General features: G+C 37.4%; 1 protein-coding gene and 1 long non-coding RNA gene across 2 annotated transcripts; one reads left to right on the top strand and one right to left on the bottom strand.

Annotated features, from left to right (window-relative positions):
• Positions 1–26,635: 26,635 nt before the first annotated feature.
• On the bottom strand, positions 26,636–37,743 carry LOC144218416 (uncharacterized). Its single transcript, XR_013331158.1, has 2 exons — positions 37,525–37,743; positions 26,636–27,007 (listed from the first exon to the last, which is right to left on the bottom strand). It is a non-coding gene; the product is annotated as an uncharacterized LOC144218416 (long non-coding RNA).
• A 1,596-nt stretch (positions 37,744–39,339) lies between these two features.
• Positions 39,340–90,480, top strand: LURAP1L (leucine rich adaptor protein 1 like). Its single transcript, XM_077748277.1, has 2 exons — positions 39,340–40,334; positions 89,734–90,480. The coding sequence occupies exons 1-2, from the start codon at positions 40,038–40,040 to the stop codon at positions 90,106–90,108; spliced, it is 672 nt and encodes a 223-aa protein (XP_077604403.1). The 5' UTR covers positions 39,340–40,037; the 3' UTR covers positions 90,109–90,480.
• Positions 90,481–144,179: the final 53,699 nt, after the last annotated feature.

A 144,179-nucleotide genomic window follows, 5' to 3' on the forward strand; every position in this document is an offset into this window, starting at 1 on the left:
ACCAAGCATTGCAACTCACTCTTTTGGGTCTGATATCCCTGTTCATGGGCATAGCCAAGGTGGGTCATCCTCTATGTCCCAATCCATGCCTCATTTCCAGATCTTAGTCTGCGCACCCCATTGATAGGGCACGAAACAAACCCTCAGGCCTAGTCCCTCTGAACAGTTTCAAGCCTGTCTCCACCACACTGGGGATCCAGCAGAGCTAGAAGAGGGGCGTAGCCACTTCAGGAGCACCACTTCCTCTCCAGGTGGAGCTGGTGAGCAGAGGAGCCGTTTTTTCCTGGCATCACCTGGGACTCAGGGAGAGCAGGTGCTTCCAGCTCAAGGTCAGCTGCACAGCTGGAAACTGGATCACTCCGTGTCCTGAGCAGAGGTTTTTCTCTTCTCCAGGGACAGGGACTGTTCCTTGAGCAGTTTCAGCCCCTTTTTGTTTTCCCCTCAACTCACCGCAGCTCCCGCAAAGGGGGCTCCCTCCCTCCGTGTCTCCGGGTCCAGGCCCGTTTTTATCTTTCCCAGTTCGCACTCATGCTAGAAGGTTGTTTTCTCAGCGGACTCTGTCTCCTTTCCCACCTAAATTCCTGGATTCTGTAAGGGTTCCTATGGCTTCAGGACTTCTTCGTTTAAGAGATGTTGGCGAGTGAAATGTAGAGAGTTCCCTACTTCTCCACCATCTTGCCTCAACATGTCAACTAACAAGGTTTATCAGAATATTTTATATGTTCACAGTGATCTATTGATTATTTTAAAAGTAGATGATGATGATGATGATGATATAGTAGCATCTAAGATCTAACCCATTTTGAAAGAAGTGTTTTTTTCTTATTGTACAAAATGAAAAATGTTGAATTTAGAAAATACAGGTAAAAAAAGACAGGAAAATGGTGTCTTCCACATTCCATCACCTAAATATAATGACTATCAACATATTGTTAAATAAAAATAACAATAGTTAACATTTTCTTAATATTTATTGTACTCTAAGCACTGAATGCTCTTTAGGTCATCACTAATTTTTTTATGAAATTATAGATTTTAAGCCAATACTGATCATCTGTATACTGTTTTATAAGTTATTTATGCATAAAAACATTGTTAATATTGTTTTATCATCTTCTACAGTGTCATCTTTAATTCCTGCTTGCTATTGTATCATATAAATAAATAAATCTGTGATTATTTACTTGATCAGTTCTCAGCTGATGGGTATTTAAGAATTGGTAGTTTTTCCCTCCATCAGGTATGGGTTTGATGTATTCAATCAAAAGAGGGCATTCTATTTAAATAGCTTAAACAACATTAGGTGGGTTATTTAAGCTTACATAATTGATTAAAATCTAGAGATAGGAAACCATTCAGCTGTAGTTCAATCAGAGTTAAGGACCCATTTCTCTGAGACTCCTTTGGCTCTGCTTTTCTTAAAGGGCCTACTTAGTCCTTTAGCTGGCAGAGAAATGAGAGCAGCAGTTTTGGGTCTCAATCAAAACACAGCAACAACCAGAACATAAGCCACTTCTTCTAGCCACCCAGCAAATGCCCTATTATGCCTCATATATCCACTTATGAACCATTTGCTGTGGTGGGTGGAAAGTCATCAATAGTTTAGTATAGACCAGTGTTTCTGAATTAACGACTGGAAATAAAAAGTGGATGTATCATACAACCAACAAAGCCCAACTTCAGGACTAAAATAGGAAAATATTAGCCCTGAAGCAATAGGGCTAAGGTAGATGATGGAATGCAAATAAAAAATTGTTGAGAAGTAGAACAGAAATTAGATAAGCAATTAATGGTGTGCACTACAATAAATAACATAACAAACACTTTTAAGAAAAGTAAAGGTAGAGAGGTGGAAAGGTGGTTGGATATAAAAATCATGTCCTTCTTTGAATTAATTCCAAGAAGAGGAATTGCTAGAGCAAAGGAGATATTTCTGAATGTGGGTTTTATTTGGTTTTGTTTTTTATGTAATGCCAACTGGCTAATGAGAATTGCAAAACCAATTTATAGTCCTTCCAGGAGTGTCTGAGTTCCAGAAAGATCTATTTGGCTGGTACAAAAGTGGCTGACACTTGGGTAGATACTTAGACTGGACTGAACTATGGACATCCTTAAATGCAAGAATGAGGAATTTGGGCTTTTTTTTTTTTTGCATGCTACTTTTTCTTAAAAGAGTTTTCAAAGGGCTTAGAGTAAAGGGTAAATGCATAATAATTTTAATTAATTAATGTACCAGAATGAGAAGACAAGCCACAAACTGGGAGAAAATATTTGCAAAAGACACATCTGATAAAGCACTGTTTTCCAAAGTATACCAAAGGGCTCTTAAAACTATAATAATAAGCCAGAAACCTGATTGGAAAATAAGCAAAAGACCTTAACAGACCCTCACCAAGAATATTAAAGATGGTAAGTACATACGTGTAAAGGTATTCACCACCATGTCATTAGGGAACTGAAAATTAAAACAAGATACTACCACATACCTATTAGAACGGCCAGATCCAAACCTCTGATGACATCAAATGCTAAGAAGGATATGGAGTAACAGGAACTCACCTTTATTGCTCATAGGAATACAAAATAGTACAGCAAATTTGGAAGACAATCTGGAAGTTTCTTACAAGACTAAATATACTCTTACCGTACAGTCCAGCAATCATGCTCCTTGGCTTTTACACAAATGAATATGTGCACAGATGTTTATATCAGCTTTATTTACAAATGCCAAAATTTAGATGCAATCAAGATATCTTTCAGTAAGTGAATGGATTATTAAATACTATGTATGATGGTACAATGGTGGATACAGGACATTATATGTTTGCCAAAACCCAAAGACAGTGAGGACAACACCAAGAATGAACCCTAACCTAAACTATGGACTCTGGATGATAATGACATGTCAAGGTAGATTCAGTTGTAACAAATGTACCAGTGGTTTGACAAGGGAGGAAGTTACAGATGGTGGTGACAAAGGGTATATGGGAACCCTCTCCACTTTCTGCTCAACTTTGCTATGAATTTAAAACTGCTCTACAAACTAAAATATTATAGACACACATACACACATGACAGGGAATGGCACATGCTTTTGAAGATTAAACCTGACATACTGCTGAGGAAGAACTGAAAAGTAAATAAAGCTGGTGGAGAGAGACAGATAGAAAGCTATTGTAATTGTCTGGACAAGAAGTCATAAAATTCTGAAGTAGAATGGTAAACAATGAGATCTGCTACCTGATTGCATGCTAACCTGTTTGGGGCAAATTCCTACTAAATGTTCACAGGGTTTGAGGAAAGCTGGATCTAATTCTATAATTTAGCTGTTGAAAAGTCACTTGGAGCTAACCTTTGTCTACCTTTTCTTCCTCATATCCTGTAATTTCTCATATTTTCACTCCAGCACACTGAATTATCCATCATTCTCAAACAATACAATATTATTTCATGCCTCTGTATCTTGCACAATTTACTTCCTAAGAATGAAATAGCCTGCTCTTCCAGATTGTGGTTAAGATATTTGTCATTTATTGGCTGTGTGGCCTTGGGCAAGTTCCTTTTTTTGAGTCTCACTTTCCTTATCCATGAAATTGAGATAAGAAAATAAAAAAAATATATATGTACCTCACAGGATTATCAAGATAATTTATTAATATAACACAATATGCCAAGCAGAGTGCCAGGAACATACTCAATGTAAAATACTTTTTTCTTCTCCCTTTGAAGTAACCCCTCAATATGTGTGTGTCTGTGTGTGTGCGCACGCATGTGCTGACTCCAACAATCTCATTTACTCTCCATCCAGCTTTTTTTTTAAAAAAAAAAAAACTTCTTTCATGTAAAGACCTGATAAATTGATTTACCAGGTTACATAAGACTTAAGCCAAAAAAAAAAAAAACCTATAACGGTGAAATTTAAGAATCAGGTGATGACTGCAAAAGATATTCTCTTAGGGGATCTTTTCGAATGTTCCCTAAATGCTCTCTGCTCCCCTCTGTTCACCTCCACCCAAAGTCACTCCAGCAGCAAATTCTTCCTTAATACCATCCAGCTTTCAAGCTCTCCTCTCTCACTGCTTTGTGCTCTCACTGCCTGTTACGTGTGGCAGAAATCAAATTGCATTGCTATTGTTTGCATGTATTTCTTTCCTACCAGCCCACAAACTGCTTGAAGGAAAGGTTTTGGTTTTCTAAATTTGTAACCTGGGGCCTTGTGGGGAAAGTAGAAAGCCATAGGATCAACATTTATTGGATAATGATAAAAAATATATATATTGAGAGCAAAGCAGTGGTCATTTTATTAATTTAGTGCAAGAGATTTCTGACCCTTTCTTTTCTGGAGGCCCTAACTGTGAACATAAACATTCAGGGACTATCTTGGAATTGTCTTGGATACTTTCTGAAACTTTTCCTGGCATCTTTCTCAAGATAAGACATGATCCTCTTTCTTTCCTCATCCATATTAACCCCAGCTTTGATCTTCAAATTTGAGAGTGAGAAGGGTGTGCTGCTTGTGAAGTACTGGGTGAAACCTAAGTTTCTTCATTTTAGATATTTCATTTCATCTTTTTACTTTACATAGATTTTTCTTTTACATATTTATTTTCTTTTATATTTTTATTGTATTTCTGTACATTTAATTTTATTATTTCTGAAGACCTACTCTGTCAGAGTCAGGTCTCTCTCAGAGATTACAACTTTGTTGTTAAGTGTAAAATGGATAATATAGTGAGCTCAGAATGGCTTCCAACAATGTGTCTGTATACTTATCCCAAGAATATGTGAATGCTGACTTACTTGGAAAAAAAAAAAAAGGTTTTTACATGGGGTCCCTGAGTGACTCAGTCCATTAAGTGTTCAACTCTTGATTTCGACTCAGGTCATGATCTCATATTTTATGGGGTTGAGCCCAGCATTGGGCTCTGACAGTGTGGAGCCTGCTTGGGATTCTCTCTCTCCTTCTCTCTCTGCCCCTCTCCCACTTGCTGTCTCTCTCTCTCTCTCTTTCTCAAAATAAATATATAAAATAAAAAAGATAAGTGGCAGAAGAGATTGGACATACAGAGAAGAGAAGACGAACTGAAGATGGAGGTAGAAAACGAAGTGAGGTGAGATGTCTACAGCCACCAGAAGATGAAAGAGGCATGGAATGGATTCTTCCTTAGAGGGAACATGGCCCTGCTGACACCTTGATTTCTGACTTCTGGTCTTCTTAAGTGTGAGAAAATAAGCTTCTTTTGTTTTGAGCCACCAAGTTTGTGGTAATTTCTTCAGCAGCTACAGAAAACTAACATAAATAGGAATGCAACTGAAGCAGCCACACCATCTGTGATCTGGCAGCTTCAGAAATTGTTCTTTTCCCTTTATTTCTGTTAGCCAAATGCCCTGCTTTCTCTATGTCCTGATCTCCTCTTTTCCTCAATGGAGTTTTTCTCCTCTGTCTCAGTTTCCCCTTCCTCTGGGCTTGTGTCACCTCATGATTTTTGTTTCCCATTATTTCTCACATAATTGATTCCACATCATGGAATCACTCTTTTTATCCTTTCTGTGTTAATGCCGTCCCCAGAAGCCAAATAATTTCCTTCTTTTCCAGTTTAAATCCTAAAAGGGTGATAGTTGGCCCAGCATAGCATAGGTTACTTTGGATTTGTTTCTCTTGGGTCAGATCTCAGCTGTAGCGTGGGTCACATGGTACCAATATGGCTGCCTATGGCTGGTCTTTCAGTAAGGATCCCATGAATATACAATTACCCTTAAATATCGCTGTGGACGTGACCCTCTGGAACAGAAAAACAACCATATATCTGATGCTCAGAAAGTTACAAGCACGCTGAAGGAAGTATAATCCAGCCACCATCCCGAGCACCCTAATGACCCTTCCCTCACTATTGGGAAAGCCAAATAGAAATTTTGTAGCCTCTTGATATCATAATGAAGTCCGTTTTCCTAGACCTTTGCACAAGAATTTTGCATGTGCTTCACTGCAGTAGTTTTAACAATAAAATAACATTGCTTTGGCAAATCTGTCCTGAGTACCTCTGAACATCCTTAAAAAGTAAACGGGCATATCTGGTCAGTTTATAACAGACTCAAGTGTGATACCCGAAAGTCTCCTAGTTACTGTGAAAACAGAATGGCTAAATACCTATTATTAGCTGCATCTTTGAACACAGCTTTACATCATTATGCTTTCATGAGGTCATTTTATTAGACCGAACAAGCAGCAAAACTATCTGGGTCGGGACAGGATAAGAGGTCCTAAGGATTCTTCTTTTCTCAAGATATCTTAAGTAAAATTGCACTCAGGATGCAGGAAGTCACAAAAATACTTTTGGGGGATTTCCTGAAGGCGGTTATTGAGAGCCAATTTTAATTTAAAAAGCAGAGCCTTTGGCAAGGACAGGAGCAACAGGATACGTGCTATACACAAAGGCTCCTGCACACTCAATAGCACTAAAAATGGGCAGTGGGACAAAGATCATTGTTCTTCCTTTCCAGTTCCATCTGTTTACACTCAGAAGGCAATTTGAAATGCTTCACATATGATACCTGTAGGCATCAGAGACAATGAAACAAGGATGGAAAATTTAAGATGATTTAAAATTTAAGATGATTTAAAATTTAATTGCCCCAATATTTTGGTCATAGTTCCAAACTTGCACATTTTTTAATCACCATTTTTAAAATATTTAAACACATCTTTCCACATGCCATTTCATTTATTGCTATTTAACCTTTCTTATTAAAAGAGAGCGCCAGCAAGGGAGAAGTGAGGAGAGAGAGAGAGAGATTGAGAATCTTAAGCAGGCTCCACACTCAACATGGAGGCCCACATGGGGCTCGATCCCACACCCCTGGGATCATGACTTGAGCCAGCATCAAGCATCAGACATTCAACCAACTAAGTCACCCAGGTGTGCCTCTATTTAACTTTTTAAAAAATCATGCATCAACAAAAACAAAAACAAAAATCAAGCACCATGGTGAATTATTTTTAATCTATAAATTTAAGAATAAATAATCAGTGGTACCTGGGTGGCTCAGCCAATAAAGCAGCTGAGTCTTGATTTTGGTTCAGGTTATGATCTCACGGTTTCATGAGTTCGAGTCCCACAATCAGGTCCCACATCACCACTCTGTGCTGACAGGTATGGAGTCTGATTGGGATTCCCTCTCTCCTCTCACTCTCTGCCCCTACCCCACTTGCACTCTCTCTCTAAATAAATAAATAATGAACATTTAAAAATGAATAATCAACAATTACATGCAAGAAATCATAATTTTTATGAAATATTAATGGTTTCTTTAAAAAATATTAGCTTTTCCCTTTAGTATTTATTCTGCTAAACTAAGTTTATTCAATTGCCTTTTTTGTATGTGCATGTGGGTGTGAGGCTACTCTGGATGTGCATTAACCTTTATGTTGGTGGTCTCGTTATGAGGTTGAACTTTGACTTGATGTAAGCACATCTGTGGCACCATGTGTAGAGACGAGCTCTGCACAGCCCTGGAACTCTGGACTCAGAGCAGCTGATCTGATCTGGCATTCCTGTATTCTGATCAGGGGAATGAAATTAGCCACTCACACCCCAAGAAGCTTTCTTGTGGACATCTTGGCACTTCCAACGTTAAGACTAAGAATTAAAGATCCTCTTGAAGTCCCATTAGAGCTTCCCATCTCACTTTGTTTTTCCATCTGAATAAAGGATTCTTACCAGGTGATTGTCCCAGCAAGGACCTCATTTTGAAGGTGAGCCCCCATTGCTTTCATCTACAGACATCAATTATGACTCAGGCACAGTCTTATATTTGCAGCCTAACTCAGCACACCTGTGGTTTCACTCCTTTAGGTGCCAGAGCCCCTGGAAGTGATGGATATTTGAGCAACACTCCACAGAGCATTTGGTTAAAATAAGAAATACATTGTTTTCCTCTAAATTACTTGCAACCTCACAATAGATGTGTGGTAGCAGACATTAAAGGTTTGAAAACCTTATAGGGAGAAAAATTTAAAGTTTAGAAAAATCTATACATGAATAGACTATATTGGTTCCATGAGTATAAGATTCCTGCTGCAGAATTTTATTTCATCATGGAACACAAGTACTAAATCTGGACACATTTGGCGTATGATTACAACCCAATAAACACAGTGAATTACATGCAGGAACATGGGTTGAAAGTGAGAGTAACTGAGAAATTACAGAAGGGAGAGTTGCCCTTTGTCCATAAGGACACTGAATATGGATCGATAGGTCCATTACAAACCGATTACAAAATGTTTTTTTCTCGGCCTGAAGGTTGGGCCCCAAATCCACTACCCAATGAAGTCTAGTCCATCTGCTTAGCTTTAGTAAAATGACACCTTATCACGCTATTTAGAGCCATTACATAATGTCAATGCAGAAAATGTATGGTAATTTAGGATGATAGGAACTTTTGAGTCTAAAGATACAAAGCCTATTCAGTTGAGTTCATTTTAAACCACAGAGTTTGGCTGCATTTTGAAGGGAAGATGTGGCCAGGCTAAATTAACTTGACAACTCTGATAACGTAAATATTAGAACTGGTTTTATATTATTATTATTATTATTATTAGGATTATTAACCTCCATTAATGAGGTCATTTTTTTAATGTTTATTTTATTTTTGAGAGAGAGAGCACAGGTGATGGAGGAGCAGAGAGAGAGGGAAACACAGAATCCGAAGCAAGATCCAGGCTCTGAGCTATCAGCACAGAACCATGTGCAGGGCTCAAACCCACAAACCGCAAGACCATAACCTGAGACAAGTCAAACACTTAATGACTGAGCCATCCAGGCACCCTAATGAGTTCATTTTTAAGTGAATTTATCCTCTCTTCCCCTTAGAGATTCTTTAAGAATCTTAACCATGTGGTTACACATGGGTAAGTGGCACCTGCTGCTCATTTTTACATCTTTTTTTTAAAGTTTATTTATTTATTTTGAAAGAGAAAGAGAGCATGAGCAGGGGAGGAGAAGAGAGAGAAGGAGGGAGAGAATCCCAAGCAGGCTCTGTGCTGTCTGCACAGAGCCCAATGCAGAGCTTGAACTCACATATCATTTTTACATCTTAATGGGACTTTTCCAGCTCTTAACAATAGAATAATATTATCTTATATGTAGCTTCGGTCTTCCATAAGACTCTCTAACAAAAAGTTTAAAAGCACTCTTAAAATATTTGTTTCATTTAAAAGACCGTAGCTTTGGGGCGCCTACTGACTTCAGCTCGGATCATGATCTCATGTTCTGTGCCCCATGTCAGGCTCTGTGCTGACAGCTCAGAGCCTGGAACCTGTCTCAGATTCTCTCTCTCTCTCTCTCTGCCCCTCTTTCATGGTCTGTCTCTGTCTCTCTCTCTCTGTCTCTCAAAAATGAATAAATCATAGGAAGAATGTTCCTACTTGCTGGAAAGCTGTGCCCCGCAACCCCTCCCCCCAACCACTGACCTCTCTGGCCACCTTGGCCTCACACAGGCCGGGATGAGGAAAGATTGTGGGCCACATGATCATTGTTGCTGGGATTGCAATGTTTCCTCCAAGTATGGTCCATAGAAACCTGCATCTGAATCATTTGGGGGACGCTTGCTAAAAATATAAAGTACTGGCTCTCAACCCAGTTCTACTGAATCAGACTGAGTCAGTCTTTGAGAGTGCTTCCAGGAATCTGCTTTTTGCAAGGCTCCTGAGTGAATCTTACAAGCATTCATTCGAGAACTAGTAGAGAAAAAGCAGAATGATAATATTGCAGCCCAGAGATACACTCATTATCTGAACGTGGTGTCTAGTGGTCCTTAGGAGACAAACTTGGTTTGAAAATAAGTTTAAATGGAGAGGGTTTTATTTTTCTGTCTGTGGGTTTAGAAACTCTACTTCAATGAAACCTACCTCTTCATAGTAGATTTAAATCTAGCAGACTGAATACTGGCCCATCTGAGCTTTAGGATTTCAATGCTCCTATTTAAAATTGATGTCAACTTGATTGCAGCACAAATCTATGTCCAACTATGATATTAAATCTGTTGTGTAACAGTATGGCCAATAGGAACATCTGGGAACCAAACTTTATTACAAGTCAAGTTTTAAGTTTGTTCCCTTTGGCATCCAGGAACTAGTTTTATGCTAGTCTAGGAGTCTATGAGAAAAATGAGTAGAAAGGATGCTTTAGTGGTGATACATGATTATGTGCATGTTTTATAGCTCTCAGTACAATGACTTGATTATTTGTGGGGAGTTATACTACCTTCTCTTAGCAACCATTTTTCTTATGTGGTCATTTTCATGTTAACATGCAGCTGGTTAAATATTTCTTTAACCACCAGTAAAAAATAAACACTTGGTACAGTGAGATTACAGACTGGATAAATTAAAGAGAGAGCAGGAAGGAATGAGAAAGAAAATGAATTGACTAGACCTCTCATTTGACACTTGGCTGAGGATTCTGTTTCCCACCATTTGCTAATGTAGCTGAGGGAGATGAAAAGAGCCCTGGACTGCAGGACAAAACAGCAGTCTGTTAATTCTACTCTGTTACTATTTGTGTGATTAAATATTTTAAATTTCTCACTTACCATTTCCTTTTCTATAACATAAAGGGATTAAACTGAAGTACCCCCCCAAAACTTTCTTTAATTTCTAACATTCTAATCCTAAATTTAGAAAATGTTATCCTACTTATTAGATAAGTAAAATATATCATAAGAATTAATTAATTTAATTCTAATTTATTTGCAACCATATGGAAGAGTGGTTTAAAACTTTTAAAGGATGGGCATCACTTTGGTTAAAGACAATTTGGTCAAAGATACTATGAATCTCATTTGATAGTATTTTTATTTTGGTTACACACTGACTAAAAAGAATATCAAGGGGCGCCTGGTGGCTCAGTTGGTTAAGCGTCAGACTTCGGCTCAGGTCAGATCTCATGGTTCATGGGTTCGAGCCCCGCATCAGGCTCTGTGCTGACAGCTCAGAGCCTGGAGCCTGTTTCGGATTCTGTGTCTTCCTCTCTCTCTACGCCTCCCCCGCTCATGCTCTGTCTCTCTCTGTCTCAAAAATAAATAAACTATTAAAAAAAAAGAATATCAAATTCAACTAGAAATCCAGGAATATGCTTTTTGTTTTACTGATTAATTTTCATCTTAGTAATCATAACAACATCTACATACTCAAAAAAATCGCATCTGTGGACACTAAATAGAACTTATTGAATTTAAAGCAATTCTTAATTTATATAAAGATTTCTTGGATCCTTTACAATAACCCCAAAAAGAACTTCAAAAATATTTGGGAAACTACTGAAATAGAGTATGAAGTGATAAACCTGAGCCTCCCTAAATAGAAGCTAGATCTTATTCACCTAAAGGAGATAACAAAAAGTGTTAGGACAGAAAAACTAGGCACACAGAGCATGATAAAGAGCATTCCAAAGAGTACAAAAGGTAGAGCATGCTGTACTTGGCAATGGGTATAGTGGGTAGCAGGGCTTCAGAGAGGTTATATGTGTGCCAGAGGTTCTTCCTACTTATAAAGAGTGTGGATTGAGGCTAAGCACAAGGAGAGAGCAATGAAAGATTTTAAGCAAGGGAGGGACATAATGCAGCCACATTTTGAGAAAAATCCCCTCTGCTGTTACATAGGCAATGGATTGGAATGTGGAGAGAAAAAACAAAAGACAAGTAAAGAGACTTGTGTGGTGGTCTAAGTACAAGATGGTGATGGCTTGGAATAAAGGCAAAGACTGTAGGTAGAAAGAAATGGAAGAAATGGAAGAAGGTGAGAACATTTAGAATTACCAAGACAATGATGGATTGAATCCTTGGGGCAAGGGAAATTGGGCAACTGGAAATTACTCCTAGTTTTCTGGGTTGTGTAACTGTGTAGCTGATCATTCTTCTGAGATATAGGAGATGGCGAATGAGGAAATAAGTGGGATGGGGCAAAATACATAAATTACACTGATGGTTTACTAAGATATTATTTATGCAATTTATTACTTGGGAAATAAGAGAATAAGTAGGGAATACTAGATGCTAAAGGATAATTGAACTGACTGCTATATCTTTTTTTTTTTTCAGGTTTAAGCATTCAAATAGATTTGTTCACGTTTCTACCAACTTGGACATATGAGTCTTTTAGTGAAAACCCTCTTCCCATGATTTGTTAGCAGAACCTTCACCAATCGCTGTTCATACTGGCCTGATTCTTGTCCTTCCACTTGAAGTCTGTGCTCCCAGTGGAAACTTGTGTTTTGCTTAGCTATCAGCCCTAGCCCCTGAGGCAGCATGCTGGAATGTGGAGTGACAAGAGGCTGCTTATTAACTAGTCATGACAATATCCACCCACTCTGTGACTTCATTTCTGCTTTGATGGAAGGAAGGGTAAGTGGGTGGATATGGCTCTAGGGCTGTCTGCCTAAGAATTGTGAAAGTGAATTATTATTTTCAACCTACCATATTCTGGAAAAATGTTAAAAGTAATATCTATATTTTTATTATGAAAAATTTCAACATACAGCAAGATTTTAAAAATTTTACAGTGAACACCTATATATCCATCACCTGGATTCCATCAGTAATATTTTAGCAGAGGTGTTTGTAATATATCTAATTATCCATCTCTTTATCCATTCATTAATTCACCTTAATTTTGGATGCAACTCAAAGTAAAATGTCAATAGTACAGTTCCCATGATGTATATACTTCATCATGCATATCATTAAATAGGATTAATATGTGTATTTTTTCATTTGTGAAAAATAACTTTATATGTTATGTGCAATTCTTAAGTGTACATTCACTGGCTTTTGACAAACGTATACATCTATGTAACCCAGAACCTGTTAAAATAGATAATATTATTGTCATCCTGGAAATATTTCTCATGTAATCTACTCCCACTTACCCAGAGTCGAACAATGCTCTGATTTCATCCATTCTAAAACATAATATAAATAAATTTATACAATACATACTCTTCTGTGTTTTTCTTTAACTCAGCTAAGTGTTTTTGAAATTTATCCTTTTTTTGTATATATCAATATTTTGTGTATGTCATTTTTATTGGTGAGTAGTATTCCACTGTATGGGTATACCATAATTTGTTTACTCATTCTTGTAACAATGGATACCTGAGCTGTTCCAGTTTTTGCTATTATGAATAAGTTGTTATGAATATTATTTTTAACATATTTATTTTGGGGAGAGTGCAAGTGGGGAAACGGCAGAGAGAGGGGAACAAAGGATCTGAAATGAGCTCCATGCTGACAGGCTGACAGAGGTAAGCTGAATGTGAGGATCAAACTCACAAACCAAGAGATGATCATCTGGGCTGAAGTCCAACACTCAACCAACAGAGAGCCACCCAGGTGGCCCACTATGAACATTCTTGAGCAAGTCTTTTGGGGATATAGATTTTTATTCTCTTGTGGACATACCTAAGATTAGAATTATAGAGTGATAATGTAGGTGCATGTTTAGATTTATTAGTAACTTCCAGAAATTTTCCAAATTGTTTAATTTTATATTTCAACCAATAAGAGTTTCAGATGTTCCACACTCTTACCAATATTTGGTTTATCTGATTAAAAAATTCTAGGGGCACCTAGGTGGCTTAGTCTGTTAAGTGTCAACTCTTGATTTCAGATCGGGTCATGATCTCATGATTGATAAGTTTCGGCCCTGCATTCGGCTCTGCACTGACACTGTGGAGCCTGCTTGGGATTCTCTCTCCTTCTCTCTCTGCCCCTCCCTTGCTCGCACTCTCAGTGTCAAAATAAATAAGTAAACTTTAAAAATAGCTTTAAAAAAATCTAGACTTATAAAAAATCACTTACACTGAGTGTATAATGTATTTCATTGTAGTTTAAGTTTGAATTTCCCTGATGACTAATGATGTTGATTATTTTTTCCTGTGTTTATTATCATTCCTGTAACTCCTTTTTATAAAGTATCTGTTCAAATATTTTGTCTGTTTTTAAATTGAGTTGCTTGTGTTTTTATTATTGAGTTGTAAGAGTTCTTTATACAATTTTAATATCATTCCTTTGTCAGATGAGGTTATCAAACTGGTGACAATTTTTTCTAATGAGGTTTGCTAATAACCAGAAGTTTTGAATTTCAATGAAGTCTACTTTATCTTCTTTTTTTTTTCTCTAGTTCTTGTTTTCTGTGGTACAAATAACCTTTGTTTACCACTGAATCAAAAATATTCCTCCATGTTTTCCTTCAAAAGCTCTATAGTTTTAGCTATAAGATCATAGTTCTATGATCCATTGTGAATTTATTTGGGGGCATGGAGCAAGGCAAAGATCAAGGTTCTTTTTTTTTTTTTTTACTATGGATATACAGTTATTTGTTACCATTTACTGAAAAGATATTCTTTCCCAAACAAGCAATTACCTTCCCACTATACATTGCTTACTTAGAATTCTACTTTTTGGGGCACCTGGGTGGCTCAGTTGGGTGAGCACCCCAATTTGGCTGGGTTCATGATCTCATGGTTCATGAGTTCAAACCCCACATTGTATTCACTGCTGTAAGCACAGAGCTCACTTCAGATCATCTGTCCCCCTCTCTCTCGGCCCCTCTCCTGCTCACACTCTCTCTGTCTCTTAAAAATAAACATAAAAAAAAAAGAACTACACTTCTTTTAAATGTCTTTTTTTTGGCAAGTATTATGTGCTTATTTATTTTTAAGAGAAATGTAAGACAAGCAGTTTTTACTTTGTATTGATACGATAAAACCTACTCATCCTCCCCAGCAAAAGCCAGTCATAATAGACCAGGTGAATCTGGCTCACGTTGTCATTTTCCTCTCATAGACAAAGGTTGTTTATTACACAGAAGAAGAAAACTCTGTAACATACTGATGATTCAGAGATCCAGGAAAATGATGAGTTAGCTTTGATTCATATGGCAATTCCTTTAGTGCTGTTTACCAGCTGTGGTTTGTGGCTTATTTCCTACCATTCCCTAAAAGACACTCTGTCCTCAATTCTTTACATACTGTTTCCCAGAAAAGCCCTGGTATTTCTCATGCCCAGAGATCTGCATATGCTGTGATCCTAGCCCAGAATTTCCTTCTCCTGATGTCTGAGAAAGTCTATTCACATCAGGAGAAACTCTTCTCAATCTCCTCATCAATGTTTAATACCCCCTCCTAAATGTTCCTATGGCACATTGGTTATAAATGTATTATATCACTTACCCTTATCCTCTAATTATTCATCCTATATTTCTGTCTCCTCCCTGAAAATAGCCTCCTTAACATGAGCCTCTGGAAAGCACAAATATACTTTCTTTGCACCACAGTGAGTTAAAACAAGAAACACAACTATAGATTTTTTGAATGAAAGAATTTGAATTTTATGACATAGTTTAAAATTCAAATCTCTTCCACTTTACCCAGAAGTATATTTATATTTTATTATTTTATATTTAATCTTGTTTTATATTGCATATAAGATTTCACATCTAATCATCTGGCTTGGAAGCTTTAGCGATCTTCCTATATCATATAATGGAGGAAAACAACTCCCTCAAAAGAATAACAAACAACATGTGTAATTTCACTTAGTGTATATTCTGAAGTTTCCTCATATATGGAAATTGAAATACTGATTGTACTAGGTCATTTGAGGTATATTTTCTCAAAGCAGTTTTTTATGTGTAGTCTACTGTCTTCTAAATTAAATTTCTTCTATCCCGGTATTTGGGATTCTAAAAAGAAAGTATAGTAATGGGTAAGTAGAGTCCCAATTTTGCTAATTAGTGGTTGTGTGCAAGTACCAGTGAGGATAAGCTGGGTTAATAGTGATCTTGAAAATCACAGTGATCTCCCTCACCCTACAAGACTTATCCTGGATCAGCCACAGTCCTCTTTGATGTTGTCATCACTCTGAGAATCAGGTTAGTAAAGCAGCCTGTATTTGGAATGTTGCCAATCAATGAGACAAAGGGAAAAGAGGCGTGTCAAACTATAACCTGACTCTTGAAGCTTCTTCCTCTGAATGTCACCCATGTGACTAATGACCATTTATTTGGAATAGAGTATTTGGTAAAAGTCATTCAACTTACAGAATGAGTGGTAATCTTGAGGAAACATAAGTTTTATCTGTATCTCAGTTTCTCCATCTATATAATGATAATGCAGTGTTAATAGTAATTACTATGTAAGGGTACATGGATTAATGGAAATAATGATACAAAACACTTACCAAAGTACTTGGCATATGATTATTACTCAGTAAATGTTTATAAAATTGAAAAGAAAGAACCTCAGTTTCTCTGTCAAATAAGTAATAGACTAATAGAATTGCATATATCTGGACTTTTTCCTTGGTGATTTCAACAGCTAGAGATGACTGGGATGGCTCACTGTGGGACATACACCCAGAGTCCTTGTCCTTTCCCTTATAAAGTCTTTTGGACTAAAATATACAAGATGAGTCTTTCACTCACATGTCCAATGCCTACACTAAGACAGCTGTGACTTCTGAAGGCTGATCAATATAACTCTCTAGTCATGCATGGTGAACTCAATCAAGGTAGGCTTAACAACCTAGATGGCGACTGGCTTCTCCCCAAGCAAAAATTTCCAAGGGGTAAATTTTAGATTCAGTTTATCTAAATATGCAAAAAACTCATGTTCATATTTTCATTTGTATTTCATTAAAACAATAAATCAGTCTGGGAAGAATTACTATCTTAACTATGTTGACTATTCTAATCCACAAGCTCTATACATCTCTCCATTTATTTAGGTGGTTTTCTTCTTTGCTTTTAAAATCAGTATTTTGTAGCTTTTGGCATACAGATTCTGCACTTTGTTAGGTTTATATTTAAGTATTTTTCTATCTAGAGCTACCACAAAAGGTATTTTTTATTGCAATTGTCTATTATTCATTGATAGTATAAAGAAATATTATTGATTTTTTTATGCTGACACTGTATAACAAGAACTTATTAAATTCACTTATTAGTTCCAGAAGTTTTATTGTGGATTCTTTGCTTGAGGTTTTTTTTTGTAGAATCATGTCATCTGAAAATAGGGACTACTTTAATTTTCCCTTTCCATTTCTTTCCTTTCTTCTTTCCTTCCTTCTTTCCTTCCTTCCTTCCTTCCCTCTTTCCTTCCTTCCTTCCATCTTTCTTTCCATCTTTCTTTCCATCTTTCTTTCTTTCTTTCTTTCTTTCTTTCTTTCTTTCTTTCTTTCTTTCTTTCTTTCTTTCCCTTTTTTCTTTCCACTTCCTCCCTCCCTTCCTTCCTTCTTTCCTTCCTTCCTTCCTTCCTTCCTTCCTTCCTTCCTTCCTTCCTTCCTTCCTTTTCTTGCCCTAATGCCCTGGCTGAGACTTCTGGCACGATGCTTCTGGCATGGAAAAAGTATACACCCTGTTATATTAAAAATCTTATGGATAAGCAATTTGGCCTTTCATCACGAAAGTATGATGTTAACTAAATATTTCTTTGTAGATGCCCTTTATCAGCTTAAAGAGTTTCCTTTTTTCCCTAATTTCCTCAGTTTTTATCATGAATACATGTTAAATTTGTCAAATGCTGTTTGTGCATGATAAATAGTTATAAATATGTGGTTTACCTTTTTAATCTATTAATATGATTAATTACATAAAATGCTATTTAAGTTTTGAGTTGGTCTTACATCACAGGATAAATCACACTTGATTGTTATATACTATTCTTTTTATATCTGAATTTGAATTGCTAATATTGTGTGGAGGAATTTTGTGGCTATGTTCATGAGGGAAATTGGTCTCTAATTTTATTTTCTTGTACCATCTTTTGGCATCAGGGTAATTCTGCTCTCAGAAAATAAGTTTGGAAGTATTTTCTCCCTTAGTTTCCTGGAAAATATTGTTGTAGAATTGGTGTTATTCTTTCTTCAAAAGTTTGGTAGAATTCACCATTGAAAACATCTGGAACTGAAGATTTCCTTTTTGGAAAATTATATACTATGAATTTTATTTCTCTAATAGACATAGGTTTGTTCATGTTATCTACCTCTTTGGCGAGTTTTAGTATTTTCTGACTTTCAAGGAATTGATCCACTTCATCTACACTGTTGAATGAATGTTCTTGGTTTTTAATTATTACCATTTTAATGTCTGTAATAACATATCCTCTTTTGTTGGTGATAGTAATAATTGTGTCTCTTTTCTTGCTTCTTGGGTCATTTTAGATAGAAATTTAACAACTTTATTAATCATTTCTAAGAAACAGCTTTTAATTTCATTGGCTTTTTCTTTAAAAAAATTTTTTAAATGTTTATTTATTTTTGAGAGAGAGAGAGAAAGAGAGAGAGACAGAGTGTGGGTGAGGGGCAGAGAGAGAGACAGCAAATCTGAAGCAGCCTCCAGGCTCTGAACTATCAGCACACAGCCCGACACAGGGCTTGAACCCAGTAGTGGTGAGATCATGACCTGAGCCAAAGTCGGACATTCAACCGACTGAGCCACCCAGGCGCTTCTTCATTGGCTTTTTCTTTATGTTGTTTCATATTCTACTTATTTCTGATCTTACCTTTATTATTTATTTTTTATGAGCTTTTTGGTTTAATACTGCTATTCACTTTCTAGTTTTTTAAGGTGAAAATTTAAATTGTTTAGTACAGACATTTCTTCATTTCTAATGTAAGCATTTAGTGCTATAAATTTCCTTCAGAGCCTAGATATAGCTTCATTCCATACATTTTCACCTACTGCATTTTAGTGCAGTTCAAAACATTTTATAATTTCCCTTAAGTCTTCATCTTTGATCTCATGAATTATTTATACGAATGTTTTTATTTGGAGACTTTTCAGAATTCTGTTATTGATTTTTGGTTTAATCTTACTATTGTCAGAGAATATACTTTGTATGAATTCAATTCTTTTACATTTACTAAGATTTGTTTTATGAGATGGACTTTGGTGTATCTTTTTTAATTATTTAATATTTATTCATTTAAAACAGTTTTTTTCTAATGTTTTTTATTTATTTCTGAGAGAGAGAAAGAGAGTGTGATAGGGGAGGGACAGAGAGAGGGGGAGACTGAGAATCTGAAGCAGGCTTCAGGCTCTGAGCTAGCTGTCAGCACAGAGCCTGATGCGGGGCTCAAACCCATGAACAGTGAGGTCATGACCTGAGCCGAAGTCGGAGCCTAACCAACTGAGCCACTCAGGCACCCCTAATATTTAGGCATTTTTGAGAAACAGAGAGAGAACACAAGTAGGGGAGGGACAGAGAGAGAAGGAGAGACACAAAATCGGAAGCAGGCTCTCAGCACAGAACCCAATGTGGGGCTCAAACTAACAGACTGCGAGATCATGACCGAGCTGAAGTCAGAAGTTCAACTGGTTGAGCCACCCAGGTGCCCCTACTTTGGTCTGTCTTGATGAATGTTTCCTGGACATTCAAAAAAGAATGTATATTCTATTGTTGGGTAGAAGGTCCTATGAATATTGAGTAGATCCAACTGGATGATTGCATTGTTCAGTTCTTTATATATGTTGATTTACTGTTAACTTGTCTCATCAAACACTGAGAACAGTATTGAAACCTTCACAGCCATAATTATAGATTTGTCTATTTCTTGTTTTAGTTCTATCAGTTTTTGCTTCATGTATTTATAAGTTTTATTAAGACCACACACATTTAGAATTGTTACATCTTCTTGGTGAACTGACCCTTTTATCATTACATTAACACTTCTTTATTCCTGGCAGCTTTCCTTACTCTGAAGCCTATTTTGTCTGAAATAAATATACCTCCTCCAGCTTTTTTTCCATTGATGTTTGAAATGCATTTCTCTCTCCATTTACCTTTAACCTATGTTATCTGCTTAAATCCAATGGTTGGAACTACAGTTCCAGCATTAGTTCACTATCCAAAGCCTTTATCATGCCATTTACCCCTTTGTTGTGTCACTGTCATCTAGTGGCCAGTCTGGGACCTGGGCTGTAGTATACCTTATAAATTCAGTTCTGTGTATAACAGCACATCTACCCCTGGTTTAGGAATGAGCCCAAGAGTTCATATGCATTTTATGGGATTGTTTTCTCAGGCTGTCTCCTCCATTCAGTCTCTCTGCCACTCTCCAGCATTCAGAGGCCCTCCTTTCTGGCTTTCTACCTAGAGAGTCAATGCTTGAGTTTCCCCACTTTACTGCACACTTCCCATGAATGAGTGAGCTGTCAGGACTTGGTTCTTGGAAAGATAAAAAGAGTCACTGGTAAGCTTCAGAGCCTATGAATCTGATGAAATTTTAGGATTTTTTTGTGAGTGTAAATGTTTACAAATATATTTTTTCTTTTCCTTCTTTCCTTCCTTCCTTTCCTTCCTTCTTTCATACCTTTAGATGAGTGCTTATATAGAATCCTCAACTTTGCATCCCCAGGGATCCGAAGAGTATTAAGCATCTTCTATTAGAGACAACATAGAATGGAGGCAGGACCACAAAGAGACTTTTTTTCTTGACTCCAACTGCCCATGTAGTTTTTGACAATTTACTTTTCTAGGTTTTCATTGTCTCTTCTGAAAGACCTGAAAATCTCTGATTCTGTAGTTTGGGAACTTTACCTATTTTCAGTCTTCTCTTGCAAACTAGAACCTATAGCAGGTACTTTTGACAATATTCTCAACTTCTTTACTTATTTTTAAAATGTAATCCTGCCAGCCCAACAAAACATCAAACTAAGCATACTTGTGCTTCATTCAGCTTTAGCTCTGCTGAGGCTATTAGAAAAGGTCACCCAAAGTCCTATATCCACTCAGTTCTACCCTCTCTGCCTCTTAGGGATTTATTCAATGTTTCCCTTTTAATTTTCTCAGTGTAGAAATATCTAAACCAGGGGATCTCTGGTGGCTCAGTTGGTTAAGCATCTGACTTTAGTTCAGGTCACAGTCTCACAGTTGGTGACTTTGAGCCCCATGCTGAGCTCTGTGCTGGTGGTGTGGAGACTGTTTGGGATTCTCTCTCTCTCTCTCTCTCTCTCCCTATCTGCCCCTTCGCCACTTGCTCTCTCTTCTTTCAAAATAAATAAATGCACTTTAAAATGACTAAAAAAAAAAAAAGAAATATCCAAGCCAGACCAGACATTTCTCTCCTGGCCTAGTGGTGATTCTTTATCTATTACCTATCTGTCTCATCTGTCTCCTGGCAATAGTGACTATTGTCTGTCTATGCTTTAATCTTTTTTAAATTTTTTAACATTTATTTATTTTTGAGAGACAGAGCGCAAGCAGAGGAGGGGCAGAGAAAGAGGGAGACACAGAATCAGAAGCAGGCTCCAGGCTCCGAGCTGTCAGCACAGAACCCGACACAGGGCTTAAACCCATAAACTGTGAGATCACGATCTGAGCTGAAATTGGATGCTTAACCAACTGAGCCACCCAAGTGCCCCTAATCTTGCTTTCTAAAATCGAGTTCTCAGAGGAAAATGATGTCAGCATCAAAATGAATAGCCTTTCCCCTTTTCAAAGGAGTGAGCTATGTTATTCTTCATGCACGCTATAAACGAAGAATCCACCCTCTGAACACTAGAAATGGACTGGTCCTAAATCAGTGTTTGAGTAGAAGATGTGACTTCGGTAGCCTGCCACTCGTCTGCCTCTGCTTTCAGTTCTTCTTTCTGTCTTCTCAACACTTGGTTAAAGCTATTTAACTGAGCAGAATTCTCAGGCTTGGCTGGCTCTCTTGCATAAGGGGGTGGGGGAGGGATTATTAGGATAAATGAAATCATATTTAACTCCTAAAGTCATGCTCCTTCAGGGAGCATTTGCATTTAAATAAGCTTGTCAAAACAGGTTACTCCTTTATCTTAATTCTAGATTTTCTAGCATGCTCACACTTGAAAAAAGGAACTAGTATGAAGCAGAGACACCCCTAAAAAATCCCTTCTGCTAATATAAAGAATTGAAAGTGAGATAGTATTTTGTCTTGTTTAATTGAGGAGGGGCTCTGTATGAGTATGTGACAAGTCATCATTTGTACATTTTGTTGTCCATGTATTCTAAGCTTCCAGATGCTTATAAAATCACAGAGAGAAATGAGTGACAAAAGATTTATTACGTTTCCTTAAACTGCATCTCTGATGGAACTAGTCAAACTGAATGCACAGAAGCTCTTCACAAGCTGTGTATAATGATCATGTAATAATGATCTGCAGTGATTTGTAAAACATTTCCTATTCTTCAGCCATATTAAGTCTTAAAAATACATAGAAAAGATCCATTTCACCCACATGTAGCCATTATAACTGACTACATATGAGTTTTATATATTTTTACTTAAACTGTAGAAAAGAATATCACAAAGTGTTTTATGGAGAACAATAGTCTTATGAAGGTTTCTAAGAAAAAAAGGAACCCATGGCTATGTAAGTGTAGGGAGCATTATAAACTATATTCTCTTGGAAATTTAAAATGTATTTAACCATATAAAATGCTCTGAGTGGCTCTACAGTAAAGAAATCTAACTATTTTTGGCAAAAAAATTCCAAATTGATTAGACTACTCAACTCTTCTTTTCACTTAACACCCATTAACAACGTAAGCCAGCACTCTGCATAGCATATTTGGGGAAACATTTTAGTAGACTCTTGTCAGTTAGGAAGGATATATTTTGCAGATTTTACAAATTCGCAAATTCATAAATGCCATTACATCATATAATTTCTATCATAAAATGTACAAATGTCGATCCTTATTGAAAAATGCACTGAAAGAGATTGTTTTTCCTGTTCCTGTGAGGGGTGCATGGTAAATTCACTTAGTCATAAATCCCAACTTCCTCCCCCAGAATCAGGCTTTATACTCCATTTACCTTGAACTTCTTTGTTTGAAAAAAACACTTTTTATTTATTTATTTATTTTTTTAAGTTTATTTCCTTTGAGAGAAAGAGTACACACACGAGCAGGGGAGGAACAGTGAGGCAGGCAGAGAGAGAATCCCAAGCAGGCCCCACACTGTCAGTGCACACAGCCCAACCTGAGGCTCAATCCCATGAACCAAACCATGAGCTCATGACCTGAGCCGAGATCAAGAGTCAGACATTTAACTAATTGAGCCTCCCAGATACCCCAAAACACCACTTTTTAAAATTTCTTTGTTTCCTTCATTTCTATCACAAGAATTATCAGAGGATAATTTTGGGAACAACTTCTGTTTCCACCTCTCTATCTCCCTCCTCCATTCGCACACACATTCATACACACACAATTTTCATGTTTTTGTTTTGTTTTGTATTCTATAGTAATAAAGAGTGGAATAAACTGTGCCCCAGACACGACATGTACATAAACAGGAGAAATATGTAAGCAAATATACATAATCAGTCTTACCCTTTAAGCCATATGATCTACCCATGAAACAGGAATTTGGGGGAACTGCTGGTTTCTAATTTGAGATGGTTTTGGATTCAAATAGAACTCGGTAGATTCTAGGTGACCTTGTGCAAGTTACTTTATCTCTCTGGGATGTGCTGTTTTCATTTGTTAAATTGAATTATAATAGCTATTTGAAGAACAATTGAGATAAGGTATGTAAATGCCTGGCACATAGTGAGTTATCAAAATTACTATACATGTATACAGTAATCATGTAAGGAAGAGCCTCATGGCAGAAATGTCATTAAAACCTAAGTTTTTAAAAATTACTCATGTGCCCATGTGTATAGGAATCGTGTTTGATTTTATCTTTACCTTTTTCAAGCTAGTTCCAATTTATGCCACATTAAGATTCAAGAAGCATCTACTGGGACACTCTTTTCCATCCCTAAATAGAGAGGATGACATTCTTTGACCCAAATTCTGGAAGCAAATAACCTCGTGTACCGATCTTTTCTGAGTAGCTGCAAATTGGACACAAATTTTACGTACATCTCTGTATCTTGTATTTCTTCAGCGATTAAGGATATTTTTCTTTGCAAAGGTATTTGGATGCCAACTTTTCTACCTATTCATCTTTAAGTCAACACTTAGTATTTTTTTAGTAAAGAAATGAATAATAGATGAAATGACTAACCATGTACAGAACAAGAATGAGTGATTAAGAAAGAAGACAAAATCATACCCATATGCCCATTTCACTTTTTCTTTTCATATCCTCTATTTGACCTCTCAAACACTCTCTATGTGATCTGAAACACAACCAGGTATGCATTAAAGCATAAGAGTAAAAAGCCTTCCCTTTGTTCAGCTTCCCGATCTTGTGGCAGTGAAATGGGACAGGGTCTCTCTGATGCCATGTCATGAATGGCAGAAATACAGTGCCTAATGCACTATCATTTCTCTGTCTTACACGCACAGATGTACACATGCATGCATACACCCACATGCACATGGAAGCTCATAGCATAGTAGATGGTGCTTTGTATGACTGAAATCAAACAAAACACAGTGGCTGGATTACTATATATATATATATATATAGTGACTGCTTTTGAAAACTGATGTATTTAAAAAGCAAATAATAATCTTCTTTCACAGATATCTATAAATAATCGTAATGGAAAATGGGAAGATGTGAGTGTTCTGATTCTAGGTCACCCTGAAGATTCTTCTAACATGACTTAGAGATACTTGATGAGATTATTTAATTCATTTACTTACTGGGTTTCCTGACTATTAGGAAATTAACTTGAAATTGTACAACTTGCGTGAGTTGTAGAAAGAGTAACTCGAAGGTGATAAATTTAACTTCACAGTATTATCGCCTGCACAGTTTAATGCTTATACACAATCTACTGTCATCTTTTATTGCCCAGGTCAGTTCTGTATGTCCCACAAGATAGACACAAACACATGATACACATACCATCCTGGAGCAGCCTATCAGGAACTCAGTGAGACAGAATCCACAGACTTAAAGGAATTAGAATTCACTAGAAGGCAATGTAGAATCAAAAGATATGAAACTTCTTGCTCCCATCTAGCCACTATTGTTAGTCACATCCCCCGCCGCTCCAAAAACCAGCTGAAGCCCCCTTGATTTTGTGAAGCTTTTCCTGAATTTTCTAGTTCATAGTTTCCTCCCTTGTTCACTTTTTGAGTCATTTTATCAACTATCATATATATGTTTGCATTTCAAAATGTATTAATATATTACCTGCTTTCGCAGCTAAATCATACATCTCTTGCTCAGGAACCATATGATTCTTTCTTAGATATTCAAAGCCAGACACATTGTTTCGCACAATGGATATACTGCTGACTTGTTTTTCTGATGATCATTAAAGTGATGACAATTCTCTGATGCTTCATAGAATGGAGCAACCACAAGCAACATTTGTATGACGTTATGTTGCAGGAACTCTTGATACACTTGACTATGAGTTCCTTAAGCACAAAGAATTATGACTTTTTCACATGCATCCTGTGTTTCTGTCCTAGCAGGATATGTAACACAGAAACAGCAATGTTTGAAGGAAAGTAGAAAGGGAAGGTGAATTGAAAGGAGGAAGAGATGGCTGTGGGTATTGACAAATGGACTCAAATATAAGAAAAAGTGAGGAATTCTAGACAAGAAGGACAATATCAACAAAGGCAGAGTGGCTGAAATTGGCAGCATGTGAGTATGTAGATGTGTGTGAAACTATGTGGAAGCTATTCTAACTGGAACAAAACGTTTGCCTTATGATGGTGCAGGACATTATGCTGAACAGGAAAGGTACTTTTTCATGCGGTGGAGGTCAGAGTGTGAAAGTTAGAATGAATAATTTAGAATTGGGACTGGAGGCAATGGGGCCAGTATAGGTTCTTAAGATGATGAAAAGCATTTTGAGGAACGTGACTTAGAAATAGCATCATTCCAAGGAGGAAGAGAAAGGAAACATTAAAGAAGGAAAATCAGTTTAGATACAATTGTGATAATGTAATCATGGAATGATGGGCTGGAACTATGTAGCAGTGTCACCAAAGTGGATTTAAAAAAAAAAATCAGTGGGTTTTGGTGATTAACTGAAATTAAGGCTAAAACAGAAAGAGAGAGAGATGGTAAATATTCTCAAACTTCTAACTAGCAAGAGAGGTTGACCTCACATATTGCAGTGCCATAAATGAAAATAAGTAGTTGGAGGAAAATGACAAGTTTCATTTTGGATATGATGATTTTATGTAGCACAAGGGCATAAAAAGAACCATATAATAGAGATAAGACGTGCAAACCTCTAGTTCTGTGCAGAGCATGGAGAAGGTACTTAAGATGTTGAATTATTTTTTTCATTAAGTAACTTAACATCTTTAGGTAATTATGTTTCCTAAAATACTAAAAGGCACATAAACTCCTGCTCCCATTACCACACTGTGAGAATACAATAAGATGGTGGTTGTTATAACTTGTGGTTATTGTCAAATATTAGATTAAGTTATAAATTAGAGATCAGAGCAGAGGTATACATTTTTGCCTGATCCCCATAGAGGTGTTTATCTGCTCTTTGTAGGATCCTACAGGACAGAGGAAGATCTCCCATATACATGTTGAAATGGATGGAAGATAACAAAACTTTAGAGAACACAGAATTTATGTTTCTGAAAAACAAATCCTAGGGTTGGTTGAGCTTTCTTCTGTCAACCAAGAACCTTTGTTTTCCTAACTAGAAAATAAGAACATGACATCCTTTACTCAATTAACTAATTTATTCTACAAGCTTCAGCAAACACAAGAACAGGACTCTGAATAAGTAGAAGCAGGAGAAAGTAATGCTGAATGGCAAGGATGTATGGCTCTCTGAATTACAACAGATCTGCGAAGAGCTGGAATCATGTAGAAGGAAAATACCTCAGCACAGGGGACTTTAATCAAAGGGGAGAAACATTCAGGGGCTGATGGGTGGCTCAGTCGGTTGAGCGGCTGACTTCAGCTCAGGTCATGATCTCGTGGTTCCTGAGTTTGAGCCCCACACCGGGCTTGCTCCTGTGATCCCGTCAGCGCAGAGCCCACTGAGGATCCTCAGTCACACTCTCTCTGTCTTCCCCACCTTGTGCTCTCCCTAAAATAAATAAATATTTTAAAAAATATATAAAGGGGAGAAAACATTTGATAATGAGTAGGCACATGGAATCTGGATTCAGACAGAAGTGTGTTCATCTTGAGATAAAACACAACTCCTAGCTGTGTGGCCATAAGTCAGCTAAGCCGTGACTTGTAATACGAGCATAGTAAGAGGACCCACCTCCTAGACTGTGAAGATATGATGACATGCTGAGGAAGTACCCAGTTAGCACTAGGTAACATGAAAAGGAAACAGCATTAAATCTACTTTAGTCAGCACAAGGACACCACTCATTTCTAAAACAGAGAGAAAGGAGACTGCAGCAAAGATAGGTAAAGAAAGAAAAATGACACAAAAATGAGGGAGAATGAGGGAGAAAAGTGACAGGAAAACAGTCAAGGAGCAATGGTAAAAGGGAACAAGGAAATGATTCTTAAAATTAATACTTATAGTCTGAAATTTCCATATATTGTTCCCTTGTCATTGAAACAGAAGCAGAACAAAATAAAATAGAATTCTAAATGAAACTGGAAACAAATGTTACTTGGAAGCTCATTGGAAAGCTAGGTTGCTGAGCAGTCGGGTAAGGGAGGACAGTGCCTCGTGTTGGATATATGGGAATGGAATAAAAGAGAAAATATAACTTTATCTAATCTTTATCTGTATCTTCTTCTTCTTATTTCTATAGCCATATAAAAATGCTTGTTTAAATCATGCACAGCGTAAGTCTTCTTAGTCAAATATGGTTTGGCCTTTATCTCCTGTTTTAAACAAAGTACACTTACATAATTAGGTATGGAGCTATAATACAAAGCAAAGATATTACATTACACCAGGAAACTGAAGTCCTGTAAAACAGAGGCTGCATTCCAGCAAACTAGCAATCTTTTTTTTTTATAATCCCTATTCATACACAGTTCAGAATGATGTAATGCCAGGTTATATATCAACTAAACCATTCTTTCACTGAATCTCTCACCCAAATGCCTAAATATTCTGTCTGGAGTTGATGGCATGTTGAAGAAATGAATTAACTCTGTAGTCTATCTGTTATATATTACTACAGTTCTTACATGAGGACCAAAAATAACTCAATTTAAGATGCTCATATTATGCCTAGGAATGAATATTAACAAGGGATGCAAGTTCACTGAGTTAAGACTTATTGCAATTTTCTTGTGAGTTAGGAAATTCTTGGGGCATCTGGGTGGCTCAGTCAGTTAAGTGATTGACCCTTAATTTTGACTCAACTCATGCTCTTGCAGTTGGTGAGATGGAGCCCTATGTGCTATCAGCACAGAACCTACTTGGGGTTCTCTCTCTCTCTCTCTCTCTTGACCTTACCTCAATTGTGTTCTCTCCCTCTCTCCCTCAAAACAAATAAAATAAACTTTAGGGAAGAAAAGGAAATATAGACTGGGATTTCATACAGACTGGGATTTAAAGATTTAGGTACCAAGAGATCGTTTCAAACTTTGAATGTGTAAGACATGTACATTGAGGGATGGTCAAAGGGAATATTATGTAGTCTCTGCAGTTATATTTAATGAACCATCACCTTTTCACTTCTCTCCCTTCATTACATCCAGATACACTTACCCAGAGACTCATCTGTCTCTTCCTCCACAGGACTTCCAACTGAGTCCCTACACTCTAGCTTTAGCTTTGACCCCTTCCCATAATATTATCTTTTATCTCAATACCCCCTACTCAGTTATTTGCTACTCAATATGGCACAACACAAATCAGGCAATGTGTTCCTGAACATTCATGTATTGGATTCCTTTCTAGTTAACATATTTGAAATTTAAAAGTAAAGTTGTTGTTTTTTAAGTTCAGTGTAGTATTGTGGAGAAGATAGTTTTGTTAGATCATTTATGAAAAATATAGAGAACTCATTTCATAAAAGCCTTGTGTAGTTTGCTTTATTTTATTCCATGTTGCATCAGGCAATAATTCTGCCCAGTTTCGAGAGTTATTCTTTGCTCTGCATTTAAAAGAGTTATTCCAGGGGCGCCTGGGTGGCTCTGTCAGTTAAGCATATGACTTCAGCTCAGGTCATGATCTCACGGTTTGTGGGTTTAAGCCCTGCATCGGGCTCTGTGCTGACAGCTAGCTCAGAGCCTGGAGCCTGTTTCAGATTCTGTATCTCCCTCTCTCTGACCCTCCCCTGCTCACGCTGTTTCTTTCTCTCTCTCAGACATAAATAAAACATTAAAAATTTTTTTAAAAGGGGGCACCTGGGTGGCTCAGTCGGTTGAGCGGCCGACTTCGGCTCAGGTCATGATCTCACAGTTTGTGAGTTCGAGCCCCAAATCAGGCTCTGTGCTGATAGCCTGGAGCCTGCTTCTGATTCTGTGTCTCCCTCTCTCTCTGCTCCACCTCTGCTTGTACTCTGTCTCTCAAAAATGAATAAACATTAAAAAATTTTTTTTTAATTTTTTAAAGAGTTATTCCAAATCATATGCTGTGCCACATATTCATTATGGGAGAGGTAGACTCAAATCTGCCATGAGGTAGCCACAGAATGATAATAATTTTGGCCTTGTATAGTTAGGGTTTTAATATTTAGTACTGACAAAGGACTTAGAAAATCCCCTATAATTGAGATATAGAGATATTCAGTAAGTGACATTTTTTACTTCTTTTTTTTTAATTTTTTTTTTTATTTATTCCTAGGAGAGAGAGAGAGAGAGAGAGACAGCGTGAGCAGGGGAGGGTCAGAGAGAAAGGGAGTCACAGACTCTGAAACAGGCTCCAGGCTCTGAGCTGGCAGTCAGCACAGAGCCCGACGCGGGGCCTGAACCCACGAACCGCGAGATCATGACCTAAGCGAAAGTCGGACGCTTAACCGACTAAGCCACCCACGCGCCCCGTGACATTTTTACTTCTTAAATCACCCAGATTCCCCTTCAAAAATATTCCCCTTCAAAAATATTCTGCTTCATTTCTTTCCTCAGAGTTAAAAAAAAGACCTTACTTGTTATAAAAGGTTTGCATAAACATTTAAAAATAAAATGGAAAGCAAAAAAAAGTAATATTCTGAGTTCTTTTTGTAATTAATTAATGTTAAATAGAAAAGCACAGACATTAAATCAAAAACTCTCATAAAATCTCACCTCACAGTATAGCTTAATTATTTGATACATATATGTATATATTTTATAACTGATATATATGTCTATGTATATATATATGTGTGTGTGTGTGTGTGTACATGGATATACATATGTGTACATATACAAACATATAGGCTGCCAAGCCTGCATTTTTTAGCTTATTTTCTTTTTCGGTTAACAATACATTGGCAATAGTAACCTCTCCGTTAAGTGTTCTTCTGCACTTGCCTTTTATTGGGTGCAGTGCTGTCCAAGCTATGGCTACATGTAATTTATTTAACTAATTCCTTATTGAAGCATCTTTTGCTTGCCTGGTTGTTTTCTCTTTGGATTTTGTATTGAACATAATTATAAATAAATCTTCCCACATATTGCAGATTATCTTTTTAGAGGTAAATTCCTAGAAAATGAATTGCTGAGTCAAATGGCTATGCCTAATTTTAAAACTTGATCACTGGTCTTCTAAAATGTTAACAATTCTGGGGCACCTTGGTGGCTCAGTTGGTGATTGTCAGAGTCTTGATACCAGCTCAGGTCATGGTCTCACATTTGTGACATTGAGCCCTGCATCGGGTTCTGTGCTGAGTGTGGAGCCTGCTCGGGATCTCTTTCAGTCTTCCTCTCTGTCTCTCACTCTCTGACTCTGACCCTCACCCCCACTTGTGTTCTCTCTCTCTCAAAATAAATAAACATTTTTTCAAAAAAATGTTACCAATTCACAGGTATACCAACAATATATTGAACCCACCCCATATATAATCACATCAGGTGTTTTGTATTGTTATTAAGTGTTTTGAAATTTGAGGTAAGTCAGTAAACAAACCAACACTTGGCTCTCTTGTTTTTCTTGCAAAGGAGTTGTAACAACCTGCATACAAATCATCAAAGTTCATTCTTTCAGGACCCTGCTATTCCACCAAGTCATCTCTCACACAAAACCAAAACAGACTGAGATACTGACAATGAGAATAAGAGGTGTTTCTGCTCCAAATTTCTACACAGCTGTCAAACGAAGTTGGTTGCTGTTGGTAGGGACCAACCCTACCTTTGTGTATGTGATAGCGCCTCAGATATTTATGATCACGTCTTTGCAACTGACCTCCTATGAATAAGCATGGATTCAAAAACGCAAAACAAATATGAAGTGCTTCTGATAGAACATAATGAATTTTAAATAGAATTAGTAATGTTCTTAAATGCCACTTGGAAGTGTTTGGACTACCACAACCAAAGGTTATTATGGAACTGTGGGTCAAATCCCACAAAATCAGCTCTCATGCCTGGTTGGATACAGGAAAATCACAAAAAGAGAGAAGTGGTTGAGCAATTTCCCTTTTGGCTGCCTTTTATCTTTTGTAATGGCAGGGTGCATTGGGCTTTATTTTTCCCCTGTGAATTTATCATGCCCTTGGCATTTGCTTCATCAGGCTGGCAAGGAGCAGTCTCACTGGCGGGAAGGTCATAAACCTTTCTGCCCAGCCCAAATCATTGCACAAACTTTCATGCAGCACCCTTGCATGATTGCTTTGCTCCCCCATTTCCACTATGTAATTTAGGACCATCACCTTGTGAACCAAAGAATTAATTTCTACTTCTTTTCAGATCCAGGCTCCCACCAAGTGCCAATTTCAATCTCAAATACTGGCTTCTTTCTGGACAGGAGTGATAATTCATACGAAACCAAGGGCAGAGAATGGGAACAGCCTTCTATAACATTCTAATGCCCCTTAATGATTTATTGTAAATGAATTGTCCATGAATGCATTTATCTCCTTTTTTGTGACTATGTTTTATTTTTTTATCACTACCTCACTTGAAATTGAATTTACCAAAAACATAAGAAGCAGCAACTCAGTGTTGGCCTTATCAAAAATATATGTTCAACAGTGAAAACCCTAAACAGCCCATCTGTAGGTATGGAAACAACAAGGCTTTGGGGGTAAAATATAACTTGGGGCAAACCCCAGCTTCCCTTCTTGAGGCCAGCTGAACATCAGGCAAGAGACTTCACCCCTTGGAGCTTCAAATTAATATTATGAGAGCAGGATTGGTAACATTTGTTTCTCTGGGCTGTTATGAGGATTTGACGATATAAAACATGTCAAGAGTACATCATAAAATAATGTTTAACCCAAGACTGCTCCCCTGGTAGCCAATGCTTTTTCAGAGTTTCCCCTAATTTATTTTATCACTGTGATTTGTGCTGCTCTGATTTAAAAGTGCTTTCTATTTCAAAAGGGTTCTTGCTGATTCATCAAATGGATATAATAACCAGTAACCATCTCCCTTAATATTTGGAGGACATCATTATAGTATTTATCTTTTATATAAGGTGCACATACTCAATATGTCTCATTATGGTCACAAAATTATTCTCATTGAATCATACCTACTTCTGATGGAAAACCACATTCTCAGTCTCTCTCTCTCATTCTCTCTCCAATGCAGCATTGCTAGTTAATAGCTCAAGAAGGCTAACTTTCAACTGTACAGTAATGCTCTTAAGTCATAAGACTAAGATCTGCAATTCTAATATGGGGAGTTCTTGAGTTTTAACACCCAAATAATGCTAACTGATTCATGTGTGTCTTTACACAGAATCTTGGCAATCTTTTTAAAATTAAAAAATACGTAAAAACTTATATTCCTCATTGTCTTCCTCCCAAGACTACTGAAAGGCAGTTCTACCTTTCCATCTATACTTGTAACAGCAAGACTAAGGAGAAGCTAGACACCTACATATGGACAGGGAATGAGATATTTAGAGACATTACCAGAAATGGTCATTGATCATGAGGTCAGGACATTCAGGTGGGCATTTTACAGCATGTGCCACATCTGCAGGTTAAAACCCTTGTGGAAACTCAAAGCTCTCTCTACACGTCTGAGATGCTGTCTTCTCTGTGAGTGTTCAACATTGCTTTACACTGGGCTTCTAGTTCAATGTGCTTGGCTTCCATGCTGTATAAAAACCAATATTTCAAATAATACCTGTGAAGTTGTTTGCAAAGCAAATTAATAAGGTTATCTCTAAACTAAGACCTAGAAATAGCATTTTTTTGGCTTTTCATGTTTGTCTTAAATTTATACTATCAATTGGTAGAGCCCACCTCAAATTTGATTTTAGAAATCATCAAGATATTTGGTGAAAAATATCAAAGATTGATTATTATGAATTATGCCCAGGATTATGCACTGGATTGCAGGATAAGGGTGTTTCTGAGCAAAGTTTTCTAGCCTATAAAAGCATATTTTAAAAAATCTAACAGCTATTATTATCTAACTTACAGGTGATTATTAATAAAGGGGTAAACTAGACTATCATTTTTAAAGAATGTTTATTTATTTATTTTTGAGAGAGAGCCAAAGCAGGATCAAAGAGAGAGACAGAGACAGAGATAGAATCTGAAGCAGGCTTCAGGCTCCGAGCTGTCAGTCCAGAGCCCAATTCAGGGCTTGAACCCACAAACCATAGGATCATAGCTGAGCTGAAGTTGGATGCTTAACTGACTGAACTACCCAGGTGTTCCTAGCCTGTCATTGTTAATCCTTGTTGCCTGATGGAGGCAAATTCTGTTATCTGCTTCTTCCCTATGGCTTTCCCTGTGGATTCCAGTTCTCTCCTATGATTCATGGTCTCATGTCTGAGGTGAACCCCCAAGACCAAACACCTGTCTACAGTGTTATGGGTTGAAATATGTCCCCCTGCAAAAAGATATGTTGAAATCTAACTCAATACTACCTCAGAATGTGACTTTATTTGGAAATAAGGTTCTTGTAGCTTTATTTCTATTTATTTATTTATTTATTTATTTATTTATGTGTTTGTTTATTTGTTTATTTATTATTTTAGAAAGAGAGAGGACACAAGTGAGGCAGAGCAGCAGAGGAAGAGAGAGAGAGAATCCTAAACAGGCTCCATGCTCAGCATGGAGTCTAATGTGGGACTTGGTCCCATGACCCTGAGATCATGACCTGACTGAAATCAAGAGCCAGACACTCAACAAACTGAGCCACCCAGACTCCCTGAGGTTCTTGCAGTTTTAATTTGCTAAGTTAAGATATCTGGGAGTAGAGTGGGCCCTTAACCCGATATGATTAGTGTCCCTAGAAGAAGAGAAAAATGTGGACTCAGACACAGACAGAAGACAGCCATGTGAGGATGGAGGCAGAGTCTAGAACTATGTTGCCACACACCAATACTTGGTCAACAAAATCTGGAAGTGGTGAGGCAGGACCCTTCCCTAAGGCTTTAGAGAGAGCATGGCCCTGTCAACATCTTGATTTTGGACTTCTCATCTCTAGAACTATAAAACAATACATTTCTCTTGTGTTAAGCCTCTCACTTTGTGGTATTTGGTTACGGCAGCCCCCCAGGAGATGACCATAAACAGTTTTATGAGTTCCCGGATCTTCCTGCTTCTGGCTTTGGTACACAATTTCCCCAATTATCACTTTGCCCAACCTTTAGACTGTAAACTGCACTGCATTTTCTGACTTTGAATTTCTATTTCTTTCTTAACTGTAATTAATGATCATCCTTCAGTATTTTACGAACAAGAGGTATACTGGGAGCAGCCCATACCACTTTTCAGGAGCAGATTGTTACATTTTGGGTAATTTTTTAGGTTGATTGCTCAAAAATTACACTGTGTTAAGCTTTAAGTTAGGTAACTTTTGCTAAAACGAAGGGGAAAATAATAAAAAATGCGTCTCTTCCTAATTCTTTGATTGCATTTTACTACAATCAATGATCTTGGGGCTATTTATGTCTAACACATCTGTATAGTAGAAATACTATTATAATGCTGTGCTGGGGCCCATCTTTCCTCAACTCACACTGGAAGCTTGAAATCAGCCATGGTGGGAATACTTATACCATGAGAACTATCAAAAGCTATACAAATCAGTTATTTTTATATTTTCATAGAGGTAGCTGTAAACATTTACCAGCACACTATTGAAATAACCCATAAATCCACTTTATAAGCCAAACTGGAGTGGCTACAGAGGAAGTGACCAACGCTAGCTTTACAAAGACATTGCTCTTCTGGGCCTTGCTTTGCACCTTTCAGTGGGAATTCAGGAAAGCATGGAAAACAAGTATAAACAAATAGAGGACTCCATTACAGATAATGAAGGCAGAGAGATTTGACAGGGATTGTGAAGAGGGGATAAGGCAGACTTAGATTCTGGTGACCTACTTTTAGTATTGTCTTCTAAATCTCCTAGGGAAGTGTTTAGCTGTGATTATAAATATTAATTAGATTCCAATCAGAGTACTATTTAAAGGATCTGTGCTCCTTAGGGAGAAACATTTTAGATAGGCAGATAGATAGAGAGATAGGGCAATATCCATGGTATAATATGTGTAAGTTGCTCAGGTTGGTAATAAAATGATTCTACTTAGTAAAACAGACCCAACCCAGCTACAAAATCATAGGTGAATTAAATGTCCATAAGCAGGCAGGGTAAAGTCTTCATAGCTTTAACACATATATATAATTCCACTGTGTGTGGATAGGCTCAACATTCTCTAGTTTTGCTATGACATGTTCCTTGTTAAGCAGTTCATCAGCCGAACAAAAACATTTATAGGAACAGCAGCTCTCCACATTTAAAACAGAAATTCAAAGAATCTGATACCCATGAAATAGTTACTTCCTAAAATTCTTAGGGGTAATTTGAGGCTGTTAGCTGCTAGCTATTATCCTGCACTGTGGGAAGTGGAGTCTCAGGTTAGAGACTGTGCCCTAGTGCTTGAACTCTCTGCCAGCAAGAGTTGGGAAAACTGCAAACCTTCAATCGGTGCCAGAGAGAAGGTGAGAGGCCTTTTTTTTTTCTTTTTTCTTTTAACCACAATGCCAGCAGCAGATTAAGGAGTGGCATTACTCACACCACGCAAAGTCTTGCTGAGTCTACTTGGGCTGAAAGTAGCGTGCCCCTGACCAGGAAGCCGTCTAAGTGTGCATCACATCACTCTGCTTCTGTGACTGAGGCATTCTTTTAAAACCTGTCATCTGAGTCCAACAACGTTCTTATTTAATTAGCCACTAAGTTTCTTTTTGTTTTGTTTGGCTTTGTTTTGTTTTGTTTGCAATGACAAACAAGAGGCTCCCTTTCCTTTTCAATTAACATGATCCAACTAGGAAGGCAAGTCTCCTCTCCTCCATAGTTTAATATTGATTCTTAGATTTCCTAGGCATTCTAAATAGAAAAGAAAAAAAAAAAAAAGCCCAATACAGGTCACCCTTAAGGCAGTCAGAAAAAGAAGCATACAATCAAGCAGTTTGGATCTAAAAAGTTATATCACAAATAGTATGAGAACTATTTTTATAATTTTACTTGTCAGTAGAGCAAGCTCAGGGAAACAGGAGCTGTTTGGAGATGGACAGGAAGGGTAGGAGCAGGGAGGGCGTGCTGTTATGAGTAAGAGCTGGGGAAATGGGAAAAGGTCATCCAGAGAGTTTTTCCCTCTGTCTCTTTGTTCTTCCTCTTTCTTATTTGTGATGACCTCACTCCCACCCCAGACTCCCATCTTAGACCCACTGCTGCCAGTTCTCAACAGCCGATTCCCCAAATCAAATGTGTAATGAACCTACAGGGCTAACATAGAAGGAGAGCAAGTGGTTCGACCTCTCACCATTTTTTTTATTATAGGAGAATCTTGCAAACAAAAAAATCCTCAAGACCCGAAGTTTTTTTTTCTTTCTTTTTTCTTTTAAGACCCTTATTTTTGAACACATTAAATAAGGAATGTTCTCATACCAGACCACATAAGGCAGTAATGACAAAGTGAACACAACCTATAAGAAGCCTAATAACAGTTCTGGGATTCTAATATGTTTTGAAAATTAGCATTTTGGCATTCAGAATGTCTCTATTTTAGGTTTTTACCTTTCAAAACACTTATTTATTTTTGAGAGAGAGTACACACACTCCCATGGGGGATAGGGGAGGGGCAGAGATAGAGGAAGACGGGGAATCCCAAGCAGGCTCCACACTGTCAGTGCGGAGCCGGGGGACACAGGTCTCAAACTCACAAACGGTGACTTCATGACCTCAGTGGAAATTAAGAGTCTGAAGCTTAACAGACTCAGCCACCCAGGCGCCCCCAAAATGTCTCTATTTTCAATTAAAATGTTATGAACCATTAAACTGAGAAATTTGGAAGGGCTCAGCATAACTAAGCTTTTCTTAAAATTTGTACCTTTGTTGTATATTGCACTAGCACAAAGTATTACTTTACATACTTTTTGGCCTTTATCTTAATGAGGTCAGGTTTATTTTGTAAACAAGAACCGAAAAGGGGGGTAACTATAGACAGATATTTCATGTTTCATAAACTATAGGAAACATGCATGTTTCATAAATTACAAGGAAAGTATAGCATACCTTTGTGAGTTATCTGACTCTGGTCCTTCTTTGTCTTGGAGGTTTGTCATCTATCTGTAAACTGGATCAGCTGTCTTTCATATTTTGCCAGACCTTACCAAACTTTCAATTCTAGTTTCCTCAAATATCTGGCAATAACTCTCCAAATTAATGTTTTCATTTCTTTTCCCACCCTCCGGTGGTACAGCTACTGAAAACAAAAACTCCCTACCCAGATCCTTAAAGGCATGCTAGGTTATCTTGTATCTAAAGAAGTCGAGCAAGTTGAAGCTGGACACGTCAGGCCTTATTTTTATTTTCAGAGAAGTTTTCTCTGCAGACATTCAAAATGCAAACATAAACAAATAAATAGAAGTTTTCTATTTCTGAGTTCTCAATTTCAGTATTAAATACTAATTTTACTGTCTGTGACTCATAGCAAAGGCGGTGTTCCTTTTTTGTACAGTTGCACTGATAATTTGACAATACTTTTTTTTTTTTATTGACCAACTACAAGCTAACTATTGTGTTTGTAAAGCTACTCCACTCAGCCAGCCCTATGCTGGACTTTGTGAGGGTTTGAAAACAACAACAACACACAAACTGCTCTTGACTAAAGTGCAAGCCTTCCTGGATTATATGTCACAGTGCAGTTCTTATCCAGTGAGTTTGTGATTTCCCAAATTCAGGGCAAACCTTGTTGCTTTATCAGTGAGTTGAGATTTAGCATTGTTCTCCTTTGATTCCATGAATGGCTGTTCAAACATTAAAATTTACAACTAAATTTACAACTGTTTTCTTCATTCATTTTTAAGAGTAAGAATTAACACACCAATTTCTGGCATGGTGATAAGAGAACTTTAGCAATTTTCTCCCTGACTTGAAATATTTTATTCTGAAGGCCTATGTTGACTATCCTTATAACTCTTAGATGAGGTTCTACTAAGAACAAACTCTGAGATGGAGTCTGCCTATGTGCTAAGTATAAAACCCAGGTGATGTTTGGGAATGGAGCCCATGAAGGACCAAGAACACAAATATTTATTTTTCCTCCAAATAGAGGAGTCTATATTTTCAAATGTTCCACAGGAACCCCCAAATTAGCTTACTGAATTGGAAAGAATATCTTCCACTTGAAGATTATTCACACAAATTCAATATTGTGTCAAACCTATAATCCATGTAGCTCATAGTAATTTACTTGGTAGTATCTTGAAAATAGATTATATGCTTTGGGTATCTTCTAAGTAGTTGAAAAATATAGCAAAATTATCAAAGACAACTTTTCACTAGCTCTGTGCAGCACTTTTTTTCTCCATGATTAAAAGTATCTCAGCAACTTCAGCCTTTTAAAATCCACCCCTACCTCAGTAGTCATATAAAATGTTCTGGTTACCTAATTCTTCACTTCTGGCAGTGACATACTGTAACATTTGATAAGGTAATTCATTTGGGATGTACATTCTTATTGAACAACTTTTGGTGAAACAGTTTCACTTTTTACTAGTGTAAAATTAGGAAAGGCTTCTTTCTAAAGCTAGACTTTTGCTGTATAGGAAGATAGGGGGTGGGAAATGACACCACATTTCAATCATTCTTCTTCCTCCAACTTTTGTTAACTGTTTTAAAGTTTGTGGTTGCCAGACAGTTTCACTGGAAAAACTGAAAATCGAACACCCCTATTCGGTACTTCCACCTAAAGCAGTTCGCTTAAACTCCTACTAACAGCCAGGCTGGGAACATTTCATTGCTCTTCTTGCCTGTGAAATACGGTACAAGGGTTGGCCCTGGTTTGGTCCACCTGCCAGCGGAGTTTAAAGTTTCCAAGGCTCGGAAGAACACAATGACGGGGATCAAACTGCCTAAATGAGAAGAAGGGCATTTCTGCTGCAAGGAGCCGAGAAAGCCGTTAAACTCCCGCTAAGCTAACCATCTCTTTTATGCGTCCATGCACACGACCGACCTCCTCTCTCACTGACCAGGGATTATTTCTGCCAATCCAGGATATTCCGAAAGCTTGGAGACATATGGCTGGAAAATGAAACGACCCTGGAGTGTGGCCACATCTTACTTTGTGTCGCGTAGTACCAGATGGGCAATCAGTGAATGATGCAGAGATGTGAACGGACAGTTTTATAATGTGAATTTTCCCCCCACAACGCCAAGAACACTTTCCCTCTCATTTCTTTGGGGTTTACAGTACGTGGATTTTCTCCTCTCTGCAATATCAATTGACTCAACTTTGTAGTGGGGTGGCAAAAAAGGAAGAGGAGGAAGCGATTCCTAAAATCTTAGTAAGTGTCGGCAGAGCCACAGCACCCAGGAAACTGCGGCCGCCACCCGCCTCGTCCTGTGCGGATTTCGGGGTTCATAACAGCGCAAGCGGTTATGGAGCGGACGGTGCACTCCGTCCGCCGCCGAGGATAGAGACCCGGGCGCCGGGAGGGGTCTGTGCATTTCGCCGCAGCCTTGGAGGCCGCTGCTGCCTCTCCTCCACTGCGTTTTATTACCATTATCCTCGGTCTGGAAAAGTCATGGAAGAAGGCCCGCTGCCAGACCTCAGAGACATCGAGCTGAAGCTGGGGCGCAAAGTCCCCGAGAGCCTAGTGCGCTCGCTCCGTGGGGAGGAGCCGGTTCCCCTGGAAAGGGACGGGGACCCCTGCGGGGGGAGCGGCGGCGGCTGCAGCAGCAGCAGCAGCAGCAGCTGCAGCTTCCCCCCCTCCCTGTCGTCTTCCTCCGCGTCCTCTCCAGCCTCCGGGTCCCCACGTCGTAGCCACTGCAGCGCCCTGGAGAGGCTGGAAACCAAGCTGCACTTCCTCAGGCAAGAGATGGTGAGTGCGGCGCGCCAGCTGCGGGAATCAGGGCCCGGCCGAAAGGTGGGGCGATCGGAGAGGGGCCGCAGCGAGAGGGCAGCTGAGGCTGCGGAGCTGCGTGCAGGGCGCGTGGGAAATGCGGGGCGGAGGAGAGCGCAGGCGGGTCGGGGGTGCGTCTGGAGGCTTGTTTACCCCGGACTTTGCTCGGCCAGGGTTTGCTAAGACGGCAGAGGCTGCTTGGCCCTGTGTACTTTGTGATAGCGCCGACTCTGTGCTTCAGACCCTGACCATTTAGCTGCCAGTCCGCGGCCTCCCGGGCACCCTGCCCGCCGAGGGTTTGCAGTTACTAAGCCCGTCTGGGGCCTGCAGTGTGCCATTGAGACTGTCAGTTCAGAAGGTGGCTCCATCCTTTGCACTCCATAGCAAAAAAATACTTCCTGGTTTGCCTAGAGGTAGCGAGGCACGACCTTCCTAGCTCAGTCTTCCACCCCCTACCGCCCCTGCCCCTTGGAGCCGCAGCCACAGCTGTTTCAAGGCCACTGCTCAGCTGACTCTCCACAGCTGGTTCTGAAAACAATGGCCCACTCGTCCTTGATGTCCTTAGGAATAGCTTGTTTCACTGTTTTGATCCTAGGGAGCAGGTGATCCCAGGGCCCAGGGATTTGCTAATGACCACTGCCTACCCTACCCTCTACCCTCCCCCCAGTCCTCAATCTGCAATTGTTTTTCTGTGAAACTGGCAAACGTTACCTTAAGAGTAGGACAGCGAGACTAGTACAGGGTCTGAGAATACTTGTCATTCTGGATGTTCTTAAGCAGAAAAACTTTAGTGGCTCTGAGCTCTGGGGCCAGTCACTTGGCCTCTGTAAACCTCCGTTTATTTGTCCACTGATCTGGTTGGAGGAAATAATTCCTTCCTAAGTCCTTTGAAGAAAATGCCCACAAAACAACAGCATTTTCTACCAGCTTGGAGAGGAGAGAAGTTGCCTCAGTGGTCGCAGTCAACCAGAAGAATGGCGAGGATTTTCCACATAAACGATCCTGTCTCCTAGGGCTTTGCATTAAGAAAAAGTAACCAGAGGTGTTTTCCCTAGTTCCCCTCTTTCTGCATTTGGAACACTCAGGAGGTAATAAATTCCACAGCATAAAGTAATCTTGGCAAATATATAAGTGTAAAAAGCCAGTCTTCAGAGATCATGTCCTGTGTTCAGAATTTTTACCATGTTCTCTACCTAAAAGTCCTAGGATCTATACTCTAAAAATGTATCTTAAGATCTTTAACGTTGATTTACCTAAGGACTCTAGTTATATATTTCAAGTATCTATCTTCTTCCTATTTGGAGTGTTCAGATGTTGAAAGCAAATTACACACACACACAGCTATACATGTATAGGCATATATATTCATACATCATGTATAATGCAAATTACTTTATTATTTTGTTCATGTTTCACCATCTAAATACACACAGATTATATACCTTAGTTATTCAAAAAGTACTTACTAAGCATTTACTGGGGTAGATGGGTGCTGAAAATACAAATTGAAAAAGTCAAAGAGCTTGTCTACCTCTCAAATCTCTTGCACTCCTTTGCCATTTATTATTTGGAGTAAATCAAGCCAAGTGTGTTGAAGAACTCCAGGGAGTGGAGCAGAATCTGGTTATTTTCAGCTAAGGACACTTTCTAGACTTATCTATTGTTCTTAATGAAAATATCATCAATGCAACAAAACTGTGTTTCCCCAAACCAGATCTTGCTGTGTATGATTAGGGTGTATTAATAAACATGTTTTTAAAAAGCAAACAGAAACCACAACAATAGCAGTAGCAGATTGCTAAATTTACTATTTGTTATATTTTCTATGTGAAACAGCAGGATCCACAGAATTTATGCCAGACAGATGTTTTGTGATCAACTTTGTACTCCACGAAGTGTCTCCACGAAGAAAATAAGAATATTAGCCTTGGGAGTTTAGAGAAAAGATTGGGACAGGTATATTTCACTGATGGTGAGACCCTTTCCCCCATTTTACATAACCCTTTTGGGTGGTAAAAACCCCAGCTTCAGCATAACTGGGGAGCAACAGAGTTTGGGGAGTAGACTTGGCACGTTTGTCATAAACACCCAGCAGGTGTTCCGCTGCTCCACCTGTCTCCTCCCCACATCCCCGTGTGAAGAAGTTAGAGACAGAGTGGAATATGACCTCTTAATTGTGATTTTTACATTCTTTCCTGCCCTCTACTATGTGCACTGAGTTAACCTTCTTGGTATTAAACATGACTCCACATTTCATGTTTATTACTTTTAGTTCATGAATCATTCTTCTTGACTGTCTGGAATTACCAGGCTTTGGGCCTGCCCTAGGAACTCTTTCCTAAGAAACACCTGAGCCATGCACAAACCTTTGTAGAGACTTCCAGGAGTTAAGCCTCCCTTCTTTTCCTATTAGAATGGATGTGTATACACAATATAGTATAGACTTGAAAGGAGGTCGTCTGAACACAAGGTTCTTTACATACTCATGATTTTATCCTGGCTTCTCTCATCTCCTTTTATGCTTTCATGGATAATTTCCTTCACTCTTATTTGTAATGCTACAGTCAATGCTCTTAGAGGCCTGAGAGATGCAGTTATAAAAAAGGCACTTGAAAGAGATTGAAGAAAGGGGGAGAAACTGTTTCTGTGTCCAAAATTCTTAATGGTGAAACCTTTATTAATCCTTATTAACATAATAATTGGCACCCTACATAATAAAGCTTGTGGGAGGGGACACATTAGAAAAGAAAATTTGCATGCATGTAGTGGTACAGTAGGCCAGTTTAGGTAATGATGAGGATGTTTTGAGGAGGAGAAAGATTTTCCCAGTATGTGAAATATTTTTATTTTGAATTGAGAGATAAGGAAATTTGACAATACAATAAAGGAACACAGAGATATACATAGGACATTTATCATGAGATTGGAAACAAATGTCAGGCTTTTTGTACAAAGTCTGCCCAGAATGTGTTCACTACTTTTCTGTTCAGAGTGTTTTATTATCCTTTTTACTGTTTATTTGTTTTGAGAGAGAGAAAATGTTTTTCTAATATATGTAAATAATCTCTGTCAAAACTTATGTTTTACCATTTAGTGATAAATTTTACCTGTACTTTTCTTTTACAAGATGTGCAAAGAGTTTTACTCTTCTATCAGTATGTCTATATCATACTTCTAGTTTGACACTGAAAATTATTTTCATTCATTTTTCTCTGGAAGGATTTTCAGATTTGCCCAAGATAAAGGCAATCACTAAGGATTCGAAATCTGGCATTGGAAGAGGTCTAATGCACATTCCATATTTTGCCTTCCTAGATAATTACTGTTCAGAGAATCAAAAAGGAGTTTGGAATGAAGAATATACTACCTGTTGATGCCACTTTCTGGTTCCAGTAAATTCTGTATTATGTCGAGATGATTACTAATCTTTACATAATACAACGCCATCATGAAAACTACTTTCCATATTTTTGGCAGTTGTTTGCATAACAGCTGTGTAATATAGTGAATAGAATAAATAATCTCAAGCTAGTTAGTTACCCTTTCTTACTATTAAAGCCTTCAAGTACCCCACCCAGTTCCTCAAATCTTGCTCTAACAAAGTTTCTAGGCAATATCTAGAACTAGACACAAACACACATGTACTCAGACAAATGCATATATGATATTAGCAGAACATAAATCAAAATGTCAAAAGTTTTTAGAGTGGTAGACTTATACTTGGTTTTTGATACTTTCTGTCATTGATCTTTTCTACATTTTGTCCCATGTTAAATGGCTTGCTGACTTTGTAATAAAAAGTTATTTTTTATTACCTCAAAAAATAATTTCACTAAATTAACTTCACAGTTGCTTTGGATATGCTTCAGAGTAGGCTAGGAGATTTCTATCACTTGTTCTATAATTTAGTCATCTTTCAAAACATAGTAGTTTCAATATTTTTACTATTTTGTCATTTAGCTATTTTTTAAGTTAGACAAAAATTTAAGGAAAACCCTTATGGATATATTGAGAATCTATAAAGTGGAAGGTTCCATCCTGGATGAAGTCACAAGTTAGTGGCAAAGATAAAATGGGAGTATCATTTGGCTAGAGAGAGACTGCAAACTAACAGTCAGCAGGTGCCCGATGCCATAGCAGAGATCAGGCTATCAGGTAAAGCTGAAATTTCTGACAGCGCCCTGGATAAGGGATTAAAAATACTGATAAAGATACAAAGTAAGGGCTTAATATTAGGGACAGAGACATCAAGGAGATGAGGAAATCTCATTTCTAACTGTGGTTTCTTCTGTTATTAAGCACAGGGGGTGTTATTATAGTTACCTAAATCTGACAAACAAATCTTGTTGAAACATGTTTCCTTACACAGTGGCTCAAAAATTGACAGCACTGCACAAAAGGATAGTAATGTCATATTGCTAGAAACACACAGACACAATTTAGAGAATTTATATCTACCTTGAAACAGTGACATTTCCAAAACCTGATGGAGCTCCACCCTATACCTAGGAAAGTATGTTGAATTACTGGTATATACTTGAAGAACACTTTCTGACCAAAGAGAATTCCTTTCCATTCCATTCAAGTTGCACAACCATATTGCCCTGATATTGTGAGAAACCACAAATATTTTGAGATGTTTTTTTAGACTGATTATGTTCATTTCCATGATGTCACCCAAACCATATATTTAACCTTCCATTTTGTAGTTAACAAGTCACAATGAAAATAATTTGTCACGTTGTTTTAATGTTTAATTATTTTTGAGAGACAGAGTGTGAGTGGGGGAGGGGCAGAGAGAGAGGGAGACAGAATCTGAAGCAGGCTCCAGGCTCTGAGCTCTCAGCACAGAACCAGATGTGGGGCTTGAACTTACAAAACATGAGATCATGACCTGAGCCAAAGTCAGACGCTTAACGAACTGAGCCACCCAGGTACTCTAGTTTCTGGGTTTGTTTTTTTTTTAACACTACTTCTGAAACAGATTTATGGCTGGAATCTCTCAAATCCCTGAGTACTTGTTACATTTTTGTGGTTGTTTTTTCTTTGAAGGATGCTCCTTTTGTTTTCCTTTAAAGGTTATTCTTCACTACTCAAGTGGTGGGCTTCTGGTTGGGTGGAATCTTCATGGGTTTGGACCTAGACAAACCAGGATTCTGGCCAAGTCTAGGATAAGTCAAGATACAAACCACAGAGCCCAGCAGGTTGCCAAGGCCCTGCACTCTCTCCCTCTGGAGGTTCTTACCCCATCTTCCCAGACAGGAGGCCTGTCTAACTCTCAGTGGCCCTCTTTCTAGTTTCGGCTTTGTGTGTGGCATTGAGCAAGTTATATAACCACTCTAGGATTCAGCTTTCTTGTTAACATAGGGAAAAGAAGCATCTCTATTTAGGCATTGTAAGAATTCAATGAAATAATACAAAAAAAATAAACAATTACATAGACATTCAAAAAGAGTAAGTATGATGGCAGTAAGAGGTAGTATATCAATGACATAGCTGTTCTGTTGATCTTATACGAGTAGCCACAAATGGGCAGTGTGGTTTTGGGACTGATTAAAGTTTAAGGGTCTCCTCTACCTGAGTATCATAGCACCTCCCATGGCATTACGCATTCAATGGAGAGACTATGTTTCTCTACAAAAGTGAAAAAGAAATATGTGTGACCTTTCCCTAGCTTTAATCCAACTGAAATCTCAATTTTGATTTCAGACTCTGCATTTATGAAACACTTACTATGAGCTAAGCACTCTGCAGAGTATAGTAGCTTAGTTTAAAGAGCTATAAGAACCTAATTTTTGGGTTAGCCTAGGAAGTCTGAGAACGGAGGCTAGTATTTGGTTTCTTAACAATGAAAGCTTTCTAATGGGCAAAGCACCACGTTAGCTAAACATTTTATATGTATTATCCCACTGAAACCTTATAATAATATTAACTAAATATAATTTTCATAGCTACTTTATAGATAAAGCATTGCAGATAATTGTTAATGCTCAAGACCACCTACACAGTAAAAAGATGAGCTAGGTCAAGGTCAGAATCTGAGCTTTAAACCATGATAGTACTGTTACTTCTCATACTTCAGAATATCTTGATGCACATGTTGACATATATATATATACACATATATTTGCTCTTCTAGATTTTCAAAACTTTAAAACATGAAACTATAAAAACTATATGTTTATTTACTGTAGGCTCCCTATTAGGAGCAAAATCTATAGACCATCTTTGTGTCAGGAACACTCAAGATGTGGATGAACATATCCAAAAGTCACCCAGTTCCCAGAAATTGTACCCTTCCTGTCATCAATATCTTCATAAATACTTCCTCCCACTCTACAAAAGCTGCTAGGGAAGGATTCTCTGGACCAGTTCAAGATCAGAGCTCAGGAGCGGAGCTCAACAGTTTCATGACCTAGAGTTTTAAAAACTTACAACTGGTCACATTTTAATTCTCTGAGAGATTCTGTTCAGGATAAGCTTGGATCGTAGATAACCCACTAGAAAGAACCAGAAAACCAAGAATCATGACCATCTTGTGTCCATTTGAACAGCACCTTCAAATTGCTGTTCTTCTAACAGGAGCTCTGTGAGCCTATGTTTCTGGAGTGATACCAGTTGCACAGCACAGCTGTGACTTCCCACATTGTGTGGTTGAAACACACGGATCCAGATTGAGCCCAGTGTAAATTGTATTGATAGAATTCACAAGAAAAAAAAGGTATGTTTTCAAACATACATTTTAAACATCTCAGTCTAAGACTTAAAAATAAAACCTGAATAGTTCATTTTTTAAAGGGGATAAACATTGAGCTAGATTTTCATACATAGCTATTCTTATGCTCACTTTACAGATAAGAACACTATGGTTTTGGAGAGGGGGCAGGTTAAATAATTTCACTAAGTCACTGTAAGTGGCTTCCCAGCCTTTCATTCAAACAAGAACCTCTGTGAGCATGGCTATAGGCTGGATCCTATTCATTACCGACTGTACCATATCTGTGAACCGTGGAGTGTGTCCATTTATTACAAATGAACACTTTTACATAAATTTCATCATACCCACCAATGGATCTTTTGGTATTCCTTTAAAAATGTTATTGCTTTATTTTTAGAAGTTAAAAATATGCTTTCTCATTATAATACTTCCAGAAATATAGACATATTATAAAAAGAAAAAAAAGTGCCCTTTTACTACCCCTGACACCACACCTCCTCCTTATTACTCCACACCCCAAGGGAATCAATCATCTGCTGACAGTTTGGTGTGAATCGTCTCAGGTCTTTTTCTGTACCTTTGGCAGCATATAAATGGCACATATACACTTACATAAATTTGATGTGTTTGGATTTTGTTTTCCTTATTTTACATAATAATATTTTATTATATTACCTGGCATTTATTGGATGGTTACAGTATGCCAGTTAGCATTCTAAACAGTTTTGATGTATTATGTTCTTTCTTTCTCACTCCTCACCCATTTATGAGGTAGATACTATGGAATGTTAGGTAATATAAACAGATTCATGATATATCTTAAGGAATTTTTCCTTAGGAGACACCTGGATGACTTAGTAGTTTAAGTGCCTCAGTTTTGATTTTGGCTTAGGTCATGACCTAACAATTGGTTATGACATAGAGCCCCATGTTGGGCTCCGTTCTGACAGAGTGGAGCCTTCTGGGGATTCCGTCCATCTCTCACTGCCTCTCCCCCTGCACTTGGTCTCTCTCTGTCTGTCTCTTGAAATAAAGAAATAAAATATATAAAAAAAGAAAATTTTACCTTGTCAATCTTTATCTTATTCTGTCACTTCTATATGCAACCTAATTAATTACTAATCAAAAGAAAAGTAATTACTTCACTTTTCATAATAAATGGTTATCCAACTTTTAACAGTCCTTTTACAAAGTAAATTCTGGTCCTAGAAATCAGACTTAGACTATTCTTCAATTCAAGAAATAATGAAGTCTTCCAATTGGAACGTAGTCATCCTCAATCACATACTACTTTTTAAAAAATGTATATTTATTTTGAGAGAGAGAAAGAAAATCTCAAGCAGGCCCCACACTATCAGCATAGAGCCTGACTTGAAGCTCGATCTCACAAACCATGAAATCGTGACCTGAGCTGAAATCAAGAGTCAGATGCTTAACCAAATGAGCCACCCAGGTACCCCTCACATACCACGTTAACATAATCTTATTGAGTTTTTTCCTGGGAATAATAATAGAAATAAAAACTCTAAAATTTGGACCTAAAGGCTAACAGGCATAAGGTGATCCTTGCCATATGGAGAAGGCAGAATGGCAATCCACGGGTTTCGTGTGCCTTTAGTCTTCATGGTTCAAAAACATCTTCAGTTTTTTTTTTTTTTTTAACTTTGGAATGCTCATGATAACAAAACAGACTCTGTTCCTAGAGATTAGACATCATCAGAATATTTGAGTTTTCAATTAAAGAAATAGTATCTTTCACATTGACATTTACAAGAAAGTGATGTTTAAAACTAGAACTATAATCTATCACTGACCAACAAGCCCTCTCTCTGCAGGCGCGTGCAGTGGAAAGCTAGAAGATTGGGGAGGCAAAGAATCAGAGAATGAGAGAAATAGGAATTTGATTGTGTCCTGGCACTGCTGGACCCGGTGCTTCATTTGGCAATTTCAGGACGGACCCTCTTTGATTGGGTCTGCCAGCATGGCTATTACAGCTCAGCCTATATTCTGATAAATGTTATTATTCACAGTGTTAATCCTGTCAATCTGGAGATAGCCATATTGGACTGTGTTTAGGGGTGAGTTCTAAACCTGACCTCTGATGTCTTACGATTGATTTCAGATTTTCAGAGGATAATCACTTCCCTTCTATCACATTCACATACATGTCCCCAGCCCTCTACTATCAGCATAGCATTGCTTTCATAGAATAATTTTTAATTTAGAAAATTTGCTAGATAATACGTGTGAGCTACAAAATTATTAGCATTATATATTTTTAATTAAAATTATGGAATGTTCTTTTTTCCTCTGGATTTTAGTTTAGGGTACCTGAAGTGAACTAGAATTAAGTCTTTGACTTTCCATATATTTGATGGACAAAATAAAATTGTTTCTGTGCTCATACCCACCATGAGTAAATTCACAAAAATGTAACACCAGCATCCCAAACAGTGAGCTATGTATGTTACAACTCTGACTGCTGGCATAGGCTATTATTCTAATAGCCTCCCTGATTTTTTTCTTCTGCAAAAGTTGTCTACATCATTGTTGTTTTCTTGTTAACCAAATAAAGCATGAGATCAAAGTTGAGAAGGAAATGTCTCTCCTCATGGTGATGAAGTCCAATTTTCAAGGCTGCTAAATTCAGAGATTTTATCTTTGCTGAGATTTTAATCATAAATAGCTACTACTGGCTTTTTATTGGTATGAAATTAACTCTGTTTTCAGGTTTTCTCTAAATTTCATAAAATTTAAAATGTATCATTAAAATGATACTAAACATGCCAACAGTATAAAAGGATCTTCATTCCTGTTCCCAGTCTTCATTCTCTAGAGGTAACTACTATGAATAATATTCTATGTATCTTGAAATTTTTCTGAACATATGCAAGCATACCTATAGATTTTTTTACCTTTAGCTATAATTATAGGTAGATACTTGGAAAGATATATGTGTGTATAGCTTTAAAATTGAGACCCTTAGGAGCTCATGTTGCAGCAAGTTTCTAAATACAGCAAATACTTTGGTCTATATCATATATGACATATATATGATGTGTGTATATATAACATATGATGTGCATGTGTTTATATACACACACTTTACTTCAAAGCACAATTTACAGTGTTGCCACTTTGGATAAATTACTGTCAAGGACAGAAGTTGGAAAGAGTCGCTGTGTTTGTATAAAATGATTGCAGTTGATGAGGTAAAGAAACACAGTCAAAAGGGGCGCCTGGGTGGCTTAGTCGGTTAAGCATCCAACTTTCGCTTAGGTCATGATCTCGCGGTTCGGGGGTTCGAGCCCCGCATCGGGCTGTGTGCTGACTGCCAGCTCAGAGCCTGGAGCCTGTTTCAGTCTGTGACTCCCTCTTTCTCTGACCCTCCCCTGCTCACGCTGTCTCTCTCTCTCTCTCTCTCTCCTAGAAATAAATAAAATTAAAAATTAAAAAAATTTAAAAAAATAAAGAAACAAAGTCAAAAATCTCTAGAAATAGAAAAGAGCATCATAAAATCCTAGGGTGGGAATAAACTTCCGAGCTTATCTAGATCATGCATCTTTTGCTTGAACGTCCTCAGGGCTGAGGACTTCATGGGCTCTCAAGGCCAACCATTCCATTTTCAGACACTTCTGTTCATTTATATTTGTTAATTTTTGCTCATCAAAAGCCCACTCTATGATCACTCACCATGGGGAGGGAGGCTCCAGAGTGTGAACCTCCAGATGTGGGTTTATAATTTAGTATGAAAGCTCTTTCAGGTGTGAAGTGCAACAAAAGGTTAGTGAGTTGCTCATAGGTTTGTGTGTATGTGGCTAAAATAAAAGGTGTTCTTGCCTTTCTTGCAAAATGAGAAAAGAATGGCAGTGCAGTGCATTGCTGAGGACAGAAAGAAATAGGTGCTGTCCTGTACAACTGCTGGAAGTGTGCACTGAAGAAACCTTTAGAGGTAAACGTGATGCTATACTCAAAGAAGAAGAAGAAAAAAGATTCTCCTTGACACAGCAGTACTGATGCCAGTAATACTTGGGGATAAATATAGACATTTACTCCCTGGAAACAATAATGAATTTGTTCAAAAATATATTTTAAACTTCTATATCTGGTATTCTGTATGACTAAAAAACTGGAGTAATCATGACAAATCACAGTAGGTTGTTTATGTGCATATGATAGAGCTTTATGTAGCTATTAAAACTGTTGCAAAATTATTTATGGGAGAGATAAAATTGTTATATTCCTGTATAGAATAAAAGACTGAAATAAAATACCCAACAGTATTAACAGTGGTATCATAAAGTTGTGGGCTTATGGGTGTTTGTTTTCATTTCTCTATTGAGTTCATTTTATCCAATTTCTCTGCACTAAGTATATATTATATTTTGTTAAGAAAAAAATTATAGGTGGATAGAATTTTTTAAAAAAATAAAGTATGGGCTTGAGAATAAGGTAGAGCTAAATTCAAGGAATCACAGCTCTTCCTTTAACCAGTGCTGTGACTTTAAGCACATAATAAGTTTAATATATGTAAAGTAACTGGGATTCTGCCTGCCAACATTGATATTTTTTTGCCTTCCACTTGATTGACTTAATTCTTTTGACAGCTATAGGAAAAGATGAGACTAGAATTTTTCCTGCTATTCATCTTTCTCATTCTTTCTTTTATTAAATTTCATAGAAGGGACACAGCAATATGTAAAATAACTGCTTGTCTTGCATATACTACATCTGAGTTGCTAAATTTGGCATTAAGTGTCCCTGCACAGAAATAATACCTGAAATGATTAGTGCCCAAGGAAGAACTGGCCACTCCAAACTCTGGAACATCTGGTCTGTAGAGCAAGGTAAATTAATAACCAACTGACTCCTCAGGATTTTAGTCATAGTGGCTGATTCTAATCATGGACGAGTCCACATTAAGAGGTAATGGAATTGATAGCTACTCTCAGAAATACATGCAAAGCATTCCATGGTCTCTCCATATGAGCTTATAGGAACTTTATACATCTTGCCAGAAATAGGTGGGTAGAATATATTAACACCCAGATAGATGAGAAAATTAGTCTTTGCCCAGAATGCAGAAAAGAATTAGAAATAATTGATTATAGACTGAGATCTTTTTAGGACTTCACAGGAACCACAGGCAAGAATTCGAAACCATACTCTAGGTTTCTACCGTTTTAAAATCTGATGATAAAGTTGTCAGGAAATAATACACAAGCAGCCACCAAGTAGAATTTAATTTAATCACTTAGATCAGTGACTTTGGTCACACTATAAAACTTAATGATTTAATGGTAGACTAAATATTGTGCACAGATAAAAATCTTTCTGTACTGAAAGCACATTATTAATTACAATAAGTTTATAAAAATAAAGTATTTATAAGTCACTGGGGATATAGATTTCCACAGAGTGAAAATTCTGTATACATGACCTCATTTGTCACTTTCCTAAAATTTAAGCTGTATATTCCAATTTGCTTAATAATATTTCTCAATGTATTTTTCCCTCCTCACTATAATCATGTGACCAGAGGCTATTACTAATTAATCCCTTTATTCCCTGATGGCTAGCCAAATATTTAGGGACCCCCATTTGTTAAGTGTGTGAATTAAAGTACACTTTAGACCTGCTTCTAATTTTTGTGTTTGGAACGCATTAACAACATTTCCTTTTTGGATAGAATAGAACCTCAGTCCATCCTCTGCATCCCACCAGCCAAACCCAGTCACATGGAATGTAGGTCCTTGGTTAAAAAAAGAATAAAATACTTTTCTCCAATCTGTTATTGTGACACTTGACTGAAAGAAAGAAAGAAAGAAGAAAGAAAGAAAAGAAAGAAAGAAAGAAAGAAAGAAAGAAAGAAAGAAAGAAAGAAAGAAAAGGAAGGAAAGAAAGAAAAGAAGGAAGGAAGGAAGGAAAGAAAGAAAGAAAGAAAGAAAGAAAGAAAGAAAGAAAGAAAGAAAGAAGAGGGAAGAGAGGGAGAGAGAGGGGGGAAAGAAGGAAAAGAAGGGAAAGAGAAAAAGAATGCTGATTTTTAAAAATTTTTAACATTTACTTATTTTTTAGACAGAGCACAAGTGGGGGAGAAGCAGAGAGAGAAGGTGAAACAGAACCCAAAGCAGGTTCCAGGCTCTGAACTGTCAGCATAGAGCCTAATGAGGGGCTTGAACCCATGAATCATGAGGTCATAACCTGAGCCAAAGTCAGACCCTTAACCTACTGAGCCACCCAGGCTTCCCAAAAAAAGAACATTTCTGCCTCCTTAGAGGTGGTACAGCAAAATTCTTCTTTGTTGCAGGATCTGCTCTATCCTTACGTACTGTCAGTCTCAGGAAACATTGTTCCCAGGAGTACTGGCAGAACCTAAAAATGAAAGGAGTTGTTTTTCTTCTCTGATAAGTAAACAAAGAATGTACACATGTTAGATTTTGTCATCCTCTTTTCCTGCTTAGAGTGAGCTTTTGAAGTTTCAGAGTGAAAAGAAAGAACTTTAAAGTAAAAGAAAACATTATAGTAACATTATAGTGTAGTATTATATACATAGTATATTGACCTATGGTATGGTCTCTGTGGTGTTGGTTGAAAATAATGATCATTTAATTTGGCAGCCTAAATTAGTACCTGGGTACCATTAATCACTAGGGCATGAAGTCTCTATGCTTGACATAGCCTTTGGTATAGACTTGAAAACCAGTGAATACAATGTGACTTGTATCTAAGGTAAGTTTGTGGTACTTGTCTAGATGGGTAGAGCCCAGGTTGGTAAGCTGCCTGGACAGGATGAAGAAGACTAGGCTTCTTGAGTGCTTTTCTAAGATTCTAGAATTTAAAGGAATTTTAAGGCATCAACCCATTTTTCTGTTTTTAATTTGGAACTAGAATCAAAAAATTTAAAAAAATGGCTACCAAATATTCCTGTACTGCCTCTAAAACAGCAATTGGATGTGTTTCCTTCTGTTTTTTTTTTGGTTTTGTTTTGTTTTGTTTTGGTCCCTATGTGAACTTTTAACATCCTCTCTCTAAAAATTATTAGTTTTATTCCTTCCAAGAAGCTATACTCATGGACTTTTCCTGCTTTTAATCCTGGTCTTATTTATGTCACCCACAGGAGGAATTTCAAATATGTGGCATGCATTTATTTTTGAACTTTGTATTTTATTTATTTATTTTTAAATGTTTATTTTTGAGAGAGTGAGCACAAGTGGGGGAGGGGCAGAGAGAGTAGGAGACACAGAATCCAAAACAGACTATGGGCTCTAAGCTATTATCACAGAGCTGGATATGGAGCTCAAACCCACGAACCTTGAGATCATGACCTGAGCCGAAGTTGGACACTTAACTGACTGAGACACCCAGGCACCCCCATTAATTTATAATTTAAAATAATTGTAGGCTTTGCATAAAAGCTCCAAAAATCGCTATGTATCCCTCACCAGATTTCCACATATCTTAATCTTTTGTAAGATGGTGATGCGAGGTATCAATGTCTTCTAATTTACTCTCTAACTTCCCTTTCCTACTTCTCTTCCCCTTCCTCCTCTCTCTCTCCACACACATATTCTTCAACACCTTTCACTTGAAAGTTGCAGACATATTACTTTACTTCTAAATACTTCAGTGACCATTTCTCAAAATCAAGATCAGTTATCAAGCCTTAAGTGGTATCCTTCCTCCCCCCTGGGGATGTTGTCGGCATAATTAATGACTTAAATTATTGCTGAGTTCAGACATGTCCTAAGAATATTTTTCAACAGAGCACTGTAAGTGGCCACTCAGCATCAGTCAGAAACCTACCTGAGGCTAGCATTCAGTTAAATAATAGAATTGAGTCCACCTGAAGGGTAGTAAGGGCAATTAGGAGAGCATGCCCTCAATTTCTCACTTTATTATTGACTTACTGCTAGAAATTCTCTCCTCCCAAAATCATCTTTCAGCCAGAGCTCCTGATCCAGATGAAGATATGAAATAATAAGTGGAAACTTTTTGGCTTATGTGGTATTCAGTAAATATATTTTAAATATTGAATACAGTAACAACAGTATTATCTTCTACTACTTAAACTGTATAGAAGTAAGGATTTGAGAGTCAGTTTTTTCTTTTTCCCATAAGGAAAAAGAGGGTAACAGACACCCGAAAAGGAAGTAATATTTGGACATTTTTGTCTAATAAAATATTTCTTCTGTGAATCATTACCTTGCACTGTATACCATTGTTTACAAAGTGTTTGCTATACTCTCCTCAGTCTTGGGGCTATGAGGTTACAATAATAACACAATGAATATAGCATTTGCTATATATGTTTCGATACAGTATTTATAGTAATATTTGCTAGAATATAGTATTTACCCAATACATGTGACTGTTAATACTAACCTCCTGCCTCATAGCCTCCTGCCTCATATTCTAGTTACTAGGCCAAAGAAGTAATGAATCAAACTATACTATTACCATGACCTGTATTAAATTTAGTTTTAAAAACTCAGACCAACTCCTTTTGGGATTATATTTAACAGTAAAATTCATATGTTGAGTTAACTCTTAAAAAATATCCACTTGTTTTCCTTTAATCTGGCTATGTTCGGGGTTTGCCAGGAACTATGGCCCAGACAACCCAGTGAAATGAAATAGAATTTTAACTTTAGTATTCTGCCTCTTAACTTGGAGTCTATTACTTCATTTTTAAAATTTATTTTTGTGTTTTCTTTGTAATGTAATACTTGTTCCAATTATTCCTTACTCGGAAGTTTAAAAAATTAGTCTGAAATGCCAGAATAAATATGTGAGAAGAAAGTCAGGGTAACTAAGAGATTTATGGTCTTCTCTATATGTGTGTTTTTGTCAGAGTGGGGAAAACTAACCAGTATGTAACAGGTTTATTTTGGTAGACATTGGACTCATGATGATCAATCCAGATTACATGTCGTTTTAATAGGGAACAAGGGTAAAGACTTATAAATGGATCTTGAATTTTCCCCCTCTGTCTGGTTCCCCTCCCTCCAATCACCACCCATTAGTAGCTTAGGGAAATATGTAAATTACCACTGTGTCTACCAGTGTGCCTCCTGCTAGAAGGTTAATCTAGTACCATGGGGAAATAAAATCTAGATTCTGCACACAGTATGCTCAATACAAAAATGAAACTGTTTCCTTATATGTTGGTTTTGGTATGATTTCTTTGGGTTGTCAGTTAATCAAGATGATTTTTATCAGCATACGTATTTGCTGTCCATGACCTTAATCTGTACTTTGGAGGAAACTTAGACTGATGAACATCCTGTATGTCCTGCTAAGCAGTTTTTGGACTTGTTTGGTTACTCAATGACCGTAGTTTTTAATTGCCCTCCTCCAACCATGTTATAATTAACATTTATAAGTGGGATTTAAAGAGATTAATTTCACGGAAGATGAGAAACTTAGTGAGAGGCAACTCACTACTTCTACTCTGTTGAGTTTGAAATCTTACATGATTCATATATGATAAGATCGGAAATTTTGAGAAGATCTAAAATGATTGTCATGTAGTCTACTGATCCATACTATAACTTTAAAGAGCAGCTTAAAAGACACAGTGAAAAAGCTTCCAACAGTGTTCCTTCCAGTCATGATACAAAGCAATTTCTTTAGTGAACCATATCTTTACTTGGCACCAAACATGGATAACGAACATGCTCTGAAGGGCAGTGCCAGCACAAAATGGAGCTGCCCAAACATTTTGACTTAATTAATAAATAAGCTCAGAACATGGTTATTAACAATCAGTAAATAAATAATAAGGCTGAACACATAAATGGATACTGTTTTCTATGTTGGAGGCTTTTAAATAATCATAGCAAAACCATCTTACCTTATTGGCATTCATAAGCAAGTGGGTTGAAACAATTATCATTAGAGTCTGTATACTGTTTTATTCAAAACCTTAACCATTAATTAGGTTTCCTAGGAGCACTATCAAATGCTCACATTGCTGAGTTGGAAGTGTAGATACAGAGACCGAGTGATTCATAGTAGATAAAGACAAGGCCAGATTTCCCACTTTCCAAACTGGTTGTCCAGGCCACCATGGAGTGGCCACTATAAATAGAGGAGATGCATTTTCAGTTAAACTTTAATTCCAAAAGTCCAGACATCATTACTGTGAATGTTCAGTAATTTCATAACATTAAGTGTTAGGTGATTTTTGTTTGTTTTCAGTCTTAAGATTCTATTTGGATTTCACCCAACATTCTTTAAGGAGAAAAACAGTTTTACCTTTTTTTAAAACATCGAGTTGATTTTATGCAGTAGAATTAAATAACGTGAAAAACTTATCCTCTATGTGAAAATAACCCAGTACCTTTTTGTAAGCAGAATTTGGTGCTTCTCAAGTGTTCTAAGTCTTTTGAGAACAAATAAAATAAGTTTAAACTAAGAATGTCACACTGATTCACACACCTGAAAATGAATATAACAAGACTCTATTTGCTGTCTCTTGACCATACGCGTGAAATTAATTTTGCCCCAGTCAAAAATCTTTGTTGCTTGAATTAAACAATGATGATGAATAAATACAAGTATTTCCATATCCTCATTCCTTGTTGGGCCATGGAGACAGATGGAAACTCTCAGCTACACATCATTTGACTGTGTAACTATCCACCCTGGACATGTTATCCATCTCTCCTTCTAGAAATATTTCTTTCATTGGAATCAAGTAAAAACAACACATAATTTTAAGAATCATCTATATCCTATTCCTGTGTAAGCTCCAGAAGAAATGCAAATGAAGTCGAAGACATGGATTTCAGGTTATTGACAAATCAATTAGGTAAATGAAGCATGGGGTTACTACTAAAACAACAACAATATTTAGCCTTTATGGTATTGAAAGTTCTGCTTTAATCCCAAAGATCCATAACCTTAATAAAATGTAATTTTTATAAGAAACAAATTATATTATAACCATTTAATACTGTGCCTAAGAATATTTACATTCGGATGTACAAACCCAGCACCATCTCAGTTCCACAGATGTGCCTTGTATCTAATATTGACTCTTGACAGACGGCGCCATTCTTTTTGCCTATATCTTTCTTCCTCTCCCACGCCTATGCCTTACAGCATCTCCATTTAGCTCTAACTTGATACCTTTCAAGTCATATCGCTGATAACATAGTATTTTGTTTTCATTTTATATTTTTTTACTTTTTATATCCCTTACTAGACTGTATGTTCTTTCAGAGGTAGAATCATGTCCAAATATTTCCTCTCTAGAATTTAGCAGAGTGTAAGAGTTCAGTATTGGAAGAATAAATTAATAAAGTGACCTAGGAAGTGACCTTCAAAGGCATGATTAGAGAGGGGGTTAACAATAGGTAAAGGAAATAGCTTGAGGAAATTTGGGGCCACTGTAATGAAAATTAAGGAATACTGTGGATGATAACTCTAACAAAGTTAATGAAAAGAAGATAGAAAGGTAAAATAATCCCTTAAAATCCCATAATAATGAGAATACTAGGCTGAGAAATTTGAATATGGCTTGATAGGGAATAGGACCAATTATAATTATTTTAGGAAAGTCATGTAATGAAAGCTGCTATATTTTTGTATACTTACCATAGTTTAGTTTAGTTTTGTTTTGTTTTTAACAATCCTCTTCATGAGAACTAAATAGTCTCCATGTGTTTTATATTATGGGATCCTTAAAGTATGTTGTACTTTTCAAATACTTATAAACAAGAAAGCTTACTGAAAGTTTACTGATTGCCAAGGAATGAAAGTCTGCAATAAAATAAAACTGATAAAAATATTTTTGGAACAAATAAAGAGAGATTATACTTGCACAGGATATAAATTTTTCAGTGATGTTTGTTTTCTTCCTATCACAAAGTTCCATATTTACACAGATTTTATTGATTACAAAATATGCCTTCAATAAATTTAAATAGGCTTTATTAGTATGGTGACATTTTCTAAATAAAATAATTAAATGTTTTAATCATATAAATGACATTTATTCATAATTAGCTATTTATACAATTCTGTTTATAACTGATTTATTTTGTAATTAAGGGTTTTTCTGATTAAAATGCAATGTATACTCTCGAATGATATTTTACAAAGTACATAAAATATACCAAAGGGGGGACAAAAAAACATGATTACATTACTCTGAGGCTGTTATTATAACACTTTTGTCTTATTTTATTGAAGTATTTTTCTTCTGTAATTTGTCCTTTGCGTTGTTGAAGCTATAATATATACCTCATATCTTACTTTTTGTAGTATTTTTTGCTTGACATTGTATCATAAATCTTTTTCTATATGATTTTCCTAAACCTAATTTGCATTGCATGAGAAATAGTCCCTTTTATGTACATCTCCTAGTATTGATAGCTTGTTTCTTATATTTTTGTTGTGATGCTATAATATTTCAGGTTATTTCCTTAATAATTTTTAGGTTGGAGCAAACATGTCTTTCCTTTTACAATATGGTTTTCCAACTCTTGATTTCTTTTTCCTTAGTCAGACTGAACATTTGGGTAGTTTTCTTTATTAATTTTTTTAAACATTCATTTATTTTGTGTGTGAGAGAGAGGGAGAGAGCAAGAGAGAGCAAGTCAGGGAAAGGCAGAGCGACGGAGAGAGAAATTGCAAGCAGGCCCCATGCTTTTAGCGTCAAGCTCCATGTGGGGCTCAAACCCACAGATTATGAGATCATAACCTGAGCCAAACCTAAGAGTCAACACTTAACTGACAGAGCTACCCAGGTGCCCCTAGTTTCTTTTATTTTAAAAGGCGCATGGCTGCTGTGTTTTTGAGTTCTTGCATAGGGGAAAAGAAGCAGGGCCAGAGAGATCCAAGTCTGAATCCTGGCTCTATCATTTCCTAATCATGTAACATTGGCAAGTTACAGATGCTCTCTGGGTTGCAAGTTGAAGATAATAGTATTTACTATTTAGAACTTTTATGAAGATTAGGTGCAAAATGTACATATAGAGTACTTCTCATGGTATCTGAAACTAGTGCTTTATTAAAGGTTAGCTATTGACATTTATGCTATTTTTGGTATTCTTTACTGTCACTGTGGATGTTAACAAGTCAATGGGTTTAAATTTCTATGTGGGATTACAAAAATTGTAAGATAAAAAGCTAAACAGCATATCCATGGTCAACTACAAAAACCCATACTACCTTAAAACAACATTGCTACCAGGGCTCTGCCTATTTCTACTTTCAACTAGAGGCTTTACTTATGGGTACAGTGCTTATTTTCCAGAATTCCATATACCACCTCCACCTGCTCTTTGCCCTACCTCCTGAGCAGTGAATTCTGATCATTGCAAAACCAGCCTAAAAAGTTGCTATTGCAACTACTGAAGAGTGGCAATAGGAATCTCACCTTGATTAATTTATAAAAGCAGCCCATACAGAGTGTTATGAGGGATCCATGCCAAGTTTCAGCTGATTGCAAAAATTACGTTTCTCAATGAGGAGATAGACAGTGGGGGAAGGAAAACAGGCTTTTTCCTCCACTACTTTTAGAGGAGCCTACATATAACATAGATTGCATTCTTAAACTGCATCCACCAGGATTTTACTTTAGAAAATAATCTCAAATTCTAATGATAGTGTAAGTGAAAGTTTAAGCTTTTATTGGGTGACCTTGTCTTTTTTTTTTTTTTTTCTGTATTACAATTTAGGATACTGTTTTGAGTTTTATATTAATCTCTGAAAACTCTTTAGGGATTTTATTTGAGTAAGAACTGTATATTTTCTTTAACAGATGTCAAATCAATCCAAACACAGTCTTATTTAGAAAACTCACACTCAAAAGAAAATATGACTTGGCATCATCTTTCTTATTTATGTGGAAAACAACTATATCCACTAAAATCCTTCTATTTAGTATAACCTGCATGAATATACTTTTTTCGTCTTTTTGATCAGAGTTCATGAATTCGTGCATTGTATTTATGAAACCAACTCCAAATGGATAAAATAATATCAAAGTTTTATCATATCATTTATCATATCATTATTACTATTTCTAATATACAATGAAAAGCATGCATACTTGGAAAATTTATAAATGATTCGCAGATGACATCTTTAGTGTAATGTTAGGATAAGGTGTCATGTGAGCAAAAATAGGAGAAGAAAACCTGGTATGATTATGAATCTCGGTGTCGGGACATATCCTGATGAATTCATCATGTACCATCTGCTCCAATAATTCTTGCTACAAGCAGCCATATTTTGCCAATGGGTATTGTAGGTTCCTACTGTATTTGCTTGACTCTTTCTATTATGGAATTTTCTACATGGTTATTATAGACAGTATAGGACCTGAAACTTACTAGCGAATTGCAAGTCCTGTAATTTAATAGGCACTTAAAAACTATCAGAAAATTAGGACCTAATTAAGTATATTGTTTTGACTGTTTCTTTCTCCAACCTTTTTACCTTATGTGATAAGAATTGAGAAAAGTGAACCATCCTATTCCCAGTAGCTCCTTTTAAGTGTTGTGACCCATCTGTTGCCATATGCCAGGCATCTGCTTTTATCACCCTCATTTGTGGTCCTTAAATGCTGGAAGTGATGAATTAACTTTGAATTTATGCTAATTTTTATTACAAGAAAACAGCTTATTTGCAAACCATTTAATCCGGCAGCACTGATTTTCAGATGTAAGCACACACAAGAAGATAAAAATAAAAATCAGCAATGTATACTTATTTCCAGCTACCTTTTTTGAATATAAGTGTATGACATTTAGGTAACTGGAATACCTCTAGAGCTCTATTTCTTTAACAGGAAAATGTGAGGAGTCATCCTTGATTATAAAATATGTATTGAATTTACATCAAAGTAAATGTGACATCAAATATAATAGGTTAGAATTGTTCAGGGAAGGGGCACCTGGGTGGTTCAGGCAGTTAAGCGTCCGACTTCCGCTCAGGTCATGATCTCATGGTTTGTGGGTTCCAGCCCCACATCAGGCTCTGTGCTGACAGGTAGCTCAGAGCCTGGAGTCTGTTTCAGATTCTGTATCTCCCTTTCTCTTTGACCCTCCCCTGCTCATGCTCTCTCTCTCTCCCTCTCTCTTTCAGAAATAAATAAAACATTAAAAAAATAAAAAAAAAAGAAGTGTTCATGGAAGTTTATTGCTTATTCAGGTCAGTGCCTATTTAATCCAAGTTACAGAATTTTTTTTTTTTAAGATTCATTTTTATCCAGAGCTCAACTATCATCAGAGGGTGGTACTGTAATATTAAAGGCTAATACACACTGATCAGATCTTAATGTAATATTCTCAGTTCTTTAGTATTGTGGAAATATCAGTGAATTGAAATCAGATAATCAAGTTGTCAGTCCTGTGTCTTGCACTAAGTAGTGATAAATTTGGGGCAAGTCATCAATCCTGAGTCTGCATATCTGATAGAATGGTCACTTGACTTGATTATTAACTAGTATCTTGTAGCACTAACGATCTGAGATGCTTATGCCTGTCTTTAGGGCATATATTTTTTGATTGCATGGAATTAATCATATATGAATTCATCAATCTAGTTTTTCATATATATATTTAATTCTGAATGCAGTACATATTAAATATTTAGATTAAAATAACATTGTAATTAAAAGATGAAAATAAAAATGACTTAATGTGTATTGTGTAGGTTTTATAAGCAAGAGTCCAACATATAATCTTTTTGAACAAGGGAACAACCAGATTTATTAGAAACCAATTTATTCAGTTTCATTGACCTGCTTAAGTACATTGAATTTCAGAATCGTTGGATGTGGCAGGAATTTTTTTTAAATGTAGATTATTTATTTATTTGTTTGTTTTTACTTTGTATTTTTGTTGTTGAAAATAATTGACATACATGACTGTATAAGTTTAAGGTGCATAGTATGATGGTTTGATTCACATATATTGCAGAATGATTACTACAATAGGTTCACCTCGTATCCATCTTCTCATAGAGGTATAATAAAAAGAAAAGGAGGCAAGAAAAAAGGATAAACACTTTCTTCTTGACAACTTCCTATATATTATACACCAGTGTTCACTATGGCCATCAGCTTTTAAGTTATACTCTAGTATGTATTTCTTATGATTGGAAATTTGTACCATCTTTTGACCACCTTCCTCTGGTTCCCCCTCTCACCACCACCCAACACTGGTAACCATGACTCTGATCCCTTCTTCTGTGAGTTTGGGAGTTTTGTTTGTTTGTTTGTTTAAGACTCCACAGCAAAGGAAGATAACACAGTATTCATCTTTCTCTGATTTATTTCAGTTAGCATAATGCCTTCAAGGTCCATCCATGTTGCAAATGGCAGGATTTCCTTTTTTTTTTTTATGGTTGAATAATGTTCTATTTATATGCACATACCACAACTTCTTAATCCATTCATCTACCAGTGGACACTTAGGTTGTTTCCAAGTGTTGGCTATTACAAATAATGCTGCCATGAACATAGGGGTCGGGTATCTTTGAGTTAGTGTATTCATTATTTTTGGATGTGTTTATAAAATTGGAGTTGCTGGATCATATGGTAGTTCTATTTTTAATTTTTCAAGGACCCTTCATGCTGTTCTCCATAATGGTGGTACTAATTTGCATTCCCACCAATAATGCACAAGGGTTCCCTTTTTTCACATCCAGGCCAGCATTTGTTACATCTTGTCTTTTTGATAATGGCCATTCTAACAGGTGTGAAGTGATATATCATTGTGGATTTAATTTGCCTTTCTGTAATGACTAGTGATGTTTAGCATCTTTTCATGTACCTATTGCACTTTCATATGCCATTTTTGGAGAAATGCCTACTCAGATCCTTTGTCCATTTTTAATTGGTTCATTAACATTAAATAGAACTACATTAATATTGGATATTAACACCCTATCAGATATATGGTTTGCAAATATCTTTTCTCATTCCGTAGAGTGACTTTTCACTCTGTCAATAGCTTCTTTTGCTGTGCAGAAGCTTTTTAGTTTCATGGAGTTCCACTTTCTGTTTTTTATTTTGTTGCCTGCGCTTTAGGTGTCATTGCCAAGAAATCATAACCAAGACCCATGTCAAGGAGCTTTGTTCCTTTGTTGTTGTTGTTGTTTTTCTAGGAGTTTCATGGTTTCAGGTCTTACATTTAAGTTTTTAATCCATTTCAAGTGAATTTCCATGAGTGGTGTAAGATATGGGTCCAGTTTCATTCTTTTACATGTGAATATCCAGTTTTCCCAAAACCATTTGTTGAAGAGGCTGTCTTTTCTCCATGAGTATTCGTAGCTCCCTTGTCAGATATCAGGTGACTCTATATGCTTGGGTTTATTTCTGGGCCCTCAGTTCAGTTCCATTGATCTATTTGTCTATTTTTATGCCAGTCCTATACTATTTGATTACTGCAGCTTTATAATATAATTTGAAATCAAGAAATGTGATACCTCCTGCTTTATTCTGCTTTCTCAGGATTTCTTTGACACTTCAGGGTCTTTTATGGCTCCATATAAATTTTGGTAGTATGTTTTCTATTTCTATGAAAAATGCCTTTGGAATCTTGATAGGGATTGCACTGAATCTATAGATGGCTTTGGGAATATTGATATTTTAACAATATTAATTCATTTGTTCATAAACACGGGATATCTTTCCATTTAGATGTGTCTTCTCTGATCTCTTTTGCCAGTGTCTTGTAGTTTTTAGTGTAGTGACTTTTCACTTCCTTTATTAAATATATTCTTAAGTAGTTTCTATTTTTTCAGAAAATCTGTTGTTAGTGTATTGAAACGCTACTGACTTTTATGTTAATTTTGTATCCTACAACTTTCTGAATTCATTGATTAGATCTAATAGCTTTTTAGTAGAGTCTTTAGTATTTTCTATATATAAAATTATGGGTATTTTAACACAAGTAAGGCTTGCAATCCATAAACACAGAATACCTTTCCACGTATTTGTTGCTTCTTCAATTTCTTTCAACATTTTGTAGTTTTCAGCGTACAAGTCTTTTAGCTCCTTGGTTAAGTGTATTCCTAAGTGTTTTATTCTTTTTGATACTATTATAAATGAAGTTGTTTTCTTAATTTCCTTTCAGAATGTTCATTGCTTCTGTATAAAAATGCAACTGACTTTTTCATGTTGATTTTATATCCTTCAACTTTGCTGAATTTATTTATTTGTTCAAACAAGGTTTTATTTTTGTGGAATTTTTAGGGGTTTCTACTTGTAAGATTGTATCATCTGTGACCAGAAATACTTTACTTCCTCCTTTCTAATTTGGAGGCCTTTTATTTCTTTTTAATTGCTTGGGCTAGGACTTTCAGTACCCTGCTGAATAGAAATGCTGATACAGAAATCATCTTCACCTTTCCTTAATCTGAATGGGAAAGTTTTCAGCTTTTCACTGCTGAGTACGAGGTTAGCTGTAGGTTTTTCATTTCTAGATTTTATTACATTGAAGTAATTTTCTTCTATTCCTAGTTTGTTGATTGTTTTTACCATTAAAGGGTGTTGAATTTAGTCAAATGCCTTTTCTGCATCAATTGAGATGATACTGTGGTTTTTGACCTTCAGTCTGTTAACATGTATTTGATTAGTTTTCCTATGTCGAAACATCCTTAAATTCTGGAAATAATTTCTACCTGACCATGTGTATAATCCCTTTAAATGTTTTTCTTTAATTATAGCTGATAGTATTTAGTTGAGGATTTTTATATCAATAATCAGAGTTATTGGTTTATAGTTTTATTTTCCTGTAGTATCTGATTTTGGTATCAGGGTAATGCTGCCTTATAAAATGAGTTTGAAAGTGTTCCCTCCTCTTCAGTTTTTGGAAGAGTTTAATAAAGATTAGTGTTAATTCTTTTTAAAGATATTTGTATAATTCTTCAGTGAAGCCATTTAATCCTGGACTATTTTGTTTGAGGGAGGTTTTTGGTTGCTGATTCAATTTTCCTGCTAGTTATATGGAAAGAAAAAGTTTTCCTAACCCTCATCGGATCTCCAGCTATGTCTGTAAAATACACTGATAAAAGCATATTGACAGAAGTAAAGCATACAAATTTATTTAATCTGAGCTTTGTATGCATGACATGGGAACCTACATAAACAAATGGGAAAAGCTGAAGAAATGGCTAACCCTGAGTATTTTTATGTTAGGTTTGATGAAGAGTGGACAGTCGTGGAGAAATCAGACAGTTCAAGGAGTATGCCTAACTGTACTACTGGGGAAACTTACAAGGTCTGTCCAGATTCTTCTGTGTCCACTTCTCTTCGGAGAAAAGAATCTTTTCCTCTGGGGAGAGGGAGAGCACCTCTCACATGAAACTTCTTTGATCTGTTTCAAGAGAAGAATGAAAGAAAATGATCAGAGTGACCTTCCTGATTTCTGCTGTTTTCTCAAAGTCTTTCAGTTTAAAAAAATCAATACACCAGGATGCCTGGGTGGCTCAGTAAGTTAAGCTTCTGACTTTTGATTTTTGGCTCAGGTCATGAACTCATGGTTCATGAGTTTGACCCCTGCATTAGGCTCTGTGCTAACATCACAGATTCTGCTTAGCATTCTCTCTCTCCCTCTCTATCTGCTCCTCTCCCACCCATTCTCTATATCTCTGTCTCAAAATAAATAAACATTAAAAAAATCCAATACACCAAGTACTATTTTGGGGGGCAGTCCTTCCTAAATGCCATCATAGGTCTGTTCACAGTTTTTATTTCTTTATGATCCAGTCTTGGTAGGCTTTGTGTTTCTAGAAATATACCCATTTCATCTAGGTTATCCAATTTTTTGGCATATAATTATTCACAGTATTCTCATAATCCTTTTCATTTTTGTGGAATCAGTTATAATGTCTCCTCTTTAATTTCTGATTTTTGTTATTTCAGTTTTCTCTTTTTTCTTAGTCTAGCTAAGGGTTTGTCAATTTTTTAAATCTTATCAAAGAAACCAACTGCTAGCCTCATTGATTTTATTTTCTATGCTCTATTTATTTCTATTGTAATCTCTTTTTTCAGATCTCCCCTCTCTGCTACGTTTTGATTTGTTTTTCTGTTTCTAGTTCCTTGATGTGTAGAGTTAGGTTTATTTGAAATCTTTTTTTTTCCTGTTTGGATGTACGTGTTTTACTACTGTAAACTTCAGGGGTAAACTGAATTTTATTGAGCACCATTGGGCCATGATTTATGCCACAGCTATACTTTATCTGATATAGTTCTTCCAACCATATTAACCTACTAATCGAGTAGAAAATAAACACTATTTTATGGATTAGAATATTGGCATAGAGAAAATATTAAGTTACATGTCTAATTGATCAAAATACAGGGCTAGTTAGGGGAAGAATTACATTTTATCCCTTGTCTTTCAAGATTAAAATGGCTGATTCATTGTAGTTTTTACAATGGAAAAGGAATAGTGTCTTCATAGTGTCACTCTTGACAAGCTAAAACAGAAACTGGTACCTCTTATTTTAATTTAGACTAGGCATAAAATTAATTGTGAGACTTAAGGTGTAAAAGCAACTGAAAATACTTACAGCTTTTACATAATGATAAGAACAAAACTCTTATTCTTGATACAAAAATATTTTCCCAACAAGTTACATAAGATGAGATGTGATGTCCTAATTATAATAATCACATTGTAGTTCTACATAGCATCTTTCCTTAAGAATATCTTTCATTCATGAACATCTAATCATTCTGCAGGCTATAACTAGTTGAGTCAAGGTACATCTCCCTGAACATCAGGATATTATTTTAAAGGTGGTTAAGTACATTAATGATGGCTAAAGCTGTTAAAAAAAAAAAAAAACTTAGTTCTAGTGAATTACTGGAATTATTTCTCAGAAATCTGTATCCTTGTTCTTTTGAATGGAGCTCCAGGCTATTTTTTCCTAAAAGGAAACATGAGATTCTCAAATCATCCATCATTTTAAGAAACTTTTACTACATTATTTTCATTAAACAGCTTTAAGGATATAATTTAAAAAGGAAATCCTGATTTAAGAACATTTTTAAATGAACTCATTTAAAACTAAATGGATTCAGTAATTAAGTTAGAAACAATTAATGTTATTGCATTGAGAAGGCATGTAACAAATTTCCTTTGTGCCTAATTTTAAAAAAAGGAGAATAAACACAGACTTTAGAAAAACTTAAGTATGACCCCAGATAGGGTGAACAAATCAAAACTCAAGAGGAAAAGCATATTTGTCATGAGGATTTTAAGAACAATAAGATTGGGTTTATGGATGGAAATGAGAGATCAGAATAAGAATTTGGAGTCAAGACCTCTGGGCCTTTCTATGTCATATACTTGAAAAGCACATACTTGAAGCACTTCACTCCCATCTTTGCTTCTGGTTGAAAAAAAATGCAAAGCAGCCTTCCTTCACATATACAAATGAACTCTTTTTTGAATTCTCAGCCTTATTCCCCCTAAAACTGAATCTATCACTTTGTATTCAAGAGAATGAAGAACTTATTTACCGTTTAGCCATATCAATCCATTCCAGAAAGAGCTGTACATAAAGGTGGCTGGTGTCAATAAGCTCTAGTCCTTATCTAACATCACTACACAGCCAGGTTATATATTCTTTAATATCCATTTATGTTGCAATTAGTCATATTTTGCCCACACTGAAGAATGGGCCTAAGGTGCTAATGAAACCCCATTAAGCTCTCTGGAAGGCAACTCAAAGTCAGCAATCCACAGCACAGTAGTGAGGGAAGAGGCTCATCAAGAGCTTCTGTTTAAGACAATCCGGTGAGCTTTTCTATGGCAGGGACTGTCACAGCGTTTCTCAGACTTATCCTTGTTCAACATTCCAGGGATGATGCCCTCCAAATTACGTCTCCATATTCACTTCCTCCCACACTCGAGATTCTCAGCCCTTCTGGTTGGCTTGCTACATCCTGAGCATGCAATGAACTTTTACACTTCTAGATCTTTCTTTCGTTACCCCCATTGCAGGCTCAAATGATAATGTCCTTCTTGGCATAGCCCACCCATACTCCTCTATATCCAAACCATCTTACTTTTTTTGTTATTCAACTGACATGTCTTCTCCAAAGCACATTAATGCATACTTAGTCTCTGCTTCATTATCACACACATACTTTGCTATTTTTCCATCTCTCATAAATGCCCTCATTCAACACGTTTATTGATTTGCTATGTACTGATAAGCAGTTAGAAATTAGGATGAACAGACAGGAAAGACCCACTGCACTGGAGGAGTTCATGCTCACCACTTCTTTGTTATTTATCGTTGTATTCTGTTGCCATGGATGTGTTTGTTTCTCCCATATCTTGAAAAATCTCTCTCTTGAAAAATCTGCTTGTTGATGTGGAAACTTCTTGTATCAATGCAATATCTCCCAGACTCAAATTCTGAGATCATTCCAACAGTATACTATTGGGCATGTGGAGGAAACTTCTCCTTTCCTTGCAAACTGACACTCATCAGACATACACTGTTAATGTGCTATTTTGGAGAATGAGGAGATTTAGGGCTAGGAGTGATTTTAAAGATAGCCTCCACTATTCTCATCCAACATGATAATGGAGACATGGGAAGCTTAGGTGATTTGTTACAAGTCACAGGTTAAGTTATTAACAGAATCAAGCCAACAGTATCCTTGCCATTCTCACTAACCCTACACCATCAATGGATAGTTGGGTCAGAGGGCATCATAGATGTAAATAAATAGTAAACCAGCCATCACCTCTGTTTTAATTTTTTGTATATTAATTTTGATGGAAACAGATCAATGTAGGCATAAACATGACAATTTACATCACATTCAAAGGAGAACAAACTCTCACATATCCAGGTGAAATCATCTACATTAATTAGAGTAAAATTCTAGGAGAAAACTATATGGGAAAAATGAATATGGTATTTCAGGCAACATTTCAATAACTGTAACTAATTTCATTTAAAATAAATGAAACAATTATTCAGAATGATATCCTGCAAAGGGACAATTTACATCCTCTAATTTCTAAAAGACTAAAGTTAGAAGCACATACATTGAGTTACTAGTAATCCGCTATGCCAGAGATACTGTTAAACTAATTGTGGGGAATGAAATGTAAATGGCTCTGTAAGATCATGAGCACTGAATCATCACAATACTTGGTATATGCTGAATCAAAGAGAATCAGAGAGATAAATTCATTGGAAATAAAGAGCAAATCCATTCCTTCCTCATGGAGTTCACCTTGGTTCACACTGAAAAGACAAAGGTTGTTTACTGTAATTTGAAGTATTAAATCCAGAATATGAGTGTTCTCTCATGCAATAAGGGTAACTTTCCCCCTAATAAATGGGAGATAAGAAGTGATCAAGTAAAAATAAAAAGGAGTTGAAAACCTAGGGAAGGATGTTTAACAGAAACTTTTGTCACAGGAAAGTCACATTTTTAAGTCCCTTTGCATTATCTGCATTATCTATACTGTTCCAGGCCTGTCTGCATTTATTCCGGTTCTAACAAGATTTCTCTCTGTGGCTCTGTTATTTGGTTCCTTCCAAGTACATTTTTCAGGAAAAAAAGTAAAAAACATGACTCATATAAATATAAAACAAGCATATGGCAAAGGTTTCTTTAACTCTTTAATGAGGAGAACCATCAAGATGGAAACAGTAGATAAAGGAAGAAACAGAGGAACAGCAGTCAAAGAGTCCATTAGGAAGGATATGCTGAGTTACATTCACCAGGAAGTGTCTTTTTTATTTTAATACCTGTAAGACTGGGATGCCAACAATCCACTGCCTGAGTCCAGCTTGCCGGTTTTTGTAAAACTTTTATTGGAACATAGGCATGCCCGCTCACTTACTGTGGCTTCTGTCCAGCAACCTTGATGTAAGGCAGTTGCCCAAGGGCCCCTGTAGACATTCCCAGGAATAGCTTTGATATAAAAGACGTCCTAATTTTATTTTTGCTTGAATTTAGGTTCTTATTTTAAGAAGGCAAAATTAAAAAGGGTTTAAGTTTTATGAGAATAGATTAAGTTGTTTCATTAAAACAATATCATATATGCCTAGAAAAAAATACATGGTTATAGTTTGGAAAAAGAATAAAACACAATTTTGATAAGTAAATCCCCCACACACACTTTTTTTTTTTATCAAGAACATGCCAAAACCATGACAAAGCACAGAAATTTTTTCAGGTTAGATATGGAATCTCTACTTATCTGGACAGATTACACAGAAAAATAGCCTTATAATATTTCTTGGTAAGAGCAAACTAAATGCTCCCATACTAATTTTTCATTCCAACAGAAGAAAAAACAAAACTAGTTCTAGCTTTGAATTAATATATTTAGCAGTAATTTATTCACAAGCTCTTTTAAAAATGTATCTCTTAATAAATCCATTCAAAACTGAGCAAAGTTTCTCAACTTTTTTAATATATTTTATTGCTTTTCAGAATCATTCTTTGTGAATGATAAAATTCAAAGAAAATAAAGGGGGTATTTTTTGTTCATTTATATCAGTTTTCTATTTTGAAGTAAGTTCTTTTTTTCAATTTTTAAAAATTTAATGTTTATTTATTTTTGAGAGAGAGAGAAAGAGAGAGCATAAGCATGGGAGAGACAGAGAGAGAGGGAGACACAGAATCTGAAACAGACTCCAGGCTCTGAGCTGTCAGCATAGAGCCTGGTGCTGGGCTCAAACCCATGAGCTGTGAGATCAGGATCTGAGCCGAAATCAGAGGCTTAACTGACTGAGCCACACAGGAACCCCTATACTGAGAAAAATTCTGTCCTTCACTATCTTCTTTCACATTCTGGAACAAACGATTCTGACAAGAAAAATATTCCCCTCTTTGATAAACATAACCACATCTTAGATATAGTTCTTTGTTATGATTATTCCCTACTGTAGTCTCGGCCATACTTATGGGCCAAAATTTTTAATCAAAGTTACTAGTCTTTCAGAGGAAAACTGGAGAGTGATCACTACCTGTTATATATAAGCATGCTGCCAGACCAGCAAAGCTTACACAACTACATTATAAATCCCTGCAGCAAAAAACATACATTTCACACCTTCGTAGATGACAAAATCCATGCTCATTAAAATGACCCAAAAATATAGCCACTTTATTACTGTTAAAATAAGAAGCAAAAATATCCATGATAACTGGCAAACAATGTTTCACTATTCTGTCTTCCTTAGAAATTATACAGATCTCAAGATTTTTATTAATTTGATTTCATATTAGTCTAAGTTCTAAAATTAATAAATATCTTGCAAATTATGTTCAAGCTGACACAGAAGGATCAAAATGACATTTGGATTAAAAACATTAAGAATTTTAATTCAATGTAGAAAGTATTATATTTTTTCTTAATCTTAAACAATATATCAAAGAAACATAAGCTTTTCTTATCAAAAAACAAATACAACAGATTTAAGATATTAATATTAACCTATTATCTCTCATTAGAAAATAATTGAAATCTTAAAAAAATAAAATTAGGGGCACCTGGGTGGCTCAGTCAGTTCAGCGACCTACGTCTGCTCAGGTCATGATCTCGTAGTTGATGGGTTTGAGCCCCGCATCAGGCTCTGAGCCTAGAGCCTGCTTCAGATTCTGTGTTTCCCTCTCTCACTGCCTCTTCCCTATTCAGGCTCCATCTCTCTCAAAAAGTAAAATAAACATTTAAAAAATTAAATTAAATTAAATTGCAGTTGACCTTGAAAAACACAGGTTTGAACTGCAGAAGTCCACTTAATATGCAGATTTTTGGGGCACCTGGGTAGCTCAGTCAGTTAAACCTCTGACTTCAGCTCAGGTCACAATCTCACCGTTTGTGGGGTTGAGCCCCGCAAGGGCTATCTTCTGTCAGTGCAGGGCCCACTTCAGATCCTCTATCTGCTCCCCCCCCTCCACACACACACCAGCCCCTCTCCTGCTCATGCTCTCTCTGAAAATAAACATTATTTTAAACATGCGAATTTTTACAGTGCTGCACCATAAATATATTTTGTCTTATAATTTTTTTATTTTTTAAAATTTTTTGTTTGTGTGAGAGAGAGAGAGAGAGAGAGGGGGAGAGGGAGAGCAGGGGAGGGTCAGAGAGAGAGGGAGATACAGAATCTGAAGCAGGCTCCAGGCTCTGAGCTAGCTGTCAGCGCAGAGCCTGACGCGGGGCTCGAACCCAGGAACCGTGAGATCATGATCTGAGCCGAATTCGGAGGCTTAACCAAATGGGACACCCAGGCGCCCTCCCCCCCCCTTATGAACTTCTTAATAACATTTTCTTTTCTCTAGCTGATTTTATTGTAAGGTTACAGTATATGATAATATACAAAATATGTGTTGATTATTTATGTTATCAATAAGGCTTCTGCTTGATAGGAAGCTATGAGTAGTTAGGTTTTGGGAGAGTTAAAATTTACACATGAATTTTCATCTGCTCAGAAGTCAAGACCTCAAACTCCAACACTGTTCAGGGGTCAAATATATATGTTTTTTCTCAATACTGACAAAAGCAAGGAAAATATATTTAGTTATTTATAACCTAAAATTACCAAACCAGTGGATGGCTAAAGATTCACTTGGATTCTGCCATAAACACACTTCTGAGTTAGCATTATACATGAGGAATTTTTTTATTCATTCATTTATTTTTCTCTCCCTTAAAAAGTTCAGTACATTCAGTGTATTAGAGTTCAGTTTCTTCATTTCCCTGAAATTCTGGGAATATTAAATTTTTCCAAATATTAGCCTCTATATTTAGAAAAGTCTCTTTTTTCTTATGGGGCTTAATCACTTATCAATAGACTCTAGAAATAGGAAAATATTTCATTTTCTTATCAATGAGCAGTAAAAAGTTTTTCTCAGTTAAACGTACAGACTAACAGGGCATGAAATTTGAACTCTACCATCTCAGGTACAGGGCACCTTTTAGAGAACACAGAACACACATTCTCAAAAAGTTACCTTTCTGTTCACTGGAAATGCAATATCTTCTACATGGATTTGAGCACACTAGTAGATGAATAATAGAGACCAACTAACCATATTCTATGTTGTCTTTCACCCTCATCAAACAGAGAATAGATTCCCATCTTCCTAATAGAGATCATTTAGTGATCCGATAATGAAACGAGATTGCCAATTATTGTCACCCCAAATGGGGAATAGTTAATAGACTATATGACCTTGACTAACCTAGTGGTTTGATACCAATGGGCCTCTGGAATTAACTGTTTGCACATGTTTTATAGATGAGGATTCAGTATCCAATTGTGGAAATGGACATGACTTAAATGATGAGTTAAACAAAACTTGTAACTATTGGCCGAGAATCAGAAACAGCAACAACAAAGAAAAAACAAACAAACAGAACAAAAAGTACCAAATCAGGAGAATAAAACAGAGTCAGCAAAGATAAAGTTCTATTGGTCTTTGTGACTAACTCCAGAGGCCACTTCCTGGACAACTTTGTTTACCTAGTTATAGCAAGTGAGCCACTGGGCATCTCAAGGGCAACCTCCAAATCCATCAAAGTGTAATTTTTATGAAATGTTAAATGTTACTGTCATATAAACATGGAGTACATGTTGAAGATTTATTTAGTCAATTTAATGAAATGAAATAAACCCATTTAATGAGAGAATGAGCAAGATGGTATCAACTGGTTCAAAAGAATTATAAAAATGGTTTATCTATTTTCTCAGAAAAGATATGAAATAATTTTCTTAATTTAGAGACAAAATTGTTTAATGTCCAGTAGGACAATAAAACCATAATCTTTTAATATTTTTTCAACTGGAGAGAATTTATTTTCAGGTCCTCCAGACACAAATCTACAAATCAGCTAGTAACTTTATAACTCTTAGCCAAAGTATACTAAATAGCAGGTCATATTAAGATATATTAAGACGGTTAAATAATGATTTGGCCAGGAGTTAACATATCTTTGAAGAGACATTCAAATTGTTTATGTATCTTCAAGCTTACTGATTCTTTCCTTGGCTGGGTCCCATCTACTGATAAATTCATCAGTCATTATTTACTTATATTAGAGTGTTGTTGATTTATACAAGTTTCCTTTGTTTCTTTCTTCAAATTTTCATCTCTATGCTTACATCACCCACCTGTTCTTGCATATTGTCCACTTTTTTCAGTAGATCCCTTAGCATATTAATCATAGTTCTTTTAAATTTCCAGTGTAGTAATCACAAAATCTGTATCATATCTGAGTTCTTGTCCTAATACTTTCTATGTCTCTTCAGACTTTGGTTTTGCTTTTTAGCATGCCTTGTAATTCTTTGTTGAAAGTTGGATATGATGTAAAGGAAGTGGAATAGGTAGACTTTCAGTTTGAGGCTTTGTATTTGTCTGAATAGGAGTTAGACAGTTTATTGTTTGCTGTAGCAGTAGTGTCAGAGGTTAAAATTTCCTCTAGTGTTTTTGTTTTTGTCTATTCTATTATCTTTGGGTTTTCCTGGAGACTCTGAAATAGAGTCTGAGGACTGTAATACTTTTAGCTGAAATCCCCTGTTAGGACCCAGGAGGCTTATTAATATGGTGGTAGGGTGTAGGGAAGCAGAAGCCTTTTATAATCCATAATTAAGTTTCAGAATTAGTGAGCCTGAATCGGATGTTTCCCTTCCCACATATTGACTAAGCTCTGGTAACAACCCAGTATGTTAGGCTTTGGTAAAATAGTTTCCCTTGAGAACAGGCCATGTTAAGGAGAACAGAGGGCTCTGGCCATATTTCAGAATGATAACTTGTCCCCTCCGCCTTCCAGAAGCGTGAGGACCTGGTGGGGCTCCTGGAGGTGACACTCATGAACATGTGGGGTTCCCCCTGAAATTGGGCCTCTTGGAATTTTTAATTCTCAATCTAGTCTACACTGAACCTCCAACAATTCTTCAGTTAGTGTTTAAAGTGTTTCTACTGATACCAGTTCTACCTGGAGCCTTCTACTTCTGGACTTATGCTCTTAGTAAGCAATGAGTTTCTGCATCTACTTATCTCCCAGGGACAGCGGTTTGCCCTGTGACCTCAGTTCTCTGATGAATCTAAGAAGAGTTGTTGACTTCCAGTTTGTTAAACTCTGGTTTTTGTTTTGTTTTGGTTTTTGAGAGAGAGAGAGAGAAAGAGAGAGAGCATACATGTACACAGGCACACATGCACAAGAGAGGGAGAGAGCAGAGAGAGAGAATCTCAAGCAGGCTCCATGCTCAGTGAGTGACCTGAGGGGGTACTCAATCCCATGATCCTAGGATCATGACCTGAACTGAAATCAAGAGTTGAAGTCTCAACCGACTGAGCCACTCAGGAGCCCCATCACTCCTGTCTTCACAATAAAAACAAAGCTGGGTGGCTCAGTTGGTTGAGGGCCCTACTCTTTATTTAGGCTCAGGTCATGATCCCAGGGTCTTAGGATCATGCCCTGCATTGGGCTCCCCACTGGGCATGGAGCCTGCTTGTGATTATCTCTCTCTCTTTCTCTCTCTGCTCCCCCTTCCCTACTTGCTCTCTCTCTGTCTGTCTGTCTCAAATAAAAAAAATTAAAAAATTTAAAAAAAGATAGGAGTGATAATTGTCATGTACTTTACAAGTGAGACTGGAACTATAATGATAAAAATAATCAGCTTCATTACATATTTGTTGTAATAATGACATTAAATTTATTAGATAAATTACTATGTAAGGCTGTGACACATAGAAAGCATTCAATAAATGGCAGATGCATTTAGTAATATTCTTAAAGCTAATAAAACAAGACAAGTGAGACAAAATACATCACTAGACAAGATAGTGTTTTATCGGCAAATATTGACATGTGGCAGGTGTTTGTCATTGGCTACTCTCCAGAGTGTGAGATCACTGCTTTAACTAATATCATCTGGAAAATCTCACCCAGTTTGAAAACCATCAGTGTTCAGGCATCATATACAAAACAAAATTGATCTTCAGCATCATGAAGTGAAATATTTCAAATATTACCAAATTATCAACATTAGGTAAAAATGAATGATTATAACAAAATGCCAGTACCTCAGTTACAATTCCTATGCAAAAGGACCATTGTAGGAAAGCCTCTTCTTAAAGGAAACATGGTAACATGTAAAAAACAAATCTGGCTCATAGGAGGCACTAAATAATTGCAACTTTTACCCCTATCCTAATCTCATTCCCCTTTTCCCTAGTGAGGCCAGACTGAAGAGGATTAAATGGAGAATTATGAAAAGCAAGCTACAATTTGGTAGATTCCTCAGTATTGAAAATTCAGTGATATCAGCTCCATTAATCTCTTAACAATATTCTAAACTCTTAAAATTATATCTGAATGTTATTGTCTAAGTTTAGTTGATTATCTTATCATTGTATACTCTATTTTCTATGGTCCTTAAAATGTATGGACTATAGGAATTCTCAGGTGGCTCTGTTGGTTAAGCATCCAATTCTTGATTTCAACTCAAATCATGATCTCACAGTTTGTGAGTTTGAGTCCCACATCAAGCTCTGTGCTGGGGGTGCCTGGGTGGCTTAGTCGGTTAAGCGTCCGACTTTCGCTTAGGTCATGATCTCGCGGTTCGTGGGTTCGAGCCCCGCGTCGGGCTCTGTGCTGACTGCCAGCTCAGAGCCTGGAGCCTGTTTCAGAGTCTGTATCTCCCTCTCTCTCTGACCCTCCCCTGCTCATGCTGTCTCTCTCTCTCTCTCCCCTAGAAATAAATAAAAATATTAAAAAAAAAAAAGCTCTGTGCTGAAAGTGCAGAGCCTGCTTGGGATTCTCTCTCTCTCTCTCTCTCTCTCCCTCCCTCTCCCTCTCTCTCTCTGCCCTGCCCTCATTAATGCCTTCTCTTTTTCAAAATAAATAAATTTTTAAAAACATTATAGGGAATATACTTATTTAATTTTTAAAATGTTTATTCATTGAGAGAGAGAGACAGACATGAGTCGGGGAAGGGCAGAGTGAGAGAGGGATGCAGAATCTGAAGCAGGCTCCAGGCTCTGAGCTGTCAGCACAGAGACCAACACGGGGCTCCAACTCATGAACCACAAAATCATGACCTGATCTGAAGTCAGACACTTAACTGACTGAGCCACCCAGATGCCCCTAGGGAATATATTTATAAGTGACCTTCATTGAAAGCATCATGTGTCAGATATCAGAGGTATCATCTGTTGTTTCTCATTTAGGGTAATAAACTACCATTTCTTATAGGGAAAATGGTAATCCTGTGGGAGATGCGAATGGCCCCCTCTTAAAGAACTTAACTTCCTTGAACATTTTCTGTCTCCACCAATAAAGATTTAACTACTCTATATATTTTTTTTACTTTTATTCAGACTATACAAGAGTGAATCAGTAGAGTAGCATTCCATGAGTCAAACATCCATCACCCAAAATTATCCACAAGTAGAAACATCTCTGGGCTCTTGCTATTCCAAGTGTCCATATACCAAGAGCATTGGTTATTAGTTGTTTGTACTAAATAACAAATACCTCCAAACTTAGTAATGTAAACAACAGACATGGTCTATGTCATGGCTTCTGTGAGTCAGAAGCCTGGGCACAGATTAACTGAGTGTCTCTGGCTCAGGGTCTCTTCACAAGTCTGTAATCAACATGTCGACTAGGGCTGTGGTCATCTCAAGGCTCAACTCAGGGGAGGATCTGCTTCTAGCCTCACTCATATAGCCAGTAGGAGTCGGCAGGTATAGGCCTTGCTAGCTGCTGTCCAGTGATATCAATTCCTCGTCATGTAAATCTCACAATAGGACAGTTCACAGCCTGGCAGATGGTTCGCCTCAGATCAAGCAATAGAGTATACTCGAGACAGAAACCACAGTCTTTTTGTAACCTTCTCTCATAAGAGACACCCCATCATTTTCACTATATTCTGTTCCATAGAAACAAATTAATAGCCCCAGTCCACACTCAAGGGCAGGGAACTACATGAGGGTGTGGATACCAGGAAGGGGTTCCTGGGTGTTTTCTGAGAGCCTGCCAGGCTTTCCTGGCATCAGCCTGGGATGTGTTAGAAATGCATGATCATGGAACTATTAAACCGAATCTGAATTTTAACGAGACTCTGAGGTGATCCATATGCATGTAAAGGTTGAAAAGCACTCCTCTAGGGAGCAAGGCACCTGCCCTTTATTCTGTCATAGAGGCTTGCTTGCCCGCTTAATGTGACTTCCCAGCTGATGTTACTTCCCAAGGAGTGCAAAGATCAGTTTTCCTCACGACTCAGTTCTCCCCTCCCCACAAAAAGGAAAAAAAGTAATGGTTATGGAAATACTACTGTGATGCAGACAGATTAGATAAGAGAATTAGGAGACTAGAGAAGAAGTGGGGCATAGGATTATGTTGAACAGATTGAATACCAGCATCAAGAAATCACTAACAAATAAGATTAAGCATCTAGGTGAGGATAGATGTCTTAAACAAAGTAAAAAAACAAAATGTATGGTAGTTTCCTCAAAAACTCTTAAGTGCATTGCTAAATATGTCTTCATTAAAAATGCTGCTCATAATGGTGTCCCATTACTAATTGATTCAGCTTGGTTCTACATGGTTCTTTTTATCAAGATAGAGAAGTGTACAGCATATTTTGGAAATATATCCATTAAAATTAAAATGTAAAAATGTAAATGCTTACCTGATTTTTAGATATCTCGATTCCCTTTCCAAGTATATTTCATGTCTCAATAATGCTTAAATAATAATCTATATTCAATATTTGAAATCTTTCCGTAGAAAACACTAATAACTTTGGGACAAATATTTAAATTTTCCTCAAATTATATTTAGTGGAAAGGATAAAATGACATTAAGTTTTTAATTCTGTATAAAAAAATAAAAGCTCTTAGGGGAGAAATGAAAGTCTCTAATCTACTTATCATAAAATGCCATGGGTTAGGCAAAGACTTTACTCTTTCTGTACCTTTAATTCAATAGCAAAAAACAATCTGAATCACTGAATTTTACTTCTGAAACCAATATTGCACTATATGTTAACTAAAATTTAATTTTTTTTAGTGTTTTACTTATTTCTAGGAGAGAGAGAGACAGCATGAGCAGGGGAAGGTCAGAGGGAGAGGGAGTCACAGACTCTGAAACAGGCTCCAGGCTCTGAGCTAGCAGTCAGCACAGAGCCTGACGTGGGGCTCGAACCCACGAACTGTGAGATCATGACCTAAGCGAAAGTCGGACGCTTAACCGACTAAGCCACCCAGGCACCCCAACTAAAATTTAATTTAAAATAAAATAATAAAATAAAATAAAGGTGGGTAGAGGAATATAGCCAGTTTTCCAAAGAAGATAAACAGATGTTCAACAGGCATATGAAAAAATGCTCAATACCACTAATCATCAGATAAATGCAAATCAAAAGCCTAATGAGATATTACCTCACACCTGATAAGATGGCTGTTATCAAAAAGAAAATGAATAATAAGTGTTGACAAGAATGTAGAGAAAAGGGAACCTTGTGCACTGTTGGTGAGAATGTAAATTGGTGAAGCCATTATGGAAAACAATATGGAGGTTTCCTAAAAAATGAAAAATTATCTCTGGATACATATCTGAAGGAGACAAAATCACTATCTCTAAAAGATATCAATACTCCTTATGTTCAGTGCAGTATTATTTACAATAGCCAAGCCATGGAAATAACCTAAGTGTCCATCACTGGATGAATGGATAAAGAAAATGTGAGAAAATGTGATATGTGTACACACACACACAGAGGAATATTACTCAGCCATAAAAAGAAGGAAATTCTGCAATTTGTGACAATGTGGACTCACCATTATACTGAGTGAGACAAATAGTGTATGATCTTACTTGTATGTAGAATCTAAAAAACTGAACTCATAGATTTGTAAACAGCTGGGTGGTAGCCAGAGGCAGAGGGTGGGGGATGGGTGGAATGTGTTAAAAGTATTCAAAACAAACTTCCAGTTGCAAGATAAATACGTTCTAGGGATGTCGTGTACAACATGGTAACCAGAGTCGACAATACTGTATCGTATAGTTGAAAGTTGTTAAGAGAACTTTCAACTAGTTGATCTTAAAAGTTCTCATCATAAGAAAAATAATTTATAAGTATGCAAGGGGACAAAAGATAATTTATTGTAGTAGTTATTTCACAGTATGTACATATACCAAATCATTAGATTGTATGCCTAAAACTGACACAATGTTATATGTCAATCATATCTCAAAAAACCTTAAATTATGCATAGAAATCTATAAATTAAGAAGTTATATGAAAAACAAAGGTTATAAATACTCAAAACCCATCACTTTTAAATTATTTTACTATTAATAATTTTCTTGAGGTTATTTAAAATATTTACTGTACTTATAGGGTGAAAATATTACTTAATGCTGTGCTACTGAGTATCTTTTCTCAGCCTCATGCTTAGTAGCATCACATTGGTAGCTTGAAATTAGCCATGGTTGGAGTATTGACAGCACAGAAATTAGAAAACACTATAAATCAGAACTTTTATTTTGTTGACTATCTATGACAGTGATGGAGAAAATGTGAATATGGCAGATTAAATTTAGAAGTGTGTCATGTCCTTAGCTATTATATTATTAACAGCATATAAAATTGGGAAATAGATCTTAATATTAAAAACTATTGTCCAAGTCAGTAAAGATCGCTAATAAACCTGTAAAGTTCTGACCTAACTAGTGCTGAACCATGTAACTAGTGCTGAAGCAGAAACAGGCTTCCCTTTAATAAATGTAATTTGTTCTGGGGTGATAAATTGTTTAAAAGTGGATTACAAAGGGGCATCTGGGTGGCTCAGTCATCTAAGCGTCTAACTCTTCATTTTGGCACAGGTCATGATCTCACAGTTCGTGAGTTCAAGCCCCACATTGGGCTCTGCAAGAGCCTGTGTGGGAGTCTAAACAAACAAACAAACAAACAAACTTTTTTTTTTTATACTACTAAGAGTTGTCATTTTATTTTTTTATTTTTTTTTAATAGTTTATTGTCAAATTAGTTTCCACATAACACTCAGTGCTCATCCCCACAAGTGTCCTCCTCCATGCCCATCCCCCCTCCCCCCACATCCATCAGTCCTCAGTTTTTGTCAGCATTCAAGAGTCTCTCATGGTTTGCTTCTCTCCCTTTCCCCCACCATTTCCGCCCTTCTTCTCCCCCTTTTTCCTCCGTCAAGTTCCTCCTAATCCTCCTATATGTGCAAACATATGATATTTGTCCTTCTCTGCCTGACTTATTTCGCTCAGCATAACACCCTCAAGGTCCATCCATGTTGCTACACATGGCCAGATTTCATTGTTTCTCATTGCCATGTAGTATTCCATAGCAGCACTCTCCACAATAGCTAAAACATGGAAAGAGCCTAAGTGTCCATCAACAGATGAATGGATCAAGAAGATGTGGTTTACAAACAAACTTTTTTAAAAGAGTCTCATGCCCTACCGACTCAGCTAGCCAGGTGACGGGACAAACAAACTTTTTTTAAAAAAGTAGATCACAGAGATTAATGGCAAAAATGATTGAGAAAAAGAGTAGATTGGGGTCAACTCTGTTAAATTGTGGTTGAACTCCAACGGTAGATTGCTGCACATAAAGGAATTCAGGAAAAGTGAACAAAGAGCATTTGCTGAGAACCAATTTGTTATAGAAAATGTATAATAAAAGATGACATATATTTTAGTATTATTTATAAAGTGTGTGCTAAGCATCTATTATATCAGCATGATTCCTGTTGTGTGTATGTGTGTGGTTTCCCCAGGGAACCGGTTGTTAAACATTCACCAGCACGCCACCCTGCATCCCCCTTCCTTCCCAGGGTGAGCAGGGCCACTCCATATCACAGGAGCACATCATCATAGCCTCATCTTCCACGTAAAAATACCACTTTAAGTTCAAAGTTGGGAAAAATGCACATGGAGAAAGAGTATTTATTATAACTTAGTGGGAACACTTCTTGTCTGGTCCTTGTTCTATTTATGTGTGCTTCTCTGCTACAGATTGATGTCTGAAGTCCGTGTTTTTCTTAAATCATTCCAAATGAATTTCTATGCAGGTGATTTATATTCTCTTGCATTGGCCAAAACGATATTTTGCATATGCATATTGAAAGCTCTTGGGGTAAACAATATTCACTGTATTAGAGTATGGAAAAGAAATGGACATCACAGGCTTTAAGTGCTGATTGGACTAGCACCTGACAGAATAGAACTGAAAAGCTCTCTGGCCTTATTTTGGTGATCAGAGGATTCGCCAGCAGGGAACTGTGTGGAACTTGTGAGCAGGCCTGGTGGCAGAAATTTATATTTGACATTCGGGACAGTCATATGTGCCCCCTTTCAAATAAACCAGATGCAGCTTTCTAATTTATCAAAACATTAATCAGTTAGCTGTGCTGATGACAGTGTTTTTATGTATATAATTTAGTCTTGGGGGAAATTACTCTTCTATAAGGTTTTGGAGAAAGAGAGAACTGTTTTAGTTATTGTTAAATTCCACATATAAACACCACAAATGGAGGAAGACAAAGCTGACTCGTATAAAAATGGAATCCTCTGTTGCCCAATTAGAAAGAAATTTTGTGGTAAATTTCGAACTGCCTGAGAAAGCAGAGGAAATTTCTGGCAAATGGCACTTGTAAAAGGCCACAGGCTTTTCTCCTGAAGCATTTGAAACCAAAAGCAGTGGATGGAAATGTTGTATAGTGTCTTCTTGGACTGCAGAGAGACAATAATATCCCTATGGATTCTCTGAGAATAGTTAGAGAAGTGCTTTATAAATACAGCTATTAACAAAACTGTCAGAAATTTTAAGGATGGGTAGGCAGAAAATCTTCTGTGATCATCGAATTGAGGATGTGGTGAATTTGGAGAGGGAGCAAATTTGGACTCAATTAGATTATGCAAGGGAACACACAAATAAATTGGGGTAAACTAGGAAAACAATATTCCAAGCATTGCTATAGCAGCATTTTAATAAAGTATAAAAAGATGCCTTTAATTATTTTTGTATATTTGGAAATAAATGCAGCGAGAAAAAGAGCCTTCCACCAATTACAAATCTGAAAAATATGTCCCTCTGAATTAGGAACTAGAATTAGAGCATCACAATAAAAGGCAAATCTAATCTGTTTTCCTTTCTTCATGTATGTGATTATGGACTTACAAAATCATCTTTCTCCCTTCTAATTCATATTGCAGCTTGCTAGACATTTGGGATTTAGGTCAGTGTGGATAGTGCAGATTTTACATCAGAAATACATACCTAGGAGATTGCCTGCTTTTATCTGACTAGTAGATCCTCTTAAACAAAAGGATGAAATTAGTGAAGGAAATGTTTGTTAGAGAGAGGAGTACATGGTGTTGTCCAAGCCTCCAGTATGACAAAATAGAGCGAACACTGCCCTTATTTGGAAGACACATTCCACAGCTCATGTACACATTTCTGTTAATAAATAGGCATACAAAAGATGATATGCATGTTTATTCTGGGACAGAACACAAACAAGAACCCAAATAGAAAGAGCTAAAATTGATATCATCACCCAATTTCTGATAAGGAGATTAAAATTCACGAAGAGCTCTAACTGCTGGCTTTGGCCAGGAGTTTTTACTAGCTAAAGCTTTGCCTGGAGCTGGTGACTAGCAAAATTGATGGTTCTGTCTCCTCCATAGCCCACATACTTTTCTCCTAGCAGAAACAACTTAGTAATCAAATGGCCAAAGGAATAACAAAAGAATCCAAGATGTCAAAATGGAGGGAAATACTGACATGATCTGATGTGCAGATCCTTTGTATCAAATACTATCACAAATAAAACCTCAATGTGAAAAGCAGACAGAAGTGCTAGGTGGTTCCTCAGTTGAACTAAATCTTCAATACCTGCAAAAATGACCTTTGTTCACAGACTGCTTTATCACCTCCACCGAGGCAGGTGACTCACTGGAGCTGAGAATAAAACCTCATCATTCTTCTTCATGATCACAGAGACTGAGGTCCAGTGTGCACAGAGCCCAAAGCCCACTTTGCCCAAAGCTCACACAAGTAGACTGTGACAGTAGAGGACTAGAACCCTATACCATGTTCCTCACATAGCAGCACAAAAGAAGTTGCCTTGTTTAGCAACTCCCTGGTTCACTGCAAATTTGACCACATTCTCTCCTTCTTGGATTCCATTATGCCCATTCATAACCTTTGTAGTCTTTCAGTATTAGAATGATGGCCTGGAAGAAAACACAGATCTGGAAAAGTTTATTATTATGAATATTTTGCTGTTGGTGTGACTGGGTGGCGATTAAGAGCCCAAAGCTTGCTTTGAGCTCCGGTCCTGATCTCAAGTTTGTGAGTTTGAGCCCTGAAATGGGCTCTGCACTAACAGTGCACAGCCTTCTTGGGATTCTGTCTCCCTCTCTCAGTCCCTCCCCTGCTCAGACATGCTCTCTCTCTCTCTCTCAAAATAAATAAACATTTGAAAAAAAAAAAAAGACTATTTGCTCTTTCAGGATCTCTCATTTCAAGTTCTGCTATATATCCAGTTCACTACTTGTCCAAAAACGATATGAAATTTCAGCATTCACCCCATCTAGAGACCTGTTACATTATAACCCTAAAGCAAAGGGGAACCACATTGCAATAACCACAAGGACCAGAGTGGGGGAAAGGGGGAGAAAGAAAAGAGGGAATGATATTCACCTCTGTTTGGATCAGTCAGTGCAAAGCTTTTCTTCTTTCCTTTTTTTCTTTCTTTTTCTTTTTTTTGTAAATGACTTATTTGTTCCCTTTGTTTAACTCATTTCATAAAATGTTTACAGAATGCCTGTGCCTGTGCTGTGCTAGTACCAGTTATCACATCAGAACAAACAGAATAATGTTTGGAGTGTGATTCACAACTTGAAGTCCACTTCCTTTCAGAGATACTATCTCATAATCTGTACATTTAAGCTAGGGATACCAGTTCCCTTGTGCCATGTACTCAGTGTTTGCATCCTGTGAATGAATCCAAATGGGATTGCATGCTAGGAATGCTTCAGTGCTGAAATGCTCCTTCTAGAAGCTGCCTCTCTTCTTCCTCTCAAGTCCCATATCCCCAACCCACCGCAAAACCCAAGGGAGGGGTGTTGTTGACAGATGGTCCTATCTGAAGCCTAGTTCAGCCCTTGAATACATACCAGTCAGGCACCTGCTATGTGCCAAGCACTCTTGCAGGTCTTGGGCACAGAGCCATGACCAGAATAGACCAAATTCTCTGAACTCTGTGGTGCTCACATGCTCATGGGAAAAACAGAAAATAAATAATAAGCTGGATGATTTCAACTAGCCATCAATATTGTGAAAGGAACACAAAAAACATAGAAAAGTAATATAACACTCAGCGTGGAGACTGGATCCCATGATTGATCAGGAAAGAGTCCTCCAAGAAGGGGAACGTAAGCCCAGACCAGGACCAGGACCTCCCAACTTGCTGTGTCCTTAAAGCTACTGGACCTTTTAAGATCTCAGGTGAAAGAGCAATTTCCTAACGACAGGCCAGGCTACCGTCTCCTTAGTAGATGTCCAGACTTCCTAAAGACGGACATGAGTAACAGGGAGGAAGGGCAGGGTAGCTACAGAGACAGAAGCAACATTGTAATTTAGTTCCGTGAAGAATTGCTCAGACTTTCAGGGTTCGCTGGCAATAGCATAACCACACCTTAGTTCCAGGAGAAAGTGGTGGGAGCAGCCTGGAGCTCCAGGTAATGGGCAGGCAGCCGTGTGAACCAGCTGGCTGGGCGCTCCAACAGTGGACAGCTGTTTACTCTCTCACCAGGAGGACAGAGGTAGAAGTTAAGTCTGTAATCATTATCAGCCAGATCAACGCGTTCTAACTGGCTTGCTTTCGTCATTTTGCCCCAGCCGTGGTTCAATGGCCTGTGAATGTTTACCTTCAGTAGATTTTTTTTTAAATAAATCATTTCATGGTCAAAGAAAGCTTTTGTTACTTCACAGTCTACTCCTCTCTGATTTGCATTGCTCAATGAAATTGAAAAATTTGTATTTGATGCAGCCACTGTGTGACTCACACCAAAATTTCTGGAAAAAGTTTGTCCTAAGTATTCTTTAACCCTAGAGTAACACATTTGTTGGGAATGTGCATTATTACCATTTTAGAGCTGAACTTTCACAGATCTAAAATTATGCCTATTTCTTTTTTTTTTAAGTTTATTTATTTATTGGTGGGGGGGGGAGTGGTGTGTAGAGAGAGAGGGAGAGAAGGAATCCCAACCAGGCTCCACATGCTGTCAGTGCAGGACTCAATCCTATGAACCTTGATATCATGATCTGAGCCAAAATCAAGAGTCAGACGCATAACTGACTGAGCCACCCAGGGTCCTAGTTCTACAAAAAATAATGTCTATTTCTAAAAAAAAAAAAAAAAATCAGTGCTTAGATCAATCCTTAAGATATGGAAAAATTGTAGGACATTTCTTACGTGGGCCAGCACAGGAGGCTGGAGTCAGCAAGTAGTGCTTGATAGAAGAAGAGGACTTCAGGAATGGGGAGGATTTCAAGAGGAAGAGAAGTATTTCAAGTGAGGGGACTAACAGAGAACACACCCACAGCTGGACAAGGACCAGGACATTTTCATGCGATAGGGTGGGGCTGTGAACAAATGCAGCTGTGGTTCATTTGGAGAGCTGATGGGAAACGGTCCCATTTATATTGCACCATGCCTACAATGGGCACAGCGTGTTTTATCAGCTACAGATGTCTACCAGAAGAATTTTGTAAGACTTTGGCTCATATTGATTTTCTAGGGTCCTTAGTGGACCTAGCCAAATTGTTGCTTTATAAATATCTGTTGTATTTCATGTAACCTGAGCAGTATCTTGATGGCTCATGGGCTGGGTGTGTGAATGTGAACATAAAGGCTACCAGAAAGCTTCCTTCCTCAACACAACATCACTGCAAGGTCACTGAGACAGCAGTGTCCCTGAAACACTAAGACAAACAGAAAAGCTTCTCAAAACTTATGAACTTAACATTCTTCTGTTCATGGACACCTCAGAGATGAATGATTGTCAATATTACCTTCTACACTGTTTTGGTGCTTTTCTCAGAGAAGATAAGGACGTTATCCCAGTCACTTTACTTAATATCCTAGCAAAATTTGGAGTTTGAAATTGCACTTTATGATTTTTTAATATTTATACATACATAACTGGTAATCTTATGTCTTTGAAGTCATTGGTAGACATTCCATCTCTCTTAATGTTTGTTCACTACAATCACTCAGTCTAAAGTTCACCTTCGGTTATGGATTAACTCCTAACCAGGAAGTACTTTTATAATATGAATGCATACATTCGAAGACAATAGTCTCCTTTCTCCCTCAAAACTTGAGTCACTCATGACTGAATGCCTTCAATAATTTTAGAAACCCACAAATCTGAATTAGCCATGGATCTTAAAGAAGGAATTAGCGAGGCCCAGCCTCTTGGATTAAAGACCACAAATAGAAACAAACAAACAAACAAAACAAAACCAGAAATCCATGTCAAACCATAATGAATGTGACCAGGACCTCTGGTGGCCAAATGTATTCCCGACTCCTACTCTAAGCACTGGAATCTTTATAGGAGCCACATCTCTTCACTTACAACTAGAATAAGGGCAATCATGAGAGTTCTTACAGCCTACCTCTCTCCATATTCCACAGAACCACCATATTGTTAATGTTAGCGAATGTCCCCATTTAACTGTAGGACCTACAAAGAAATTCTCCTTTGTGCTGTGAAGACAGATTTCTTTGAAGTAATTTAGGACTACACACCTAGAAGCCACCTAGGGAAGTTCTAGAACTTTCTCAGATTTTCATATACCAATTTTGAGTGGGACTTCCCCTGACATATCTGGATGAGGCAAATAACCAGATCTATAGAAGACATCTGTATGCTTCATCTTGTAAAGTGGAATAGCCTAGTATATTGACATTCTTTTAGATTCAAGGAATATTAAAGCAATTTGATCTTAAAAATAAAAGTATTAATTAGTACTGTATTTTTGTCAATGAAGCTATAAAGAGTGCAGACCTTTTCTGTACTCTTAACTCTTTTCTGTAGATTTCAACTTCTTCATCTGTATACTGGGGATAAAAATAATATCTGTGGTAAAGGGTTGCTATAGTGTAATGAAGGTTGGAGTTTGCATAAAGATGTCTGGTACATTATCACTCAAAAACCAAGAGCTACTACAATGATGGAGATTCCTTAATTTCTACACATTTCTCTTCTCCCCACCTCACAGCATCTATATATATGTATTCAAAAGTAAACATGGATAAGTGATTAGTCTGGCCAGAGAGAGGATGTGTTTCTTAGCAGAGAACCTAAAATTCAAAACGGTATTTCCAGGCAACTTTTTTAGAGCCAGGGATGCAGTGGGACTTTTACAGTCTCTTCTGGAGCCTGATACATCTGGCAGGAAGTGTTATTTGATTATGACTTTTGCCATCGGTCAGCAGATTTAAAAAGATCCTGAGATCGACTGAATTTATATTCTATTCTGTGCATTTCAAGTTACAGACCACAGAATACAGAATCCAAATGAATTTTGAGTCTTTCAAAAATGTAGACTAACTGGTATGTCTTTCTTCTCCCCCTCCCTTCCCCACAGGTTAACCTCAGAGCCACAGATGTGAGGCTTATGCGCCAGTTGCTTGTTATCAATGAGAGCATTGAGTCCATCAAGTGGATGATTGAAGAGAAGGCCACCATTACCAGCCGAGGAAGCAGTCTCAGTGGCAGCCTGTGCAGTTTACTGGAGAGTCAGAGCACCTCCTTACGTGGCAGCTACAATAGCCTACATGATGGCAGTGATGGACTGGATGGCATCTCTGTGGGGAGCTTTCTGGACACGTTGGCAGATGATGTCCCAGGCCATCAGACCCCCTCAGACTTGGACCAATTCAGTGACAGCTCCATCATAGAGGACTCACAATCACTGCACAAGCACCCCAAACTGGATTCTGAATACTACTGCTTTGGCTAATGACCCAGTTTTTTTGCATGGGATTGGTGTGCAATTAACTTGTATCCTTCTTCTCCGCTGCTATATTTTTGGTGTGATTTTTTTTATATGACAACCTTTTTAAAAGAAGCTTATTTTGAAACTGCTTGATAATAATTCTGTTGCTCCTAATATTTCTCATCTGGATTGATTGATCTTTCTCTCATACATCTCTATTTTTATTTATTACAATGATTTTTTTCTCCCTTCTTTACAGTGGCACAAACCACTGTAAAGGGGAAAAAGAATAAAGCAATAATTATGTTTTTGCTTTTGTTTTCAGAGCAAGGGGTCAGGGATTACCAAAACAAATCTTTGCTAAATTTTACAATAAACCAAAGTCTGACAACAGTATATTTTGTTGTTTGTATGCTTAAATGATGCAAAGTTTCATTTTCCAGAACATACTGAGAATTAACAGAATTTGTATAGTAGGTTAGACAAAAGAGTTATAACGAATTTAGGCATTATTTCTAGGCAAAACTTCCTAGTGTAAAATAAACAATACAGCTAGCCACACACTTCTATGTGACAGTTATTTGGAAGACACAACTATATGCAGTCTGCTTACTTCAACTTTGAGTTCATACTTCAGATCGTACTTTTGTCATTAGTGACTGTAACTCAAACTATATAGGCTTACCTGTGTGATAATATATATGATTCTCCCAAATTTCAAAGAATAATTGAGGTTAGGTACATGAAGGCGATTAGAGGTTCAGGTGTTCAGAATTGTATTTTGAGATTTTGTTGACATTTATAGGTGTTTTGCTATTCAGATGTGATATAAAAACATAAATCACATATATGGATCGATGGATGGAGTGGGAATTAAAATCACTATTCATTTATGAAGTCTAATATGATATCCTTTCATCCTGGAGTAAATAATATCTTAGTTTTCTAAAATGACATCTGAAAATATAAATCATCTAGTAAACAAACATTTCATTTTGGTGTAATATTATGAATCCTCCACATTTCTTTTACCTTGATGATTCCTAGTGAGTGAATTTATTGAGATTTCAAATTGTTCTTTGTAAATATGTTTCTGCACTAAACACCTTACAATATGAATCAAAAAGTCTTCTTATTTATAACTGAAAAATGTCCATACTCACGAAAGGGCTTCCCCCAAATTTCCTTTATTTCCTTTGTTGAAATATACCTAATACACTCTTGTCAAATGTATTGTTTCCAGAACATATGTTATTCCATTTCCAATTAAAATCTATAGGGTTTATATTTTACACCAGTCTTTTTTTTTCATAAATTGCTTAATATAATCTATATCGCAACAATCTCATGATTTGAGAATTGTCTCTCTTCTATATTTGAGGAAACTGAAGCACATGGAAAGTAGGTAGCTGGATCAAATCACCCAGTAAGTGTCAAGACTGGGACTTGAACTTGGGTCTCTCTTATCCATGACAATAACACTCAATAGCTCCATTGATACCTATTGAAGTTAAATAATAAAGCATGGATAAAAAAGTAAATATAGACCCTTTACCCAAAAAAAGTGACCAATATTTTCCTTCCAATCGGTGAGAACCCACATTTCCCAATGCTGAGCTTTCTAAGCCCTTTCTGAATTCACATGTCCAGAGTCAGTTTTGTGCCTACAGGTCAGTTGGGAATTTGACATGACAACTGTTACTACTTTATTTCCCCCTTCCTGCTTATTTTTGCTTTCAACTTAGTAAAGGCTGGTTGGTTGGCTACTTTGTTCGGTTTTAGCCTGGAATTAAACCAAGCCATTTTTAGCACAGATTGTTTACCAAATTAAAATCCAAGAATATTCATTATGACCTACCAGAAAAATATTCTTAGAAACAAGACTGATGAATTCAAGCAAAGGGTAATGAAATATGTAACCATATGCCTATAGCACTGCAAGGAGAACATCCTCAATAAGAGGGAAAGAGGCAGACAGCAAGCTTATAAGAGGCATCAAGGGAAAATTCTCACCCCATCACAACCCAACATTTGACTAGAACAAGCCAGGTACATGAACAATGATTTCTGTCCTCCGATCATAGCTGTAGATTATAAATCCAATGTGGCAAATTTATTTCACATTCTCCCGTTCCTAATTAGTTTCCCTTGCTACTTGTCAATCCCATGCCCTCTATATGTGTCCCATCTGAGGAAAGAAAATGATAAAAGCAAAAGAGTATAATATGGGAGAACTGTGTGGAATAGTTTTCATTTATCCATTGTATTTTAAGGGAACTGTCATGAACATTGGCAGAATACTCGAGAATTTTTTTCGTTCTATTAGTTTGGTTCTGTATATGCTTTACAGTTGTTCCTATTGATTTTATTTTTTGCAAAATACACCAAATGTAAAGTCTATGATTTAGGTATTACAGTCATATGGATCCAACAATGTTTTGATTGTTGATTTTACCAGGAGGAGGGTAATATACAGTTAAACAACACTAATTACTAATATATATTTTTTTTGCCTCAAAAAAATGAATGCATTTTCAACTAAAGAATCCCCATAACTAATATCTGACCTGGAGAATATGATATTTGGTCTCTGTCAGCGTCATGAGAAAATGAAGTAAAAAGTGAAAGCAAAAGTGCCTTGAGAACTATTCTGCCTGCACTGAGTTGCCTTCTCCCAGAGAAACGGAAACTATCCTTGGCTCTATAAACGTCTCCATTTTATAGACCAATCTGTCTTATAATGAGAAGGAGATAATTGGAGGTAAGGAATTTTGAAAATTTAAAGCTAATACATTTTAAAAGTATGGCAAATAAAGAAACACTAGATGACCAACTTAGAAGACCTTTAAATTTATTTTAAGTAATCTCTATATCCAACATGGGACTCAAACTCATAACCCCAAGATCAGTTCAAATGCTTTACAGGCTGAGCCAGCCCTGGCATTCTGACCAGCTTAGAAGTCTTAATTAAACTTCAAAACCTCCAATAATTATATACCATTCAGCCCCAAATTGCATAACATAAATCTTTAAGTATTTGTCAATATTTAGAAATGCAATAAGGATTCTTTGCTGTTGGGTGAATTATAAAGGCATTTGAAGCTTCAATCAGGCATTTAATTCCAGTAAAACACAATTTACTGGAATATCCCTAATTCCAGTAAAACACAATCCCCTCCATTGTGTCAAAAAATGGTTACTCTGAGTCCTCATTTTGCTGACACCTCAACAGCAGATGACACATTAGAGTACTCCTTTCTAGAAAGAATGTCTTCATTTGGCTTCCAGGACATACCCTCCCTTGGATCCCATCATCCTCCACTTGCCTGCTTGTTGATACACTCTGTTGCTGTTTTCCCTTTGTATTCCTGACTTCCAAACACAAGAATACTCCTTTTCTCAATCCTGGTAACACTTCCATTCTAAAATGTCTCCCTTGGGGATTTCTTCCAGATCGAGAGCTTTAAATGGCATCCATGTACTGAGATTCCGAAAAGAATATCTCTTGCCCCAGTTTCTCTCCTGAACTCAAGTCTCCCATGTTTCTCTTCCTCCATAAGATTTTGACTTACTGTCTGGTAAGGAACAATTTAAACATATACAAAACTGGGATTTTGTTCTTATCTTATAATTTTCTCTAGTTCAGTGAACGGTGTCTCCACTCATCAAATGCTCAGCCAAATCCAAGAAAGATAATTGCATTCCTTCTCTCATACCACATCCAATCCATCATACAAATCATACAAGCCTTTCCTTAAAAATGTGTCCAGAATGGACTACAAATTCTTCCCCTTACTACTATTACCAAACTAATCCAGGTCACCATCACTTCTTCCTGGGTCTATTCCAATATCCCTGTCTTGTTTCATTGCTTCCACCATTAACCTTCTCAAAGTTAGTATTCAACACAGCAACCAGAATAATCTTTTCAAGATATAAGTCAGATATTTACAGCCTCTTTTCCAACCCTGTAATGTACCTCTATCTCTTTCTCGGTGTATAATCCAAATCTTTACCACAGACTACAAAATCCTATGAATTCTGTCACCTTTCTACCTGTCTGACTTCATTTGATACCTCTGAGACATCTGGTATCTCTGAAGTCTGACTTCATCATCTCTCCCTCTCTCATTGTGAGCCAATTTGGATCCTTACTCTCCTTAAATATCTCAAAATCCAAGGCATGTTCCTAACTCCGAATCTTTGCACATATCTTTCATCTTTCTAAAACATTCTTCTTCCAGGGGCATCTGGATGGCTCAGTCGGTTCAGCATCTACTTTGGCTCAGGTCATTATCTCATAGTTAGTGGGTTTGAGCCCCAGATCGGGCTCTGTGAGGACAGTTCAGTGCTTGGAGCTTGCTTCAAGTTCTTTGTATGTGTCTCCTCCTGCCCCTCCCATGCTTGTTTTCTCAATCTCTCTCTCTCTCTCTTTGTCTTGCTCCCTCTCTCTCAAAAATAAAATAAAACATTAAAAAAATTTTAAAATTCTTCCAAATACGCATAAATCTTGTTTCCCCCATTCTTTTTGGTCTCTAGACAAACGTTATCCTGTCTGAGAGGATTTCTTACATAGCACACTAGCACATTCTGTCACTATCTTGGTTTATTTTTCCTCATATTATCACTTAATATAGATCTCTGGTGTGTACTTTCTTCTTCCCCGCACTCAAATATAAGGCCTATAAGAATAAGAACTGTGTTTTGTTCACTGCCATTTCTAAACCACCTAAAAGAATGTCTGTCACATAGCAGATAGAAAATACATATTTTTTTTATTAAAGCAATTAAAAACATTTGCTGGGTGCCTTTTAGGTGCTGGGCAATGGCTGTGCTAAGTTGTGATGATACAGAAATGAGGAAAGTATGAGTTCTGCTTTCAAGGAACTTATTTTTATTATATGTTTCTCTAGAAAGAAATATAATGCCCCACCCTCCTAAAGATGTCCATGCCCTAGTTCCTGGAATCTGTGAATGCTATACATGGGAAAAGGGACTTTGTAGATGTGATCAAGTGAAGCATCTTGAGATGGAAAGATGACCCTGGATTATCTGAGAAGATCCCATGTAATTATAAGGGTCCTTATAAGTATGAGGCAGAAGTGTCAAAGGGAAAGTCATGAGGACATTAAACTTCTGGCTGTGAGAGTAGAAGGACCATGAGAAAAGAAATTCAAGAAGCTTCAAGAAGCTGAAAAAGGCCAAAGAATAGATATCCCCCTAGAGCCCTGTTTACATCTTGATATTAGCCAAGTATGATCTATTTTGAATGTCTGATGTACAGAACTATAAAATAAATTAAGATTTTAAGCCACTAAGTTTCCAGTAATTTATTAAAGCAGCAATAGGAAATTAATACAAATCTTGGTAACTGGAAGTGGAATGAAATGTTACTGTAACAAATAACTAAGAAAGTGGAAGTGGCTTTGGACTTGAGTAAAGGGTAAGAACTGGACCATTCTGAGGAGCATGATAGAAAAGCCTCAACTGGAGTGGAGCTGAGCAGACTAAAAGGAGGAAGTGTTCATCTAAAGTTGGGATGATCTGTACCTGGAGGCTTGGTAAAACATCCTGCAAAGACATCTGGATGTGGTGTTTCCTTTCCGTAAAGATTAAGTGCAGCCTAACATGCTTGAATAACTACAGAACCATTCATAGAACTGCAATTTCTTCTGATTCAGATCTGGGCTACCTCAAGAAACAAGCTAGAGAACACAAGGTGGAGAGTCCCAAATATCACTACAAATAGGAAAATAAAATAACCAAGGTCCCAACAAGAAAGACCAAGAGATACCATTAAAAAAACACTATCTTAAAGGGTAGACCCTGGACAGTCAAAGAGCCTTCTTGGATACAGCAGCGCTCATAGCTGCAAAGAGCATAACAGGCCTTTAAAACTAACAAAAGCCAGAAATCTAAGTAAAATGATGAAACGAAAGAGCTCTCCTCCAAAGAAACTCCAAGAAGAGATGACAGCTAATGTACTGCTCAAAACAGATATAAGCAGCATAACTGAATAAGATTTTAGAATAATAATGGTAAAATTAATAGCTGGGCTTGAAAAAAGCATAGGGGACATCAAAGAAACTATGGCTACAGATAGAATTGAAAATAAAAATAAGCATGAAGATTTAAAAATGTGATAAATGAGATACATAATAAATTAGAGGCCTCCAATGCACGGATTGAAGAGGCAGAAAGGAGAATAAGTNAAAAAGGGAGAGAGGCAAACCATGAAAGACTCTTCAATGCTGAGAACAAACTGAGGACTGATGGATGTGGGAGGGAGGGGGTAGATGGGCATGGAGGAGGGCATTTGTGGGGATGAGCACTGGGTGTTATATGGAAACCAATCTGACAATAAACTATTTGTAAAAAAAAAAAAAAGAAAGAAAAAGAAAGAAAGAAAGATAAAAGAAGCGCCTCAACTGATTTGAACAGACTGTTAGTAAAAAGATGGATTTTAATGACTCTGCTAATAAAGACTTAGAAGGAAGTTAGGGACATAGGAGAGAAAATCTATATTGTCTTAGAGAATACTTAAGTCATCATTAAGCTGACTAATGGTAGTAAGGATAGTAAATGCACTGCTGGTAGGGACTCAAAAGGAAATGAAAAACATAGTATTGGAAACTGGAAGAAAGAGAATTCATGTTATATAGTGGCAGAAATTTGAGTGGAACTGTGTTCTTCAGTTACATGGAAAGCATTTTTAAGTGATGGACTTGGGTTTTTCTGAGGAAATTCTCAGTGTTAAAAATAGGGCTTGGTTTCTACTTGCTTCTTATAATAAATTGCAAGAGGGAAGTGATAAGGAAGGGAGAACTTAATAGGAAAGGAACCAGGACTTGATGAAATGGGAAATTCTCAGCTATCAAGGTTGCAGAAGACTCTAAAACCACAAGATTCACTGTCAAGAGTGTTCTGGAAAGACAGCCAAGAGTGTGACTGGACAACCATCTTCTAATGCCTCAGAAGGGACAAAAGGTCAGCATATTCAGTCACAAAGAGAGGTCTCTTCGAAGAGATTAGGCCTGTGACTCATGGATCCGCCTTAACCATTTCAGTGGAAGCCAAAACTAAAGATGAGGTTATCTCAAAAAAGGCCCATGGAGGGGCTTCTTTTCTAATGGAGTGAATCCTTGTGACATACATAGGAGACTCATAAATTTTATAGTAATTTCATGCCAGCAGAAACACTGACAGTTTGGACTGAAAGGGACAGAGAGGTCAAAATGAGAAAAGGCTGAAGAGCTCCCAAAATTCCATAAGCAGAAGACAGGCTGGTAAAACTATTCGGCTACAGATACATGCTACCCTTACTATTTAAAAAAAGAGTCATGGGGTGGATGACTCCAAGGGTGGAGATTCAACCTTAGAGAAACAAGTCATAAGCCCAAAGGACAGAGCTGAAATCTACAGAGGGTTATTCCCAGGCCTAATGTTAGTGTCTCAACTGCATTTTGAAATTTCCTAGGACTGGAACTCTTTTTCCTTCCCTTTTCTCCTTTTTTGAACTGAAATGTCTATTCCTGTTTACTATGCCTGTCCCACCATTGCATTTGGGGAACAGATAACTTGTTATTTCAGTTTCACGGGCTTCAACATGGAGAGGAATTGTGCCTTAGAATAAATTATCCCCAGAGCCTCACCCTTACCTGGTTTAGATGATTTAGATGAAGAAATGGGGGGCTTTGGAGATGATGAGATTTAAATGAGATTTTGGACTTACAGTTGATGTTGTACGACTTGAGACATTTGGGAATGTTGGATGGGATTAATGTAGTTTGTACATAAGATGGACATGCATTATAGGGAGCCAGAGTCAACTTTGGTATGCAGTGCAATGCCCCCTCCCCCAAGATAGTCATCCTAATCAAAGATCCTTCCTAATGTTTACACCTGTGACTGTTACCTTTTGTTACCTCACTAATACGCTGCCTCTAGATAAGCCATTCTATGTTCTAGTTCTGTGCTTTTTTACTACAAAAGAAAAAGTAGAAACCTGGACAAGGAGTTCTGAGCTAAAGGATAAGAAAGTGAATATATTAAGATTTGTGGACACCACAATTTTCACAAATCATGTTTAAGACAATTCATGTGGGACCAAACTTCCATTCCTTCTGATTTCATAAGTAAATCTGATGTATGCTGTAAATATGCCTGAGCTCCTAAAAGCTAAAATGACAATACTAGCAGCCTCCATATTGGGATGAATCCTTGAAAAGTCATATTTCTTGCCCAATGGAGCATATAATCTAAGGGAATGAAGATAATTATAATACAGTATGATAGTTGCTAAACAAGAACCATGGTTGGGGTGCCTGGGTGGCTCATTTGGTTGAGTGACCAGCTCTTGGCTTTGGCTCAGATCATGATTCATGGTTCATGAGTTCAAGCCCCACATCAGGCTCTATGCTGACAGTTTGGAGTTTGCTTGGAATTCTCTCACTCTCCCACTCTCTCTGTCCCTCCCCACTTCCCTGTCTCAAAGTAAAGAAAAAAACTTTTTTTTTTTTTAAAAGCATGGTCTAATATGGAAAGAGGTATTGCTGGATTATCGCAAAATCACTGTAGGAGTGCTGACAATACTGACTCCATCTCTGGCCCTCCTTCTTGTTTGTGGTCTCTCAAGGCTTCTCCTAGGGATGCATGTTTCCAGGCCTCTTGGAGATGAATATTCATACCTTAGAAATGCCTACCAAGGGATGCCCACTAGGGTGGAGGGAAGCTTGTTTTAGCTTCTCACGAATCTATCAGAGATAACAGTCTGTCTTTCTCCTTCCTGACACAGAAGAGGTGCCTCAAGATCTATCTATAGGTGAGTTGTCAGTCAGGAGCATGCAAACCCTCTAAGGTGCATGTAAACACTTTGATCTCACTGTAATGCCCTTGTGTGTGTTCCTGCTTTAGAAAATCTGAAGACTAAGCTCTGGACTTTGAGGAGAACAACCATGCAGTTGCCATTGATCATCTTTCACCTGATCTGTGACCCCTGCCCCCATCAATAATTTACCCTAAATAAAACTGAAATTTGTATGGAGTCGCCTGCTTTGTTTTCTGGTCTCAACTTGCCTTCTCAGTTTGCGGGATACTTTAGTGTCCCCCTCATCTTCTAACAATCAGTAAACTATATCTTTGGGAAATATTAAAACCATATCTTAGTGATATTTATTTTATTTATTATTTAATTATTAAGATAAATACTTTAATAAAATTATTTCTTCTTAAATCTTACCACCATTTTTTTTTTAAATGTTTTATTTATTTCTAGGAGAGAGAGAGAGAGACAGCGTGAGCAGGGGAGGGTCAGAGAGAGAGGGAGACACAGACTCTGAAACAGGCTCCAGGCTCTGAGCTGTCAGCACAGAGCCCGACGCGGGGCTTGAACCCACGAACCGCGAGATCATGACCTGAGCTGAAGTCGGACGCTTAACCGACTGAGCCACCCAGGCGCCCCTAAATCTTACCACCATTAACTTATGTTTTAGTCTTGGACAATTTTCCAAGAGAACTATATAAGACAATGCTAGGCACATCTGGGTGGTTCAGTTGGTTAAGCGTCCAACTTCAGCTCAGGTCATTATTTCACTGTTTGTAAGTTTGAACCCCACCTCAGCCTCTCTGCTATCAGTATAGAACCTGTTTCAGATCCTCTGTCTCCCTCTCACAGCTCCACCTCCACTCATGCTCACTCTCTTTCTCGAAAATAAACATTAAAAAAAAGATAATACTAATAAATTGATGTCTAAGAGTTTGTTAATAGATTCCTTGCTAACATAGCACTTATTTGTTACTTATTCCAAAGGATGGAGTTATTGAACACAACCAACAAAAATACGAAAGTGAATGAAAATACCTATTTCCGTGATTAATACCAGATACTGAATAACAGGAGCGGCATTAGACGTAATTGAGAACACTATTCTGCTGGAGGAGTCTGATGAGCTTGAGTATGGTAGCAAACCCATGCTATTTCTATCCCAGTAAATCTCCAAGTAAATTACTCAAGTTCATTAAAATAGTAATGGTCAGATTTCAGATTCTAACTTAAGCTTTGCGGACTCCAATTCTTACAGCATGCAGATTATAGCACAAAAATATTTTACTTAACTCAAAGTGTCTTTTCCTGACCTGAGGTGAACCAAGAGAAAGTTTATCAGCATTGTCATATTTATACCTAACAGTTTTGCAATGGTCTAATAGCATGCTATTTAAGTCCGGTTTTGCCAAAGAGAAGAAGGATTTCTCTGGGTAAGTATGAAATTACACTAGAGGTGTGATAAAGGGAGAGAGAAGAACGTAGACAGAATTGGTTTTGCACAAGTTTTGAATTCCCTGCACAGTGGGACATAGTTTCTATTTGGATTTTATTGACTAACGCATCAATCTTACACTATTTCTATGCAATCACTGTTATCATGTCCAAATGTTTAGGAAAGCATTCCCATTAAACACAGAGCAACACTCTTTCAAATCTCCTTACCTATCATTCTGAATTATTGTTGTGTAGCATGTTTAACCTAAGATCTGGTCAAGTCAAACCAGAAGCAGTGCTGGGATCATATCACATCTACCTGTATTTATGAGTGCTAGTTAAATTCCAAACATTGCCCAAAGTTGGCATTCTTTCAAGTCATTAACATCATGCACAGGGCCTGTTTGTCCAATGTGGGAGGAAGAATTGTCAGAGCCTGCATTATTTCATTCTTTACTAATGAGGGATCATGCACAGATAAATGCTGCATTCTTGATGATTTTAGATTTTCCTCAGAGTAATTTACTACAATTATTTTTCCATCACCAAAATCCACCTATAAATCAAAGAGAGATCTAGTTATCCAGTCCACATTTTTCCCTTTCATGCAAAAGAATATATGTGAAAAGTCATAACATCTCTTACTCCTTTTAGTGTCGATGGATTCCAGCTTCTTGTCACTTTGCCTTCCCCTCAAAGCATTATCTTCACAATTTTTACTGAAGATACTTTGCAAACTTATTAGCACTGACTCTCTTAAGCAATCAGAAAATTTTCTCCACCACAAAAATTGAACTTCACTGGGCCCTAAAAGATGTAATTATTTTAAAATCAGAGATTATATGGAGGTGCCTGGGTTCTCAGTCAGTTAAGCACCCGACTTCCACTATGGTCATGATCTTGCGTTCATGAGTTTGAACCCCGCGTGGGGCTTGGTGCTGATGGATTGAAGCCTGAAGTCTGCTTAGGATTCTTGATCTCCTTCCCTCTCTTCCCCTCCCCTGCTCACACTAGTTAAATTCACACTCACACTCTGTCTCTCTCTCTCTTAAAAATAAATAAATATTTAAAAAAATTCAGAGAGTCTATAGTATTAGGTTTCCAAGATCTACTAAAGGACATGTAAAATAACCCCTTATTCTGCAAATAAGGAAAATGAGACATTCTTGGGCAACTTGTACTATACGGTAGGCAACATGGCCAACTTGTCTTTCTAAATTATGTTTCAGAAAATGACCCTATGCACATTTGCCACAAAGAGTGAGTGGCTTGTTTTTTGATCCAAAACAAACAAAAATAATGAATTCCATTTAAAATATAAATAACGTAGGGGGGGCACTTGGGTAGCTCAGTCAGTTATGCAGCGGATTTCAGCTCAGGTCATGATCTCACAGTTCAGCGGTTCAAGCCCTGCATCAGGTTCTGTGCTGACAGCTCAGAGCCTAGACCCTACTTCAGGTTCTGTGTCTCCCTCTCTCTCTCTGTTCCTCCCCTGCTTGCACTCTCTCTCAAAGATAAATTAAAAAGATATATATGTAGGGGCACCTGGGTGTCTCAGTCACTTAAATGTTAGACTTGATTTCAGCTCAGATCATAAAATCATGGTTGATGAGTTGAAGCCCTGTGTCAGGCTCTGTGCTGACAGCATGGAGTCTACTTAGGATTCTCTCTTTCTCTCTCTCACCTACTTATGCTCTCTCTCTCTCAAAACAAATAATTAAACTTAAAAAATAAAATATAAATAATGTAATATAAAAAGGAAAAAGACAGTTAAGGAGTGAAATGTCATAGTAATTAACCATAGTAATCAAGGGGTAGTATAAAGTGTAAAGTCCCTAGTTTCAGAGTGTCTCTGTTCTGCTAATTAGTAGATGCACAAACTTGATATAAGTATCTTTGCTTCTTGGTATCTCAGTTTTCTCATTTGTAAAATGGACATAATGAAAGCTAACTCATATAATTATTGGAAAATTAATTAATATTTTGAAACTGCTTGATATACTACCTAGTACAGAAATGTTTAGTAAATAATGTTATAATAAATAATGAAATAAGGGAATTTGTTTTATACCTAAGAAGGAAGAAATGAAAACTGGTCCATCATATTGCAAATAATTTAGGTATACATACCATTTAATGACCAATCCAGTAATAATTTCTAACCAACATCTTTAATGACTACTGCCTCCATAGAGACTGCAGAAGTTAAATAGTTACACTTGTAGTTATCCTTGTAGTTAGTCATGGCTAGGAAACAAAATTTTGGCTAATAGGCTGTAAGTAGAAATCTGACAAGGGTTTCTGGAAAACCTTTTGCTGACTCTCAACTGTTTATATAAACCATTCTTGAACTCAGAATATTTTGAGCTTCTTACATCCTTACTTCCTATGGCCATTGTGAAACTTTTGCAAGAAAATGCATTAAAATTACAACTTGCATTTTAGGACCATTAACACACAGTGCCAGAAATGAATTAAGCAAGCTAAACACAGTTGTTTTTCTTCTGTCCTCAAGGTCACCATAATATAGGTAATAAATCTGGGGATTTTTAAAAAGTAAAACAAGTGTTTGCCTTTATAGTACATGCTTTAGAGTAATAGTCAAATTTTCAGAATAATGAAAAGATTCTAAATTCAGATTCTGTCTTCTCAAATTTAGTTTCTGGAAACCAATGAATGTACATAAAAAATTCTTCAGACATCAAGACTTTCTAAAAACCTTGTTAATTTACTGTCTCAAATTTCACTTGGAGCTATGTTTAAAATAATGGGGAAAATGTATTTATGTAGTATGTCTCTTTCTTCTTTTAGGTCCCTTACAGATATAATACCAGATAAATGATGACTTACTTTGGTCGATTTATTACAGACTGAAAAACAAAGCCAATATAAGTAACAGTAGAGTTAAAAATGTAACCAAACCTGACCTACTTTTACTACTAGGTTTGTGAAATCAGTGAGAAAATATTAGGTGAAAAATGATGGCTGGCAACATCATTTATAGTCAGAAGTTTAACAAATGATTTATCTAAACTCCATCATTAATCTCCCTTCTTCCAAATTTTTGCTACTTGTATAACTTTGAAACATTCAAATTCTTGTGGAGTTTCGTTGGCATGATTTTAGGCTAAAAATATTTGCTAGCAGAACAAATTGTTGTTTAAAAAAATCTATTTGCCATCTGTTAAAGTCCTTATCATTGATGACTAGAGGATTCCTCTTGAGTTAATGAGAGTCACAATGCAAATGCACCCAAATTCCAAAACACTGACAGGTCTATAAAAATGGCACAAACTCCATGTAGTGCATCCTAAGATGGCTGACTAATTTGGAAATATAAACTCCTGAGTCTCTTAAAGAACTTTAAAGTTAGACAAGTTGGGCCCACTGAATGCTATATTGGAAAATATAAAAATATCACCATAAAAAAGTCCTTCATTTTCTATTTGAGGTTACTAGGCTTGATGAGTACCATATATGAACTCATAGGTTTTGAAAGCCTTAAGAATTCACTTTCAAGGTTTAACTTGGGAATTTGAAAAAGAAAAACAAATAATATGTACTTTTCTCCACAAGATTATATCTTAAGAGTGCTACAGTGAAATCAAAATTATTAATTGCTTGTGTCATTATGATTTGGCAACTGGGAATTACTAGGTTTGTTTTAAGTTAAACACTTAACTTTTATTTTTTTATTTTTTATTTATTTATTTATTTATTTATTTATTTTTACAAATAGTTTATTGTCAAGGTGGTTTCCATATAACACCCAGTGCTCAACCCCACAACACTTAACTTTTAAATAAATACTGTGATCCCTTCTTTCTTTAATGATGCCAATACTTCCACATTCTAGCAGAAGTTTGTGTTCTTAACTATAAAAGTTTACCCAATTTCATATTTCACACAGCTTAATTTTGAACAAATAACTATAAAACATGCTTTATTTAAAATGTCCCTTTTGGGGGCCTTGGGTGGCTCAGTCAGTTAAGTGTCTGACTCTTGACTTCAGCTCAGGTCATGATCTCACAGTTCATGAGCTCAAGCCCCACACTCTGCTCCACACTAATAGTGCAGAGCCTGCTTGGGGTTCTCTCTCCCCCTCTCTCTTTCTCTCTGCCTCTCCCCTGTTCATTCTTTCTCTCTCAAAATAAATAAATAAACGTTAAGGAAAAAACACATCTCTTTTATCATAGTTATTCTATAGTTCTGTGCTCTAACATACTCCCTTTAAGAGCCTTCTATTTCAGAATCATGTCCTTATTTATAATTCAAACCTACAGCTTTATCTGACCAATATTAGCTTCACAATGTAAGAGCATTCTTTCTGACCAATGGGAGGAGCCAAAAGACTAAAAATGTCATAAAGATCTAAGGATGAACCACATGATAAAATCTTCACTAAAGATTTCATAACAATAAAATTCACAAGTAAAGTCAATGATAAAAAAAATGCCAAAAGTTACTACAAATCGGGCTCAACAGCCAAGGTCCAGAGGCCAGGGAGATAAACAGAGACAGGCCACATTAGAGAGTTAATCAAGGTACAAAGCTAAAAGTTTGCAACATTTTGATAAAGGAAACCAGCGAGAGAAATTTGGGTTCAAATGGGTAAACTCTCACCCAATATCCAAGAGAATAGGGAGTTTTAGAGACCAGCAAAGAAAGGCATGGGTCATGAGTGAGTCAAACTAGATAAATGAGCCATGGAAAGTCAAACAAACCACCTGTTCTCTCTTTGAGCATGGATCTGCCTATTTTCAAAATATGCCTTGAGAATACTCTACTCATGTCTCTGCCTTTTCTTCTTCATGCTCAAGAATTCCTTTCCTTCTGCTTTCTTATCCCTTCTTCCTCCCATCCAAATCCATTCATCTTTATTTATTTTTTATTTTTATTTTTTAAATAATGTCTATACCCAGCCTGGGGTTCAAAGTGACAACCCCAAGATCAAGAATCGCATGCTCTACCGGCTGAGCTAACCAGGCACCCTAATTCCATTTATCTATGAAGATCTATCTTCTCCAGGTGATGGGCAACTTTTCCATAAAGCAGTAGTATTCACTGAACATATTACATATCTTGTTACTTAAGAATTTGCTATAACATGATGTCAGTATATGTGTACATGAGTGTACGTTTGTAGAAGCATTTTGAAGATGGAGTCACAAACGTTCAGCTCCTCATTGTCTATAATGTTATATATTTTATAATATTCATTCTCAGTAAGTGTTCAACAGATAGTTCTAGAAGTAAATTAGTTGACTTTATTTTTAAGTTCTAACATAAATAAAATTTCACACCCATTAAAATCATTAGAAGAAAGTATTCATACCATCAACATATTATCATTACCATTACTATTTGTACCATCAACATATTACAATGGTGATATTGTGTTTAGAAAAGCCCAAACTGGGAGCACCTGGGTGGCTCAGTTGTTTGGGCACCCGACTCTTGATTTCAGCTCAGGTCATGATCTCACAGTTTCTAAGATTGAGCCCCGCTTTGGGCTCAAGTTGACAGCACAGAGCCTGCTTGAGAATTTTCTTCCTCCTTCTCTCTCTGCCCTTTCCTTGCTCAGTTGCTCTCTCAAAGAAAAGCCAAAATTGCCACATTAAAAATTTTAAATTAATAAGAGTCAGTAAAATGAATAGTTCAATATTTTAAAATAATATCATTTGAAAGATGGGGCAAGAGATACCATTCACAATAAGAAAAATATATAAAATATTTAAGAATTATTTTAATGGAAATGACTTCACCTATCTGGAAAAAACAAAGCTCAAGAAACTATGAACCTTTTGGAAAGATATGATATAAAACTTGGGGGAAAAATATAATCTAAATATATAAATTTCTCCAATTAATTTAGCTTGTTGAGCAAATAAGACGGTAATGTAAGTTGCTGTAGAAGGAAACAAAGAATCAAGTCTAATTTTCCTCTAGTGAGAAGAATGGGCAAAAATATGGAAGAATATATTCAGTAAAGGAGGAATAAAAGGGGATAATACCACACAATTACCTTTTTAGAGCTATAATAATTAAGACAATGTGTTGCTCATAGAAGAAAAAAGATCTGGAATAGAATAGATAAATTATACGTAAAGATTTAATATTTATAAAAGAAGCATGTGAAAACAATAGGGAAATAGTTTATTTAATCAACGACACTGAGGTAACATGTTAGGAATTTGAAGACAAAAATGTGCTTTAGACCTACAGCTCATACTGTAAACCAAAATAAATCCCATGTGTATTAGAATGCTGATTTTTGAAATAACCATGAGAGCTAGAGAAGAAAATATCTTAAAATTTAAACATATTGGGATGAAAATCAGATATTAAAACAAGCAAAAATTTTGTATGTAAAACAAAATTTCTGAAACTTAGGAAAAAAATAGATTGACAAAAATAGTTGCTGTAAATGGAATGATAAAAAGAATATAATTAGAAAGAAAATCATCAGTGGCCCAATAAATAAATGACATAAAAATTTCAAAAAAGAAGAACTCAGTGAATAAAATAGGAAAATAATCTCAGTAGTTATTAAATAATGACCAAAAATAATGTTTTATTTTGCTTACTAAATTTCACATATCTTCAAAAATATACACGTAAATTGCTCATATACAAGTAAGGCTGTATTATTCCTTACAATTTTAAAGCGTTTAAATGTAAAAGTTTAGAGAGCAAAATGTATAAGAAGTAATGCCAAAGGAGGAAAAAGCCATAAATACAAAAATATTTATCATGACATTAGTTAAACTAGGGAGGCAGAAATAACCTAAATATCTAGCAATAGGGATCATGCTAATACTATATGCACTGGAAGTGATAGTGATACAATCATTAATAGAACTATTAATAATGATAACTATGCTTACAAGTAAAATAAAAATATTTTATGAAATTTAAAGTGACAAATACTCAAACATTTTATGATGAATGATTGCAATTTTCCAAAGAAATATGTGCATGTGAAATTTATCTCATTCATATTTGTGGTATTTTTTTCCATTTGTACTATGAAACACTGTAACAGAGCAGTTACATTTTTTAAATTAAACATAAACTCATGTAGGGGATGTTGGGTGGTTCAGTCTATTGAGCTTCCGACTTTGGCTCAGGTCATGATCTCATAACTCATGAGTATCAGCTTCGGGCTCTATGCTGACAGCTCAAGGCCTGGAGCCAGCTTCAGATTCTGTGTCTCCCTCCCTCTCTGCTCCTCCCCCACTTGCATTCTGTTTCTCTCTCTCAAAAATAAACACTATTTTTTTTAAAAAATTAAGATAAACTAAGATATACCAACTAATTAATATTCATTTAAGAGTCCTTTAAAGATTTATTTTTAAGTAGCCTTCAAGTACAGAGCAGAGCCCAGTGTGGGGCTTGAACTCACAACCCTGAGATCAAGACCTGAGCCAAGACCAAGAGTCAGATACACTTAACTGACTGAGCCATGGCAAAGCACCCCAAAGAGTCCATTTCTCAGAACCTTCACTATTTTTAGATACTACATTATTTTTAAACTTTACTGATTTAGTTTAAAAATTATTTTCAGAGGGAATTTGCCAACCCAAGTACTACTGGCTCCTGTTGTTGCTGATGAGAAATATACTTAGTCTAATTATTAGGCAGTTTCTCTTTTATCCATTTGTTTCCAGGCTATATTTTAGGCTTCATGAGCCACATGCTCTTTGTGCAACTACTTGACTCTGCTATGATAGCATAACAGCCAGAGACAATATGAACACAAATGAGCATGACTGTGTTCCAATAAAACTCTACTCATGGACACTGTAAAAAAAAAAAAAAAAAAAAAAAAAATAAATAAATAAATAAATAAATAAATAAAAATTATTTTCAATTTTTTTTTTGTTTCCCCAATATTTAGTGAGGTTCAACCTCTGTTGAACCATCTGTTCATCCTAACTGGCCATTTATTTTTTCTTCTATGACTAGACTGTTTACTTTTTGCCCATTTTTATTGATATTTTGTTTATGGCTACTTAGATGATTTTATATACTAATGGTAAAAATAACTTGCAATATTTATTTTATTTGAGAGAGAAAGAGAAAGAGAGAGCACGCACGAGTGAGGGAGAGGGGCAGTGGGAAAGAGAGAAAATCTTAAGCAAGCTCCATGTGGAGCCCACACAGGGCTCAATCTAATGACCTGGGATCAAAACCTGAACTGAAATCAAAAGTTGGACACTCAACTGACAGCCACCCATGTGGCCCTGCAATATCTTTTTTAAAAGGCTATTATAAGTGTGAAGACTTTTACACCCTTAGAGTCATATGTTGATATCTTGATCATTGATTCATGTATAGAAATGAATGCCTCTACTGTTTTATAGTTTATAAATCATTTTCACAAACATTATTTGATTTTATTTTTATAGGTTAGATTTCATGGATTAAGCTTTAAATTGTTTAAATTTGGAAATGTCAAATTCACATCATTGTAGATGTGAGGTCCCTGTGTTCTATGAGATGTTCTTTAGGGACATAGTCAACTGTATTGGTTTCAATGTGAAGATTCTACTGAGAAACTACATGATTATTTGCAAAACTGTTTTCTCAGACATTCTATGGAAAATTTATCTTTGAAAATTTGTGAAAAGTAAATCAGACAGACAGCATTATTTAACTGAAAATCCTTCCAAATTTTAGGAAACATATCTCCTGCTTTACATATGACATGGTTCTGTAGTAGTCCATAAAAGGCAACTCTAAAGGAAGATCTTATCAATTATTTACTGTTTGGTGATTGTAATGTTCATGATTCTTTTAAAGTCTTCCATACGAAATATTCTATGAAGCAAGATTATCTTGAAAATTCCACAGTTTCATAAAAACGAGATAAGGTAATCAGCTACTATTGAAACCTAAGGTGTTGGTTTCATGATATGAGACTGCACAAAGGAATATCTGATCCCTAACCATGAAAGGACTTTTTTAAAAATAGTTTATTGTCAAGTTGGTTTCCGTATAACACCCAGTGCTCATCCCCACAAGTGTCCTCCTCCATGCCCATCTCCCCTCTTCCTCTCCCCCCCACCCCCATCAGTCCTCAGTTTGTTCTCAGCATTCAGGAGTCTCTCATGGTTTGCCTCCCTCCCTCTCCCCCACTATTTTCCCCCCTTCTTCTCCCTCACAGTCCTCCGTTAAGTTCCTCCTAATCCTCCTATACGTGCAAACATATGGTAGCTGTCCTTCTCTGCCTGACTTATTTTGCTCAGCACAACACCCTCAAGTGCTATCCATGTTGCTACACATGGCCAGATTTCATTTTTTCTCATTGCCATCTAGTATTCCATTGTATAAATAAATCACATCTTCTTGATCCATTCATCCATTGATGGACACCTAAGGACTTTTAAACAACTAGTCAAGGCTATCAGCACTTAGAACTGTTTTCTATCAGAACTAAGAATTAATGAATATGTTTAATTTAGTGCCAAATACATTACCGATACTAAATAAGTATGTATTATATGATTAACACCAGAAAATATCCCACCAACTAGTTATTTTCCAGAAAGACTTTTAATGTTTTTGGTTAATTTCAAAACAAATTTCTAATTTGATTTAGTAGAATTCAATTTTATAATTATGTGTTTTACTTCTTAGCCAGGCACAATTACCTTTTTGATTTGTACATTACTCATGTATGGCCCTGCTGGGTTTCATAATTAAACTAGGTAAAATGGTTCTCACTGAAATAGCACTCACTTGAGAGTGTCTATATCCCACTGTAATGCATGCTTTCTTTCTTCTCTTAATTTACCAAGTTAGCTGCTATTTTAGTTTCTAGCTTAGGGTGGGATTTAGCCTGAATCAAATTCTCACAAAAGAATTGAAAACCTCAGTTTAATCCCAAGAACCTAGTAGAATTCCTTGAATTTGCAAAAAAGAAAATGTTTATTTACATATAAAAGAAACTTAGAAACTGATCTATGTGTGGTTTTATCAATTAAAATATCACACTACATTAAGATTTTTAACAAAACATAGAATATACAACTGACCTATTCTGGACGTATGCTTTTTGGAAAAATAGGGAGATAACATGGGAAAATGAGAAACAGTTTTTATGAAAATGAATCTAATCATTTAAGTGGTCATTCATCCAACTAATACATTCATGATTTGGTTAAGTCACCTCTAACTTAAGGTGGGTGTTGTATTGGAGCAGAGTTAAAAAGAAAAAGGTGTAATTTGATTTTAAATACTTCACAGTCACATGAAGAACAATGATAAAGTATTATAAGTGCTATAATGAATGTGACAGAAATCACAATAAAAAACATAGATATTTGTCTTTCTCTCCACCTTCTTAAGGGTATTCTTTGTAAGCAAAGTCTGATTACGTAGCTGACATTTTTCTTTAAAAATCATGGTTGGAGCTACAAAACTGGTGAGCCAAGATGCATTTGCTAGCTATAAGGTTAAGATCAAAAAAACTTGGGAAAAATACTTAAAAATTGGTCAGAAGATTGGAGAACTGGTGACAATGACAGAAGAGAGACATTAGAACAAATAGTTTTCAATGCAACAGAGAAATGTGGAGAAAGACTGAGAGATGAAGAAACTCTTTGTAAAGATTGGAGTATTAGTAAAGAAAGAAGAAATGGTAAAGAAAGAAAATTTGTATCAGATTGCTAGAAAGGAAGTTGGGGTACATGTGGTGCAATTCCTCCTCTGTGATCTCAAAAATCCTTCTGTATAAATGAAGGTTGATTGTCTATACGTTCTTTTTTTTAAAGGATTTGTGTGCTTCTCCACATGCATCTGTATTTGAGATTGGACTGAAATTTAGCTAAGTAGTTCACTGTGGCCCACAACATTTGGCTGGAAATTATATATGAAGTATTATGGGAAATATTAAAAAAATTGCTTATTCTAAAAATAGGCAAGTGGTACTAGGGAAAATTGTTTTGGGCTGAAGAGAAACTTAAAGATATCAAGAAAAGAGGGGCTCCTGAGTGACTCAGTCAGTTGAGTGTCCGACTTCAGTTCAGGTCATGATCTCACTGCTCCTGGGCTCAAGCCCTGTGTCGGGCTCTGTGCTGACAGCTCAGAGCCTGGGGCCTGCTTTGGATTCTGTGTCTTGTTCTTTCTATCTCTTTCAAAAATGAATAAACATTAATTTTTTTTTAGGTTGTCAAGAAAAGAGAACATCTATAAAGGAAGGAAGACTGATGAGTTCTCAATTTAAAATAAATGCAATGGGGAGCCTGGGTGTCTCAGTTGGCTAAGCGTCCAAGTTCAGCTCAGGTCATGATCTTACATTTCCATCAGTTTGAGCCCTGTGTTGGACTCTGTATTGACAGCTGGGAGCCTAGAGCCTGCTTCTGATTCTGTGTCTCCCCTTCTCTCTACCCCTCCCTCACTCACACTCTGTTTCTCTCTGTCTCTCAAAAATGAATAAATGTTAAATAAAATAAAAAATAAAATATAATAAAATAAATGAAAAATATTAGAAACATCAGACATTATGAACCTAATGATGGCCTGTAATAGGAAGTGAATAACATCATCTAAATTTTAATAGCTGCAAAGTCAGAAGCCATTGTATTTTGATTGAACTTCTAGATTTAATGACCAGATAATAGGAAATGTACTAGAGATAGATAAGTAAGTTAACTACATGAAAAAGCAATCACCAAAAATCAGGATATAGACATTCCATAAGACAAAAGACCAGGTTTGTCCAGACAAGGAAAGGAAGAAGAAATTTTAGTGAAAATACTAAATAAAAGACTTAACATACCTAACAGACAAGAACTATTCAGTTCTTCACATCATTCAAAATTTTTTATCCATTTGTTGTTGTCCATTGTAGTGCCAGGTTTCTTTGGAACTTTAGTTCACACACACACACACTCATTTACTTAAGTTTAAAACAAAGTAGTGAGGGTATAAGAATATTAAAATGCAGGAGCACGTGGGTGGCTCAGTCAGTTAAGCATCTGACTCTTGATTTTAGCTCAGGTCATGAGCTCCTGGTTCATGAGACTGAGCCCCACATGGGGATCTGCACTGACAGAATGGAGCTTATTTGGAATTCTCTCTCTCCTTCTCTTTCTGCCCCTCCCCTACTCTCTCTCAAAATAAATAAACATCAAAAAAAGAATATAAATGCATAAGAATGACATCAGAGAAACTAAAAAAATATACCATTGTACTGGCTAAGAATAGATGCGGGAAGAAAGAAAACTATGACAGAAATTCTTATTTGTTACAGATATGATCAAAAAATAATATGAAAATTCATAAGAATAACATTATAGAAACTAAAAATCTTTATAATAAATAAAATACCATTGTATTGTTAAGAATGGATGTTGAAAGAAATAAAAATATTATAGAAGTTCTAATTTGTTACAGATATGATATTAATCCTAAAAATAATAATATAGTCAATATTCTAGGATTGCTAACATATAGATTAGTCAGTGGAGATGTTGTAGAGTGGCTGAAGATAAACTTCATAAAGTGGGCTGGTATCAGATTGTGATGGGCTTCAGGTGACATGCTGAAATACTTGAACTTTTTCCTACAGAGAAAAAAGAAAGCAAGTTCCATGAGCAATGGGAAAATCTATAACAACTGGTTCAGTGGGAAAAGATTTGCAGAAGCCCCAAAATTTATGTAATATATTTTCCTTAAAGTAGAAACACAGTGAAATTCATATCCAAGGTAAATTTGTAACCAAGGATTAGTGTCTCAAGATCCATAATTTTTAAGTAAGCAAAAGGCAAAATGCACCCCTAACACATTGGACCTATCTATCAATAGTGAGCCTGAGAATAAATTGCCGTTTATTACAAAACTGATATTTTAAAAATAAAACTAAATGTTAATGAGATATTAGAAGTATGACTTTCTCAAGATAGTTTTGGATTTAAGTCAGCAACAGTGGACTGCAAATATTCTCCCACAAAACAAATAGCCATTCCACAAATGGCTAAGAATTTAAAAAATGAGATTAATATTGTCCTTACTAAGCTTTCTTTCAATAAGCTTTGCCATGTAGCAAAATGAATAATAAAAAGGAATGGTTTATCTGTGAAAGGAAATACACTTTTAGAAATATAGATTGTGAATACAGAGAGTATATTATCTGGAAGACATGACAAAAATTGACATATTGTAGGTATCTATGGACTTGTTACAACATGCATTGCTGTTAACCCTTCTTTCAGTACTTCCCCATGGGTCAGTTTTATTTTTTTAAAATTTTTTTAAAATGTTTTATTTATTTCTAGGAGAGAGAGAGAGAGAGAGAGAGAGACAGCGTGAGCAGGGGAGGGTCAGAGAGAGAGGGAGTCACAGACTGAAACAGGCTCCAGGCTCTGAGCCGGCAGTCAGCACAGAGCCCAACGCGGGGCCCGAACCCACGAACCGCGAGATCATGACCTAAGCGAAAGTCGGACGCTTAACCGACTAAGCCACCCAGGCGCCCCCCCATGGGTCAGTTTTAAATCCCATTCTCTATAAATAAAATAACAGTAATAATTATCATAATTGAACATTAATTATGTATTAAAAACCATATGTGGTATATTATTAATTTTATTTAATATTACCAGGAATTTATAACTTAGAGATCAATATCTCATTTTACAGATGAGGAAATTATTGGGATGGAAGGACAGGAAAATGTATATCATTGTGTAACCACGATCATATAGCCAGGAGGCAAAAGAGCTGGGAATAGGTATCAGCTCAGTTCAGCATGAATATCTTCTATGTCCTTTATATTATCTTGTGCTGCTATGCAAGATGTAACACTATCCTAATATTGCCTGCATCATTAGCTGGCAGTCACCATTATCGATACAAATTCAGCATCTGTATACCAGATTCATCATTGTCATCCAAAGTAGCGCCTTGCCTTCGACTGTCCATCTTGCTGTGTTGATAGGTGTATGAGCATCTGGGAGACTAAAATACGCACGATTCACCTTTCCATTAGTGGATTACTACAGCAAGGCAGATAAAATTAACTCATAGTTTGCATATTAAAAAGATGAATGTTTAAATCACTATATGCAGAGCAATGTGTATTTTGCGGCGTCAGTATTCTGAAAAGAGAACCATATTAATTAATTTACATATTTTGTAAATTAGAAATTTGAAGTTATAAACTTCCTTAAGGACAGGTATCTTTAGGGCAAAGCCAATTTTTAATAATATTGTAGCTTAATAAAATTGGGTTTATTGTATGCCTAACTTGCTTTCAGTAGCATCAGTTAGCTTTTTACAGTTAGTAATCTGGCACCCGAATTGTAGTTTCTTTTTTTTTTTATGATCATAATTTTTTATTTTTTTAAAATAGTTTATTGTCAAGTTGGTTTCCATATAACACCCAGTGCTCATCCCCACAAGTGCCCCCCTCCATGCCCATCCCCCCTCCCCCCCACATCCATCAGTCCTCAGTTTTTCTCAGCATTCAAGAGTCTCTCATGGTTTGCCTCTCTCCTTTTCCCCCACTATTTCCCCCCTTCTTCTTCCCCATGGTCCTCAGTTAAGTTCCTCTTAATCCTCCTAAACGTGCAAACATATGATATTTGTCCTTCTCTGCCTGTATTATTTCGCTCAGCATAACACCTTCCAGGTCCATCCATGTTGCTACACACGACCAGATTTCATTATTTCTCATTGCCATGTAGTATTCCATTGTATAGATAAACCACATCTTCTTGATCCATTTATCCGTTGATGGACATTTAGGCTCTTTCCATGTTTTGGCTATTGTTGAGAGTGCTGCTATGAACATTGGGGTACATGTGCCCCTATGCATCAGCATTCCTGTATCCCTTGGGTAAATTCCTAGCAGTGCTATTGCTGGGTCATAAGGGAGTTCTATTGTTAACTTTTTGAGGAATCTCCACACTGTTTTCCAGAGAGGCTGTACCAGTTTACATTCCAACCAACAGTGTAGGAGGGTGCCCATTTCTCCACATCTTCCAACATCTAGAGTCCTCTGATTTGCTCATTTTAGCCACTCTGACTGGCGTGAGGTGGTATCTCAGTGTGGTTTTGATTTGTATTTCTCTGATGAGGAGGGATGCTGAAAAGAATGAAACTAGATCTTTTTCTCACACCATACATAAAAATAAACTCAAAATGGATAAAGGACCTGAATATGAGATTCAGCAGCATTTTCTTACTCATCCGCAGCAATTTCTTACTTGACACATCCCCAAAGGCAAGGAAATCAAGAACAAAAATGAACTATTGGGACCTCATCAAGATTAAAAGCTTCTGCACGGCAAAGGAAACATTCCATAAAACTAATAGGCAACCAATGGAATGGGAAAAGATAGTTGCAAATGACATATCAGATAAAGGGCTAGTATCCAAAATCTATAAGGAGCTCACCAAACTCCACACCCAAAGAAACAAACAATCCAGTGAAGAAATGGGCAGAAGACATGAACAGACACTTCTCCAAGGAGGACATCCAGATGGCCTAATTGCAGAGTTTCTACTGCAGAGTTTCATGAGACTCTGCCTTTCCAATCCCAGGGACTCATGCTTTAGATCAGATTCTTTCCATTTTTTAAAGAAATAAATGCAACGTTTATTTTTTTTATTGTAATCCACATACAAAAACCGCACCATTCTACAGTTTGAGTTTTATAAACATATACTCTTACATACTACCATCACAAACAAGATACAGATTATTTCTATCACCCCCTAAAGTTCCTTCATTTCCTTTTTCGGTCAATCCCTACTACCACCATCACAACTAATAACCACTTTCCTGCTTTCTATCATGATGAATTAGTTAACCTTTTCTTGAATTTTATATAAATGAAATCAAACAACGTACAGTTGATCCTTGAACAACACAGGACTCTTCCAAAACCTAAGTACTAATAGCTTGACTAGAGTCTTGTCAATAATATAATCAATTAACACATATTTTATATTTTATCTATATTACATGCTATATTCTTACACTAAACTAGAGAAAAGAAAACGCCGTTTAGAAAATCATAAGGAAGAGAAAACACGTTTACAGTACTGTGCTGTATTTATTTTTAATCTGCTTATAAGTGGACCCGCACAGTTCAAATCTATGTTGTTCAAGGATCAAATGTATCTTTTTTGTAAGTTTTAATTTAAATTCCAGTTAGTTAACATACAGTGTAATAGTAGTTTCATGTGTAGAAGTTAGTGATTTAACACTTCCCATACATCACCCAGTGCTCATCACAAATGCACTCCCTAATCCCCATCTCCCATTTAACCCATCCCCCAGCCCAGCTCCCTTCTAGTAACCATCAGTTTGTTCTCTATAGTTAGGAGTCTGTTTCTTGACTTGCCTGTCTCTCTTTTTCTTTTCCCATTTTTGTTTTGTTTTGTTTTGTTTTGCCTCTGTTTTGTTTCTTAAATTCCACATATGAGTAAAATCATATGGTATTTGTCTTTCTCTGACTGACTTATTTTGCTTAGCATTATACTCTCTAGCTCCATCCATGTCATTGCAAATGACAAGATTTCATTCATTTTTATGGCTGAATTATTATGTGTGTATATATACATATATACACACACATATATATTATACATATATATATATATTATTTCACACACACACACACACACACACACATATATATATATACCAATCCTTTCTTTTTATTCATTCATCAGTGGATGGACACTTGGGCTGTTTACACAATTTGACTATTGTAAATAATGTTTCTATAAACACAGGGATGCATGAATCCCTTTGAATTAGTGTTTTTGTATTTTGGGGATAAATACTTAGTAGTGCCATTATTGGATCATAGGATAGTTCTATTATTATTAACATTTTCAGGAACTTCCATACTGTTTTCCCCAGAGGCTGCAGCAGTTTACATTACCAACAACAGCGCAACAGGGTTCTTTTTTCTCCATATCCTTGCCAATACATGTTATTTCTTGTGGTGTCGATTTTAGCCCTTCTGACAGGTATGAGGTAATAGCTGAGTATAGTTTTGATTTCCATTTACCTGATAATGATAATTTTGAACATCTTTTCATGTGTTTGTTGGTCATGTGTATGCCTTCTTTGGAGAAATGTCTGTTAATGTTTAATGCCTGTTTTTTTAGTTGGATTTTTCATTTTTTGGGTGTTGAGTTCTTTAAGTTGTTTATGTATTTTGGATACTAACCCTTTATCAGATATGTCATTTACAAATATTTCCTCCTATTCCATTGGTTGCTTTTTAGTTTTGTTCATTGTTTCCTTTGCTGTGGAGAAACTTGATTTTGATGTAGTCCCAGTCATTTATTTTTGCTTTTGTTTCCCTTGCCTCAAGAGATATATCTAGAAAAAGTTGCTATTCTCTAGGTCAAAGAGGTTATAGCCTGTGTTCTCTTCAAGGAGTTCTATGGTTTCAGATCTCACATTTAGTTATTTAATCCATTTTGAATTTATTTTTGTGTAGCATGTAAGAAAATGGTCCAGTTTCATATGTTGCTGTCCAGTTTTTCCAACATCATTTGTTGAAGAGACATTCTTTTTTCCCATTGGATATTCTTTCCTGCTTTGTTGAAGATTAATTCATCACATAGCTGTGGGTTCATTTCTGGATTTTCTATTATGTTCAGTTGATCTATGTGTCTATTTTTTTTGTTCCAATGCTATACTGTTTTGATTACTACATCTTTGTAATATAAATTGAAGTCAGGAATTGTGATACCTCCAGCTTTGCTTTTCTTCTTCGAAGTTGCTTTGGTTATTCAGAGTCTCTGGTGGTTCCATACAAAATTTAGAATTATTTCTTCTAGTTTTGTGACAAATGCTTTTGGAATTTTGATAGGGATTGCACTTAATATGTAAGCTACTTTGAGTAGTATAAATATTTGTTCTTCCAATCAAAGAGCATGGAACGTCTTTCCATTTCTTTGTGTCATCTCCAATTTCATTCATCAGTTTTATAGTTTTCAGAGTACAGGTCTTCCACCTCTTTGGTTATGTTTCTTCCTAGGTATCTCATTGGTTTTGGTGCAACTGTAAAGGGGACTGATTCCTTAATTTCTCTTTCTGCTGCTTCCTTATTGGTGTATAGAAACACAACTGTTCTCTTTATTCCTTTTTTAAGCTATTACCCAAATACTTGTTGCGTCTTTTTCTCTCCTCTCTCCCACTGGAACTCCAATTACATGTACATTGGACTGTATGATATTGTCACATAGATCTCCAAGTCTCTTTTCATTCTCTACCAACCGTTATCTCTCTGTACTTTGAATTTGGTCATTTCTACTAATATATTTCCATGAGCATTATTTCATTCAACTGGTGTATCCAATTTGATTTTGACTCCATCTACTTAATTCTTCATTTCAAATATTGTAATTTTTACCTCTAAGATTTGCATTTCTTATAGTTTTCTGATTTTCTATTGAGATTTTCTAACTTTCCAATTCATTAAGATCATTTCTTAAAAATTCTTTCAACATATTTTCTTTAAAATTTTGGATATGTTTTTTATAGCTGCTTTGAAATTTTCTTCTGCTAAAAGCAATATCTACACCTGCTCTGAGTCAATTTATAGTTACTAATTTTTAATTTTCCTGAGTTCATGTCACAGTCCCCTCTTTCTTTGTATGTCCAATGATGTTTAGTTGGAAATTGGACATTATATAACATTCTTTGTAGCAACTTTGGATTCTCCTGCACTTTTTTGTGTGTTGTTCACTTTTTGTTTGTTTGCATATGCTGTTAATTTGACTAGAATCAAACTGTAAACTGCATCTCTTCTGTTGTGTACAGTTGTTTACATATGTGCTTTAATGTCTGTGTTGTTTTTCTTTTTTAGTTTCCTGATGTTCTTTCCTAGGTTAGCATGCAACCAAGGATTTGGGCAGAATTTATACTAGATTTGGGGACTCATTTTCTTTGTAGATAATTTTCTAGGAAGTCTCCCCTACAGTTTTAGATTCTCAGCCAGTCTTGGTTTCCATCTTTGGAAATATAAAATTTTTATGCATCAGCTTTCTGCCATTTGACCTGCAGGTGATCTAAGGAATTCACTCAATTAAACTAGTAGAAAAAAAAATACTTTGTGCAGCAACATCTTTCAGTGTTAAGTTCTGCTCTGGTCCCTGTATTTTTTTTAATATGAGATACAGAGGGTTTATAAGTTGGCAGGGAGTAGGTTCATGATTTATTTTAACTGATGAACATTATGTGTAACCATATTAGGAGGAAAGGTTCCATAATTTTCTTCAGACTCTCAGTGAGGTTTGTGACACAGAGAAATAATAAGAGCCACAGCCCTACCATGAGTTATATTCTAGAGATTTTTTTTAATGTTTTTTTATTTCTGAGGGAGAGACAGTGTGAGGAGGGAAGGGTCAGAGAGAGAGGGAGATACAGAATCTGAAACAGTTCCAGGCTCTGAGCTGGCTGTCAGCACAGAGCCTGACACAGGGCTCAAACCCACAAACCGTGAGATCATGTCCTGAGTCGAAGTCAAATGCTTAACCGATTGAGCCACCTAGGCACCCATCTAGAGGTGTTTTTACATTTCATTTATAATGATGTTGCTCAAATAGTTTTAGTTATTCCTTTAGATATAGTCCAAGTGGATTTGATACTACTTTTAATTGACAAATTTCACTAAAATGTTAAATCATAAGGGAGTAAAAGCATAATTACCTTCAAGGTTGCAATCTTTCCTTATTTTTGATGATCTGAATACCCATATGTATATTTTTATTCATCTCTGTTCCAGGAATGAGGAGTATGGGGAAAAAAACCACAAAAGTTCGGATTCTGCATTCCAGTCTTCTATGTTCAAAAAAAAAGAAAAACGGTCATTGTTCTGCATGAAAAGATATGAGAATCTCCTTAAGGCCTTAAATGCAATATGCTAGGTCTGATTCAAAGGAATGGAATGGAACAGATTTAGTGTTTCCCTCAAAGACTGTGTATAAGAGTCATTTTAATATCCCTAAACAAGACCACTCCATTCCATTTTAAAACTTGAAAACATCAGCCCAGGTTTAGAAGTAGCTATATAGACAGCTCAAATTGAATCCATATTATTTAGTAATTGGATTTTGGAGAATTTACTTAATTACAAACAGGCAAACAAAATTATAAATTCTTTATTTTCAAAACATCTGACCCTTTTCCATAAATTATGAGGTTAGAGCAATATTTTCTATTATAATGTGACTGCTTACTTTTATTCATTTATTTATTTTATGTAATCAGAACCTATTCTGAAATGCCAGAGATTCTTCAATCTACTGTAGTATTTAAGCAATAAGTAAAAAGGACAAATGCCAAATACACTGTGATAATTATATTGTATGTGTTACACTTAAAACAAACTCAGGGGATGTGGGATCACATTAAAGATATAGTGAAGAATATTAGGGATACATCTAAAGGGGAGAATCCCCCTGAAATGATTATTACATGGTTACAAATGGGTGATAAATATTTATTTTTGCATGATGAGGAATGGATGATAGGGTCTGTCAGAATGAATTTGAACAGAATTATATCATTTTTAGTGAAATGGGAGGCATTCAATATGTTTTGGTACTATCTTGAGATTTAAGTAGTTGGAGGCTGAAGAATTTAGATGAGACTAGATTATGAAAAGTTTATATAGTAAAATAGTAAATAGTAAAACAATTTTAGAATCTCATCTTCCAATTTCAAGATTGGTTTATATGATGAAGTGAAGAAAATCATCCAATCTTCAGCCTAAAATGCCACTGCTAACAATTTATGGGCAATATTAAAGAGAGTATTTGAAGAATCAAAGAGTTAATCTATATTTAACATGATACTTCAGTGGGTTTTTCATCCACCAAGTGGCTTTAAATGCATGTACTATCTTTATTGAATTCCCTCTAATTCTTTTGATTCTTGTCCTCAGTTGAGACATGGAAGAAAACTGTTAAAAGTCAGAAGAGAATCTAGATGATGTTTGGAGAAAAATAAGGGTGAAAACTAAACAAATCAATCATCTCTACTGGGATAAGATTAGTATTAAGATAATGATCCTGCCTTTACAACTTAGAAACTCTATCTACATTTGTGAGTCCCTGACCTCGCAGCAACTCCAAGAGTCCCTTGTGGAAATAAGCAAGCTACATTCTTCATAGAAAAGAGCCATAGCAGTTGCATGAGAGGTGAAGTGTTCCAGATATAAGATTGGATATTTCATTAATTAGAACTGAAATGTAAGTTATGGAATGGAAGAAGATATTTGCAAATGACATATCTGATAAAGGGTTAGTATCCAAAATCTATAAAGAACTTACCAAACTCAACACCCAAAAACAATAACCCATTTAAGAAATGGGCAGAGGACAGGAATAGACACTTTTCCAAAGAAGACATCCAGTTGGCTAACAGACACATGAAAAGATGTTCAACATTACTTATCATCAGGGAAATACAAATCAAAACCACATTGAGGTACCACCACACACGTGTCAGAATGACTAAAATTAACAACATAAGAAGTAGGTGTTGACAAGGATGTGGAGAAAGGGGAACCTCTTGCATTGTTGGTGGGAATGCAAACTGGTGCAGCCACTCTGAGAAAATTATGGAGGTTCCTCAAGAGTTAAAAATAGAACTACCCTATGAGTCAGCAACTGCACTACTAGGAAGTTATCCAAAGGATAAAAAACACAGATTCAAAGAGGTACATGCACTCTGATGTTTGTAGAAACATTATCTACAATAGTCAAGTTATGGAAACAGCCCAAGTGTCCACTGACTGATGAATGGATAAAGAAGAGGTGGTATGTATATATATGGTATATGGTGCTGTAAACAGGAAGATGAATTTGGGAAGAATGCAATGAATGGGTAAAAAGGACAAACTGCCTTCACCTTCACATTAATAAGGCATTTGTCCATTTCTTTTCTTTATGTATAGTGTGTGTGTGTGTGTGTGTGTGTGTGCGCGCGCGCGCTCGCGTGCGCGCCAATCTGTAGCAAAAATTCTGGTTTGGAGATAGTACTGAAGATAAAGTATATTTAATTTTTTATCAGACAATTGCCATGCATATTTATTCCAAGGCATTGTTTTTTTCCTCACATAGATCATTAAATTATTGGATTGCTACCATTTAAAATCAGTCTAATGTTCTTATCATCCATCAAAAACCTAATTGTGATAGACATTAAGAATAGCCTACCAAAAGTTTGGTTAGAGGTAAAAATTAGGCAGTTCTCAGCAACCAAGAAGAGGAAGAAAGGATATCTCCTTCTTATGTGAGAAAAAACACCTAGATAAATGGTTATAATATGAGATCATATGATCCTAAAGTCAAGATATGTTGGATTTTCTTCCAAAATCAATTTTCTACTAAAAACAAGAAGTCAAAATAAATATGTGCAACAACCTTGACAAGTCATTTATCTCTTTTATTTTTTTATTTTTTTAAATGTTTTTTTATTTGTTTCTAGGAGAGAGAGAGACAGCGTGAGCAGGGGAGGGTCAGAGAGAGAGGGAGTCACAGATTGAAACAGGCTCCAGGCTCTGAGCTGGCAGTCAGCACAGAGCCCGACGCGGGGCTCAAACCCACGAACCGCGAGATCAAGACCTAAGCGAAAGTCGGACGCTTAACCGACTAAGCCACCCAGGCGCCCCCATTTATCTCTTTTAAATTGAGAATCTTTAAATATTCATGCTCGTTGAGTAGCGAATCCTAATACGTGAGTTTTTGGTACAAATAAGGTAGGAAGAAAATATATTTCTGGAGGTATTCCTGATAGTGTTATTTATAATAGAAATAAGTTTGGGATAATCACAATTCCCCAAATAGAATAACATTTATGTACACTTTGCTACAAATAGAAGCTAGAATACTCTAGTATAATTGAAATTGTTTTTATGACAAAATTTTAAAATATATGACAAACATTAGCTCATTAAGTTAAATACAAATACACAGTTAAATGGTTAAAGAACTCATTCCATATGCACACTGGAATACCTTACATTAGAATGCTCATAATATCCCTAAACTAAAAACAGCCCCAACGACCAAGAACAGTACAATGAGTGAATAAACTGTAGAATATTTAGACAAGGGAATCCTATGCAAACATGTAAATGAATTATAGTTACATGCAATGAAATAGATAAAATTTATTAGCATAATATTGAGCAAAAGAAGTAAAAAACACATATATTAAGATACAAATATATAAAGTTAAGCAACAATGTTACTTGGATATGCATAAACAGTAAAAGTCCAAATGAACAAGTAAAAGAAAAGACATGATTATTGCAAAGTCAAAACAATGATTACTTCTAAAGAGGAACAAACAGAAAATAATCAATGGGTAAATCATATTAAAGGGCTACTAGAAGGTTAATACTAACTTGTTCCTTCACCTGGGTTGTGGTTACAGTGTAGAGTTTTTTATTTTTTTATTTTATTTTTTTTAAATTTTTTTAATGCTTTTATTTATTTCTAGGAGAGAGAGAGAGAGACAGAGTGGGCAGGGGAGGGTCAGAGACAGAGGGAGTCACAGACTCTGAAACAGGCTCCAGGCTCTGAGCTGGCAGTCAGCACAGAGCCCGACGCGGGGCTCGAACCCACCAACTGCGAGATCAAGACCTAAGCGAAAGTCAGACGCTTAACCGACTAAGCCACCCAGGCGCCCCCAGTGTAGAGTTTTTTAAATTAATTGTTTTCTATAGTTTTATATCTGATGTGATATTTATAGTAATAAGCTGTTTTTTTCTTTTATACTTTATTGTCAAGTTGGTTTCCATATAACACCCAGGGCTCATGCCAAAAAACGCGTTCCTTCATGCCCNATAATAAATCCATTTTCATGCATGATTTTGTCTATATGGGTGCTCTCTCTTTTCTTTTTTATAAGCCTGGTTAGAAGATTGTCAATGGTTTTTTTTTTGTTTTTTTTTCCCAAAAAACCAACTCTTGGTTTCATTGATCTGTTCAACTGTTCTTTTAGATTCTATATTGTTTATTTCTGCCCTGATTTTGATTATTTCTCTTCTCCTACTGGGTTTCGGGTGCCCTTGTTGCTCTCCTTCTAGTTCCTTTAGGTGCACTGTTAGATTTTGTACATGCACTTTTTATAGTTTCTTGAAATAGGCTTAGAGTGCAATGTATTTTCCTCTTAGGATGGCCTTTGCTACATCCCATAGGTTTAAGTTGTTGTATTTTCATTTTCATTTGTTTCCCTCTATTTTTAACTTTCTTTTCTAATTGCCTGATTGGCTCATTCATTCTTTAGTAGGGTGTTCTTTAACCTCCATGTTTTTGAAGGTTTTCCAGACTTCTTCCTGTGATTGATTTCAAGTTTCATAGCATTGTGATCTGAAAGTGTTCATTGTATGATCTCAATTCTTTTATATTTATGGATGACTGCTTTATGACCTAGTATGTGATATATCTTAGGGAATGTGCCATGCACACTTGAGAAAAAAGTGAATTCCATGGCCTTAGGATGTAGACTTCTAATTATATCTGTCAAATCCATCTAGTCCAATATGTCATTCAAATCCATCATTCCTTTAGTGATTTTCTGTCTAGTTGATCTATCCATTGCTGTAAGTAGAGTATTAAAGTCCCCTGCTAGTAACACATCTTATCCATAAGATTGTTTCTGTTTGTGACTAATTGTTTCATGTATTTAGGTGCTTCCACATTCAGTGCGTAGACATTTATAATGGTTAGTTCTTCCTGATGGCTAGACCCTGTAATTATTATAGAATGCCCTTCTACATCCCTTGTTACTGCCTTTACTTTAAAGTCCAGTTTGTCTGCTATAAGTATAGCTACTCCACCTTTCTTTGGATTTTCAGTAGCATGATAGATATTTCTCCAATACCTTACTTTCAATTCCTCAGGTCTAAAATCAGTTTCTTGTAGACAGCAAATAGATGGAATTTTTTTTATACATTCTGCTACCTATGTCTTTTGATTGGGGTATTTAACCCATTTGCACTCAGTGTTATTATTGAAAAATATGGGTTTAGAGTCATTGTGTCCTTTGTAGGATTCATGCTTGTGATGGTTTCTCTGGTACTTGCATTACTTGCAACATTTCCCTCATAGAGTCACCCTTAGGATTTCTAGGGCAGATTTAGTGCTGATGAATTCTTTCAATTTTTGTTTCTTTGGAAAGACTTTTATATCTCCTTCTATTCTGAATGACAGGCTTGCTGGATAGAGGATTCTTGGCTGCATATTTTTTCTGTTCATCACATTGAAGATTTCCTGCCATTCCTTTCTGGCCTGCCAAGGTTCAGTAGATAGGTCTGTAACCACTCTGATAGGTTTCCCTTTATATGTTAGGGCCCTTTCATCCCTAGATGCTTTCAGAATTCTCTCTTTGTCCTTATATTTTGCCAGTTTAACAATGATATGTCATGCAGAAGATCGATTCAAGTTATGTCTGAGGGGAGTTCTCTGCGCCTCTTGGATTTCAGTGTCTGTTTCCTTCCCCTGATTGTTCTCTGCTATACTTTGAAGGAGTTCAAGGACTCCTTCAGCACCTTTCCCTCTCTCTTCTTCTTATGGAATTACTATTATATGGATATTGTTCCGTTTGATTTTATCACTCAGCTCTCGAGTTCTCCTTTTGTGTTCCTGGATCAGTTTATCTCTCTTTTTCTCAGCTTTTTCTTTTTCTATAATTGTGTCTTCTTAATCACTTATCCTCCTTTCTGCCTCTCCAATCCGTGCATTGGAAGTCTCCATTTTATCATGCATCTCATTTATAGCATTTCTAATTCATCACAACTATTTTTAAGCTCCATAGTCTTTGTAGCAATAGTTTCTCTGGTGTCTTCCATGCCTTTTCAAGCCCAGCGATTAATTTTATGACTATTATTCTAAATTCTTGTTCAGTTATATTGCTTATATCTGTTTTCAGCAGTTCTTTAGCTGTCATTTCTTCCTGGAATTTCTTTAGAGGAGAGTTCTTCCATTTCATCATTTTGGTTAACTTTCTGTCTCTTGTTAGTTTTAAAAGCTTGTTATGCACTCTGCCCCTGCGAGTGCTGCTGTACCAAAGAAGGCTTTTTGACTGTTCAGGGTCTCTTCATTCAGGAAGTGTTCTCTGAATGGTGTCTCTTGGTTTCTCTTGTTGAGACCTTGGTTTTTTTTATTCCCCTACTCATAGTGGTATTTGGAACTCTCCACCATGTGTACTTTGGCTTGTTTCTTGGGATGGCCCTGGAAAAGAGAACAGGCAGACAAACATACAGGTAACAAAGGCACACAAATGCACAGACAAATCCAACAAACACGCAAATTGAAAAGAAAAAACGAAAAAGAAAAAAAGGAAGGGAAAAAATGAGGAAAGAGGGAAGACAAATAATAAAAATAAAAATACATAAAAAATAAAAAAAGAAGAAAAGAAAAGAGAAAAGGAAAAACTCAAAAGACAAAGGACAGTCTAAAAGCATAGAGCCAGAATTGCCAGATACTAATAAAGATCTAGGTGTATACAGTGCTGATGGAAGAGCATATGCAAAGAGAGAAATGACATGGTGGGCAGGAAGCAAAATTGGAAATAAAATGACCAGACAGAGAGACTAAGAGGCTTAATTTAGATACAGAAAAAAGGAGAATATGGTAGAGGCATGGAGAAAGAAATGAAGATAATGTTACTCAGAGAAACTATATAGTCTGTTTACTCCAGAGAGAGGGAGATAAAAAGGTAGTGGTGGAGGTGTAGAATATACATCCAGAGAATGGATTAAATGTGACTGTTTAAGCAAGCCAATGATCAGAATTAATCAGGGCAGTGTATCTATGTTGGTCTTGCACTGGGCTCCAGTTAAAAAAAAAAAAGAAAAAAGAAAGTAGCTCTCTAGCAGGGATGGACGTGGTTTGGTGTAGACAGGTCTTAGCCTCCACTCCATCACATGGGCTGCTCCCTGAGGTACTGCCTTGGTGGTTTTGGGGAGAAAAATGGCGGCAACCCAGTCACTTCTGGAACCAAGTGTTGCAATACACTCTTGGGTCCGATCTCCCTGTGCCATGGGCATAGCCAAGGTGGGCTGTGCTCTATATCCCAAGCCAGGCCTCATTTCCAGATCTTAGTCTGTGCGTCCCATTGAGATTGCCAGAAATATAAACTCGCAGGCAAGTCTCTCAAAGCAGTTTCAAGTCTCTTGCCTCCCCCCTGGGAATTGAGCCAAGCCAGAAGCACAGCGGTGCAGATCCAGGTGCTGCTGCTTCCCCTCCAGGTGGAGCTGGCGAGTGAGTAGCAGTTTCACCCAGGGTCACCTGGGACCAGAGCGTACCGCCTAGGGTCAGCTGGACAGCATGAAAGGGGATCCCTGTGTCCTGAGCCGAGGTTTTTCACTTCTCCAGCGACAGGGACAGTGTCTTGAGCAGTTTTGGCCACTCTTTCTTTTTTACCCTAAACTCACTGCGGTTCCCTGCAAAAGGGGCTCCCTCCACTTCCTCCATGTCTCCAGTCCTGGCCCATTTTTATCTTTCCCAGTTCGCGCTCACACTACAAGGTTTTCTCAGCGAACTCTATCTCCTTTTCCTCTCAAATTCTTGGATTCTGTAAGGGTTCCTATGGCTTCAGGCCTTCTCTGTTTGAGAGATGGGGAAGAGTGAAATGTAGAGAGCTCCTTACTTCTCCGCCATCTTGCCTCAGTCCCCCTCACCTATCCTTTTTGTAACTGTAGTGTATACACAACTTCAAATACTCCTTTTGCTCTTCCTGTAGAATCATCTTCAGGTACCACCATTTTCTATATATGTAGCATATATCTGACTTAGTTTTAAGAATTTTCCAGATTCAGGGTACCTGGGTGTCTCAGTGGGTTAAGCATCTGACTTTGGCTCAGGTCACAATCTCATGGTCCTTGGGTTCAAGCCCTGCATCAGGCTCTGTTCTGAAGCTCAGGAGCCTGTTTTGGATTCTGTGTCTCTCTCCTCTGCCCTCCCCGACTTGTGCTCTGTCTCTCTCAAAAATGAATACCTGTTTAAAATTTAAAAAAAAAAAAGATTTTTCCAGATTCTTCTTAATATGCAGTGCTCAAATTCCAATCTTGCCAAGTGCTACACCGGCTACATATAAAATAGGAGTTTTATTTCTCTGTATCATTCCATACCCAATTAAAGAACAATGGAGTGGGATCGATGATATCAGGGTTCTGGTCCCACATCTTCCATAAAGTAATTGTGTCCCCTTGGGAAAATCATAATTATTTTGGGCCCCTTTCTTTTTCTTTATTTTGACAGAGTTTTGTCCTAGATGATTCAAAATAGCATGTGCACTCTTTGAGTAATAGTTTAAATGTTACTGGTACTCTAAACAAATGAAGACAACTGTGTGCATAAAACCGTACGTCGTTTGTGACTGGTTTTCAAGCTGCCTCCATTTTACAGATGATAAGAAGACAGAGCACAGCAGAAGCAAATTATTTAACCAGAGGCTCCAGAGTAGATGGAACTAAACCACAAGTTTACTTTTTTTTCCCTAAAGCTCATTTAGCCAAATCATAGGCCACTGAATATTAAGCTGTGAAGAATATTATCGGTGTGTTTAAGGGAGACTATTCTTATAGCCTTAAGAATTAAAGGATTTCCAATTAATAGCAGGAAGGTTTGAAATTCTTACAAATTCACATAATCTTGTGATATTTACAGCTTTGTTTTCATATCAAGCAAATCCTTCCAGTGTCAGGTAATCATCTCAATTTCGAGTTGTTTCTCTGAACTAAACTACTGAACCTCTTGGGGTTTTCTTCTTGCTATCTGAAATTTATGGCAGAAAATCTCTTTTTTTAGAGAATACATTCATGTTTAGATTCCATGTAAGTAAGAGAGATTCAATGAGTCAGGGTAGGGGTTAAGCCCTACTTCTCAGAGTGGTATCTTATTTTTGAGAGAGAGAAAGCGTGGACAGCAGAGGGGCAGAGGGAAAGGGAGACAAGTGAGACACAGAATCCGAAGTAGGCTCCAGGCTCTGAACTATCAGCAAAGAACCCGACACGGGGCTCGAACCCACGAACTATGAGGTCATGACCTGAGCTGAAGTCAGATGCTTAACCGATTGAGCCACTCAGGTGCCTGAGCATGCCAGAATTTAAATTGCCACTCTGAAACATCATAAGACCTTGGGACAAACTACTTCCGTAAACTATTTTCCTGCGTCTTAGAAAACAAATAACCTTGCCCAAAATGCCCATGTCCTAATCCCCGGAACCTGAGACTGTCACCTTTAAGGGCAAAAGGGATCTTGTAGATAGAATTTTTAAGGATCTTAAGATGGAGATATTATTTTGGATTATCTGATGGGTCCCAAAAGTAATCCCAAGTGTTTTATGAGAAAGGTGGAAGGAGATTTTACTACAATTAAAGAGAATATGTTCATGAAACAGGGATTAGATTAATGTGGCCAAAAGCAAAGAATGGTAACAGTCACTAGAAGCTAGAAAAGGTAAGGAAATGGAGCTTCTAGAAGGAGCGCAGTCCTGACAACTCCTGATTCAGTCTCGAAAAATGGTTTTGGACCTCTGACTTCGAGAATATTAAGAGAATAAATGTGTTTTAAGCCACCAATTTTGTGGTGACTTGTTATAGCAGCCATAGGCAATTCATACCTCACAGAACTGATACTCCAGATAAAATGTGTGACTGGTGGTTCGTGAGTTCAAGCCCTGAACTGGGATCCGTGCTGACAGCACAGCCTCTGCTTGGGATTCTCTGTCTCCCTATTTGCCCCACCCCACTCTCAAAATAAATAAACTTAAAAAAAATGTGTAACTGGAAATACACTTAGTAATGTGTCTAACACACAGTAGGGATACTGTGAAATGTATGTCCTGTTTTGAAACTGAAGTTTCGTTTGAGAGATCATTGAAACCAATACAATGGTCACCATTTTTTAATATATATTTTTTATAATTTTAATTATTTTTGAGAGACAGAGACAGTGAAAGTGGGAGAGGGAAAGGAGAGAGACAGACACAGAATCCAAAGCAGGCTCCAGGCTCTGAGCTGTCAGCACAGAGCCTTGGTGGGGCTCAAACCCACAATTTGTGAGATCATGACCTGAGCTGAAGTTGGGAGCTTAACCAACTAAGCTACCCACTCACCACCAATGGTCAACATTTTTTGTCTGTGTTCATCCTGGTAAAAATGCCTAGACACCGGCTAGGAAGATCTCTTTACTGCCCCACAAACCCACGCTTCTCCTAACCCTTAGAGGAGAAAGATTCCTTCTCCTCACTTAAGTCATATTATTATTTTCCTTTCTACTTTTTGTTTTAATGACTCTTCATTCAACCAGTCTTCCTGAACTTTAAAGAAAACCAAGTAATTTCTCAATAGATTCAGGTGCTCTCTTAAATGAACATCCCACCCAGCATCTTATTATTTCTAAGTCTCATTACCAGAAATTTCTGAATGTAACTCCTCTTCAGTTTCTGCTGTCATTCATTTTCTCATTTCTCCCTTCTGCTTTTAGTTCATTCCTGACAAATTAGTCCTTTCCCTAAACACAGCTTTTAATAAGGTAAAACAACAAAGTGACACAAGTCTAGATGGTCTGGTTTCAAATTGGGTTTTGCCATCTACTTACTGTGTGACATTCGACAAGCTATTTAACCTCTCTGGTTTCACAGAAGTGACTATTAGGAATGATACCTATTACTATTATGAAGAGAAGTGAGTTGATATTTGCTAGGTCCTTAGAATAGTGCATGTCACAGTGTAAGCACTACAACTGTGCTTGCCAGCAACGATAAATGCAAAGTTCAAACATATAACTTTCTCAGCTTTTTGTCATAACTTCGAGATATGTATTTGGTGAAATCAATATTTCTTTTCAAGGGAAACACAAAGGTATTTCTCTCCAGGAAAATAGTTTTCAATGAGTGTCTATGTGACTAGTTTAGGTGTTTCACCTCAGTGTTTCCAAATTTCTATATGACAGAACCTGGGTTTAGCCCATTGAAAAATAAGAAACATGAGCTTCTGTTTGAAACCCTTTACCTTAGGGCCTCCCACCCTCATCACTTTGCCCATTAACTTTCATTTGTCCTCCATGCTATGAAAATCTGCTTCTAAGAAAGTCTCTGATGTTCGGCCTAACATGGATTTAAGACAAAGGCACTGTTTACCTGAGAGAGACGAGTTTTCAGGACTGGCTTTGTCTTGCTTTGTTTGGTTGCCCTCCTCACAGTGGCAGCCTCGGAACATAGTCAGAGATCCATGTCGTGGCTCTAATTCTTAGCGCCTGTTTGATTATGTGAGCCTCAGTTCTCCTACCTGGAAGGGGTATCTGAGGGCAATACTCTGTCTTTGGGACTGCTAAAAAGAACATTTCCAGCTCAGGTATGAACTGGTGCCAGTAACCCTGGTTATATCACATCACCCCGGGATCCTAGCAGAGATTGCGTCAGGAAGGGCCTGAGAAGGCTTATCACTGTCAGGTAGTTTCTAGATCTCTAAAATGAATGTATTAAGGACAAGAAAGACGTGCATCTGGGGGTCTGAACTACTGAAAATTTTCACAAGCTACCTTTTGGTTCTTGAGAAATAGATGTAGGGAAAATGTCCTGCTTATTGCTAAGAGTTTTAGCCCCAAATTTTTAATTTTATAAAATGTTTGAGGCCTTTGGTGAGCTCTCACTTAAGGCCTAGTCCAGTGCTTGGTACAACGTGTAATGTGGACTACCTGGAGTACTGGGTGAAATCCATATTGTCATTTCTGCTACAAAGCTACACAATTAGGATGAGGGGGCCAGAATTATGCATTTTTCATAATTAGTGATTAGTTAGCATTTTTGGCCTAGCATAAAGGCAGTCTGATAGTGCCTCTGGCCCCCTTTCTTCTTGGGTCATATCTTTCAGTGTTATAGCTTCCAAAATGAGGAGAGGAGGTGCAAGCATTCTAGAAAAGGAAGGGACCCTACCAAGTAAATAAAGAATATCAAGTTTGAAAATAAAGTATTTTTAATGTGCAAATAGGACAAGGTTTAAAAGAGGGAAATAGTTCAAATGTTAGGAAAAAGAATTTAAAATATATGAGAAACATAAATCAAACTAAAATATAGCATGATTTTGAACAACTGGTGTTAAAGACAAGAAGGATCACTATCCTGGCAGAGTAGGAACTACAATCCAATCACACTATTTTCCCCAGGGCTAAGCGATACTTTATCAATACAGTTTATTGGTTTTCAACCCTTAGAGCCAAGCTGTGGATAAAACACAGAACACTTTGCTACACCTGTATGGCAAAATGTAAATGCTAACAGCACAAATAAAAGCAAGCACGTATTCCCAGAAGGTGATTTGTACGAGGGGAAAGAAAAGGCAGAGGGGCTCCAGAGCACAGCCTGATCCACTGAGAGAATCATGAGATTAAGGTGAAAGTTAATAACACAAGATATAAATAGTAATAGCTAATGTTTCTTGAGCTCTCCTGTGTGATAGACACTAAAGGCTACAAATGCATTCTCAGTTGCATTATCACAAGCAACCCCATAAGGTAGAGAGGAATCCTTTTCCCTGGTTTATAGATGAAAAAGCAATGGGCATGGGTAGGATATGGACATTTCCCACAGGGTACAGAGCTAATAAAAGTTGAAGAACAAGGATTCTAATCCAAGCAGTCCATCTCCAGGACCAGTGCTTTTAGCCCTCTGCTATGACTTTCCTAACCAAGAGAGTCAGCAAAGTTACATGAAGTTACAAGACAGAAGCAGCCAAATTAATTAAATATGACATATTAGAAAGGAAGAGGGAAGGAAAACAGGGGGAGTGGAGTTTTGTCTTCCTCCATCATGGCACAGTGGTAAAAATATTGTAAAATGAGTGTGTCATGATGCACCAAGGTAAGCATCATGTTTAGAATTAAGGGGATGACATCAAAGGAGCAAAAAACTGTCTCTGGAGAGGGGAACTCAGCAGAAAAGGGCTACATTTCAGTATGATTCAAGTTGCTATTAGTCTCATGTATTATTTTCATACCAATAAAATATTTCTGTTTATTTAGAAATTACTCCTAGGGGGCACCTGGGTGGCTCAGTAGATAAAGCGTCCAACTTCAGCTAAGGTCATTATCGCATGGTTCATGGGTTCAAGACCCATGTCGGGTTCTATGCTGATGGCTTAGAGCCTAGATCCTTCTTCAGATTCTGTGTCCCCCCTCTCTCTCTGCACCTCCCCCCCAAAATAAACATTAATAGAAATTTAAAAAATAGAATTTTCTTCTACTGTTTAAGTGCATCAAAACATGAAATTCAAGTGGCAATTGGATGGCTCAGTCGGTTGAGTGTCCAACTTCAGTTCAGGTCATGATCTCACGGTTTGAGTTGAAGCTCTGCATCAGGCTCTCTGCTGTCAGCTCAGAGCCCACTTCAGATCCTCTGTGTCCCTGTCTCTCAGCCCCTCCCAACTTGTGTTCTCTCTCAAAAATAAATATTTAAACAAACATGAAATTCAAAATCTTCTTTACATCTACCACATATTTGTTAAATGTCTTATCAGGATATTACTTTTAGCTTGAAGGCTTTAAAAAAATCAGCAGGTACGAATGTTTAAAAGTTGTCTCTGATAATATCACCAGCCATGGCTGAGAGAAGATTCAGGACTATGAGAAACAAACTGGATTTCTACCCTGCTTCTGAGAGGCGGTTATGATTACAAAGGACAGGCAATTCTCTGCAGTCACAGAGCAGGAGCAGTGCCGTGCATTTTTAGGATGGGATCTCCTATTTGAATTGCCTGGTGAAGGCAACTGAAGCATTATTACGTAAGGAACTCATTAAGTGTAGGTGTATAGGATCTCCATCCATATATGTATGTAAGTATGTATGTATCTATCTACTATGCATCTATCCTTATGTATAGAACAAAACAACAACACAGATTTAAATTAATTCCTTACCTTATTTTATTTTGGCTTTCCCAAAATCTTGCAAGGTAAATAGGCAATGGAAAAAGCATTGAGTTCACAAAGACACTTGAAAGATGGCTCTACTGTTTGTCATTGTACACCCAATAAATGGTGCAGGGAATTCAACCCCCACCTTCTCTGTCCTCCTCTCTTACCTCCCTTTGCTGACTCTATGGCAGGGATATTAGTTTATAATTGCTCCCTGAGGATATCAGGAAGCTTTCCTCTGAGCTTTTGCAGTGATTATTTCTGTTATCTGGAATGCAATTCCCTCAGACATTTGTTTCATTCGCCTTCCATTAGCTTGTTCAAATCTTACCATCCTAGTGAGGCTTATCCTGTCCACCCCGTTTAAATTGAACACTGAGATACTGCCTATAATACCAATGCTCCATATGCTGCTTTATTCTCCATAACATTAGTTACTGGCTAACCTATTAGATAATTTACATGTTTGTATTTCTGCTCCCCTGCACCTAGAATGTAGGCTCCACACAGTCAAGAATTTTGTCTTTGTTAAGTCCAGTGGAGATCCAGAAAAAAAAAAAAGTCTAGGGTCAACCAGAACTGGGCACAATTCTAACTTCTGTGATTTGAAACTTTATAGATTTAGACCAGAGCTGTGCCAGTTACTGAAGAAGATCTCTTCCACTGCATTTAAGCAGCACAATAAATTCAAAGAAACTGAAATTTCCAGCAATTACAAAGCAGGTATGTGCTCTGTCTCCCTTCATTCCTCCAGGCACAAATCTATCCTCCCTGGGTGATGAGGGAATGTGTAAGAATGACTAGCCTAAGTCTAAGTTAAATATGAAGACATACAAGAAAATATTTAACCATTTCTTAAAAAAAAAACAAAATCATTGAGTGGTTTCCTTTGACACATCAGGGATTATCTAGCCTCTAATAAGGTCACAGCAGAGTGAGAGAGGAGCAAAAGACAGAGGGAAGAAACAAGGGTGAGTCACCTCATCTCTCCCTCCTTTGTACCTTACTTCCTCCTGGACTGTCATCCCTTACACTCAAAATGCAGAGTGCAGACATCAGTGAATGCAGGTAGAACATGTAGCCACTTCCACACTCCAGTCACTGTGACATGGGAAATTCTGCATCCTTAAGTCTGGCTCAACTCATCACCATTCACACAGGTTAATCCTTTCTCTACTGCTGAGTCAAAAAGACACACGAGTGAAGGCAGATTAATAAGAACAAAGTTTTATACACATATGTGTATAAGTACACAATGTGGGAAGGAGAAAAGCCCACTGAGGCAAATAGGTTGGGGAAACCACTACAGACAGCAGGGGTGTCCTGCCCGTTCCAAGACCAGAGAAAACTGGCCAGGAGCTTGGGTCAGCCGGGTTCACAGTCACGCCAGGGACGGCACAGCTGATGATTGATGCAACTTTTTCAATGTTCCACCATTGGAACTTCTTGAATCTGGTGTCATTCTGGAGTAGTTCTAAACTGGGGCCCATGTGCCCCTCACCCTCCAAAACACACAGATGCACAGAAATAACAATACACATGTGCACACAATGTACCCACATGCTCTATGAAGAGATTAGGTTAAGTTTCACTTAAAGGGGTTGGGCCCCTTTCTGGTGCAACAAAACCCATTTCCGTTTATATATAATTTACAGAGGAATATTTGGTCCTTATTTGTTGAGATTCAATGACGAGAGGAAGGAAGTATTTGGTGGCTCTGATGAAGCCCTAGGCAGGTTATGATGGTGTTCTTGTCATGCCCAGAGCACAGGCACAGGTGACCAGGATAAACACAGTGCTTGCTCCTCCAGAGGAGTACCTGATTAGGGTGAGCCCAAGTCCTGTTTAAAATTTCTTTCTTTCTTTTTTTTTTTTTTACAAATAGTTTGTCAAGGTGGTTTCCATATAACACCCAGTGCTCATCCCCACAAGTGCATTCTGTTTAAAATTTCATGGTGATATCCCCCATCGCACGACCTGCACTGTGCTTAGGGGGGGCACATGCGCTGTGTGCGGATGAGGGACTGTAAGTGTATCCATTCATAGCAGGCATGGGGTTCTTCCCCAGAGCACCACCTGTGTTAGTGGTAAGTGAGCTCCCAGTGTTCTTAGGGGGGGTGCTGACAGAGTCCTGCCATCATAGATGTGATAGTGTCTACATTTGTGACAGCACTTGCTGGATCTGCCTTGGGTTCTCTACAGTTATTCTTCTGTGAAGCAAGAGTACCAGGACCTACCACTGTGAGAATGACTTTGTCCCCTCCATGCTTACTGTCTGCTGGGCAGGTAGACCGCCATTACTGGGAAGGAATGTGGAACTACAAGTGGGTCCAAGCACAGAGTTGGTGTTGCCACTTGTAACTGCGACAGAGGCAGTGTGGGCCAGCTGGCCGAAGGGGATCTGTGTCTGGTGAACATACACATCTCTTGACACGTGTGTCTTCTCCAACACAGTGGCTCTTCCACATGGAGCAATTTTCTTGTGTGTAGATGAGTCTTGGTAGCACTTATGGGTCCCAGGAACAGCTGAGTCTCTGTCTCTGGGAGGACCGTGGCCGTCTCCCACTGCTCCACCACCTGAGTTGTTGACAGTTGGCCTCCTGGTGCTCAGATTTCAGGAGGAGACTGACATGTCTCCTGACACACCTCTCTTGTCCAGAGTAGTGGCTCTTTCAGGTGGGTCAGGTTTACTTTGTATAGATGTGTCCCAGGTAGGTTTATGGCTTCCAGGAACAGCTGAAGCTCCCTCTCTGGGATGAGTGTGGCCGTCTCCCATTACTCCACCACCTGGGTTTTTGAAGGTTGGCCCCTTGCTGCTTGGATTAAAGGGGGAGGCTGCCTGATCTCCTGACCAGCACCTCTTCTCCAGGATGGCAACACTTTCACATGCGGGATGTTTTCTTTGCCAGGATGAGCCCCCAGTACACTTACAGGTCATGGAGGCTGTAGAGTCTCCACCTGTGGGCATGCTGCAGTCCCAGCCCACTGCTCCACTAACTAGATATATGGGTGGACCCCCAGTGCCTGGTGGAACCAGCATTGTGTCCAAATGCTACCTGGGCCACAACAGTTCTGCTATGGGGTGGTGTCTTCTCAGATCCCGGAACCACTATTTAAGGTGGCACATGTTTGTCCCTGGACATAGGGGAGGAATAGATGATGGAAGCCTGAGATGGAGATGTAGTGTCCATGGCTTCACCGTCAGAAGCTGAGTGGCAGTTTGCAGGGGGCTTGCCTACTGGAGTGGAGGTGACACCAGAACCCCCAAGGGGCAAGCTAGTGGAAACTGCAACACCTGGTGGTAAAGATGGAGGAACAGATGGGATTGGGGGCCTGGCAGGTTGGTCAGCCAAGCCCGCTGGAGCAATAGGGACTTGCACAGTGTTCATGCTGGATGGGAGACAGTTAGCAGTCCCTGTTGCAAGTATGGAGAATGCAGGGGCAGGCAGAGGGTCCGAGCAGGCTGCTTTGATGTCTCTTCTGTCCCCCAAGATGTTGTTCCTGTGACATATGGTGTTCTTCACGGTGTCCAGGTTTTTGTCCAGAGCTATGCAAGGAAGCTTAGGAGGCAGAGGCAACTCCCCGCGGCCCCACAACGGTGGCTGTGGTGGTGGCAGCGGCAGAGAAGCTGGCATGGGTCTCTTCCGTTTGCAGGCCCTGCTGCTGGCAGCTACGGGGGGCAAGGAGCTCCTTGATGACGTGTCTGAAGCCTCCTTAGTCTGTTTCTCTTTCTTGCCGACAGGCTGATGGTTTCCGCCCGACAATTCTTTGGTTGATGTCTCCTGCAGTGAGGGGCAGCATGGGGCTGGGTGGGAGAGCACGGCTGCATCTGTGTGAGGCACATCTCTGGCAGCGCCATGCGAGGTGGTGACTACATGGCCGTCAGGGGAGGAGTGAATCTGATCCTGGTGGGTGTCCTTCCTCCGACTGTCTTCTGAAGGACCAGGACGGAGGTCCAAAGGCGCAGGGCTGCGCTGCCTGGAGCTAAGTTCACTGGCCTCCAGGGGACGAGATGTTAACTGTATATCCCCGCAGCTATGGGGGGCTCTGCTCCCACCATCCCGCCCTTTGGTCTCCACAGGTTCCCCCATCTTTCCTGTGGGTTCTTTTTGGGTCTTATCCTCCCGCCCATTTGGGCACGAAAGTAGGAGGCCCCTGGATGGGACCGGCTCCGCAGCCCCCTCTCCAGTCACTGATGGCAAACGCTGGAGTCGTAATTTGCGCCCTGGAGGAGGGATTCTGATGGCTCTGGAGTGCCCAAACATCACTGAATTACGAGACGATAGGACAGGTTTTTTCGGAGGGTTACTCCAGTTAACCAAGGGGAGAATGCCCGGTGTGGTCCATGCAGCCTGCGGGATGGGGTACCGCCTCCTCGGCTCGATATGAAAGGTGGCCGGTAAAGGCCTACGTACCTGGTGGAAGAGCCTGCGCCCAGGGAGCAGGGCAGGTGAAGGAGCAGCGGGGTGGCCCCTGCCAGGTGGTGGATGGGGATCACGGGCGGGGCGGACCAGGGCCCGATCCCGGCCAGGCAGGGGACGGCGGCGGCGGAGTGGGAGACATAGACATTTTCTCAGCAGATTGCCCATAGTGAGCTCGTTGTGCGCCCAACAATCGCGAGGTTGGAGTCTAGAGCCCCTCCGGAGCTTCCCACTCCTCTCGAGGTCAAACAGGCACTGAGCCTGAGCGGCCCAGCCTGGCCCTAGTGATGCATCCCTGGGACACGTCACAAAGAAGGACATGTCACAAAGAAGGGCGCGCACGCGCAGCGCGGCAGGAGGCCCCAGCACAGGGCAAAGGGGAGGCCCCAGAGCCCCGCCGGTTAGGCTCCAGTCCTGGGACTTTCGGTCGTCGGTGGCGGGGTATAGGCTGCCTGCTGCGCTTGGTCAGTGCGCCCGCTGTCGTGTGTGGACAACCAGCAAGGCCACAGCGTGGGGACTGGAGGTGAGTGCCGTGATTGTCGGACCCCTCAGCGCCTCGGTGTGTGTCTTTCCCCCAAGAAAGACGAGTGCTGGGGGACTCCCAACGCTGCGAGGGAGTGGCCCCCCTGCCCCTGGACCCTCTCTGATTCCCTGCGAGGCTTCCAGCCAGCTGCATTTTCCCTGGGGCTGCCCAGGCTTTCAGCATCACCCTCCAGATGGCGGCAGTTTCCAAGCAGTCGCCAAACCCTGACCTGACCGGATGCTGCGCCCCAAGACCTCCCTTCTTGGCAGGCAGGGTCTTCCTTTCTTCCTTTTGAGGAATTTGGCAAAACAACATATAATTTAGACGGCCCCTCAGGTCACACAGGTGGTAGTGGCTTAGCTTTGATTCAAGCCCAGTGTAGTGACTCCCAAAGCTCTTACTCTGGACTGTGGTGCCTCCTTACCATATATGCATCACGTGTTACCATGTTTTCTGTGTCTTTTTCCTGGTTCTTAGGGTATTTAGCACGGTGTCATATTTACAGTGAGCACAGGCACTGCCCAGGACCAGGCCTTCGTTGAACAAAAGCACAATTCATAAATTAATCAGGGACCACAATGGGTTCTGGTCTCAGAAGATGTAGGTCATGGACCACCAGCGGTAGGCATAGTACCGTCCACATTTGTAACTGAGCCTTGCAGCCCAGATTTTCTCTCTGGTCTACTCGGAAGATCCAAATACTTAAGATTTATGTAAAGACTATATGTAAAAATATAAGAGATTATATTCTAGATACGTTGTGGTCTCCCTGGAGGAAATTCACCTGTGGATTATTCCATACGGATTAGAAGCCAGTTTCTCTGGCCTTCTAGGAATATGTCTAGTAAGGCATCTCACTAATGTTGAGAAAGCTAGTATGTCATTTATTGTATGTTAAGAGAGGAGCATATTGGATTAAAGAAAGGTCAACACAATTTGGTAGCTGTGAGCATGCCAGCCAGGTTCATTCTTCCCCTCACATTTTTGGCACTTAAACAGAAGTCTAGAGATTCTTATGACCAACAGGGGAGAGATATGCTTGGGTGTCTGGCAAGAGAAACAAGTATTATTGTCTAGGAGCTGGAAGCTTCACCATGAGGAAGAAGGTTTGAAAAATCTTGGCCTACATGTGGCTTTTCCTAGTTTAATCTCATTTCTGTGGCTTACTTCATTGAAGTGTTTTCTCCCTCATAGGACTGATGTTGCATATCCAGGACATGACATGCATAAGTTTCAGAACCAAGAATCCTATAGATAAACAATTATATATTAAAAATTATATAATATATATTATATTATTTATATATGTGGAAAAATAGTAAAACCTTGGATTTTGAGCAACTCTTCTGCAAGTGTTCTGCAAGATGAGTAGACATTTCCAATAAATTTTAACTTGGTAAACGAGGGATGTCTTGCAATACAAGGAGTTCATGATGCCAAATGTCACATGACAATTAATCCAATGGTTTTCTCTCTCTCTGTCTCTCTGTGGAATTGTGGGTGATTGTCTTCCATGCTCTGATGCTCTGTCTCAGGCCATGGTGTTTGGCAGAAATCAGTGATTTTTCAGAATAGTGGAAGGTGTCCACAACTGGCACTGGTGTCATTTTTTGTCACTTCAAAGCACCTATGAGCAGTCCTTTGCTTTTTCATACAAGAGTAAGTTCAGAAATGCTTTGCTTCATTCTAGGTCAGCTGCCTGCAGATATAGTCCCTTTCCTCTGCTGCCTTATTGCCAGTTACATNTGTCACATGACAATTAATCCAATGGTTTTCTCTCTCTCTGTCTCTCTGTGGAATTGTGGGTGATTGTCTTCCATGCTCTGATGCTCTGTCTCAGGCCATGGTGTTTGGCAGAAATCAGTGATTTTTCAGAATAGTGGAAGGTGTCCACAACTGGCACTGGTGTCATTTTTTGTCACTTCAAAGCACCTATGAGCAGTCCTTTGCTTTTTCATACAAGAGTAAGTTCAGAAATGCTTTGCTTCATTCTAGGTCAGCTGCCTGCAGATATAGTCCCTTTCCTCTGCTGCCTTATTGCCAGTTACATTACATAGAGCATATAACAAGAGCTTATTAATACTGTAGTGCAGTCAACATCCATTAGCAATAATGAAACTTATCCTACACAATAACCCCTTTCTCTGTTGTNGTGGAAGGTGTCCACAACTGGCACTGGTGTCATTTTTTGTCACTTCAAAGCACCTATGAGCAGTCCTTTGCTTTTTCATACAAGAGTAAGTTCAGAAATGCTTTGCTTCATTCTAGGTCAGCTGCCTGCAGATATAGTCCCTTTCCTCTGCTGCCTTATTGCCAGTTACATTACATAGAGCATATAACAAGAGCTTATTAATACTGTAGTGCAGTCAACATCCATTAGCAATAATGAAACTTATCCTACACAATAACCCCTTTCTCTGTTGTCTCCTTCGCACCAGCCATGAAGGTTTTCAAAGTTAAGTACAGGTAATTTGTTTATTTTTCTTTATATTTTGTATTTTCTTTATTATTTTGTATTATAGTGCAATATTGTCATCATTTTTTATATGAATATTTTTGGGTTGTGGAACAAATCATCTGAGTTTCGTCTACTTATTATGGGGAAATTGGCTTTGATAGACAAGTGCTTTGGATTAGAAGCATGTTTCTGGAACAAATTATGCTTGTGAACCAAGGCTTCACTGTCTTTATTTTTTCATATTTAAAATAGCACTGGGCATAATTCATATATTACAAAATTATGAATTTTTTTGCTCTGCTTTACTGCTCTGGTTATGAAAGCTTTTATAGTATGTTAGAGCAAATTTGGACTTCCATCTCCAACAAACTTGGGGGTTGGTAGGACACAAAAGGTTTTGCTCAGATACTAATTTTGCTTGAAGAAAAAGGAGAAATATTATAAGCCCTTTCTAATATCTCTATGAGCAAAAATGATTTCCAGTTAAGACATTTAACCACAAGTCCTTTGATATAATTTGAGTTCAATACGGAACAATTTCTTGTAGGTGTTTGTTTGAACAGAAATAGAAAGCTTGTACAAATTTTGGGCAAAAATTTCTTATTAGAACTCTGAAAGAGAATATGATGGATATATTTGAAAACAATAAATGATAATCATGTTATTTCCATCGTTTTATTTCCCAGGGAGGAAAGCCCCATATGGTGTGTGTTGGGGCTTCAGGACAATATAAGGAAATTTGGGGGAAAATATCCCAGAAAAATCTCCCTTTTGACTTCTCTTGTCAAATGGGAGTAGACAGATAGGATGCTTTTTTGAAATACACACCATCCTTTTACTTGTCCTTACAGGCAAAATATATTAGATGGCAAGTGGTTTTTCTGAGATAATTTGCCTTGGCAGAAGCAAAAACATTGAGACAGAATTTGTTAAGAAAACATATTTTTAAATGTTTAATTTAATCATTAATAAAAATATTTTTATAATAACTGCAAATTATAGTTGCCAGTAAGATTCCTTCTCATTTGACAATTTATGAAGCAACAATCTCCAGTTATAGCCCAGGAAGCCATGGGTGTGTAGTCTTGGATGGAGTTGGTAGTAGTGACAATGAACCAGAGCTGACACCCTGTGGTTCAACACTCCCTCCCGGTTCCCTTGTGTTGCTCACCAGTAATCTGTTGTAATTCCTACAGAGTTACTATGGAAGGAAGACTGAGTGACCCATGGAACTCATTAAATGAACAATTTTTCCCCTAAAATATCTTTTGTTCCTTGTTTATAACTTCTGTTCTTCTCTTAACTGTAAACAGCACTCCCCAGAAGCAGACTGGCCTTGTACAGCCCCTTTTTTGGACAGTCTTTTCTTGATCATTCTATTCATCAGTCCTGCATTTCACTTTTTGCCTTCTTTAAATGTATCAAAATCTTTCTGTGGTTGATGACTTCCACATTCTCTCGGCTTTTGATTGGTATTAATTTTGGTATTTCTACACTTGTATTCAATATGGTTTCAGGAGGAACAGAAAGTAAATTTGTTTTTCTAGTCTGCCTCCTTAACCTGAAAATACCTGTTGATTTTAGCATCCAACATTCCCATATAAAACTGACCCAACACCAGCATTCACATTCAACTTTTCTTGAGAAATGACTAAGGATTTAGGATGTGGTCATTTCTAATGGGAAAATAATACCTATCTCATTGAGTTGATTTGAGGACTAAATGAGATAATGAACATTGAAATGATTTGTAAAGCTTAAACTTGTCTAAAAGATTTGTGTGAGAGGCAAGATGGCTGAGAAGTAGGGAGCTCCATATATTTTGCCCACTCACATTTCTCATACAAAAAGGCCTGAAGCCATAGGACACTGAACCACAAGTCTGGGAGTAAAAGAAACAGTGTCCACTAAGAAGACAGACTCATAGTTGCATGATTGTGAACTGGTGAAGATAAAAATGGGCTGAGATCTTCCTTTCTCTCTAGAATAATCAGGCTATATAGTTTCTTTGGGTAATTTTATCTTCACTGTTTTCTCCTTGTCTCCTACCATATTCTCCTTTTTCTCTCTCTGAATTCATCCTTTTAGTCGATCTGCAATGTCAATGTTCAATTTGACTTGCTCCTCACCTCTGTCATTTCTCTCTTAGTATACGGTCTTCCATCAGCACTGTCTCTACTCTGCTCTTTATTTGTAGCTGGGATTTCTGGTTTTATGCTTTTAGACTATCCTTTGTCTTTTGTTTTTGTTGTTGTTTTCCCCCTTTCAGTTTGCTTGTTTGATTTGTCTGTGTTTGCGTGCTTTTGTTTTCTGTGTGTTTGTTTTCCTTTTCAGGGCTACCTCAGGAAACAAGCCAAAGTACACATGGTGGAGAGTCCCAAATAAAATAACCAAAGGCACAACAAGAAAGACCAAGGGACACCATTAAAAGAACACTTTCTGAACGCACAGGCCGTGGACAGTCAATGAGCCTCCTTTAATATAGCAGGACTCGCAAGTGCAGAACACATAACAAGCCTTTAAAACTT

Source organism: Crocuta crocuta, unplaced genomic scaffold (genome assembly GCF_008692635.1).
Source record: "Crocuta crocuta isolate KB4526 unplaced genomic scaffold, BGI_CrCroc_1.0 scaffold199, whole genome shotgun sequence".
In the NCBI taxonomy this organism is placed as follows: domain Eukaryota; kingdom Metazoa; phylum Chordata; class Mammalia; order Carnivora; family Hyaenidae; genus Crocuta; species Crocuta crocuta.

What these genes read in the sequence shown, in the direction of transcription:
- LURAP1L (XM_077748277.1), top strand. Translation starts at nt 40,038, where the DNA reads ATGGAAGAAGGCCCGCTGCCAGACCTCAGAGACATCGAGCTGAAGCTG. An exon ending in ACTTCCTCAGGCAAGAGATG is followed by an intron (nt 40,335 to 89,733) that starts GTGAGTGCGGCG and finishes CCTTCCCCACAG; the next exon opens with GTTAACCTCAGAGCCACAGA.